Raw genomic sequence first — 130949 nt, forward strand, 5'->3', positions numbered from 1 at the left:
ACTAATATCACGGGACGACAGCAGTGAAGAAGAACCGCGCGCGCGATAACGGTTTGTGGATAAGCCGGTCACCACCATATAAAAACACTATATATAATACCCACTGTAATATTATTATATATTATCACATCTATATTACATATATTATACATGCATATGTATACACATATATACTGTGGGCGAGTCGCCGTGGTGCGGGTCCTTACTCCTCGTATCGGACGTGATTTATAGGCGGTTCGTTTCGATTTTAAGTATTCCAAAACCAAATGATAAAAGCCACACGATTTGTAATGAACCAGATGACACACACGTGGATGATATTACTATACAATAATATATTATAGGTGGCATCTATATAGTAAGTGATGGTGGCGATACAACGATGCTCGTCTGACTTCTACGATCCGACTAGGTAAACAGATATAATAATATGTGCATCGATATTGTTTATAAATTATACATATATATATATTACAGTAAAACAGTAAAACATAAACCGTATATAGTGTGTGTGAAAGCTAAATGGTATATAAAATGTTTATTGGTCATTATTATTTCACTACGCGGTGTTATAAACCGAGTCGACTATATTGAATATATCATATTATTATACTATTATCATGTCGCGATGTCGTGAGAAATTTAATACGATAAATAAAATAATTGATATGAGTAGGTTAGGTTAGTTATATAACTATTGTTTATACTTCTAGGTTCTTATGGGTATATAGTATAGTATATATATATAGTATATATGTATGTACGAGTATACATCATATATGTATATATAAGTATATGTTAAAATATTAATATGTAGTATAGTTTTTTTTCTGCTTCGAGAAAAAAAAGTTTTTTCCTAAGACAGCTACTGCTCATATTACTTAAACGGCTATTATATATGTATAGCTATTTGGCAGTTAATAATTATTAATAATGTTACACATGTTTGCTGAAGATTGACTACAGTATTGTAGTATCTTGTAATATCTTTCTTATTTACTTCGATATAATAGTGAGTATCATTTTTGTAAAAGAATTATTTATTTATTAGAATAAGCTATAGTATACACCAATTACAAAATAGTTATAAGCTATTGATATGGATTAAGCTAACGTGTGTACACAGTTAACGCAATTTATTACCCGTTTTATATTACACAAATACGATTTTTACTATTTAGTATTTAGGATATAACTAAGGAAAGAGCGTGGTTTACGAAAAATAATATTTATTAACGATGATTCGAGTATACTATTACTGTATAGTAATATATAGAAGTGAAAAATGTGTTGATTTTGAATTAATATACTTTATAGCTTATAATATTTAGCACAGTCATCAAAATGTCAATTGCAACTGTAAATCGATTAACAGAAAAAAACTTATAAAAAAAAAAAATACCCATATAAAGCGTAATTAACAAAATAATATATATATATACATCCTAGATAGTAAAATCAAACAATCACAGCCCGATTAAAATTATAGGGATGAAAATTGAAAAATGATTTTGATGCAGTAAAACGGTGTATAACGCGCGCGTTCGAGAATCAAGGATTATCCTCCTGTACAGATATATGTTGCACATTTGCGATAAGGAATAATTATTTTTGACGAATCCTGCCAGGATGGTCGCATATTATACATAATAATATTATATTATTAAATTTGGCGTTTAAATATCCCTATACCGTGAATTTATACTCATTATTATATATTTATTGTACCTAATCAGCTAAATAATACCCACCCCATCTGTATACCTATACGCGTGTATTGCGTGAATATATATATATATATATAAAAAATTAAAAACTGCACTCTCAAAACGGTCGTATAATTGTATTATTATTATAGTTTTGTAGGTCAGGGACGCAGATTTTAATCCTCGAGCCTGCGCAACTATATCGTAGGTATATTATACCCATAACAATATAGGTATACTTCGCATCCTGTAATAAATAGGTAAACGTTGCAGCGTGTAATAGTTTTCTCTAGGAAAAAATATTACACAAAAGCAATGAGAGAGCGCATTATGGTATAAATTATTTTTTGAAACGGTTGCGCCAGGCGAATATGGTTGGTATACAGTGGCTATGACTTAAAATAATAATAATAATAATATTATAATAAGATGATTATTCAAACGGAGACGCTGCAGTGAAGTAGTATAATACTAATTGAATAAACATAACACGAGCATTCCTTGAGACGTTTTATTTATATATTATTTTAGTCGATTCGACATGAACATCCCCTACCCCCCATGTCAACCATAATCTTGTATCGTCCCACCCACGCGTATCCGCCGCCGCTGACGTCGTCAGTGCTACGGTTTCCATCCCCGTGTGCCATTCGTGCGACAATCCAGCCAGTGAATTATTATCGCATGTAAATTAATATTTTATTATTAAATTGCAATCGCGTGTACCAACCGTTAAACGCGCGAATAGTTAATAATATATAATATTATAATATATTATTTTTTTTTCAAACGTGGAAATTTCAACGCTTATCGTCCGTCGCGTATCTTTGCGCGTTCGCGGCGCGATTAGATAATAATATTAATAAAATAATCAAGACTCGGAGTAAAAATAAAGAAAAACCGGTGTTCGGCGGTCGTTCGTTGGGTTTGAGGGGTGGAGGGTGGGTGGAGAGCGGAGGTGGCAAAAGAACAATAATGATCGTTTGAAAATAATATATACATATATAATTTAAAACATAAACGAACACTTAAAAAACAATAAACGTCTGAAACGGAACGTACATTACAAGACGTCCATGCCGCGCGATACGTCTCGTAAGTCGTAGGTATAATATGCGAGTAAAACAACACACACGTTGTTATAATGTGTAGGTATCTACAATATTAATATCGTGTAGTTATGGTATAATATCCCATGCTTAACGCGTTTACCTGTAAACCGTACAATATCGCACGGTCGGCGCTCGTTATCTTATCTCGGCGTGTGTGTGTACCCGCGCCCAACCCACCCATGTATAATAATAGTAATAATAATAATGATTATTATTATTATTATCATTACAATATAAATTATATGTACCGTCGTCGTCGTCGTGTAGCTGATACGCGCGTGTTTACAATAAATAAAAAAAGAAAAAGAAACACACCGGCCATAATAGGTGTAATATCTGAAGTCGGTGTCGTGTGTTTCCGTAATAGGTAACCGAATATTGACATGGTAACAAATAATTCCAAATACGCGCCTCATGATAAAAAATAATATAATATTTTAACGCACGGGCACCACTCGTGCTCGGTCGAGAGTTCCTTAAAAATACGCGCCGCCGTAGTATTTCGTGTTGGTAAAGATAGATTCGATCTAGGTCGTGCGGTTTTCTACTTAAACAGACTTAATATAATGATATATATACTATATTATGCCGATATTGTAGTTTACTGACTTGTGACAATCATATACATTATGGGGTAAGCATCGCAATACAAATCCCTAGAATACGCGTGGATCAAAGTCTAAAAACATATTTGTGTTCGTCCTGTAAAATTATGTAACCTAATCGAAAACGACTTTTTCACTTATTTGAAATGTTCAATTTTGATTAACATTTTCCATACATAATACTCTAATCGAAATTCCGACGTACGGAGATTAATTTTATATCGCTGCAGTAAAGTAATTTTGAAAACAGATTATTTTTTGTCTTTAACAGTTAACTTTGGATCCAGCGATACACGTTTTCCATTTTTTATTTTTAGATCTCGTATTTTTAGAAATACCAAAGGAAAACAAATATTTTTCAATTTTTTTATATAATAATTCTTCTTCCCAAGATTCAAAAGATAGAATCCGTTATAAATTCAAAAATTGTTTGTAAATTATTATCGAAGAAAATAACTCAAATGAGTACGTTGAAACGCCACGATAGGCATAGTATTTTGCTCCAAACAGTAGTGTGAAATATCTTTAAATATATCAATTTATTGAACTGCTTAAAAAACGATCGGTATCGAATCCCGCCTCGATTGCATCTTACCGATGACCTTTACTTTATTATTTTACGTAACGCGTTCAAATTTTCAAAGTGTACCAGCTGCACAAGTACATCGATAATAATAATATTATAAAATAATTATGAGAACAAATATTCAAATACATGCCAAGTTCCTATATTAATAATAAATATATTTGTATTGTTAAAATAGAGCTAAATGCATTTGCATTTTGATAAGTACAGTTAAAAATAAAAATACTGAACCATATTATATTATATATACCATCTGCGTATAATCATATTTTGATATTCACATTATTAATATTCACACGGGGAGGGGCTATAGCCCTGTATCACGCTCACCCCAATGGGCCATATAAATAGGGCATATTAATTAATGATATATGCACTTTGGAAATGACGTGACGTATATGTATATATAGTATGTTGTTCAGGTTTAAAAACTTGAACATGTTGTACGTGCCTGTTTAAAATATACCTACCTAAAGTTATATTATATTATATTAAAATTACAAAAATGTATCGTTAATGATATTTCGAACGTTTCATGGCACTCGATAATTATTTACAAAGGAATATAATTCCACTACGACGCATTAGCTAATGAAAATCGCCATTTACGATTAATATTATATTATTGACGTTAGGCATTTATAGATTCCGAGCGATTATATCGTATATTATACGACCGTGTGCCACGTTTATATAAATTCGTTTTTAATTAGTTGTTATTCATGGAGTTTTAACGGCGTCTAGCATGGTTTCTATCATCTAGATTACCGTCGCGTATCTAAAGTAATATCTTAAATACTAATATATATTATATATATATGTCGTAGGTACCTCATCGCCGCACACTCATTTTTAATCGGCTATTGTTTGAGAACCTATCACGATCCGTTCAAGTTTCTCGAAAAAATATCGTTTTGTAAAAAACAAAAAAAATATATGAACGATCGGTGGATATAATATAGCATATTATAGGTAAACGGTCACGTGATTTGGCGCGTCATTAAAAAAAAAATTATATAGGTAATAGCGTCGTTTTATTATAACGGTGGGGGGAAGGGGAACGAAAATCCTGGTAAAATTTTGTCTTATCGTTGGCATATCGAACATTTGTATAAATATCATACATAGTAGATAAATATCATCTCGTCGAACCGAATACCAAACCGGTTGGATAGCTTTCGAGACAATAGCCATCGCGGTTTAAAGGTATGTATTCCGTGTGCCTATTTTATAGTACATATTATGTATCGACGGCTTACTAATTGTCGACCAAACAGATTGCAGCGTGTAGGCACAATAATATAATAATAATAAAATTATATTATTTAACTTTCGTCCTTCGTCGTGGTCTATAATAATTACAACGATAATAATATGTGTGCTTAAGTCGTGCGCGCGATATTTAATCGGTTCGGAAACTCATCATATACCTACATCGAAAAAATCGAATAAAATAACATTCAAAGGGTCGCGGGGTTATAACCCTCAAAATGATGGTCGTATCGGCTGCGAAGTCGGTGGACATTTCTTTCGCCTTGGGTGATGACTTTTTTTTTACGTTATACCTATCTTATCTGCAGAGGCATAAAGATGGTCTCAAATCGCAAAAAAAAAAAAAACATCACTCGGTACGAGAAATAAGTTGTTTTTGTTTTTTACGTGTTTGTACGTTATTTACAACTTCTTTTCAATACAAATTGAACAATAATAATGTGTACCTCTCAGTATTGTTTTGCGCAAGCTACGGAAAAGAAACAAAAGGAAAGTAAGAATTATAAGCAACCCAAAAGTTGATCTAATATTTCCTGCTAAAGCATTCAGCTCACTTCTTTATGATAGTAATATTTATTTTATTCGTTTCCCAAGTCCCACGAATTTTGCTCGTGTTTTTGGAATCAATTCGAGTTGACTGAAAACTTTTATGGACATGTACAATGTACATCAAAGTAAAAATAGATATTTCATATTATTCCGCATCGAAATATAGTTTTAATACATACCTAAAAGTTCTATCTACCGAACATATATTATATTACGTAGGTCATGACTTTTAAGTTTCTGCACGTGTTAAACTTTGAAATTCCACAAAACGAATTATAATAATTTGTAGTTGAAAAATGTAATCAAAATAATTTTGGCTTTTGTAAGGTGAGTTTACTGAAGTGGGTATCATTACAAGGTAGGTTTTCGCGTTCACTTTTATTAAAGTTAACTTTATTTAACTAATTAGTGGACTGAACAAATATGATTTGCGCATTTGTATATATAATATGTTCGTGTAAAAGATAATTTAATTTTTATAAATTATAATTCTTGTGTGCACAAAGGAAGACAGATGTTTGAACGTATACAGTAAACAATTATGTTTTGATGTTTGCGGTGCTGGTAGATAACCAGGCACGCTGCAGTTTGCGAGGTAAAACCAAATACCGAATAAAATTATCCAGATGATGGAATTTTTTCAGTGTTGTATAAAAATATTTTGTTAAAAACCACTTATGATATTGGCGCGCTCCCCCCTCCCCTTTAAATAAGTGACCCGATATACATCTATTACGTATATGTCAGTTTTTTGTTCTTGTCCTAACCGTTATTTGTCTTTTCGATTTTTACAGCTGGCGAGGACAGCGAATGGGTGACAAACGAAGAAGTGGTTGACGGTAGCGACGCAACGATAAAGTGTGAGGTAAAAACAGAACAAAATCAGCTACCGTCGCCGCCTTCGCGACCGGAACCAGAAGAGCTGCCGACACCCGCCATCGACCCGCATCCAACGCTAAGACTCAATCCGAATCTGGCTACTGACCCAGCCAAATGGTCGCCGACAGACAAACCGTCACCGCCGGAACCTCCGCCGCCTCCACCGCCTCCACCGTCTGCGATAATAACGGCCACCGCAGCCGCATCATCATCTGCATCGTCCACATCGTCATCGTCGTCTTCGTCCTCATCACTGTCGTCGTCGGCGATTGGCGAACCTACTCACAACGTGGTAACCATTACCACGCCTAGAGGTATGCGTAAACTATGGTCAATATATTATATTTTTCAAATACAATATTGTTTCGGAAAACCCCTATATATTATATTTATTGAGAAAGGACCAGCTTTTTAAGGGGCTTGATATAGGCAATGTTAATACAGTTTTGAGAAAAATATATTATTTATATCTCAAATTTTGAATATATAGGTACGTAAAAATGAATTTAAAGTAACTTAAAAGGCGCGTAGTCCATGACTTATTACCATTGATGGATGTCACGTGATTATAACACGGAAAAATATAATATTGTTATATTTTACTCACTTAATAACCTTTTTAGATTCTGAGCGGAGCGATGAATGTATTGATTTTACCATGATGTGTGATTTTTTTTTTGTGTCTGTCATCACGTTTTGGGGCAGTAAAAATGCTTCGATTTTTGACTTCAGTACCTCGTTCGATCAGAAAGTGAATCTAGTTGGTACTTTGGGGGGTCAAAAGTAAAAAATTCTTAATACTTTTCTAAATAATTGAGAAAAACAAACTAAAAATTAAGGGAAAAACGTGAAATTTTACGCACACTCATTTTTCGACAAAATCGATTTTGGTTTTTGATGTAACTTTCAAACAAATGACCATAGATACATTAAATTTTCACCTAATGTTTATATAAGTATATTCTATCCACTATGCAATTTTCAAAAAATTTCGACTTAAGTTGAACTATTCATAGGCATTTCAAATTTTCGATCATTATTAGTTTTTTAAAAATTAATATCGATAAAAATGTATTTGTTTGGCAGAAAAGCTTGAAAATTTAATACAAGGCTCTTAACATATTGTTACAATAGCAGTTGAAAAATAAAAGAAATTCATAGTCACAATTTTTTTTTATAAGCGTTCAAAGTTTGAATTTTGACAAAATACGTAAAAATCACGAAATTTCGTAAATTATTTTATGCTAGAAATTCATAAAAAATTTTCCTTTTATATCTCAGATTTGAAAATTTAATACAAGGCTCATTATATATTTTTACAATAGCAATTCAAAAATAAAATAAATATATAGTCACAATTTTTTTTTATAAGCATTTAAACTTCAAATTTTGACTAAATACGTAAAAATTACGGCAATGTTCAAATTATCTTAGATAGAAATTCATAAAAGTTTTCCTTTTTAATTCTAAGATTTGAAAAATTAATACAAGGTTCCTAACATATTTTTACAATAGCAGTTGCAAAATAAAAGGAATACATAGTCACAATTTTTTTTTTAAGCATTCAAAGTTTGAGTTTTGACAACATATGTAAAAATCACGAAAATTCGCAAATTATTTCAAACTAGAAATTCATAAAAATTTTTCTTTTTAAATCTAAGATTTGAAAATTTTTAATTATCTATAATATATCCTAGACAGATAAACCGTCTTCGCTCAGAATCGTTTTTTGTATACAATGATATAATATCATTGGATTCAAATTTAATTCCATCCATTACAGTAACCCACTTGTAACCTACTGTACAGCAGAGCGACATACACGACTTACCCGCTTTTTTTTTTTGTTAATATGGAATCAAAATAACAATTTTCGTACATTCGTATTTAAGTTCGGACCTTTAATTAACTATGCACTCTTATCATAATTTACGATTCTATTTCATTACTCTTATATCATTATTTAATATTATATAAATTACCAAGACTCTTCTCAATGTATAATTTCTCTATTCTTATCTATACCATTGTAAATGTATACTTTTGTAACACCACACTGTCATTGTATCTATATCATGTACTTATATAATTGACGAGCTATAATAGATTTTACTGGAAGCTAATAAAAAAAAAAAAAAGTTTGGCCCTGAGTAGTTCTGATGAGCGAATCGGATTTCATATAAAAAGTATAAAAGTGCCTCGATATCATTGAAATATAATTAATTTGAGACAGTTTTTAATTTTTTCGGTACTGCTAAGCAGACAACATTTAGAAACTGATGATATTTTTAAAAGAAATATTATCAGTTCCAAATGCTGTCAGCCTATTTATGAATGCTAATATTTACATATTTTAAAATCTTAAATATGTACCTATCTAGTATCTATATCTATATGCATTTATAGAGTAATACGATACTTAGGTCAAGTACACAGAATATTATATTTAAAAAATCTGTACTGATAAATATACATATTATTATAAACATGTCTATCTAACCCGGTACACTAATGTTCTAGGTCGAATTTTTTATTATTTTTTTTTATCGAAGTGATATATCGTATTCTTAACTAATTGTTTTTACAATTAGTCAGCGAATTGGTGATATATACCTACTCCACACTAAGTACTCGATTAGAATTTACAATAAAAATAACAGTTAAAATTTAGATTTTTTTGTGAACATATTGATATCATATAGTATATAGAAGTTATTTTCAAATTCCCGAACATCGGCCGACAGTATGAATTATAAGAATAATAAAAAAAAATTTAGAATTACTGCAAGACAAGTGTTGCATTCCGAATGTATATAGGCATGCGCATGCGTATAATATAATATTATGCTCTACGGCGGTATGGATAGCCATGTTTGTGATGCTTAATCGTTTTTGAGGTGAAATGGCTAATTTACCTACAGATAATATAATTAAAAAAGTAACTATCCTTCTCAACATGTTAAAATATAAACTTCCTCTGTTAGGTTGTAACAGATACCTGTGTATGATGATTATTCTTTATCATTATTACGATTATTGTTATGATTATTATTATTATCATTAGGTACTATCATAAACCATTATTTCATGCCATCTTATTATATCTGTGGCGTATTTGTTGACAGCAATTCAAATATTCATTTGCAACCCGTGTGGCATACGATTCAGTTCGCTGAGCACGTTGGACGCCCATCAGACGTACTATTGTTCGCGAAGACTCAAAAAAGGTAATAATATATATTATATTGCATTACATAAAAAATAAAAATAAAAAACGTTAGAGTTCGTAGAAACGTGTAGAATGCACCTTTTGTAGAACTGTACCGTTTCAGTGCAATCTCAAAGTCCTTATTGTACTCGATCTGCTGTATATTAATTGCTACTTACTATATAGGGTTAGGGTGTACGAGTACATGTAGTCGTTAAGTTTATAGGTCATAGCGTATCGGATGCACTTCTTTATTGCATTTTGCTATATAAAACGATTCTGAGCGAACTTTGATGTAATATATGCAATATAACGATTAATGTTGAGTTACGATCCGTCATGTATTTCATAGTCATAAATTTTTTCAAAAATTTGGAGGGGCTAGAAATCTCTTTTGCCTATTGTATTTGATAACCTATATAGGTTATATATACAATTAGCCGGAAAATTGTTTTATGAAACATATTTAAATTCTTTTATGAAGTTTGTCTGAAACTGACTTTCTTTTATTTTTTAATTCCACATTATTCGTAATTAAATATTATTATTTATTAATGATATGAAAAATTCTAAATCATTGCTCCACCTAAAATCAAAGAAATGAAAATTATTTATACATTTTAAGGTAAATTTAATGATGAATTAAAATATGTGTTAGAAATTCTGTCTAATTACTAGGATAGTCGGTACAATTGAAATAATATTATGATGGGTACATTTTGACACAGTAAATATACAGCTGGAATTTAATTCCTGTGTATTATTTCAAATTATTGTTTAAGAGAGAGCGCAAAAATAAAATAATAAATTGCATAAATTGCAAAAACAAAAAATATAAATAAATTCGAATATTTTATCATCGTAAATATAATAGGTACCTTCAGAATTACCTATTGAAGAATATCTTTTTTTTTTGGAATTTCTAAGAAGTATCAAAACTCGTTGCCTATTTTTCCGTAATTAATTTTTTTTTTTCAAAAAAATGTCTCTTGATTATAAATATGAATTAGATAAAATTTGCTACTGGAAAATGGTTAGGTACTCAATTATAATGTATATACTAAACAAATTAGGTCTTCCGGTCGAAAAGTTATTCTTAAATTAAATAATAATAATACATGTCTAAACCATTAACCCATATAGCTCCTTAAAACCCAACTCAAATCCGGAAATCAATTCAATAACTTACATAAATATTATTATTGTTCCATATGAAAAAATAATTTACCACACATTAGGGAAATTTTCTGTGACTATATCGTAAATAATAATATAATATGATAGATAATCAAAAAATACTGCATTCCATAATTATTATCATATTGTAATCACTTTTTTTTTTACCCAGTAACAATAAGTTCCTGGTCACATGATCTTACAAATTTTCTTAGATAAAATATCTAATCGATGAATTGGGTTGAATTCATATAGATTTTATAAATTTTTCAGTGGTGTATACTGTATAGTCTGTAGTCAGGATTTTAATTGAGAAGAAATGGCTGATAATTTGTTACGTATCGGGAAGCCTCAACTTAACGTTTTAGACTTTTGTAGCAAACAAAACTTACAACTTCAATTCATGGTCACGACTAATACGGAACTCTGAAAGTATAGTTTTTTTAAATTTTGGGGAGGATGTATAGTTTCCTTCTGCCACGACCATTTCCTTGTAGATACGACACAGAGTTATATTAGCCGATGTTATTATGGAAAATAAAAACGTGGCTGGATTGCCGACACCCTATTGTGTATATAATATAGCCAATATAGGTATTATTTTAACCTGCAGGGGCGTCATTTCAGGTTTTTTTCGGGTGTGCGAAGTTTCAAACAGGCCATTTTGATATTTCACCAGGCCATATAAAAATAGATTAGATATACATACGTATATGTATATTGTATATTATCCTGCATTCAATTATTTCCATACATTATAGACCGCGGTTATTACAATTTGATTTTAATCATAAAAATGATTGTGCATTCGTGGCTCGTGCATTATTTTAGGCTTCAGCAAGGCGCAAGCCAATTGTAACATTCCTTCAAAAGTAAGGGGTGCAACTGCACACCCTGCCACCCCCCAAATAACGCCCCTGATTTTAACATTTACTAATATCATAAAATATTTATCAACAGATTCGGAGTCGGACGAAGTCAAGATACCGATGGTCGTCGAATCGGACGAAATAGCTTTGGGCAACGACACGGACAGCCGTCCGTCTTCCGTCGAGCCGTCTTTGAAGGCGATGAGAACTGGAAAACAGTACAAGTGCCCTCACTGTTCGTACAGCGCCGACAAGAAAGTACGTGTCTACTTATTTTTTGGACTTGACGTCTCGTGACTTTGACGAACGAGATTATGATGGATTAATTATTATTCGATGATAATAAAATATATGCAATGCAATACAATATAACATGCACATAGTTATAAAACAGTTACTTATTATGATTATATTGCAATCACCACAACGTTAAAATTTCACTTCTTCGAATCGGTAAAATGTGGGTACACCGATCTTACATGACTTTCAAACGATTTCTTACCACAACAAACGTATATGGTTTTAAGGTTTTAACAAAGCTTAAGAGGACGCTACACCCGCATATGTTGTCTCCGTCTTACAAGTGCGTAACATATCAAATTTTATGCTCAGCAGATCATGTTTAGCTCCGTTAGTTTAAAATTTAGAGTAAATTGACTTCTTACAAAAATTAAAGGTAACATTATTATCGAGGGCATGACGTAGGCTTTTTATTATATTTTAATTTTAAAGTGAGTTATGTGTATTTTAAAATTGTAAATTGTTTGTATATCTTAAAATACACATAACTCACTTTAAAATTAAAATATAATAAAAAGCCTACGTCATGCCCTCGATAATAATGTTACCTTTAATTTTTGTAAGAGGTCAATTTACTCTTAATTTTAAACTAACGGAGCTAAACGTGATCTGCTGAGCATGAAATTTGTCATGTTACGCACTTGTAATAACGTATGCGGGTGTAGCGTCCTCTTAACAATTTTGAATATACTAAGACTGTCTATAGAGTGCCTTATAGTTGCAAGTGTATGCCAATTTGAAAGCAACCTTAATTATTTTCGTAAAAATAAAATTCGAGTTAAATTGTATCAATAATTTATGTTTCTTCAATAACTATTCTGACCAAAGCAATTACTGTATTTCATTCTCAAATAACGGGTATTTTGACGTGCTTTTTCGCAAAATTATAAATGTTAACACTGAAAAAAGAATATTGATATAATAGTCACTCAAAAACTAAAGTTTAATGTATACCTATACCGAAACAGATTTATATTCTAAATGTTTAATGTTTAAAACCATTTGCATTCACTCGTCATGAAATGCTGTAAAATCGTCCATGTGATTATGTATAACATAATAATCTTTAAAAACTCGGATGAACTATAAATATTGGTTTAAATATTTTGCGTTACAAAATGCAAATTTCAAATAAACTAAAATTTTTGAATCGTTTTCTAACGATAATGTATGTTTGGAAATTTAAAATTAAATCAATATTATGTCTATTAAATGTTATGTTGGTAATGTATATAGTTATTGTTCAAACAATTTTTCCGTTTAAACATTGAGTTTAAGCATACCTAACATATTGTATTGTATATATGTTATTCTCTACATAGTAATATATTATTAAGATAGATAAATAAAGTAAATGTATATTTGAATATAAACTAGCTGTTAACATTATAATATGTATACCATTATGGTCAGATATTAATTATCTTTTAATACTATATAGAGAAAATATAAACTGATGGTAGATTACAATTTAATTAAAAACACCCTTATTTGTGTACCTAACGAACAAAATAAAGTTTTATATTTTTTATTTTTTTTTTGAATCTCGGTAAAATGCATAGATATTTTAATACTTATTTACAAATCATAATCTGAATGTTTTAGACAACAATAAGTAATAACATGCTGTTCTATGCATTTTTTATAATTTAAAAAACTCAGTCTGCTTGCCAGTATTGTGGACCATTATATTATTGTTGCTACGATTTCTTTAGCCCCGAAAATAATTACGAAACACAACAAATGAAATGAAAACAAAGAAAATATAATATATTAGAGATAAATAAAATACGTGACGACATGCCAAGATCTGTTATCTTTGTTTCTCACGCACGTTTAATAACGCAGTTAAATCCCATTCGGTAAATCCAAAACTGAAGGCTTATAAGTTAACGATAATATTATAGCAAGCAATTTACATACTGTAAAATATACAGAGAAGTGAACATTTTGTTTTTTATTTTTATAATTATATGATATATTATCTAAATAACGAGTTCTAAGATTTTATTCATAATTATTAAATACTCAATGTTTAAATCAATCAATCGATATATTATTTCGTTCTAAATCAAAATAATGAATACACTTCAATGGTTATAATAATAGTTATTGATAATAATTTTGTAATACAATAATATAACTTATTTCAGGTACTTATATGAAAATACAAATATAATAATTACATAAGATCACAATTGTATTACTATTAAAATACGTTCTAGGTATAACGTATGCTTTACGTGTATCTATAAAATAATATATGCTCGATGGTCATTGGTTATTAATATTACTCTCGGAAAATAAATATTTTGGTTTTATGAAACTGAGTATAACAATCGGGAAAGAAAAAACACAATATCCTGGGTGGTATCATATTCGATTTTAATATTAACAGAAAAATGATGATTTGGCAAGAGGTTATTGGTATATTAGCAAACGTTTCAATACATATCTAATCGATTAATATAAAAAAATTATCAACGTTATATAAAATATCCAAGTCCCAGGTTTTTAAATTGCTGAATAAATTTTTTAAATTATGTTTCAATTTTGATTCACAAATCAAATTTACATTTTAAAACACGGCGTGAAAATAACTGTGACGGTGGACGATTAATATTAGGTAATCACACAGCCGCTGTAAAAATAGGGCAACTAATAACTATATTATATCTTTATGAAAAGAGCCTATAATACACGCTCGCACGCACACATAGTATACAATATACATGTCATAAATTTATACAGGGTGATTGTTGAATATTGTTGTACATCGTGAACCTTGCAATATCTTAGACATTTCAACGACATTTTAAATATTTATATTTTTCTTACGTTTAGAAACATACTATTTTATATTTGTCTATTGATATATCAGTATTTGTTCCTAAAACAAATATACATCTTTGAATGTATACTCTAAATTATTATTACTGCTGTAATTGTTTGATTCACAACTAAAAAATCACCCTGTATGCACATTGTACTAACATTACTTGTCTGTATATCTTCAATAATATAATTTCAAAGTAGGTATATAGTATATCTGAAACGAAATCTAAGATAAAAATATTCCTTCTCAAAACATATATCAAGATAAAGTATTCCTATAATTAAAACGTGTACGTATGTACCTACGTACATATTATTATCAATAAAAACATTACATTTTTAGGATTTTAAAAGTTTTAATTGCTATTTTTACTTACTATTTTCTTATATCTTATATCTATTATGATTGCTGCCCAAATTAAAAATTATATATTGAAATGATTTTATTTTAAGTATCTTATTTATTATTATATTATAGGTATATTTTTTTAAATATATTGTTTACATAAGTAATATTATATTATAATTCGTCTTTTAAACATTAAAACAAAAATTTTTTTTTTCATCAGATATATATATATATATATATATATATATATATATAATATTTACTAAGTACGGATGCTCTATTATAAGCGCTACACGAGCGTGTCGTATATATGCTCTAAAATATGTCTTATTAACGCAACCATCATATTTTATTAAATTGAAAATTACGTATAGTTCCTATGTAAATAGTAGTGTTCGTATTCTTTGAACGTACAACGAAGATGTCATACATTTTACAATATGATTTTATGCCTTTAAGGGCATGTTTTGATATTTTTTGCTCGTATTGTAATGTGTATATCGCATTAGGTACCTACCTAAATATACTGAGTAGATACAGCCATATATATTAAATGCATGCTCCAACCGAAAAAAAAATAAAATCGTAGGCGTTGGATGCCAATTTGATCTTGACGGTATATATACAGTACGTTAAGTGTTTTTCAGGGTTCGCGAACTTAACCTTTCCACGTGTAATCGAAATTAATATGTCGATTGATTTCCGCAGGTGAGCTTGAACAGGCACATGCGCATGCATTCCATATCTCCGGTGTCCGTGCAATCGCCACCGTGCCCGTCGGACAACGCTGACCCGTCGGTGGTGGACCGGTACTGCCAGAACTGCGACATCCGGTTCTCCAACCTGCGCACGTACCAGGCGCACAAGACGCACTACTGCAACACGCGGCACGTGGTCAAGCCGACTCCGTCCAGCTCGCCGATGGCCAATAACCCATCGCCCACCGGAGTGGTGCCCACTTACCTGGCGCTGCCCACCAATCCTGTCATCGTAGTTCCTTACACACTCGTACAAAACGCAAGCGTCCTGTCCGCGCTGTCCGGGGACATAGGCCCGTCCCCGCCCACCGACACTGCCTGCATCGTCCTGTCCGACGGTACGCTGCAGCCCATCGCCCAGGCGCTGGTGCCCATCAAGTTTGGCATGATCGCCAACAGCGAAAACATACAGAGAGACAACTCTCAGTCTCCGCCGGAAGAATTCTTTTCGCCGGTAAGTGGCGATAATAGTAATATAGTGCCAGTGGCGCCAAAATATATATTTACCTATGACAGCTGTCATAGGTGATTTTAGTAGGTAGGAGGGTTACGTTTGTCATTCCAAATATATTACGATATGAATAATTGGCATGTATTAGACATTACTGTCAATTGTAAACTAAAAGTTGATAATATTTCATAAAAATTATAAGGTAAGGTAATTATAAGAAATAGGTGGGTGTCAAAATTTTATGTGGAGATATATAATAGGTAAAATTTTGGACTTTGGCGCCACTGTATAGTGATTATAATATAATACAAGGTTCTACCTTGGTATACATTATATGTTATACATTTTAATATTATCAGGTCGAGTGCATATGCAATATACTAAAACCGTAATTTTGATTATATGGCGTCATTGGGCGCGGTTTATTAATGAACTTCCATGATGTGATACTTGTCAATAGTGGCATAGCGCCATCCGCGGATGGTTAATTCATATACACTCGCGTGGCACTTACTTGTTGTTTTCCGCCGCGTAGCATGGACCATAACATAAATATTATGTATTAGAGTTATCACCTTGTCTCATGGAAATCGAAAATAGTGATGTGCTCTGTAGGGGAAGAAGTTAATTTATAGCAGAACCTATATCGCCATGATAATTTGAGATGAAACATTTATTGACAAGTGTCAAGTGATGATATATTCGATACATATATATAGGGTCAATGTACGTTATACGCGCGTGGCGCATGGTATTAGGTATAATATTATGTTGTTTGTTGTAAATTCGTATATGATTCGTGATGAAAAACGTGTCCGATTAGAACTCGATAAATACCGTTTTCGACGAGGATTATTATATTATCACATAATATATTGTAATCACTCTTATTTACTTAACATTAGAGTTAGACTACATTCAAAATTAAGCGTAAAACATAATAACAACACACTCGTATTTCTATTATACTTACCTATATGCGCTATTACGCAGGAAAAGTCGAGAGCGGTGCTGATGATCCGTCTAAATATAAATAAATAACATAAACTTGTCGATGATTTTTTTTTCATATTTTGGACTTTGAAAATAAGAAGTTGGAACGTATTGCACTCTCAAAGGTTGAGCGTATTTTTTCTATGCTTTTAAATATTTGTTTTTTTTTTTTTTTATATTTTGCCGTAATTTTTTAATGTTTTTAAATTTGAATTTTAAAACAATATCACTTTGTCTTTTTTTGTTATGCACTTTTTTGCATCATATTTTGGAATTCTCATGGTGTACAATATTCAGCGCCCAGTTCGAAAGTTTCAAAATGAACGCAGTGAAATATGATAAACATCTATTTAGAAATAATTTCCATTTAGCGAAATATTTTTCACCAAATTTATTTAATTCTATAGGAATAACGAAATTTTCTATTTTATGAGTTTTTTTCTTGCCCCCGAAACTTATAGTAATGTGTAAGTTGCGGTGTTTAATACTACGTTGCAGTTTTAATTTAATACATTCAATTCACATTCATTTCAATAGAAGTTTCTAAAATTTATTTCGAATTAAATTAATATCACGCGGAAACTTTTTTTTGTTGCCCTTGAGAATTGACATAAAGATACTTGCTATTGTATACCTAAACTGTACGAGCTCAGGAAAAATAACAAATTCTCAGCCCCTCATTTTGAATATTATTAAAACGTGTGTGATTTATAAGTGTTTAACTGACTTACACGGTCGTCGTTTTTCTAGCCCAAAAAGGCGGAGTCCATCAGCCCGGAGACGAAGATGAGACCGGCGGCACAGCCATCGTCGCCGCTTGACCTGCGGCTGAAGCGCGTGACAAAATCGTCGCAGGACGCCGCAGGCTGCATAAACGGCGAAGAGGAAAAGGAGAACAGGCGGAGTGACGGAAACGTGACAGACGCCGAGGACATAGTGTGCGCGCCATCCATCCCGTGCATGATACTGTCGCCGTCGTCCTCTCCGACGTCTGGTGGCGGCGGTGACGGCAGTGGCGGAAACAGGACCCCGCAACACCGACCCGGTGCACACCATCACCACCATATCCAGCAACTGCAACAGCAGCGCCAACAGCAACAGCAACTGCAGCACCACCAGCAACTCCAACAGCAGCACCTCCACCGTAGCCACAATCAGCTGCCGCTGCAGTCTCCGACCAACGGCATGGTGCAGCACAGCGGTAAGCCTGTTCCGTCAGCGACCGTTCACGAAGGCATCGATCGGAACGGCGGAAAGTTCAGCGTATCCAGTCTGTTGCACGCGGCCGGCGGCCGGCTGCCAGACGGCGTCAAGCAGGAACCTGCAAACAACGGTGAGTCGCCGCACCACGTAATGCACCAATTGCCGGGCGCGCATCACAGGTTCAGCGCGATGCACAAGTCGCTGCTGTCCTCGGCCGGCGTGGCCCCGATTCCACCCGGCGTCCAGCCGCGCGGTCTCGGCGAACTTCTCAACCCGGCCTCCGTGTTGCCGTACTTTGCACCGGACATGACGCTCCGACTGACTCCGAACTCGGCGCAGGACGGCATGCCACCCGCTCACCATCAGTTCTACTTGAAACAGGGCCCGTCAAAGTGCGAGAGCTGCAACATCGTGTTCTGCAAGTACGAGAACTTTCTGGCGCACAAGAAGCACTACTGCGCATCTCGCCCGCCACCGGACGGCGGGGACGGTGACGCGGACAAGACGAGCCCCGAGGGGTCGCCCGGCCCAAAGCCGCTGACCGTGTCGTCGCCGCAGTCGTCCAAGGACAGCGTCAGCCCCACGCCGGTGCTTAAGCCACCCATGATCCAGTTTATATGCTCCACGTGCGGCGTCAAGTTTTCGTCATTCGACAATCTCACCACGCACCAGACTTTCTACTGCCCGAACAGGACCGCGGCCGTGGCGTTGCAGGAACCGGCGGCAGACAATAAGGCGGCCCCGGCACCGCCAAAGTGTCCCAAGTGCAAAGTAAGTGTGTCTAGCTGAAGGTTATTACATTTACTATCGGGCATGGGTTGGGGGGGGGGGGGTTGGCGTGAGGGGGACAAAGCGGAAATTGAATTGCCATCGCCGTCCAATTTCCACAAGTCCCATGCGCCGTTTGCTCTTTCACTGCGCTTCAGGAATAGATCAAGCCGTAGTTTGATTGCACGTTTCCAGGTGAAAAACAAAACATTTTGTCTTGTCCAACCTATTTTTCTATCATTTTGAAAATATTTGATAACACGGACGGGAAGAAATACCTCCCGATGATTACTGCAGTCACTATGCTCAGTGCTTTTGTATCTCGTCGCCACAAAAAAACTTTCACGGTGTTGCTAGCTGGGGAGTTGAGCCAACGTTATATCATAAAGTACAAAGTACAGCACTTGGGATAAGCAACCTTATTGGTCGTAAATTATTGGGTGTGTCATCGTCACATTTCGCCTCCGTACTAAATATACCAAAGGGTTACCAATGACGATGGCAACCCTCTGGCTAGGTGAATTCTATTTGTAAGCTCTCAAATAAGTGTTTTTTTTTCCCGACGTATTCATTAACGATAGTGATTTTCAATGATGTTCATTTTATTTTTATTTTACTTCTCTTTGGATAAATACACGTCTACATCTATAATTTTGATGGCCATGAAATTTTCCTGTATTAGTGTAAGACGTGAAACGATGCATATTGAAGCAGATAATAAAAAAAAAGAACCCGTCCGCGAGTACATTACCAATCTATAGACGTAATATTATGACATTTTATGTGCTTTAACCGAAAACGTTTTTTCGCAGATGACCGTCGACGGGACACATCACCACCAGTGTCAGCCGGCCAACTGTTGGAAGTGTCCGGTTTGCAGTGCCGTTTGCTCGAGTGCGTCGGCTGCTCAGAAACATTTGGACAACCACAACGGCATTAGGGCGTTCGTGTGCACCATCTGCCAGTACAAGGGCAACACGCTCAGAGGTCTCAGAACGCACATCCGCATGCACTTCAACAAGCGGATGATTCCGGATCTCATGGTGAGTCTCAAAGATCTGTTTCCCGACCCCTTCGTTCTTATAATGATATATATTATTAATATATATATATATACCTACATCATCCTATTTATTTAAGTCACTGGCCAAGTTCCTGTTTAATGACTATTTTTTTATGTGCGATACGATAAAAATAAAGTTTGGAGCTCCTTATGTGAATGCGTTATATACAAAACGTTAGTATATAATCTGTTTTTAGAATCATTTTAAATATTATATACTTCTAACGTATGCACGTATTTAAAGTAAAAATCTGCGGGGATAGAATTACATTATCGCTATCACACTTATTGGTGAATTTTTTTTATTTTTTACCGCCCCTAGTTAACATATTTTATATTTATGAATGATATTTTCTATGACGTTATAAATACTTATGTTGTACATATCATACATGTTTTTAAAAAATGTAGATAAACGTTAATATTTATATTAAACTTTAAAAATTTAATTTGATATAAATAATCATAACACCTGTCTAACCGAATTAACGACCATATTCAATAGCTAGAGGTTTGACAAACCCTGCAAGTCCCTAAACGTTTATCTTTAAACTCACTACTATGAATTTATTTGACTATAAATCAATACGATGGGACGTATTTTGTTTCCAATTGTGATTTTGATTTGTATCATAAATTATAATTTTATAAACAAGGATATGAAAAACACCATTATGTGAAGAACCCCCGCTCCCTCCCCTAAATTTGGGCCTGGTTTTCTCCTCTAGTCCAATATGTATACGGCACTGTTAAAACGTTATTTAAGTGTTTGACAATTTTGACTTTTTTGTTCGTGTAATAGGAAGAAGATTACGTGACGTGTCTGATCGACGAGAACTCTGCGTCATCGACGGTCGACGTACGTGCCAAAACGCCAACTACTTCGGATTCCGCAGACAAGTCGTTTGCGCCGACCAGCGTTCTCGTCAAGACTGCCACCGCCGCGGCCTCGTCGTCTTCGTTGTCGCCGTCGCCGTCGTCGTCCTCGTCGTCCACAGCCGCGGCCGCCGTCGTCATAGTGGACGACGAGCCAAAAGAATTGGTGGTCGTCAAGCAGGAACCGGTCAACGGTGTGGCCGCGACGGACGAATCGGCAACCGGCGGCTACCGTCAGCAACAGCACGAAGTTCCGGCCGCGGCGTCTGACGACCTGCTACACCAACAGCTCCCGCCGCCGACGCCGCAGCTGCAGATGCAGACCGCCGGCGGCAACAAGCGGACGGGCATGACCGCCAAATACTGCAAGGCGTGCGACATATCGTTCAACTATCTGTCCACGTTTATCGCGCACAAAAAGTACTACTGCCGGAACAGCACCGAGTACAAGTGCAATACAGAAAACGCCAAGACGGCGACCGTCACTTAAGTGACATGTAACGCGCTCCTGACCTATAAATCGTATGATTTATTGTACTACAATTTTATTATTATTATTATTATTATTATTATCATTATTATTATTATTATTATTATTATTATTATTATTATTATTATTATTATATTATTATTATTATTATTATTTTATCATTTTATTTGAACGTATATGCTTACGACTCGCCGACACGATTGGGATCCTATAAAATATTTTATAATATTGTTATATTACACAATATGATAATAATGTAACAACGAAGTTGATGAACAACCAGTTGCAAACTGTACCTATATAAACAGTTATCATGCTGCAAGAGGATGACTATTATTCTTCGTATACACCCTCACACATTGCAATTATATTAACTAATATTATTATTATGATTATTATTATTATTATTATTATTATCCATGTTTACTAAAAAATTTAAATGTTATAATATACCGTTTACATTTGTCATAATATGTTTATGTAATACGATATATTATGTTAGAATCGATCATGATTTAATATATAATTTTTTTTTTTTAATATAAATAATAAAACAATTTAAAGATGTATCATTTCCAAACGTTGTTTTCATATTATATTGTATCTGTTTTGTTTCTTTAATTACTATTATTTGCATTATTATTATTATTTTATTTCATCATTATTTTTATTATTTTTAGTTAATATTGTTCAGAGTAATCAACACCTATATTTCTAACATATATTATCATTATTACTATAAAATATTATATTATTATTATTATAATTCTAACGAGTTAAAGTAGTATTTGTGTTATAAGTGGAAAACTATATAAATATAAAAATATCCATCCTCGTATATATTAAATTGTACAACGCGATATTATTATTATTATTATTATTATTACTATTATTATGTTCTTATTTTATGGTGTAATTATTAATATTATTATGAAAACGAAAAAAAAACGTTTAATGTTTTTACTATATAGACTGTTTAAAGTATATAAATATAATAACATTATAATAAATAGTCCAGCTGCATTATACGTTTACGTGCCCTGCGTATGTTCATATGTTGTTACTTGTTGTTGTTGTTGTTGTTGTTGTGGTGGTGGTGGTGGTAGTTGTATCGGCGATGTTGTGTCGTATAATATACCGTGTGCTCCAACCGCTGTAATTCTATCCCCTCGATCGGAACATATAGAGGAATCCGTAGAAAAACGAATCGCCCTACACGATTAATATACCTTCGTTGCACGGGCCCATTCGGTTTTGGCCGTCGTCCGGCACACGTCACGCTAAATAATATTAATTACTGTCGTCGTCACCTCCTCTTTCGACGCCGGTGTTGTCTGTGCGGCGTGAAAACAATGGTTTTCAGTTACCCTGTGGTCGTGTGCACGTTGGTGGCGATTGTAGTCGGTGGATGCCACGCGGGAGTAAGTATATAGCAATAGGAATCAATAATTATTGAATTCAGTATTTTATTTGAGGAGAGAACGAACGTTACAAAAGTGTACTTGTGCGTATCAGAACTATCTATATTGGTGCGAACGATATCTTGCTTCGCCGGAAATAGACAGACAGGTATGTTACACTTTCGTCGGGATGTAACCCTTCCTAGGTTAGGTCCAAGTCAAGGCATTTAAAAATTTCAAGTTACTCGCATCATTTTTCCTAGGAAAAAATTATAGAAGGAACCCTCTTCTAATTGATTTGATGATGATTTACGATGACTTGTTACCTCGTTGGTCACAATCACAAATATCTGCGAGACGCCGAGTATATATACAGCTCACTCACTAGAAACGACGTTTCCACTTTAAGGTTATCGGAGTATTCGACGCATTTTTAGTGCGAAAACTCTAACCTCGCGAGAAATAGTCCTAGAAAACCTACCTGGGAAACTGCAGGTAGGTTGCGTTGGCCATTTTGGGAAAATCTATTCAAAGTGTGGTCTGTTTGGACGAGTGTTTATTTTCCCAAAAATATCGTTGGGGTGAATATAAGAGTATTATAGATTTATAGGTCTATTAATTTACAATATATATTTTAATATAAATTGTCAATTACAGAAAAAATAAAATGAAATAATAACACATACAATATACATAATTGATAATCAATAATGAACTCTATAACTTAAAAAATATATTGCCATATGAATGACATTGTATAATAGTTATGTACTAATGAACATCCTGAAGTCAAAAATTAATAAAATAGAATCACGTACAATATATATATAATTTATCATCTAACTTAAAATATACATATATTGGTATAGTAGTATTGTAATATAGTATAATGTATAGTGAAAAACTGCAGTAAAATAAAACAACTTAAGCTTTAAAATTATATTTGAGCAGGTGAATATAATTTCAATCTCCCAAACAGTAAAAATGAATAGCCAATCGAACTATTCATATTTGGTCAAAATTATTATTTTCAACAATAATCAATCACTGTAGCTCCTCTTGTCACTCATCATCACTATTCTATAATATGTGGTTTATATTATTATGCAAGTCGCATTGAACTCCAATATAAAAATTTGTTAGTAGTATTACAAGGATGATTGAGATCCGCTTAAGAGGTGTATACCTATATATTATATAAGTATAATATAATATAATACATTATGTACATTCATTATATGAAAAAGTCTTAAATTTTTTGAAAATCTTATTTTAACATAATTTTAATATTGAAAACAAACAATTGCAAAATAACATTTGAAAAAGATTTAATTTTTAATCGTTACAATGTTTTGAATGTCAGCACAATATTTTTAAGAGTTCTTCATTATTACATAATACATATTATATAAATCGAATTTCAGATGAGTTCATTATAGTTATAATTATTTAATGCTAAGATAAATGTGTAAGAACACGACTTAAATGCCTTTGAAAAATCTAAAAATATAGGACAAAAGCTAAAGCGCCTATGTTAAAAGATTAAAAAATCAGTATTTAAATGAATGCGTCACCGATGCAGTCAGTGTTAAAAATATAGGTGACCGTGCTGGTGAATCGCTGTTAGTATATGGATAGTGCTCTATTAAAAGTTTATTTGACACATTTTTCCATTAATAGATATATGATTTTGAACAGTAAAAATATGTTTCACAGATTTTTTCATACCTAAAACTATTTAAAAAAAAAATTAAGTCTATAAAAAATTTATAGTCAGTGTAGCAATAAGACGTATATATTATCATTTCCTGTATTTTGGAATTAGGTATTCACTTTTTACCAACTCGATGACTATAATAATTAGGTAAGGAATATAACCGTGTTTAATGTTCAGGTGGACACCGTTTCTCGGCACGTTTAGTCGCATAAGCTTGCACAAATATTATAACCATCGCAAGACATCATATACAACCATAACATTATTAAACTTGCAACAATTATTTATTTTGAGTTGCACACGATTTATCGCGGTAAAAGTTATTGTATAGTCTATAATATGTGTCTTGTGTTAGATGATAGCATCATATTATACCTAACTAGACTATCTGCAAGTCTGAGAAGTAAGGATCTACAAAAACCAGGTGATGAATTCAAAACTTATATTTTCTAACAAATTTTATTTAATTTTGTCATGATAAATTATTTGTTAATATTGTGATATAATATATGAATGTTAAGTTTACTTGACTAGTAAATTTTGTAAATAATTAACCTATGAAAAATGATATGTTGAATAATTGCAGGAAAATCACTTTCAGTGGCGTAGCCAGGGGGGCCGCTCTGGTCATGCCCCCCCCCCCCCCCGTTTGCCGTGGTTTTTTACTATTGTTTTTTTTTTCGGTACGTTCATAGAGTATATTAAAAAAGTAGAAATGCTCTATCACGATTTAAGATAGTCGTGTTTATTATCTATAGCTGTCCGCTGTGGTATCCAGTTCGGTTACAAACGTGAGTGTATCACCACTTACCTACCAACACGTCTCATTGTTACCATTTGTTTTGTCTAGGCCATCAGTGAATTTTATAGAATATTTTATAAGTTAATTATTCACTTTGACAGTGATTTCATATTTTATGTAATTTATTTATTTCAATAGATATATAAATATAAAAAATAATTTAGTATGGAAAATTACTTTTTATTTATACAATTATTTAATCAAATTTTTAGTTTATTTTAATTACTTGTAATTTATGCATGCATTATTATAAGTTGTTAAAAACTACGAATGATTGTTTCAATATTTTTGCTAATAATAAATAACAAAAGCCTTTTTTTCTTATCAAAAAGCGATTTTTGGTGAACCAATATTGTTGTTGTTTACTCAACTTAGTACATATATGTATTTAAACCTACAATTGTTAAAGTAATGCTTGCCTATAGTTTAGTAGAGATGAGTAAAAAAATATGTATGGAAATTGAACATGGACCAAAAAAACTGTATAAATGATTAAAATTTGAAAAGATTATACCTGTCTATATAACTTCATAATACCTAAATAACATTTGAATAAAGTTTATGAATTTAATTGATAATATTTATTTAATCTAACCAGTCATTTTTATAAAATTACGGAATTTCATACATTAAAGCTAACATATACATGTTAACATATTACATATGTATAGGAACTTCAAACGTTCACGGTCACCGATGTGGCGTACTTGGATGTGGAGGTGGCCGGTGCCGAGTTGGGTACGATCGAGATTGGTCTTTTCGGTGAAATTGCGCCAAAAACAGTGGCCAATTTCGTCACCATTCTAACGGAAGGCATAGACGGCCGCACTTACGCCGGGACCAAATTCCATCGGGTGTTCAACAAATTCGTCATCCAAGGTTCGTTAAATTAAATGATTTGAATGTTTGTTAAGTTATTATTATTTAGAAAAATTTAAAGTGATCTTATACTGTTATTAATACAGGGAAACATAGCATAGAAAATCGTATGTAATCCTGTGTTAGTTATTGGGTTGTTTTTTGACAATTTTTTTGTCGTTAGCTATATTATTTATTTATTTATTTTTTTTTTTTGACAACCTATTAAAAGTTTTTTTGTAAATATCATAGAAATTAGGTCTTTGAATTAAACTGTTAGTTTGTCAGTTCGGAATTTATTGTACCCAGTTACCTACGCTTGAATTTTAAAAATATTTTTAGTCTTTATACGTAAATTTCAAATTCTAAATTCGCGTTATTTACTAAAGATAGTATATAAATCACAACATCTGAAAAATTAGCAAATGCATAAGGGACAAAAATTTACTTTTATTTATAGGTTATACTTGCAGCAAAGTTTACTATTTCTTTACGCTAAAAATTGCATGATGTTGTGTAAACATTGGCTAAAGCGTGTACCTACTATATTGTAGTGTTTATATGGTAAATAAACTGAACCTTAACCTTAACTTTTAAATTATAAATCCGTTTCCTATGTTGGTTAAACAATTTTCTTTTGTCGATGGCACAAATCACAATAATTTAAATCGAGTATAAAGTGCCACTACCCCCCCCCCCCATCCCCCGTCCAAAAAAATTAGAATTTTAGAAGATAAAAAATGGCACAATATACTTACTATGTTAATTTATTGTATATCTCATGCATTTATATAAGTGGTGTAAAACACCATCGCCCGTGTGACATATACAAATATATACTAAATAGGTATATATATATATATTAATTTCTCGCCAGATGTATAGCATGAAGAATATCTACAACGTTATAAATTATAATATCATAATATTATATAGCCTCTGAATTGAACAGTGCAAAAAATGTTTACGATTCCATTTACCTATTAATATTATGAATTATGATATTTTACATATAGGTACACAATAGTGTGCGTCACTCGTCGCTCCGGAGTCCGGACACTTTCGGTAGGTTAGGGCGTTTGCGTTTTTTGGATAACGCGTACATAATAATACATATTTTTGTTTTACTGTTATTGTAATACCATTATACTGTCGTATAGCCATGTCATCGTCCCGAAGTCAGAATCGACCCTATTATAGCACTAGCGCCAGTGGCTATAAACTGTTATATTATACGTGCTTAAACGGAAGCGTCGCGAGCTATAAGTATACTCTGTGCAGTTGTGGTGTTATTTATATGCACACATAATGCGTATTCGTATAATTTTTTTTTTTTATTAGTCTGATATGATTTCGTATTTTTTCCATTCAGTTCGACTGAATCGCTGACCCCAGAACGGTGAGAAAAAGCTGTAGTGTTGTTATAATATTCTATACTTCTTATAAGGTATTACATCCGGTCGTTGGACGTCTCGGAAATTCCCGAGGAAAGAGAAGGGTGGTCCTAACAAAAATGTCCTTCTCAATGATTTAAATAGTTAAAAATGTTTGTAAGAATATGTATTTAAATTGGTATAATATAACTTTTGAGGAATTTTGAACAACATTTTTTTGTTTTTGACTAACATAAAAAAAAAACAAATAAATTTTGTTGAAAACTAGAGTAGTGAATACACTTTTTGATAAGTCATTTCTTTAGAAAAATAGAAAAATAAAATCGCTCTGCTGTATAATATAAAATGGGAATAATGTAGATACTTACCAATGTCATTGAGTAGGTCATTGCATGGATGTTTTAAATTTGAATTCAATAAAAAATAGTTGTATTAGATGAAAGATGAATCTTAACGCTATACCATCTGTGTCAGCCTATAATGGTTTTAAGAATATTGTATTGCTTATTTATGTAATTATTTGTAATTTATATTCATATTAATATTATTAATAATACAGTATAGATTGAACTAATTTGTGCAAAAACAAATCGCATATGTATGCTAATAGTATTATATAATAGTATATATATATTATATATACATCGACAAGTATCAACTTGTGACGTCCAACGCAAATACCCTATACGGAATAATATTATTATTTAGGTGTTACAGGTACATTGAGCGCGGTGTGCGATGAGACAACTTTTCCCGCGTACCTCAGGTCTCCGCTGATCGATGACCACACCGTGACAGTTGTAGCACACACACGCTCCTCTCCTTGTACCCATGATTTAGGTAGAAATACAAATAAGGTCAACTCACACCGACAATCACCATACCATGTCAGCCCCAGTATCAGCCACTCATATTATTATTAAACCTATGCATGGCCCCCTCTGTCGCGTTCGCCTGTTCGTGCCAACAACCATATAGCTTGGTATCGGGCGACAGAGCAACGGAACGTCACTTCATTTTTTCCCGTCGTAACAAAATGAGTGACGAGTAGACCCCGCTTTCGCTGGTGCGCCGAAGGGCGGCACCTGAGCAGACCGAAACATTGGTAATGTAGCGTTTTACTTTTCTGATTATTATTATATTATGATTTCACCGTGGCTGGTACTTGGGTATTTATTTATATATATATATACATATATTATAATGTGTGTTACATTGGTTTAAATATTATATCAACCGCCGGTAACCGCGCTATGTCGGAACCGTCTGGCATTTATTGTGTGCAGATTATTATGATTCTTATTATTGTTCTTATTATTATTGATCATTATTTATTATGGGTCAATTACTATTATTATTTTTTATTAATTTCTTTTCTGATCGAGTTTTATGCCATGGGCTTTCTCGGCGCCCAACTTAAAAAAAAAAAAAAAGGAAAAAACAAATATATAATAAAATCTATAATTTTTCCCTAAATTGAGGTTTGTTCTTTTATTGCCGGTCACTCATGTTCCTGGTCCAAGCACACTATCTTATTTTTTTAAATTACTAAAAAAAATCCAAGACACTCCGGCTGTCGAGCCTCGGTCCGTGGTTGGCGACCGTGAGAAGTGTTTAAGGCGGCCACATGACTCTCGGTGCATGAGAAATATGCCCGAGCAGTCACAAACTAGATCCAATTTGATGCCACAATATAGTAATCACTCTAAAAGTTGAAGATTGAAGTATTTTTACTGCCCCAAAAAGTGGTGAAAGATAACGTACATGAAGTTGGCCCTTCCGACTTTGTGCAAACATTTTCAAAATTGTTGCAAACGATTGTAAATAATTGTAAATTCAATACCCGAATTTGTAAACACCTACCAATGCCACTGAGTCAAAAATAAGTTTCGGGGGGCTAAGTTCACACAGCCCCCCTCCCGAGATCTGTCTGATCGCTTCTGGACATATTGTAAATTAATTGTAAATAATTGTAAATTAAATCCCCAAATTTGTAAATTATCTGAAAACTTAGAAATCAAAAAATAAAGTCGGAGGGCCAATTTCATGCACCGCTCGAGTCCTGTAATCTTTTAATTAAATTTTTTTAATAAAGTTAGGTATATTTTTAAATTCAATTTAGATTTTTTAGTTAAATTATATTTTTATTCCATCATTTATCTTAGGCTAATATTTTTTATATCAACTTAGATTTTTTTATTTAATAAATAATATTTTTAATTTCAATTTAGATTTATTTATTCAATTAATAGTTTTTAATCAAATATTTTTTTTTATATTAATACTTAAATAACTACCTTATATTAGAAAAAAATCACAATTATTCTTATGTGTGATGTGTCTAATAACGTATATACTACAGTTGATTGGATTACTGGACTCGAACGGCCGAAGTCGAGGGTTGCATGAACTCTTTCACCACTTGTAGGGGTCCAAACTTTTGTTTTTTGATTTATAAATTTTCTGCTGATTTAAAAATTTGCAGATTTCATTTACAATTATTTACAATTGATTACGATTTGCCCGAAGTCGATCGGTTAAAGACGGGGGACTGCGTGAACTTGGTCCCACAAAACTTATTTTCGACTCAACAACTATGGGGGATGTTCCGATGTTTACAAATTTGGGTATTGAATTAATAATTATTTAAAATGAATTTACAATTGTTCGCAAAATTTTGAAAATGTTTGCACAAAGTTGTGGGGCAAATTTCATGTAGGCACGTTGAAAGATATACAAAAAGTATAAAAATTACACATCATTATAATATCTACATTATTTCTATATTAATTTTAAGTTACCCACTTAATTTAAAATATTTAGAGTCAAATATGTTAATTTGCTAGATATATGTACCAACGAACTTACTACTTGACTTTTTTAACATTGCCTTTTCTAAATGAACTGAAAAAAATAGTTTCATTTACCTTTGACAATATGCTAAATAACACTTTTATATGGAACTATATTATCTATACTCTATAGTATATAGGTACATATTATGTACAATGAGAGTCAATTTATTTATATAATGGAATTGATTTAAGTAAATACAAAATTAAATTTTATGCATTCTCAATTAAATCATCTGGACTCTAGACACACGCAACCGAGCTCAAGGGAAGTTTGTCAACTTTAACGTGAACGAGTGCATCGGAAAACCACAAAGAGAGCGACTTATTTAAATAATACTTTAAGCACGCATATAATAGGTACTTATTACCATACTGCACAGCCCGAGAGCCGGGAAAGAGGGATGCGATGCTGTGTGCAGGAATTGTAGCTGCAGCACTGCAGGGCCTCGTACTTCTTTAGTAGGCCTTGAGGGGAGTGTTCTCATCATTTTTATTAATTACACTCAGGTCTCCAAGGTGAATCATAGCGCCGGCACTGATTATTAGGTACACATCTCGTTGTTATATTATTTTATAAATATTCGTCTGCCGCAGGTTCTTTTTTTACTATAAAGTCGTTCTTGTATTTCGTTTTACGATCAAATCGTCTGTTGTCCTCCCCCCCCCCCCATTCACCCACTATATATATATATATATATACCGCCGCCTCCTCGAAACTCGGATGTGATCTTTATCTCCGCTTGATTAAAATCTGCGTTTCATTCTGCCATATAACCATTATACATATATATATATATATATTATATAACTAATATACGCGCAGTCGGTTTTTGACGATTATCGCAGATTGAAATCTAGTCAATTTATATTCAGCCGACTGCCATTTTATACTCTGATGACTATCGCTGATCGAAATCGCCGCCGAATGTGTATTCCTGCCGGACGGTTTTTATTGTTGAATTTCAGATCCCCGTCAGTGATACCGTCCAATCGCCGGGTCGGCATTATATTATTCATGCACACGCAGACAACTTCAACACACACGAGCGTTCGGGTTTACAAGTTTTTTCACCTTGTATTACTATATTTGGGTAAATGGCCCGGCAACGAAGATAGCGTACAATAATATTATAACTACTACAACAACGACAACAACGATAACAACAACAACAACGCGATGACGACGACAAACGTCACCACACGCGCGTCCGTAATGCGTAAATATTATTATATAAATAAAATAACGAGGGCGACCGCACCGTATAATAATATAGGTACAACAATAAAAGGTACCTATAAACAATTATGATATATCTTACGAAATAATAACTGGACGGGGTTATTCAAAATTAATCATCCCGCGATGATTTGTACCTGGTTGACTATATAGGTCACTCGACCTTACCGTAATAATAATGATCAATATTGGCCCTGGTCTTGCAGATGACTTGCGAGGCTCTTGCTATAAGACCCGAGACTAAGATGGTACTGCGGCCTGCAGGTATTAGCGGGACCAAGATCAAGACAATACACATGCTACGAGACAAAGACCAAAATAAGACCAACACGTCCGACATTGCAAGGGCAAAAAATTTTTCCCCGAAAACGCATTGGTGCATCTAATTAACTAAAAATTTATAACGAAAGTAATAAAAAAATATTTGTATAGTTATTGAATTTAATCAGTATTCGAAGAAATGACAAATTATTGAAAACTAGACTAGATGAGTAAGGTAATTGGAATTAATATTATGTTACAAAATTTTATAGTTGTTTCATACCAATATTTTATCTTCCCGAAATCGATATAGGCGTCGAAAGTTGATGTATATTAAAATGAACATTGGACAACGTAAACAATTTTAAATAAAAATGGTCAATTATTGTTATATTAATAATTATTACCTACTGGTATTTATTATAAACATAATAGGAACTTACAAAATTATTCATTGAGGTAAATTGATTCATAAAATATGATTACAAGTAAAATAAAGTAAATATAAACAAAAGTTCAAAGTTTTAAAACAAGTAAAATTAAAATTAAATTATTTTACTTTTGAATTATTAATATATTAGACTAAATATTTATTAAAAGCAAAAAACCTTCACACAGCTAATACAGGTATATTATATTTAATATTTTTTTTTTATACATTTTGTGAAAACAACAAGCCTTGCATAAAACCAAGACTTATAAATAGCGATTGGATTTAAATGCTATAAAAAACAAGAAAAATACGATTTAATGCACTAATAACAGGATTTTTTTAAATGCACTAAAAAATTTCTTTAATTATATGTATTTATGTAAATTCTTATTTTTAGGTATTAATAATTCGTATCATTTTCATCCGCATCTTCTAGTTTTCCTATCTTATCATTAACCTAAAAATTATTTCCAAAAAAATGAATATATAATTTAGATACTTCACCTTGTGTTTCATATAATTATTGATTTTAATTATTTTAGAATGAATGTTAACTAAATTTTTATCAAATTTTATATATTCCTATAAAAACATGATTTAAACACATAAAAATGTCAAAAAGTCTTAAAAATTAAAATAAAAATTACATTTTTAAACTCCTTGATGTATGAAATGAATTTTGTGCTTAAAAATCAATGTTTTCTGACATTCAGCGAAAAATTCAATTTGCATTCAAATCCGTTTCCTACTTATGAATCGGAAGACATGAGTTTACAAGACCAAAACCATTGCAAGATTTCGAAAGTCTTGGTTTATTTTTTTGACTTGTTTTGATCATTACTTATCTACCTAAAATCGCCATATACCTAATATGTGACTATTTCTTTTATGAACATTTAAAAACTTAAGAGGGGATAACACCGGGGTAACAAACGCGTAACATAGCAAATGTACGCTTAGCAGTTCACATTTTTCTCCGTTGACTTAAAAATTAGAGTGAATAGACCTATTATGAAACTTGATGGTAAGAACATTATATGTGTTTTGTTGGAAGTATTTTTAGTATAATTCAGTTTTTAAGTGAGTTATGCACGTATAAGAAGTTATAAAATAAAAATGATCATAACTCACTCAAAAACTATCGTAAAAATACTTCCAACAAAACACAGATAATGTTCTTACCACAAAGTGTCATAATAATAGGTCTATTCACTCTAATTTTCAAGTTCACGGAGTAAAACGTAAACTGCTGAAAGTAAATTATTGGTATGTTACGCGTTTGTATGACTGAAACAACAAAATACGGATGTTGCACCCTCTTTAAAGACACTGCGTTCCACCATTATCTCCAACCACTGAAGAGCTAAAAACTTAGCATATTATAAAACAATTATAACGGTTATGTTTGATATGGATTTAACTATTTAAGTTCCTATATAAGGCTATAATTTAGATGCGAACACGATATAATGTAAGTACCCATGAAAAAAATTTGAAATATTATTATTTAAAATCATATAGGTACCAAATCTTAAAACTAAAATTATATTAAAATTTGAAATCGCGGATGAATCATTTGAATAACCCTGCAGTATAGAATATTATTATTATATTTCGTGCAACGCGTTGTTATATTATATTGAATAGATGTTGTATACGACACACTGGTGCGAGTATATCCTCTATATTGTACGCGTACATTAAATATGTTCATTTTTTATAATACATAATATTATTATACTGAAATAATATTACTATTATGCGCGCGTATCACATTATATACGTACAGCCGGACCGTCTAGCGATTATCACATACGACAATCGCTCTGTGAGTGTATTATATGCGCGGCCGTAAACGCAGCGAGAGTGCGAGACATAATAAAACTATCTAAATCGAATCCGTCCGATTGCAATATAGGAATACATTATTTATTTTTTTTAATAATATCTGAGGAAAGATAGTAATAGTAATAATAATAATGCGGATACGTCTTTGAATCTTTCGAAACGAATATCGGTTTCCTTTTTATTTTCCGTCTCGGTTTATCCCTTTTCGATCGATAACAGATATAATAGGTATATGCTGTGGGCATAATAATAATACAGTAAAACCTCTGTATAGCGGACACTCACGAGACCGACAAAATTGTCCGCTTTTGAGAGGTGACTGGTATTGGGAAAAATTAATAAATTTAAATTGTATTTACTTTTAAAAAATTATCTTACTTTAAGCTTATCATTAATTCATTAGACGTAAAAAAATATCTTATACCAAATTACGATTTAGATAAATGTCTTTATCGGTAATATATAATAACATTGTCATAGTACATATTGTATTGTATACATAATAAGTTCGTATTTATTGGATAGCTGTCCGTTATTTAGATATATATTTAAACACTTTGGATTACCTAAAAAACCTGTCCGCGTCCGTTATTCAGAGGTGTCCGCTATTTAGAGGAGCATTATCCATTATTTTCAACGGGACTATACCGAGACCGGAAATTTTGTCCATTATTGAGAAGTGTCCGTTAAGAGAGGTTTTACTGTTTCATGAAGTAGAATCCGCCTAATTGGGACACAATGACTGGTGACCTATTTGTCTCCATTGTTCGACTGTATCGATTAACCGAATAACTATAATATAAACCGAAACTATTAAAGTGCATAAATAATAAACATACATCATAGGTAACTCTATTTAAAAAATACATACATACTTAATTCATACTTTATTTAAAAACTATTAGATTCTGAACGAAGTGATGAATGTATTGATTTTACAATGATGTGTTTTTTTTTTTTTTATGTTTGTTTTTGTGTCTGTGTACAGCATAACTAGTCGAAATAATGCTTCAATTTCAAACTTTGGGGGTGGTTTCCGATGTAAAAGTGAATATCCTTGGTGCATTATAGTGGTCAAAAGTTAACATTTTCCAACAGTTTTCAAAAAAATCGAGAAAAACAAAAAAAAAAATGACAGAAAAACGGGAATTTTTACGCAAAACCAGTTTTCGACCAAATCGATATTTTTATATGGTTGTAATTCAAAAACTAATCACTGTAAATACTTGAAAATTTCACCAAATGTTAATGTTAGTGATATCTATATACAGTTTAATTTTCAAACATTTTCGACTTTTTTTGAGTTATTTATAGACCACTGAAATTTTCGATTTTTTTGAGAATTTTTTTTGAAGTGTCGGTAAAAAAATGTTGGACAACCAAAAAAACATGAAAATTTAATACAAGGTTCCTTATGAGTTGTTCTAATTTTAGTTAAAAAAAATTAAAAATCGTTGGTCACCATTTTTTTTTATAAGCGTTTATAGTTCAAATTTTTACGAAATCTGTCAAAAACGCGAATATTTGCAAGTAATTTTGAAGTTGAAAAATCATAAAATTTTTTGCGTTTATAACTAAGGATTAAAAATACAACACTAAGTTAACCATAAGTTTTCCTTCAAGTAGCTATAGAGAAAACTCGAAGCATCATTATAGGAAAAATTATAAGTGCGTTTGAATTTTAAATTTTTATGAAATAGCGTAACGATGACGATTTATCCTAAAATGAATTTAAATATTTGTTATTATTCAAAAAGTATAAGTCGTAGATACATGAAAATTTTACCAGTTATTAAGATTGGCATTTTCTTTACATGATTTAATTTTCAAAATATTTTGACTTTTTTGATATATTTATAGATGACTGAAATTTTCAATTTGTCTGAAAACATTTTTTTGAAATGTCAATTAAATTTTTTTGACTCTCCCTTCCCTCAAGCTGTCCAGACTGGTAAAAATTTTATCTAAATTACGTATTGTATTGTGTTATACAGATTGTATATTTTTTCTATTTTAATGAAAAAAAAAAAAAATCAAAATCAAAATACTTGAAAATTTAATACAAAGTTCCTCATAAGTTATTCTTATAGTGAATAAAAAATTATAAGAATACATAGGCACAATTTTTTTTTATTAGCATTTGAAATTCAATTATTGACAAAAATTCGTCAAAACCATGAATATTTGCGAATTATTTTGTAGTTCAAAATTCATTATATTGTTTGCATTTTTATCTAAGTTTATAAAATTCAACACTAAGTTTTCCATAAGTTTTGCTTCAAATAGCTATAGAGAAAATTTGAAGCGTCATTATAGGAAAAATGTTTTGAGCGTTTGAGTTTAAAATTTTTATGAAATCGCGTAATGATAACGATTTATTCTCAAACCCGGTATATGTATATCTATGATAATATAAGGTATTATGAATTATGATAACTACACTAATTGGTTAACTATGCCTTATGCAAAATGCGTCTTAATTGAAAAATAAAATTTTGTTTCAAAATAGAATATATGACAATATTTAAATATAATATATCCTAGACTGACAAATCATCTCCGTTCAGAATCGTTTTTCGTATACAATGATACCTATCATTATTCATTGCATTCAAATTTAATCCCATCCATTACAGTAACCTACGACTATACAGCAGAGCGATATCCACGCGACTTACCCGCTTTTTTTTTTGTTATTTATTATTATTATTATCAGTAGCAGGTACATTATATTTAGTAATTAGTATTATTATATCGTAAATTAATTAGAGTTGATTGTTTTATTACACATATTAATTATAAATTAATTGATTAACATACTTAATTCCTACTTTGTAAGACTGCAGAAAATCGTTCCTTCTTTTTTGTTATAATTTATTATGACTTTGCTTAATGATACAATCTGCACAAACGTCTAGCGCAGTTGTTAGGACATTTTCGTTTCCATTTTGCATGAAATATACAGTCTTAGCTAATTTATGTACTTTTCTGCTTGTATTATTGTTGTAATTTTAAAGGGTTGAACGTCGTCGTTGTCATAACTTTCTTCATTTTGCAGACTTCTTTCAGCAGTTGCGTTAAGAATACTATAGTAATTCTCATTTTCATTAAAGCACTGTACAGCATCATCAATTATTGTTAAAAATAACTCTTCATTTTCTATGCATTTCGCTATGTCATTTTCAATAGAAACAAAAGGAGAAATAGGTAAATCAATCAATGGTCTGAAATCGTAATGTGCAAAACAATGCTAAATCGTAACAGACGACACTATAGTTGTCTCCAGCTGTCAGAGACAAATTGTATTGCTAGTAGAATGTTTAATTTAGAACTGATACCTATAGCACTCGTAGATTGATTCACTAAATTTTCTTCAATACCCTTCAAAATGTATATCTGTACACTGCAATGAGTTTTTAAATGCTTAATGATCTACATATCGAGTGGTCGAATGAAAGAAGTAGTATTTGAAGGCAGAAACTTAAGTGTGATATTTTTAAATCCATTAAGTAGATATGTGGTGCAGCATTACCAACAATTAATACGATTTGCCTTGATTGTTTTTCAAGATTTTTTTCCCAGTTTTTCAATCATGATGTAGATATTCCTGATGTCATCCATACATTTTTATTTACTAAATAAGAAACAGGTACCTAAGTATGTTATTTTTAAATGTTTGAAACATCTTAGCTTTGCGGCATTCACGATTATTAAGAGCTTTTTTCTATCTGTGCCTGCCATACTACAACAACATAAAACTGTTATACGATCCATAGCTTTTTGGATCCTTTCAAGTGTTTCACGTTTATAGCACAACGAATCATCCGGAGTCGCTTGGTCAGTTTCGTTGGTATCATAAAAATACTTTTAAAAATTTTTTTTAAGAATTTCCGGTAATTAAGCTAGAGACAGACCATTCATCAGCTCCGTCTCCGTTTTTATCAGCATTTGATTTTCTCGCATGAAATCGCTTGAATTTAATATTATTCCAGTCCTTTTAACGACTTTAAAACTTAAAAAAAAAATTATAGTTGGACTTTTGAAACTTAAGTAGACATATACGGTTTAAAATTAAAAATTGTTAACTAATATATGAACTACTGAACTAGTGATTACATCATGATTTAAGATTACGGTAGTTCAAAAAATATAATGTTATAGTTCATAAAATATTTTATTGATTCTGTTCAGTTTGGCCAGTCTTGGTAATATAACGAAAAGTTCTATAAGAAAGTAAAATATAGTAATGGAAAGCCAGATATGGCCAATATGGGTGTAGTCGCAAGGTCTTTACGATTTTGTTTAATACTAAAATACTTGAGCAGTCATTCCTATCGTATATTTTACTGTAAGTATACCTAATATACTTATTAGTTACCTAATATTGTATTTGTTTTTGTATAGATACACGCATATTTAAATAGTTATGATATAATTATAACTATAAAAAACCAACGGTATAGTATGTAGGTGTCGAGTGTACAATATCAATAAAAATTATTGAGTAACTTACTGTAATTATAGTTTGATGTTTGAAATAATTTCAAATTTCAAAAAGCCAAAATATTTTAAAAATAATATCTGGTCTATAAAATTCTAATATATAAGTATTTGGTACACATTTCAGGTCTTTAAAATTATTTATTTTTGAAAACTAGTGTTGCTAAAATATTTCGTTTTTTCTGATTATATTTTGAAAAGTACTGGGAATTTTTTATTTAGGCATCACTGTATAGCTGTGTACTGTTTAGGTATCTCGTGGCTTATACTTGAGCAACTATCATTGGTTTTTCAAAAACTCTAAACTTTATACTTTCAAAAAAATATATTTCTTGTAAAATAAACTAATTAGTCGAATTAAAATATTATACATATATGTCATTTAAAATCAATAACACTATTTAACCCTATTATCTGTATGATGTACCTACTCACTGCAGGTTTGTAAAAAAAATCAATATAATATACTTAAAGGTTTTCATTAAATCTTTTTTATTATACACATTTAACGTTGTTAGTTGTTGGTTATAATAATACGGATATCAATGACATGTCTAAATGCCGTGACTATGACTTCAATACATGCGTTTGTTATTTCAAATAATAGCCTATTTTCTACACACTACACTATATTTTTGTAAGCATAACAAATTTTCGAACATATTATGTAATTAACAAAATAGTCATGGTATTTATAAAAATTACATAAATCGTTTTTATTATAATATTATTGATTCGTGTGTTGGACATTTCTTACATATAATGTATAGGTACTGTAATATTTTTATGTTTCCTTAATTATTTGAAATTTAAAAAACTTCCAAAGGAATAAATATGCACGATATGTATTCACTATACATCTAATATTAAAATATGAAGCATTGTTCACAGGTGGAGACATATTGAACAACGATGGAAGCGGGTCCATAAGCATATATGGTGACACGTTTCCCGACGAAAACCTAAAAGTGAATGGCACAAAGCCGGGATTTGTGGGAATGGCAAATTCTGGTCAGTGTTTCAAAAATATTATATAATAATTAATGATACAAAATATGCATAGAAACTTTAATTATTTGGTGAGAGGGATTAGGGACGTACTCACGAAATAATCTAAAGTAATGTCCACTACATTTTCATGTTACTTTCGTAATTTTCGTCACGTTACCACTTAAATCTACCGATAGGGACATGAAATATTATTCAGGATCGGCGTTACAATCAGATTTTAGCGCACTCGGTATTAGTTGACCAGTCCTTGTTCCTTACATCTCGTTCCATTAACTGATGGATAAATTAAATAATCATCCCCACGTCTGTTATCAAATCACGGTCAGCACAAATTGAAGTAGATTAACCGTTTATTCTTTTGTACAGGTCCAGACACAAACGGATGTCAGTTTTTCATAACGACCAGATCCACACCGAGCCTAAACGGCGAGCACGTAATGTTTGGTATCGTAGTTGAAGGACAGGAAGTCATACATGCCATCGAAAAACAGCTGACTGACCATCTTGGTAGGCCCACCAAAGAGATACGAATATCGAGATGCGGCTTGCTGAACAGACGGCCGCCATTCGTCGTCACCGACCATCCTCGCAAGTGAGACAGATTGGTCTGAATCCTAAAACAATAGCATAATATAGAGCTTATAGCCACAGAAGTTCCTCGTGTTTATGAGTACTTTGTTTTCTTGTACGTTATAATTAACAGTAATACAGCAATACAGGTAAACTTGATGGTTCAGTTGACTCAGCCTATAAAATATTTATATATGTTTCATCAGTGATAGGTATTAACAAAATTCAATTGGTATATTGTATATAATTAAACACAATTTTTCCACTGTAAAAGAGATGGTAAGGAAAATGTAATTCTTACAATTAGATTTTACTGAATTATGAATCAAATGACTCATCTTCTCATAAGACATCACATTGGTATTATAATTTGCAGTGTTGGCTAAGTTACATTTAAAAAGTAATTATGTTACTTAACTCGTTACTTGGAGATAAATTTAATTAAGTTAATTAATTCGTTACTCAAATGTAGTGAGATTAATTTACTTTTCTATTTGAAAAGTAACTTCGTTATTTTCTTGTTACAACAATTTTTTTATTTTTTATTTTGTTGCAATTATAACTCGGCCAGGTAATAATATAATTAGAAGTACCTACATTACCTATAGTAAAAAGTTATAGTTTGAAAATGTACGTTAATACATAAGTGATAAGTCCATAATAATAGTACCTACTACCTAGATGATTATTATATAGGGTAAGACGTAAATAAAATGTATAATTTGTCACTCACTCACAAAATAAACCAACCTATTAAATAAATAACTTAATTAAAACATTTTTTTTTTTACTATTTAGAATGAAATATTATTATTAATTTGTTTTTTTAACGAACTTAACACAATAAAGTATCTTCAAAATTTTTATCGCTCATACGCAATCATTTTTTAGAACAAATTTTTATCCTTTTTTCCGATTCATTTAAAATTGAAAAATACTTATTGATTTAAGCGCACTATTTGTTTTTTTCCCTGATCTACGTGACATTGACATACAAACTTTGGTTTCATCGGAATCAACTTTAGTGATAAGTTTAGTACCTATTAAAGAAACTTGACCTATTATCAAAATTAAAGTTAAGAATATTAGCTTTATTTTACATATTTATAACTAACATGAAAATTTAAATATTGTAAAAAAATCCAACTATTAATAACAGATCGTGAGGTATGTTTTAAGAAAAAAGGTAGGTATATAGGTAATGACCCGTTCCTGGTTTTTTGAACGGAAAAAAAAGGTATATAGGAAGTGAAAATAAAGTTTACATTTTAACGAGTACCTAATAGATAACACACAAATAACTAAAGTGCATAAGTTTTTATTATGTATAAATCAGTGTATATCTCTGACTATCGCATCGGTGATTACTTTATTAAGACATATTTTTCTTGGTCCTTTGAATGTCATGACTCATTAGTCATTATAAACGATTTATACAATTTTCTACTATAATTTTAATCATTGAAATTAGTAGTTTAGCTATTTAAAAATTCGATAAATTTATCAATATGATATTGTTAATTTAGTATTTATAAACATGAATCTGCATCGATCTATAAATCGATACTATTAAGTTTCCTGCGTAACTATGTAGCATACTAGCATTGACTATTAATACCTATTGCAGGTTGTTTAAATGATTTTTTTATTTACATTACAGTTCGACTGTTTGGAAATGGATAATCGCGTCTGCTCTACCGGTTTCGATGTCCACGGCTATTTTGTTACTATTCCAGTGGATGATTGCTCAAATCAACAAAGCGATCATCTAATGGGGCTTCTGTGCACAATACACGGCATACAAATACATAACGTATTCACGTGCATACGTATATCATTTAATATCAACAATCAACATAATATACAATCACAGTCTACTAAATATTGTTCATAGTTTCACACAAAAGTGGGGCGAAAAGTGAACGTTTTCCATTTTTCGTTTAAATTTTACTTATAATACAATTATGAATATTATTGTAATATGAACGATAATTTTCGACTGTATATACCCATACAAAAAACGTTCATGTGTAGAAGACAGCAATAACAAGCAAATTACATTTTTACATATACCATATATACGTATATATTATATATTTGTATGCGTATAGTTTGTGTTCCGTTCGTTTAAAATTCAAATATATTACCACGTAAGAAGTAATATTGTTTTCTGTAATTTATTTTCTTAATACATTTCCACATTATAAATATATTTTGTTTTTTCTTCTACAATTTACAACAAAGCTATAATAATGCGCATATATATACTATTTATTTATAAACAAAAGTTGCTAGTGCTTAAAATCTAGCTACACAAATATGGTGAAAAAATGCTGAATCCATCAATGTGTATTTAATTTACATTACAATATGGATCACATATAATTATGCAACACTCAGCAAAGTACATGTTTATTGAACTCCTATAATCTACCTATAAATCTGATGTCTATACGCATCACCATTTGCGTTTATCTTAAATTTATTGTTAAACAGTATGGAGATTAAATCAACTTTAATGTACCTATCCATATCTCATTGATTAATCAACACATTGACTTGATCGTTTTATACGTGTTTAGATAATATCTATATACCTAGATCATAGACCATAGTTATATGTAGGTAGTAGGTAAGCATTATGCTGGAAATTGTAATGATTTAATTAGTATAACATAATAATATACCAGTAAATAATAATTATAATATACCAGTTTAAAACCGAACATTTGTGTGTAGGTAATGGAATATGTTTTCACTAGGAGCTAGATAGGCAACCAAATGTCTAGGGTGGTGGACTTGGTCGGCCCGAGAAGAAAAATACCGGAGATATATACTATGTATATAAATAGCTGTATGGGGATACAGCGGGCCAACCCCGCTTATCCCTATCCAAAGTTGCTAGATCTGTAACGTCATAACAGGATAGGGATATTCGCATACACACCAGAGAGCTGGGGAAGGGGTATCTCCAAAATGTTATTACTACTCTTATGTGTATATATTTATCTTTCTGTAAATAAACGATGCTGCATGGGGGCTAAGCAATGTGAAAACAGTACAGCCTCCATGTAGTGATTTAACATTAAAAAAAAAGATAGGCAACCAAATCAACATTTATTTCAAGTATCTACGAATAACCATACTAGATTTCCTCATATTTTATTTAAAATTTAATAGGCATGCATTTAACAATTTATTTAATTTACTAATAACATAAGAATAATGTTTCTACTTATATATGTTTAAAATATAAATATATATTTTTTTTAGACTTTTTAAAGTTATTTATCAAATTCTATTTCATTGGATCAACACTTTTTCTAAACATACAAAATGTCATTATTTTTCCTGACTTATTAGCATTAAGTATTTGCATTTTAAATTTTGTTACCAATCTGATGATGTATAATATAATAAATAATCATAATATCAGGAAGAAATTATTTTTTAGCCGATATTGACAGAAAAGAGAAAAACCTGCAGAAGTATAATTGTAACGCTATCTGTCGGTCAAAAAGCGGCTGTAAAGAAGAACAATTAATATAGCTATTCAACATGAAGTCAATTCATTTCCAAGTTCAAAACGAATTTCCACTTGGATATGACTATATGAGCATTTAACTGTTTGAAACTGTACCATATGAGCAGTCTTGTAAAAAATACTTTTGAAAAAGTATTAAGATACTAATAATAGTATTAGATTTATTTTAAAAATACTATTATATTACACGTTCATACAAAACAATACTTTAATTTATAGTAAAATATTCGTGAAAAATAATTAAGCAAATAAATTTGTTGGTATTTAAATTTTGTTAAAAAACAGTTTTTAATAATAACCCAGAATCAAAATGTGGATTAAACAAAATGCGACAAAGAAATGCTAGCTTTAGATAGAGTTGTGCAGTGCGCTATAGAACTAGTTAACCGCAGAATTTAAGTGAGATTTTGGAAAAAGTCAACATAAATTTAATTGAGGACAGAGAATCAATTGTATATATAACTTAATATTTAATAATAATTATCTTTATTGAATTTAAAAATGTACGTACACTTTCAAAATGAGGAGTAGAATGATGTAAATTGTAGTTAATGTTTAAGGTGAAGCAACCATAATCAGTTATATGTTAAGTATGTGTATATATTAGCATTTTATTAAACATTAATAAACGATGGCAGCAGAGGAGTTAATTGTAATTATAAAAATAGTTAACTGTGTTCACACAGATCCTCCTCTGCTGTCGGTTTAAACGGAAAAAAACAAAAATTGTAGTTAATGCATACGGCTATGATATATTGTTTTGGATTCACACTTATGTTATATTATAAAAGTTAAACCATATTTCTATTTGATATTTATAACACAGTAACAATGATCTATCGCACATTCGCACATAAACTAAAATGTAGGAATGGGTAATTGTTGTCTGGGTACCTACTTATAACCTGTAAACTACAGACATAAAATATTGTGAAATGAGTTGAATAATTTAGTAATAGTATTTACTATTTGGTTTATTTCAGGTCAGTATTGAAATTGCAATAAAATCACCCAATCACAGTTATTTATAGCGATAACCATGAAAAGTCTAAGATTGAAATATAGAAGCTGAAATCTAGACATCGACAATAATGAACTTATTAGATTACTAAATGTGTATTATGTTCTGCAAATTAATTCACTAGTATATAATAATTACTTACTACTTACTTCATATTAATTAATGTAATAATAGTATAAATATTTAGAATGTTCCCATGTTCTTTTTTTTTTGGAATCAGAATTAATCATTATTGTAACTATTGACGTTACTTACCCAACACCAATTATTTAAAGTTAAATCTGTAATATTTTTATTGCGATTATTTCAAAGGAAGCTGTACGCATAAAGCGTGAACTAGTTTATTTACAAATTTACAATGAATGTGTGGCGTTCTTTTAAGCAATCTTAGGTTGTAGGTATGTCAACTGCCAAGTACTTAATACACCAGGATTTTTATATAATATTTAAGAAATATTTCATATTTGTCTGAACATATATTTACTTGAAATGCAAAATGGTAAAAAAAAGCACTTATAGGGATCCATCTTAAAATGAAATCAAGCTTAATTAAATTTTATGATTTACAAATTATATAATATATACACTGAAAACTTAATTTAAAATAAACATGATTAATTTAAAAGTTATCACAGGTGTTATTTAATTTAAATGGGTTCTGGTGGATTAATATTATTTTTGTAATTTTCTAAGAGTTTTGTATAGTTTGTTTCAACTTCGCTTAATCGTTTTAGTTCTCTTTCTAATGAAATAATATCACCTAAAGGTTGTAATAAATCAATGCATTCCATTTCCAGTTGATTTATTCTATCTGAAATTGAAAAAAAATACCATATATTTCTTAGCTAGATATAATGTCCCTTATAGGAGACCAGTAAAGGTATAATAGTTATAACACACAGTTAAAATTTAAGTTGATCAATTCGAAATTAATTGACTCAAAAATATCCAAACCATTTTCAATAAAAGTCATACCAATAGATTACTTACAACTTGGAAGACATTTATAGTTAATCTATATTACCCTTATAAAAGGTAGTTCAATTGTTAAAGGGTATTTCACATATGACATTTTTTAAGCTGTTAACGAAGAAAGAACTTTTTTTTGTATATTTAAATGTTAAATAATTCTATATATAAATTTGCTCATTTTTATTATATATTTAATTAAATAATATTACTTATCAGTAAAATAATTAAATTCACCAAAATAACTCTCAACCTCCAACTCGAGCTTTGTTTATAGGAGGATAAACTATATAAATTGTATAATGTTTGATTATAGATTGTATTGAATAATAATTTTAAAAAAAGGCCGATCAAAAAGTTTTCGATTAAAATCGGAAATTAATAATCGAGAAACTCTAGAGTTCCTTTTCTATTATCTTGACTTAGGTAAAATAAGTACCTAAATGCGTGTTAACAAACACATTGCGACGTGACGTGTATAACTTATAGGTAACTTATAAGTATAATGTATGTATATAAATTATAATATATATATATTTTAAAATACATTTTAAATATTAGTAAAAAGCATTTACGTAACCAGGTTAACTATTGTTCTAACTTATAATAGTGGTTTTTATGTGCCCACCGTTTACCACCTGTCATTTTCCACAACTATTTGCAGTAAATTCTCACCATTAACGGTACAACAGTTTTCGGCAAGTTGGTCCAGATTAGCGCTAATTGAATTGAGCATCATGTGCAACTCGTGGATTCCATCTCTGCTATCGCTTTCCTATATAACAAAATCGAATTCGAAATGTTAAGCGATTTATTAATAATTATGAGTTTATGACTATTATTTTGTTTGGAAATGAGAAAAATAAAACTGTTTCTGTAATTACGCGATAAAACACATCGTTGCCTTAATATGTTTCCATAAATAGAAACTTTTATAACGTTCACGCAGATCAATAATATACAATTCTTTTTCGTATCCAATTCCCGAACAAACGTCACGCCTAAACACATCAGAAATTCGAGCAAGTGATCGGAAAATTGTCTCTTTATCCTTTATAGGTCTTATGGGAGCTGGGAAGCGCTTACAAACAGATTATATTTTAAGTTTTACCTGGGCAACTACTACGGGGCAGCTTTCATCTTTTTGCATGCTATCCGCCGTCGCCATTCCGACGATTTATTAACGTTTTGAGTTCACTGATTTTTCCATTGACAAAATAATTTTTCTTCGAGCGTGGTGGACATACGTAACGAAAAATGAATTAAAATGGCGATGTTAGTGGTGAATACGACGCAGTGTCGAGATACCTCATACCGCGACGAGGCTGCGATTCGTTACCACGGTATTTATGAGTTACCGCGGTCGGATAAAAGACAAATTGCTCATCAGTGATGTCGTGGTCGTGAAAAATACGTTTTTATTCATGACGATCAAAGACGTCACTTTCCTAAAAACAACAGTGACCTGAAAACATAAAACAAAATTGAAAGATTTATTACGTGTAACTGAGTAGGAATATAAACGAATTATTTGCAACCATTGTATTACTGATAAAATTCATCAAAAAAATTTAGTCTGGTGAGGGTACTACGTAACTGACGGTGAAAACGCACTTTGGGCAATAACATTTTTTCGCATAACGGCAAAAGAGAGTTCTAGCGAATATTCTTTACAGTGACGATCTATTATATAAGCGCTTTCACAGCCAAAAAAACTGTATTTACCTTCACCGTCTATCCCGAAGTCCGAATCCGAAAAAGAACGATTTTGTTTTGAACCTCTTGGTTTTTTGGCTGTTTGTAAACTTCAGTAAAATTAATCTTTTCCAAAAAAATCGATTTGAAAAATGCGGCAAAAATAAATTTAACACTATATACCTACTACAATCTGCGACACCCGATAAGATACATTACATGAACAAACTGTGGCAATTTATTGTATATACCTTCTGGCTTCAATATAGGTACTATATAATATACGATATTGAAATATCGAAACGATAACGATACGATACGATATAACCTATTCGTTTAATGTTTATCGTTTAATTAGGTTTAATACGTGTTATAACAGCTTATAGGTACGTATTTTATCGGTGGCGTCATAGGCGCTCGCAAACATTTTTCTAGAGGGGGGGGGGGGGCAATGTTAGGATTTGAGGATAAATATTATAATTTTACTAGGTGTTTTAAAATAATAACCTTTTTTATTATACTCGTATACATATAGTAATTTATCTTAAAACATTAAATTAAAAATAATATTCTGAAAAAGCCAAGGGGGCAAATGCCCCAGTTTGCCCCCCCCCCACTGAGGGCGCATATGGGTGGCGTAACTTCATGATGGATAGTGTCTGTAGTTTGGGCGTATTATTAAATGTTTATGGCGTTCATATTATAATATATTCAATATAAGTATTTAGAGACTCTTACAGTATTGTACCTAAAAATAAAGAAAAAACCAATTTTAAAATTGAAAATATTATTATTATTAAAAACTAATTTAAGAGATCGAAGAGATCGAATAATCAAAAATGAAAATAAAAATAAAAATAAAAATTTAAAAAATTATTATTTACTCTAATTGATTTGATATTTTGTCGTTTATTCTTAAAACATAATTTTTCAAAAATTCAGATACCATGAAATTCGTCAATCTTCTTTCATTTGTAGCTGTACATTAAAACGTCGCACTGTCATTTTTCGGAATCAAAAACTTGTTCGTTTAAATTTAAAACTACTTGGTTTTGAGTGGTTTTAGAGCTAAGACACCTATTGGCTAGGTATTATCAAAAAAGAATACAACAATATTTTGTAGGGCATCTCATCGGGGGTTTATAAAATATTTAGTTTAAAACACATTGACGGACAGTCACGAAAAAGTACTACTATAGCAGTATTTTTGATTGGTGATGACAGTGGACACTTTTAAATAATACTGCTATAGCAGTACTGTAATAACGCAAAAATAAAAGAAAAGAATTTAAAATAATATGAATAAAATTCCAAAATAAATAATAATATAACTAAAATATTTAAGTTGATGGTTAAGCCAATGGTTATATATTACTAGTAGAAGATATGAGGATATTAGAAATAATAATGGTGTTTGGTTGATTTATTGAGTTACACTAAAGTATCTGTATTGTTCTCTACTCTTATAAGAGCTGGATAATAAGCTACCAGATATAAATATTAAAATTGCGCTATTACCTTCCTCCTGATCGTCGGAGGGTTCTCGAGGTCGTGATTCGAGAACGATCAAGTACACCGTAGTAATAAAATATTAATTATTAAATTATAAAAATCTAATAAATACAATATAATATATGAAGTTATATAAATATATGAATATTGATGCGCATGCACCTTACCTTATTCGCAGCTGTCTTTGATATGCAGTTTACGTAATAAAATAAATAAAGGTTTTTTTTTATTAAACACTCAGGCTAAAGAAAAACAACACTGTTAAATTTCGATTTTAAAAAAGAAACGGTCCAGCTGTCGCTCGCAATGTCTGGTGTTGAAAAGTTTTTAGGTGCTCCTGCACTCTTGAAGTTGTTTTAGTTTTGGATGGTACTCATGCACTTGAGAGTGGTGCTCATGCACTGATGGAAGGAGACGACGTGGTCCAGCCAGCCAGGGTTGTAGGTGGCTCCACCAAAGGCCTCTGCGTTTCCAAACACTTAGTATTGTCTTTGGCAACGGAGATCCTCATTGGACCATCCCCTGCTCTGGTGGCATACGAAATAGCTCACACGTGTTGTGCCAGATAGTCACAACTACGTATAAGTCCCCATGTGATTAAATAATACAAATCGTTCCTTTCATCAGTGGACAATGGTGTTTTTTTTTTGTTGGATTTTAACTGTTATCTGCGTGCGACAACTTGACTGTTATTTATTTTATTGAATATTTAAACAACATACAATCATGATGTGTAAGCATATCATTACAGTACTGTAAAAACATATAAAACGATACACTCGATACAGCCATTTAAAAAATCAAAAATAAACGTATTTTATAAAATATGTAATATCGAACAGTATAATCAACATAATGAAAATCCCCGATGAGATGCCCTTGTAAACATTATAAGCTTTCAGTTCGATAATAGGTGTTTTGACTCGAAAATTATTGTAGAGTGATTGATTTACAATCTAACTCTAAGTGTGCCATAATATTATATTGGGACATATCATTTTGTTAGGTATGTATTAATACGATTACCGAATTGGTCCACTATTATATATAGTATTGTCTGTAGTTGTGTTTATCAAATGTGCGTTCGATACCCGTATTTGGCATTCCTAGATTTCAATTTATTAATAGACGTCTTATCGTCTATCTTGTATTATTGATGAATATTTATAAAATTTCGGAATTTAATTTTTGTTATACGATCGTTAACTTTACTATATTATGGAGTACCATATAATATACGATTAGGATTTAACCGGCTTGGGACAATTATATAACACACCATAATATTTAAAAATAAAAATCAAGGGGGCCAGTCCGGGGTCACTGACATTTCTTAGGGGGCCAGCCCCCCTAAGGCCCCCCCTTTGGCGACGTGCCTGGATAATTATTAATTTTAATATTTTACTACGAAACCATTGAAGAGCATTTATTCATAATATAATAATATCATTGGTTATTGATAGTATATTGTATAATATAAAATTTGTATTTTGCGTTGTCGCATTATTTCTTTTTTATATATTTTTTTAACCTTTCTTCTGCACTGTTAATATGTATATCATATAAATATATATATTATATATGTATCAACTTGAATATTTTATAGAGCATCTATACAATTATATAGTGATGGATGGTGTTTATAAAAATAAAAAAAATATGTGTTAAATTTTGAGTGGAAAGACAATTTACACTTGTAAAGTTGTAAGTAGGTACTCGTACTATTGGTACTAACTATTAACTTACTAGTATTATCAAAAGTTTAGATTACTTACATTTGGATATACCTTACCAATTTGTATGCAAGACGCAACATAACATACCTAATTAATTAAAAGAATACGTAGGTACATACTCCATAGCTACACATAATAGTTGGTATATATGATTTAGAAACTAGGTAGGTTTATAATTGTATTGTATGTTTAGAAGGTATATCAAATTATAGAATAAATTTCCGTACACTGAACGAAAAAATACTATACGAAATACGAATCAACAAATATATTTTATTTATTATTAACCAATTTTTTATAATTTCAATCAAATTATTATTTATTCAATGATATTTTGATTAAATTAATTAAAATGTATGGAACCAAGAATTTCAAATTTATTAAATCAATAATGTTTACTATAAGTGTGTATACCTACAAACAGTACAAACATTAAATTGCACTGGCTGACACTCTGACTTTTAGATTCTGAGTGGAGCGATGAATGTATTGATTTTACCATGATGTGTGATTTTTTTGATTTTTTTTTTTTTTTTTGTGTCGGTCATCACGTTTTGGGGCAGTAAAAATGCTTCGATTTTTGACTTCAGTACCTCGTTCGATCAGAAAGTGAATCTAGTTGGTACTTTGGGGTGTCAAAAGTAAAAAAATCTTAATACTTTTCTAAATAATTGAGAAAAACAAACTAAAAATTAAGGGAAAAACGTGAAATTTTACGCACACTCATTTTTCGACAAAATCGATTTTGGTTTTTGATGTAACTTTCAAACAAATGAACATAGATACATGAAATTTTCACCTAATGTTTATATAAGTATATTCTATCCACCATGCAATTTTCAAAAAATTTCGACTTAAGTTGAACTATTCATAGGCATTTCAAATTTTCGATCATTATTAGTTTTTTTTAAATTAATATCGATAAAAATTTATTTGTTAGGCAGAAAAGCTTGAAAATTTAATACAAGGCTCTTAACATATTGTTACAATAGCTGTTGAAAAATAAAATAAATTCAGTCACAATTTTTTTTTTATAAGCATTCAAATTTTGAATTTTGACAAAATACGTAAAAATCACGAAAATTCACAAATTATTTTAAGCTAGAAATTCATAAAAAATTTTCTTTTTAAATCTAAGATTTAAAAATTTAATACAAGATTCCTTACAAGTTTTTCAATCTTTATCACAAATAAAAATTCCACCTGAAATTCAAATTAAATTTTTATGAGCATTTAAAATTTAAATTTTTACAACATTGGATTTTCACTTTTAGCGATTTCCTTATTTTGGTGTAACTCTAAAACAAATTACCACAGATACTTGAAATTTTGACTGAATGTTTATATAGGCGTGTTATATATTTGATAAAATTTTCAAAATATTTAGATTTGTTTTGAGCTGTTTACTGACATTTTAATTTTTCAACTTTATTAGTTTTTTTTTCTATAAATATCGATAAAAATTTATTTGTTCGGTAGAAAAGCTTGAAAATTTAATACAAGGCTTCTAACACATTGTAACAATAGAAATTAAAAAATATTAAAAATTCGTAGGCACAATTTTTTTTTATAAGCATTTAAAGTTCAAATTTTGACTAAATACGTAAAAATTACGGCAATGTTCAAATTATCTTAGATAGAAATTCATAAAAGTTTTCCTTTTTAATTCTAAGATTTGAAAATTTAATACAAGGCTCCTAACATATTTTTTTTTACAATAGAAGTTGAAAAATAAAAGAAATATATAGTCACAATTTTTTTTTTATAAGCATTCAAAGTTTGAATTTTTACAACATATTATGTAAAAATCACGAAAATTCGTAAATTATTTTATGCTAGAAATTCATAAAAAATTTTCCTTTTATATCTAAGATTTGAAAATTTAATACAAGGCTCATTATAAATTCTTACAATAGCAATTGAAAAATAAAAGAAATATATAGTCACAATTTTTTTTTATAAGCATTCAAAGTTTGAATTTTGACAACATATGTAAAAATCACGAAAATTCGCAAATTATTTCAAACTAGAAATTCATAAAAATTTTCTTTTTAAAACTAAGATTTGAAAATTTTTAATAATCTATAATACTCGTATATCCTAGACAGATAAACCAACTTCGCTCAGAATCGTTTTTTGTATACAATGATATAATATCATTGGATTCAAATTTAATTCCATCCATTACAGTAACCCACTTGTAACCTACTGTACAGCAGAGCGACATATACGACTTACCCGCTTATTTTTTTAATTTTAAATTTAAGAGGACGTTATACCCGCATGTGTTGTCTCCGTCTTACAAGTGCATAACATAGCAATTTCATATAGCCCAGGGCCTCACAGGGCATGTATGTTTTCAAAGCTATATATGGAAAAGGGGCAGAGCGCAATCCTAGATGACCCAGAGCACACTGTTATTGCATGTCCTTTCTGGAGTGAAACCTACTTAATGTTATTAAGATTCATCGAACAAAATCTTTGACGCTTGTCCTGAGATTGGGAAGTCAAAAAAACTCAATTCAAAGATTAAAGAGATGAAAGCTGTGATGAGGTGCCCTGCACTAGAAGAACACTGACGATGTATTGTGCTCCAGATGCCTTATAGGTACCTAACCAATCCAACTAATAAATTATCGAAATTTTTAGATTCATATAAATCCTTGTCAACTAGTTTCATTTGATTGACTAACATTTATTATTACTTTTTTTCAGATTACACTATTTTTTTTTATAGCATGTAGCATATTATCATTATGTTCATTTTAATAAATCGTGTACTTTCTCTATTATTTCTTTTGTTATTGAACTTGGACATTTCAAAGATATTGATATTATGTTTTACGTTGGTTAATAGGAGAGATTATAAGAATGGTTTGGACTTTATAATAATAACTATTTTTGTCAGCGTTCACATCCAATGCATTTAAAGAATTCCTAACCCAAACAAAGGTTAGATTTAATGCAAGTGGCAACAGAAACATCTAGGGCAAATAGACAAGTCGAAAGGTTGAATCGTCGTATAACTGCAATACTAGCAAAAAAGACTGTGACATTAAATATATCGGACTAAGTACTTGGTGAGGTTGAGTATGCCTTGAATAATATGTCAAGTGCTTCGGCGGGCGAAGCCCCGTCTAAATTATTATTTGGAGTGCATTAAGGGTGCACAGTGGAGAATAGTTTTAAAAGGTTATTGTTGGAAATAGGCGAAGAAAAGAGTTTGGAACAAATGAGGAGAGGCTGAAGATAAAATCTTAAAGAGTCAATCATATAATAAAAAATACTATGATAGAAAATATAAAAACCTACATTGTATAAAAAAGGAGATTTTGTTACGATAAAGAACACAGATGTAAATGTGGGAGTTAATAAAACATTAACAGCCAGATTTAAGGGTCCATATTATGTGATGTATAAAATCGTATCAAATAATAGATTTATAGTGAAAGACATTGAGGGGTTTCAACACACTCAAATACCATATGAAGGGGCAATGAGTTCAGATAATTTAAGAAATTGGAGTAGGACTGTAAAGGAATAATTATTGCTATGAAATATTAAAATGTACTGACATTTTGTGTTACTAGATGTTGTATATAATGTATAATTTATATAATATACATAAATTAATAAATAATATTGTTTATATTCTGTGTTGATATATTATTGGTGATTATGTATTGATTTGTATTATGTAGTCAATTATTATTTGTGTATTAATCTCTGAGTCTAGGATAGGTCATGGCTAAATAGAATGGCAGTCAGCAAGATAATCAAAATGCTCTATGAATACGCAGTTTACTCCAGATCACGTCACGTTCCCGCCGTTTTCAAGTAAGCCATTATTACGATTATGTTATGTTATATTTTATGCCATGAATTCATTTTTTTTACCATGATTTACTCCGCATTACATCACTGTATATGCGACGTTTATCTTGCTGACATGCCTGTCCATTAAGCCATGGGATAGGTCAGAACGGGCGGCGAGCTGCTGTGATAGTATTATTATCATTATTATTATTATTATTGCTATTATCACTATTATTATTATTATTATTATGATTTATCATTAGTTTTGTTATTATATAATATATTATTTTGGAGGTTATGTTCAACTTTTGTTTTATGTCTGAAGTAGCGAGAATGTGCGCGCACCAGACACACACGTTTCTGTCTTATTAATATTATGTTTTGTATGAGTATGTTATTAAACGAAAGTTAGTCCCGAAAGTCTTTGGTATTTCTTACAAAATTAATGTTATTTGATTTTGTATTAAGTTTCAAAATAAACAAAAACATTTTTTAATTATTTTAAGACAATAATTAGATAAATCGATATGTCATTCCCTCAAACATATTATTCTCTTTATTTTTTGTAATGGGTAATTTTACTCACTGAAGATTACTTAAAAACATAAAAAAATGATTCTACGTTTTGTCTATGTTGAGCGTGGGCCAGAGAGAAAAAAATGGTGAGCAGACATTCTCATATATAAAATCGTTGTCATTTCTAATTTCAACCCTTAAATGTTTAATCTAACAAAATAAAAGATTTAACTTTATACATTTTAATACCTATAAAATAAATAATATTTTCATGAAATTACGCTAAAATTATCTATTCCTAACTAATCCTGTATAATATTTATATTTATTGTTATCAGAAATTTAAATAATGGCAAACTTTCATATTGTCTTGCTGGTATTCTGTCTGGTCAGTTTTGACACATTATAGCTAAATATTAACACGGTTCTTACTGGGACAACGAGAACTACTTTTGTGGATCAAGGATGACAAATAAACTACAAGCGATTTCCAATGGAAAATACAATGAGATACCTTGTGAGTTTCTAGCAATTCATTTTTAAATACTTAAAATTCTTCAATCATAGTCATATTGTTTACGCTTGTTATGAGGATGGGAAGTCTGACATTGTTGCACATACATTAGATAATAATATTATTATAAGTGCACTCTGGGCCATATTATCTTGACTAATGAATATAGCCCCAATACTTTAGTGCAGTAAAAGTTTGTAGTAGCTTCTGATATCACTAACATCGAAATATTGACATACACAATTTTTTTTCACAGCTGGCGAGGACCATCTTTTGTCGAGATAATCTATTGAGCACCGGAGACAATTGGGAATACCGCTGATCGTGGAGGAATGCTGTACAACACCCAGCACTAGATGAACATTGAAAATGTATTGTGTATCAGATGTCCGATAGGTATCTAACCAATGCAATCAAATAAATTATCGATTATTGTTTAAATCAATACCAATCCGCGTCAACTAGTTTCATTGGACTCATTAAAATGTAAGAGGTTTTTGATTTCGTATCAGATCATTTTTAACATTATTTTTTTACCATTTGATTATATGCATTGTACTCGTATATTAATTGGTTGTAACTAAAAAGGTTTTAATGTTTAGACTGGTGGAATTAAACCACACAGTCCAAATCTTCCAAAATTTCTTGTATCTGCTATTGATTCAAAATTGTACAGATTAAGGTTATATATCCCACAAGATTTCCAACGATGTCCAAATGAAAATAGCCGAAATCATCTATTGCAGGATGTTAGTCGTTGGAAAGCAACGGAACTGAGACAATGCATTTTATACACCGGTATGGCAGTTTTTCATAATGTTTTAGAGAAAAAAGTTTACGGCCATTTTATAGTCTTGTGTGTTGCTATAATAATTATGACGACAGATAATATATCTGAAGAATATATTTTATTTGCAAACAAATTACTAATTTATGGAAATTCGATAAAAAAAAAAAAAAAAAAAAATATGAATTTACCTCTGAACAATACAAATTCTATCGTTCTACTCGGTAAATATTATTCCTTATTTATCCTTAATGCAATTCCAAATTGGAACAATTGTAACAATATTAAGTCAATAAATTATGCATATTGATGTGTATTATTACGTATTTTAAATACTTATATATAATAGAAATAAGTTAACCAACATCATAACTAAATTCATAGCATTATATTGGTTTTAGGTCTTGGTTTGTTGTATTATTCTTGGACATACAGGAGATTCAACAAGTGCCATTAGAATGGTTGTCTTTGCTTGGGAACAATGGTAATGGAAAGTGTTGGTTTCCTTTTACCAAGCATGACCAAACCAAAATATTTTTTAGTCCTACACAAATAACAAAAATGATTATTGAATGTTCTATGGAGATGGTATACTCTACAACATACAAAAAGTTAAAGGGCCTTTTAGTGAGTTATTCCATTGTTGCTATTTCTAATTATTATTTATTTATTTTTATTCATTGATATTAAGTTACTCACATAATTAAATTTTTTTTTTAGCCAATGAAATACAAGCTAGGAGAGTAGCGAAAGCTTGGTCACGTTCAGAAGATAATGATGACATAGGAAGTGAACAGTTGCAGGCTGGTTGTTCCAGAAGGAAAATAACTGCCATAAGCAGTTGGGCATCCAGTACAATGTAGATTGTCTACTACTACGCCATTTAAAATAAACAATAGGTATAGTACCTACCAGGTAAATAATAATTTTTCTCGTGTTAGTCAAACAAAAATATTGTTTTACATATTATGTAATATTTTACACATAACATACAAAAACCGTTAGGACTGCAATCAGAAAATAAATTATATTTAATTGAATGATGTTTTTTAAACTAAAATAATAAGTGTATGCTCAGTTACATGAAAAATTGATTAATTTATTGGTACAATAAAGTTTAATGAACCATTTAAAGGCCATTAAATCATGTTTAAAGAACCAAATTACTCTTATAACTCTCACTATTATTTCAATAAATGTTAAGTTACTGTTATTTTTTCATGCGGACAGGCATAAGTATTTGTAGAGTTAAATTTAATTAATTTCCCTGCATCAAAACTTTATTATTTCTACTAATCTATTAAACGAGTTTGTTAAATTAAACTAGTTCTCTGACAATAATGACTGTGGTTTGGAACAAAACACAAATAAGAATTTATTTGATTTTATAACATCAGCAACTTCCGATAATTTTTTGGAATATAGTTTTATTACTGGTGATACTGAAAACATTTCTGTACTAGGTACCTCTTGTAAAATATGTGGTCAATCAATTTACTTCAAAAGATAAAAGATTTCGATATAATATATTTAGATCACTTTTCAAAGTATTTGTTTTATATTTTTGTATTTTTAAACATATTTTATTTTTTAACTGGATTTGAAAATGTCCCAATTCAGTTTTTTAATTTTAATACATTATTAGCACTTAAAAAATATTTGTAGTTATGAACTATTTTTACTTCAAATTATTACTCAATTAGCTAAAAGCTAATTTTACTATATATCATTATGATACATTTTGGTACTTGGTAAACTAAAATTAAAATAGTTATTTTTAATTATATCATCTGTTAATAGAAATAGCATCTTAGTGTTGGTGAAAAATTAAAAAAGCAAAGAGAAAATTAAAAACAACTGAAATTGAAATTGCCAAAAATATATTATTATGAACTTTGCATAAAACATAATGTTAAATTATGCTATAAAATCAGACAATGAATGCAAAAACATTTACAGCATAAAGATTTGATTTACTAAAAATCAAAATCACAATAATAATAAATAGGACACGGATTCTGTAACATTTACTATTATTTATTGTTTTTTTTTGTTTTAAATTTGTTGTCAGTTAATAATTTTTACACTGTAATAATTGTATAAATATTTGTTGTTGTGCAAGAATTGTAATTCATGTTACATACTATTTATATGAAATTTTTTTCTTTTTCAAATTTATCCGATATACATAATACTATGTTTCGACTTAAAACGTATGTGTAGTCTTGAAGGGAAATAGGGAATATTGATTTGATTACCCATTGATTATTTTGTTTGATGAGGCATATCAATCTCAACATTGTGCCTATACAATATAAGTATGAATATACATGGTATTATCAGATAGCTATAATAACACTGTAATAAACTATAATATGAATAAAAAGTATACTTTGCTAAATTTAGTCTAAAAAGTGTACTAGTATATATTTACTGCAACTACATCCAAGCCCCAAGAAATAAAAATGTAACATTATAAAAATAATTTGATACATCTATATTCAAATGTTTTATCTGACATTTTATTAATTGATAACAATGATTAACGTCTTAACGACGACGAAGTGGGTAATTTTACGGTTACGATTCATATTTTGTTAATATAGCGGTTAGCTTAGAGAAAACAAAAACAACTGTAGCTCAGTGTGACCGTATGTAAAATAAATCAGTAAATTGTATTTAGCTCCAATCGCGGTTTTCAAGCGTCCATTATGGTTTCACATATTCTAAGATAGCATTTGTGAACCTGTTGTTAAAAACACGTTTTCGAGTCACCTTCATTCTTTCGCTCAAGTCTTAGTAATTTTTTACAAATTATACAAATACAATAATTGGAATTGATAATTTATTCCACAATATTCCGTAAGTACCGTTTGCCCTATCTATACTCCGCGTTAGACGGCGTATTTTACTATTGAGGAACATATAGTTCATATACATTAATAATACAATCATGCATCTACTATTTGAAAGAGAATTGCTCGTAAATTGTTGACGTGTAGACAATTCTTTAAAATTACTTGCTATGGAAATAAATAATCATAATATCAAACATCGTGGTTTAATATCGCATCTATGAGTAGAATAAATTAATGCACAATTTAAGGTAGAAGTTATATAGTAAGAAATATAAACTTTTTCTTTTTATATAATTTTATAATGGTCAACAATCTCATAAACGTTATAGTACTAGATTACAACTTGTGTCGCGAAGAAGTGACCGGCTGGCAGTTTATGCAGTATATGAGGGTATATCTTCAGATATGAAAAAAATCTCTTTTAAGAGTGTGACTAACATACTTCTTTCTTTCAATACTGGTTTGATTTTGTATGTTAGTTGAAGCACAATAGTTTTAAAAAAATCTTACGATAAAAAAGTTATTTAATATACAATTAAAAAAATATGTGGTAGTTTCAGTTTTGAATAAAACAAAGTTTAACTGTAGATAACAAAAAAAAAAAATAAAATAAAACGTTAGATCCATCCTATAAGAGAGATTTTAATAACTTGAGATATACTATTCTGTGACACAAGCAAGTCATTTCTTGGAGAAACGCAAAGGTTTCTATATTAAGCAAATGTAAAAGCCATGTTGTGTTTATTAAAAAAAAAAAAAAACTTTTATTATTTATAAGATTAGAATATTATATTTAATTTCAATATAGTACTGTTTTTAATCATTTTTTATGGTTAAACTCTAATTTAAAATGCTACCAATATCTATAATAGTAATTTATTAACAGCAAATTAAATCAAAAATTTTATTAACATTATCTGATATTCTAAACTATTCATGTACACCTGCAGTATTTGTTAATCATAAGACATAGCAAACATTTTAGTTTACAAAAACAGCATAAATGGATACATAAAGGTAAAAACTGTTATTCACTGGTAATTTATTAACATTAGTATAAAATACTTATACTTCCAACAATGTTAGTAACAATATCCACCAAATCAAATATATTTAAAATTATTGCATGCTCTTCAGATAATATTTTGATTATTAACCAAGCTGATTAAATGGTATAAAAACAATCATTTCTAATTTAAAACCCTCAAATGTATAATCCAATAAAATAACTATAAATCAGAGTTAGTAGTGAGAATGATATATTAAAATCACCAATCCTTAACTAATTATGTACAACACTTCACATTTATATTGTTTTGTTATCAGATTTTCAATAATGGAAAACTTTCATATTTTCTTACTGGTACTCTGTCTGGTCGGATTATCATGTCCTCAAAAATACGATCCTTACTGGGACAACAAGTACTATTTTTGTGGGTCGAGTTTGACTGATGAAATGCAGATCATTTGCAAAGGAAGATATAATGAGCTACCTGGTGAGTATTTAGGAAGCTATTTTTAAATACCTACTTAAAGTTCTTAAGATTCATCGACCAAAATTCTTTAACGCTTGTCCTGAGATTGGGAAGTCAAAAACAGATGACTCGATGTAATATGTCGTAAAATTATTATAATTGCACTTTGGACAATATTTTCTTGGATAATGAATATTGCGCCAATATACATTTGTTATAGCATTATACATCTCAGACAGTAATATTGACATGCACATTTATTGTTTGTAGTTGACGAGGAGCAGTTATCTATTGAGAATCGGAGACAATTAGGATTGCCACTAATCGTCGATGAATGCTGTGAGGTGCCCTGCACTAGAAGAACACTGACGATGTATTGTGCTCCAGATGCCTTATAGGTACCTAACCAATCCAACTAATAAATTATCGAAATTTTTAGATTCATATAAATCCTTGTCAACTAGTTTCATTTGATTGACTAACATTTATTATTACTTTTTTTCAGATTACACTATTTTTTTTTTATAGCATGTAGCATATTATCATTATGTTCATTTTAATAAATCGTGTACTTTCTCTATTATTTCTTTTGTTATTGAACTTGGACATTTCAAAGATATTGATATTATGTTTTACGTTGGTTAATAGGAGAGATTATAAGAATGGTTTGGACTTTATAATAATAACTATTTTTGTCAGCGTTCACATCCAATGCATTTAAAGAATTCCTAACCCAAACAAAGGTTAGATTTAATGCAAGTGGCAACAGAAACATCTAGGGCAAATAGACAAGTCGAAAGGTTGAATCGTCGTATAACTGCAATACTAGCAAAAAAGACTGTGACATTAAATATATCGGACTAAGTACTTGGTGAGGTTGAGTATGCCTTGAATAATATGTCAAGTGCTTCGGCGGGCGAAGCCCCGTCTAAATTATTATTTGGAGTGCATTAAGGGTGCACAGTGGAGAATAGTTTTAAAAGGTTATTGTTGGAAATAGGCGAAGAAAAGAGTTTGGAACAAATGAGGAGAGGCTGAAGATAAAATCTTAAAGAGTCAATCATATAATAAAAAATACTATGATAGAAAATATAAAAACCTACATTGTATAAAAAAGGAGATTTTGTTACGATAAAGAACACAGATGTAAATGTGGGAGTTAATAAAACATTAACAGCCAGATTTAAGGGTCCATATTATGTGATGTATAAAATCGTATCAAATAATAGATTTATAGTGAAAGACATTGAGGGGTTTCAACACACTCAAATACCATATGAAGGGGCAATGAGTTCAGATAATATAAGAAATTGGAGTAGGACTGTAAAGGAATAATTATTGCTATGAAATATTAAAATGTACTGACATTTTGTGTTACTAGATGTTGTATATAATGTATAATTTATATAATATACATAAATTAATAAATAATATTGTTTATATTCTGTGTTGATATATTATTGGTGATTATGTATTAATTTGTATTATGTAGTCAATTATTATTTGTGTATTAATCTCTGAGTCTAGGATAGGTCATGGCTAAATAGAATGGCAGTCAGCAAGATAATCAAAATGCTCTATGAATACGCAGTTTACTCCAGATCACGTCACGTTCCCGCCGTTTTCAAGTAAGCCATTATTACGATTATGTTATGTTATATTTTATGCCATGAATTCTTTTTTTTTTCCCATAATTTACTCCGCATTACATCACTGTATATGCGACGTTTATCTTGCTGACATGCCTGTCCATTAAGCCATGGGATAGGTCAGAACGGGCGGCGAGCTGCTGTGATAGTATTATTATCATTATTATTATTATTATTGCTATTATCACTATTATTATTATTATTATTATGATTTATCATTAGTTTTGTTATTATATAATATATTATTTTGGAGGTTATGTTCAACTTTTGTTTTATGTCTGAAGTAGCGAGAATGTGCGCGCACCAGACACACACGTTTCTGTCTTATTAATATTATGTTTTGTATGAGTATGTTATTAAACGAAAGTTAGTCCCGAAAGTCTTTGGTATTTCTTACAAAATTAATGTTATTTGATTTTGTATTAAGTTTCAAAATAAACAAAAACATTTTTTAATTATTTTAAGACAATAATTAGATAAATCGATATGTCATTCCCTCAAACATATTATTCTCTTTATTTTTTGTAATGGGTAATTTTACTCACTGAAGATTACTTAAAAACATAAAAAAATGATTCTACGTTTTGTCTATGTTGAGCGTGGGCCAGAGAGAAAAAAATGGTGAGCAGACATTCTCATATATAAAATCGTTGTCATTTCTAATTTCAACCCTTAAATGTTTAATCTAACAAAATAAAAGATTTAACTTTATACATTTTAATACCTATAAAATAAATAATATCTTCATGAAATTACGCTAAAATTATCTATTCCTAACTAATCCTGTATAATATTTATATTTATTGTTATCAGAAATTTAAATAATGGCAAACTTTCATATTGTCTTGCTGGTATTCTGTCTGGTCAGTTTTGACACATTATAGCTAAATATTAACACGGTTCTTACTGGGACAACGAGAACTACTTTTGTGGATCAAGGATGACAAATAAACTACAAGCGATTTCCAATGGAAAATACAATGAGATACCTTGTGAGTTTCTAGCAATTCATTTTTAAATACTTAAAATTCTTCAATCATAGTCATATTGTTTACGCTTGTTATGAGGATGGGAAGTCTGACATTGTTGCACATACATTAGATAATAATATTATTATAAGTGCACTCTGGGCCATATTATCTTGACTAATGAATATAGCCCCAATACTTTAGTGCAGTAAAAGTTTGTAGTAGCTTCTGATATCACTAACATCGAAATATTGACATACACAATTTTTTTTCACAGCTGGCGAGGACCATCTTTTGTCGAGATAATCTATTGAGCACCGGAGACAATTGGGAATACCGCTGATCGTGGAGGAATGCTGTACAACACCCAGCACTAGATGAACATTGAAAATGTATTGTGTATCAGATGTCCGATAGGTATCTAACCAATGCAATCAAATAAATTATCGATTTTTGTTTAAATCAATACCAATCCGCGTCAACTAGTTTCATTGGACTCATTAAAATGTAAGAGGTTTTTGATTTCGTATCAGATCATTTTTAACATTTTTTTTTTACCATTTGATTATATGCATTGTACTCGTATATTAATTGGTTGTAACTAAAAAGGTTTTAATGTTTAGACTGGTGGAATTAAACCACACAGTCCAAATCTTCCAAAATTTCTTGTATCTGCTATTGATTCAAAATTGAACAGATTAAGGTTATATATCCCACAAGATTTCCAACGATGTCCAAATGAAAATAGCCGAAATCATCTATTGCAGGATGTTAGTCGTTGGAAAGCAACGGAACTGAGACAATGCATTTTATACACCGGTATGGCAGTTTTTCATAATGTTTTAGAGAAAAAAGTTTACGGCCATTTTATAGTCTTGTGTGTTGCTATAATAATTATGACGACAGATAATATATCTGAAGAATATATTTTATTTGCAAACAAATTACTAATTTATGGAAATTCGATAAAAAAAAAAAAAAAAAAAAATATGAATTTACCTCTGAACAATACAAATTCTATCGTTCTACTCGGTAAATATTATTCCTTATTTATCCTTAATGCAATTCCAAATTGGAACAATTGTAACAATATTAAGTCAATAAATTATGCATATTGATGTGTATTATTACGTATTTTAAATACTTATATATAATAGAAATAAGTTAACCAACATCATAACTAAATTCATAGCATTATATTGGTTTTAGGTCTTGGTTTGTTGTATTATTCTTGGACATACAGGAGATTCAACAAGTGCCATTAGAATGGTTGTCTTTGCTTGGGAACAATGGTAATGGAAAGTGTTGGTTTCCTTTTACCAAGCATGACCAAACCAAAATATTTTTTAGTCCTACACAAATAACAAAAATGATTATTGAATGTTCTATGGAGATGGTATACTCTACAACATACAAAAAGTTAAAGGGCCTTTTAGTGAGTTATTCCATTGTTGCTATTTCTAATTATTATTTATTTATTTTTATTCATTGATATTAAGTTACTCACATAATTAAATTTTTTTTTTAGCCAATGAAATACAAGCTAGGAGAGTAGCGAAAGCTTGGTCACGTTCAGAAGATAATGATGACATAGGAAGTGAACAGTTGCAGGCTGGTTGTTCCAGAAGGAAAATAACTGCCATAAGCAGTTGGGCATCCAGTACAATGTAGATTGTCTACTACTACGCCATTTAAAATAAACAATAGGTATAGTACCTACCAGGTAAATAATAATTTTTCTCGTGTTAGTCAAACAAAAATATTGTTTTACATATTATGTAATATTTTACACATAACATACAAAAACCGTTAGGACTGCAATCAGAAAATAAATTATATTTAATTGAATGATGTTTTTTAAACTAAAATAATAAGTGTATGCTCAGTTACATGAAAAATTGATTAATTTATTGGTACAATAAAGTTTAATGAACCATTTAAAGGCCATTAAATCATGTTTAAAGAACCAAATTACTCTTATAACTCTCACTATTATTTCAATAAATGTTAAGTTACTGTTATTTTTTCATGCGGACAGGCATAAGTATTTGTAGAGTTAAATTTAATTAATTTCCCTGCATCAAAACTTTATTATTTCTACTAATCTATTAAACGAGTTTGTTAAATTAAACTAGTTCTCTGAAAATAATGACTGTGGTTTGGAACAAAACACAAATAAGAATTTATTTGATTTTATAACATCAGCAACTTCCGATAATTTTTTGGAATATAGTTTTATTACTGGTGATACTGAAAACATTTCTGTACTAGGTACCTCTTGTAAAATATGTGGTCAATCAATTTACTTCAAAAGATAAAAGATTTCGATATAATATATTTAGATCACTTTTCAAAGTATTTGTTTTATATTTTTGTATTTTTAAACATATTTTATTTTTTAACTGGATTTGAAAATGTCCCAATTCAGTTTTTTAATTTTAATACATTATTAGCACTTAAAAAATATTTGTAGTTATGAACTATTTTTACTTCAAATTATTACTCAATTAGCTAAAAGCTAATTTTACTATATATCATTATGATACATTTTGGTACTTGGTAAACTAAAATTAAAATAGTTATTTTTAATTATATCATCTGTTAATAGAAATAGCATCTTAGTGTTGGTGAAAAATTAAAAAAGCAAAGAGAAAATTAAAAACAACTGAAATTGAAATTGCCAAAAATATATTATTATGAACTTTGCATAAAACATAATGTTAAATTATGCTATAAAATCAGACAATGAATGCAAAAACATTTACAGCATAAAGATTTGATTTACTAAAAATCAAAATCACAATAATAATAAATAGGACACGGATTCTGTAACATTTACTATTATTTATTGTTTTTTTTTGTTTTAAATTTGTTGTCAGTTAATAATTTTTACACTGTAATAATTGTATAAATATTTGTTGTTGTGCAAGAATTGTAATTCATGTTACATACTATTTATATGAAATTTTTTTCTTTTTCAAATTTATCCGATATACATAATACTATGTTTCGACTTAAAACGTATGTGTAGTCTTGAAGGGAAATAGGGAATATTGATTTGATTACCCATTGATTATTTTGTTTGATGAGGCATATCAATCTCAACATTGTGCCTATACAATATAAGTATGAATATACATGGTATTATCAGATAGCTATAATAACACTGTAATAAACTATAATATGAATAAAAAGTATACTTTGCTAAATTTAGTCTAAAAAGTGTACTAGTATATATTTACTGCAACTACATCCAAGCCCCAAGAAATAAAAATGTAACATTATAAAAATAATTTGATACATCTATATTCAAATGTTTTATCTGACATTTTATTAATTGATAACAATGATTAACGTCTTAACGACGACGAAGTGGGTAATTTTACGGTTACGATTCATATTTTGTTAATATAGCGGTTAGCTTAGAGAAAACAAAAACAACTGTAGCTCAGTGTGACCGTATGTAAAATAAATCAGTAAATTGTATTTAGCTCCAATCGCGGTTTTCAAGCGTCCATTATGGTTTCACATATTCTAAGATAGCATTTGTGAACCTGTTGTTAAAAACACGTTTTCGAGTCACCTTCATTCTTTCGCTCAAGTCTTAGTAATTTTTTACAAATTATACAAATACAATAATTGGAATTGATAATTTATTCCACAATATTCCGTAAGTACCGTTTGCCCTATCTATACTCCGCGTTAGACGGCGTATTTTACTATTGAGGAACATATAGTTCATATACATTAATAATACAATCATGCATCTACTATTTGAAAGAGAATTGCTCGTAAATTGTTGACGTGTAGACAATTCTTTAAAATTACTTGCTATGGAAATAAATAATCATAATATCAAACATCGTGGTTTAATATCGCATCTATGAGTAGAATAAATTAATGCACAATTTAAGGTAGAAGTTATATAGTAAGAAATATAAACTTTTTCTTTTTATATAATTTTATAATGGTCAACAATCTCATAAACGTTATAGTACTAGATTACAACTTGTGTCGCGAAGAAGTGACCGGCTGGCAGTTTATGCAGTATATGAGGGTATATCTTCAGATATGAAAAAAATCTCTTTTAAGAGTGTGACTAACATACTTCTTTCTTTCAATACTGGTTTGATTTTGTATGTTAGTTGAAGCACAATAGTTTTAAAAAAATCTTACGATAAAAAAGTTATTTAATATACAATTAAAAAAATATGTGGTAGTTTCAGTTTTGAATAAAACAAAGTTTAACTGTAGATAACAAAAAAAAAAAAAAAAATAAAACGTTAGATCCATCCTATAAGAGAGATTTTAATAACTTGAGATATACTATTCTGTGACACAAGCAAGTCATTTCTTGGAGAAACGCAAAGGTTTCTATATTAAGCAAATGTAAAAGCCATGTTGTGTTTATTAAAAAAAAAAAAAAAACTTTTATTATTTATAAGATTAGAATATTATATTTAATTTCAATATAGTACTGTTTTTAATCATTTTTTATGGTTAAACTCTAATTTAAAATGCTACCAATATCTATAATAGTAATTTATTAACAGCAAATTAAATCAAAAATTTTATTAACATTATCTGATATTCTAAACTATTCATGTACACCTGCAGTATTTGTTAATCATAAGACATAGCAAACATTTTAGTTTACAAAAACAGCATAAATGGATACATAAAGGTAAAAACTGTTATTCACTGGTAATTTATTAACATTAGTATAAAATACTTATACTTCCAACAATGTTAGTAACAATATCCACCAAATCAAATATATTTAAAATTATTGCATGCTCTTCAGATAATATTTTGATTATTAACCAAGCTGATTAAATGGTATAAAAACAATCATTTCTAATTTAAAACCCTCAAATGTATAATCCAATAAAATAACTATAAATCAGAGTTAGTAGTGAGAATGATATATTAAAATCACCAATCCTTAACTAATTATGTACAACACTTCACATTTATATTGTTTTGTTATCAGATTTTCAATAATGGAAAACTTTCATATTTTCTTACTGGTACTCTGTCTGGTCGGATTATCATGTCCTCAAAAATACGATCCTTACTGGGACAACAAGTACTATTTTTGTGGGTCGAGTTTGACTGATGAAATGCAGATCATTTGCAAAGGAAGATATAATGAGCTACCTGGTGAGTATTTAGGAAGCTATTTTTAAATACCTACTTAAAGTTCTTAAGATTCATCGACCAAAATTCTTTAACGCTTGTCCTGAGATTGGGAAGTCAAAAACAGATGACTCGATGTAATATGTCGTAAAATTATTATAATTGCACTTTGGACAATATTTTCTTGGATAATGAATATTGCGCCAATATACATTTGTTATAGCATTATACATCTCAGACAGTAATATTGACATGCACATTTATTGTTTGTAGTTGACGAGGAGCAGTTATCTATTGAGAATCGGAGACAATTAGGATTGCCACTAATCGTCGATGAATGCTGTGAGGTGCCCTGCACTAGAAGAACACTGACGATGTATTGTGCTCCAGATGCCTTATAGGTACCTAACCAATCCAACTAATAAATTATCGAAATTTTTAGATTCATATAAATCCTTGTCAACTAGTTTCATTTGATTGACTAACATTTATTATTACTTTTTTTCAGATTACACTATTTTTTTTTATAGCATGTAGCATATTATCATTATGTTCATTTTAATAAATCGTGTACTTTCTCTATTATTTCTTTTGTTATTGAACTTGGACATTTCAAAGATATTGATATTATGTTTTACGTTGGTTAATAGGAGAGATTATAAGAATGGTTTGGACTTTATAATAATAACTATTTTTGTCAGCGTTCACATCCAATGCATTTAAAGAATTCCTAACCCAAACAAAGGTTAGATTTAATGCAAGTGGCAACAGAAACATCTAGGGCAAATAGACAAGTCGAAAGGTTGAATCGTCGTATAACTGCAATACTAGCAAAAAAGACTGTGACATTAAATATATCGGACTAAGTACTTGGTGAGGTTGAGTATGCCTTGAATAATATGTCAAGTGCTTCGGCGGGCGAAGCCCCGTCTAAATTATTATTTGGAGTGCATTAAGGGTGCACAGTGGAGAATAGTTTTAAAAGGTTATTGTTGGAAATAGGCGAAGAAAAGAGTTTGGAACAAATGAGGAGAGGCTGAAGATAAAATCTTAAAGAGTCACTCATATAATAAAAAATACTATGATAGAAAATATAAAAACCTACATTGTATAAAAAAGGAGATTTTGTTACGATAAAGAACACAGATGTAAATGTGGGAGTTAATAAAACATTAACAGCCAGATTTAAGGGTCCATATTATGTGATGTATAAAATCGTATCAAATAATAGATTTATAGTGAAAGACATTGAGGGGTTTCAACACACTCAAATACCATATGAAGGGGCAATGAGTTCAGATAATTTAAAAAATTGGAGTAGGACTGTAAAGGAATAATTATTGCTATGAAATATTAAAATGTACTGACATTTTGTGTTACTAGATGTTGTATATAATGTATAATTTATATAATATACATAAATTAATAAATAATATTGTTTATATTCTGTGTTGATATATTATTGGTGATTATGTATTGATTTGTATTATGTAGTCAATTATTATTTGTGTATTAATCTCTGAGTCTAGGATAGGCCATGGCTAAATAGAATGGCAGTCAGCAAGATAATCAAAATGCTCTATGAATACGCAGTTTACTCCAGATCACGTCACGTTCCCGCCGTTTTCAAGTAAGCCATTATTACGATTATGTTATGTTATATTTTATGCCATGAATTCATTTTTTTTACCATGATTTACTCCGCATTACATCACTGTATATGCGACGTTTATCTTTCTGACATGCCTGTCCATTAAGCCATGGGATAGGTCAGAACGGGCGGCGAGCTGCTGTGATAGTATTATTATCATTATTATTATTATTATTGCTATTATCACTATTATTATTATTATTATTATGATTTATCATTAGTTTTGTTATTATATAATATATTATTTTGGAGGTTATGTTCAACTTTTGTTTTATGTCTGAAGTAGCGAGAATGTGCGCGCACCAGACACACACGTTTCTGTCTTATTAATATTATGTTTTGTATGAGTATGTTATTAAACGAAAGTTAGTCCCGAAAGTCTTTGGTATTTCTTACAAAATTAATGTTATTTGATTTTGTATTAAGTTTCAAAATAAACAAAAACATTTTTTAATTATTTTAAGACAATAATTAGATAAATCGATATGTCATTCCCTCAAACATATTATTCTCTTTATTTTTTGTAATGGGTAATTTTACTCACTGAAGATTACTTAAAAACATAAAAAAATGATTCTACGTTTTGTCTATGTTGAGCGTGGGCCAGAGAGAAAAAAATGGTGAGCAGACATTCTCATATATAAAATCGTTGTCATTTCTAATTTCAACCCTTAAATGTTTAATCTAACAAAATAAAAGATTTAACTTTATACATTTTAATACCTATAAAATAAATAATATCTTCATGAAATTACGCTAAAATTATCTATTCCTAACTAATCCTGTATAATATTTATATTTATTGTTATCAGAAATTTAAATAATGGCAAACTTTCATATTGTCTTGCTGGTATTCTGTCTGGTCAGTTTTGACACATTATAGCTAAATATTAACACGGTTCTTACTGGGACAACGAGAACTACTTTTGTGGATCAAGGATGACAAATAAACTACAAGCGATTTCCAATGGAAAATACAATGAGATACCTTGTGAGTTTCTAGCAATTCATTTTTAAATACTTAAAATTCTTCAATCATAGTCATATTGTTTACGCTTGTTATGAGGATGGGAAGTCTGACATTGTTGCACATACATTAGATAATAATATTATTATAAGTGCACTCTGGGCCATATTATCTTGACTAATGAATATAGCCCCAATACTTTAGTGCAGTAAAAGTTTGTAGTAGCTTCTGATATCACTAACATCGAAATATTGACATACACAATTTTTTTTCACAGCTGGCGAGGACCATCTTTTGTCGAGATAATCTATTGAGCACCGGAGACAATTGGGAATACCGCTGATCGTGGAGGAATGCTGTACAACACCCAGCACTAGATGAACATTGAAAATGTATTGTGTATCAGATGTCCGATAGGTATCTAACCAATGCAATCAAATAAATTATCGATTTTTGTTTAAATCAATACCAATCCGCGTCAACTAGTTTCATTGGACTCATTAAAATGTAAGAGGTTTTTGATTTCGTATCAGATCATTTTTAACATTTTTTTTTTACCATTTGATTATATGCATTGTACTCGTATATTAATTGGTTGTAACTAAAAAGGTTTTAATGTTTAGACTGGTGGAATTAAACCACACAGTCCAAATCTTCCAAAATTTCTTGTATCTGCTATTGATTCAAAATTGAACAGATTAAGGTTATATATCCCACAAGATTTCCAACGATGTCCAAATGAAAATAGCCGAAATCATCTATTGCAGGATGTTAGTCGTTGGAAAGCAACGGAACTGAGACAATGCATTTTATACACCGGTATGGCAGTTTTTCATAATGTTTTAGAGAAAAAAGTTTACGGCCATTTTATAGTCTTGTGTGTTGCTATAATAATTATGACGACAGATAATATATCTGAAGAATATATTTTATTTGCAAACAAATTACTAATTTATGGAAATTCGATAAAAAAAAAAAAAAAAAAAAATATGAATTTACCTCTGAACAATACAAATTCTATCGTTCTACTCGGTAAATATTATTCCTTATTTATCCTTAATGCAATTCCAAATTGGAACAATTGGAACAATATTAAGTCAATAAATTATGCATATTGATGTGTATTATTACGTATTTTAAATACTTATATATAATAGAAATAAGTTAACCAACATCATAACTAAATTCATAGCATTATATTGGTTTTAGGTCTTGGTTTGTTGTATTATTCTTGGACATACAGGAGATTCAACAAGTGCCATTAGAATGGTTGTCTTTGCTTGGGAACAATGGTAATGGAAAGTGTTGGTTTCCTTTTACCAAGCATGACCAAACCAAAATATTTTTTAGTCCTACACAAATAACAAAAATGATTATTGAATGTTCTATGGAGATGGTATACTCTACAACATACAAAAAGTTAAAGGGCCTTTTAGTGAGTTATTCCATTGTTGCTATTTCTAATTATTATTTATTTATTTTTATTCATTGATATTAAGTTACTCACATAATTAAATTTTTTTTTTAGCCAATGAAATACAAGCTAGGAGAGTAGCGAAAGCTTGGTCACGTTCAGAAGATAATGATGACATAGGAAGTGAACAGTTGCAGGCTGGTTGTTCCAGAAGGAAAATAACTGCCATAAGCAGTTGGGCATCCAGTACAATGTAGATTGTCTACTACTACGCCATTTAAAATAAACAATAGGTATAGTACCTACCAGGTAAATAATAATTTTTCTCGTGTTAGTCAAACAAAAATATTGTTTTACATATTATGTAATATTTTACACATAACATACAAAAACCGTTAGGACTGCAATCAGAAAATAAATTATATTTAATTGAATGATGTTTTTTAAACTAAAATAATAAGTGTATGCTCAGTTACATGAAAAATTGATTAATTTATTGGTACAATAAAGTTTAATGAACCATTTAAAGGCCATTAAATCATGTTTAAAGAACCAAATTACTCTTATAACTCTCACTATTATTTCAATAAATGTTAAGTTACTGTTATTTTTTCATGCGGACAGGCATAAGTATTTGTAGAGTTAAATTTAATTAATTTCCCTGCATCAAAACTTTATTATTTCTACTAATCTATTAAACGAGTTTGTTAAATTAAACTAGTTCTCTGACAATAATGACTGTGGTTTGGAACAAAACACAAATAAGAATTTATTTGATTTTATAACATCAGCAACTTCCGATAATTTTTTGGAATATAGTTTTATTACTGGTGATACTGAAAACATTTCTGTACTAGGTACCTCTTGTAAAATATGTGGTCAATCAATTTACTTCAAAAGATAAAAGATTTCGATATAATATATTTAGATCACTTTTCAAAGTATTTGTTTTATATTTTTGTATTTTTAAACATATTTTATTTTTTAACTGGATTTGAAAATGTCCCAATTCAGTTTTTTAATTTTAATACATTATTAGCACTTAAAAAATATTTGTAGTTATGAACTATTTTTACTTCAAATTATTACTCAATTAGCTAAAAGCTAATTTTACTATATATCATTATGATACATTTTGGTACTTGGTAAACTAAAATTAAAATAGTTATTTTTAATTATATCATCTGTTAATAGAAATAGCATCTTAGTGTTGGTGAAAAATTAAAAAAGCAAAGAGAAAATTAAAAACAACTGAAATTGAAATTGCCAAAAATATATTATTATGAACTTTGCATAAAACATAATGTTAAATTATGCTATAAAATCAGACAATGAATGCAAAAACATTTACAGCATAAAGATTTGATTTACTAAAAATCAAAATCACAATAATAATAAATAGGACACGGATTCTGTAACATTTACTATTATTTATTGTTTTTTTTTGTTTTAAATTTGTTGTCAGTTAATAATTTTTACACTGTAATAATTGTATAAATATTTGTTGTTGTGCAAGAATTGTAATTCATGTTACATACTATTTATATGAAATTTTTTTCTTTTTCAAATTTATCCGATATACATAATACTATGTTTCGACTTAAAACGTATGTGTAGTCTTGAAGGGAAATAGGGAATATTGATTTGATTACCCATTGATTATTTTGTTTGATGAGGCATATCAATCTCAACATTGTGCCTATACAATATAAGTATGAATATACATGGTATTATCAGATAGCTATAATAACACTGTAATAAACTATAATATGAATAAAAAGTATACTTTGCTAAATTTAGTCTAAAAAGTGTACTAGTATATATTTACTGCAACTACATCCAAGCCCCAAGAAATAAAAATGTAACATTATAAAAATAATTTGATACATCTATATTCAATTTTAAACATTTTATGCTCTTTATTTTAATTTCGTCCCTAATATAAACATTACTGAATTTTAATTTTGACTACCGTCAAATATTACTTTTTACGTTTATACCACTGACTATAAATACATATAAATATTCAGAGACCTTTACAGTCACAAGATTTAATTACATATGTATATAAGCTGCAATATTTTAGTAAAAATTAATTGATACATATAATTTTACTGAGTTGATAACCATTGTTAACACATGGAAATATTTTGATTTATAATAATATATGTAGTGTTATTGAGTTTTGACAGTTCTAAAATTAAAAATGTATGCTTGCCAATATTATAGAAGTTATATAAATATTAATTATACAATAAGGTTTCTCATAGTTTTGAAGTTTCTAAAAGAAATTAGTTAGGTAGTTAAAATTGAAATTTATGAATAATATTACATTTTGAATGTTGTTTCAAAGTTAAGTGAAATTTACTAGGCTGACAATAGAATGAGTGCCTTAGTAACACCAACGCCAAAAATTCTGTCACCTTTCTTCGACTTATTACCTACCATAAGTATTGTTGAGGAATTATTAACACTAACTGCAAAAAATCGTGCTTTACAGAATAATGAAGAATTGGTACATGATAACTTAAGTATATTATTTATTAGAAATGTATTAAGAGGCCGTCGTGGTAAAAGTGAAAAACATACAACGCTCAAGAGATGGCGTTGTATTCCGTATCGCCGCCGTCGCATTATTATATCACGGACTGTCGTTATAGACGTTTCTCGTCAATGTAGTTGACCGTTGCGTAAATTGTCATCCAAGTATTTCTTACTATGTACTAGCGCATGGTACGTGGCTCCTAGTTCACGAGTCACGAGTCGCGACCTATTAATTAAAGCCCCTGCTTACTTAAGAATATTAATCAATAAATAAAGCATACAAATAATAATACACCAAAACTTGATTTGTATTTCTAACCCAATTACTTTTTAAAATACATGTAATAACATGTAGTAACAATAATTTCATTACGATTAAATAGGTTTTTTTAGTAACTGTGTCACGTTTTTTCGGTCACTAATAAGTTATTATAAGTACTTATCGTACGATATTTTCATCTCTAATATACTAGTATAACGTTTTAAATATTTTTGTTAGTATAAAATACATACCTGTATACTTATTTTATTTTTAAACTTAATATAGGAAGTTGAGTGTTATACATAACATATTATATGAAATAAATAGAATAATACTTTAATTTTTTATATTATTTAATACAATAGCAATTTGCAGTAAAAAAACAATCTGTATACAAACATTACAAACTTATCATGTTCATATGATCTATATAAATATAAATAATGTTTAAATAAAAAAATACACATTTAATTTATGTATAATATTTAATTGAAACATAACATTAATATATATTTAATAATTTATTAAACGGACGAACCAATTGCAATAATTATATTATGAAAACATAAAATAACGATTTACAGTATATAATATAGCTGTAGTGAGAGGTGTACAATATTATTTAAGTGATTAAATTATTAATGTATAAATTAAAAGAAACAATAGAGATACATATACAAATTTGGATTAGAGACAAATTTTTACTATTGAGAATTTAGATTCATATACAATGGATAACTAACGTATAAATAAACTTATAAATATGTGATATGTACATATTGTACATATTCTACAGTGTACATTATTATCTATACACAAAGTGCATAATTACCTAAACGTACATAATAATAAAATAAAATATATAATATAACATAATGTACTTAAATATTTTACGCATATATTTTCCGCAATAATAAAAAACCATCGGTGACTAATTAATTTATTTGTGACCATAAATCGTTACAGATGATTTTTAATTAGCGCGGCAAATAAGCATGTAAAATATAATTACAAAAAGTTATATTTTATTATTATGCACGTAGGGTAATTATGCCCTTTTTACATACAAAATATTATAATAATATGTACATAAAAAAAATAACATAAAAAATAATTTTTATTTTTAGATTCTGAACGAAGTGATGAATGTATTGATTTTAAAATGATGTGTGTGTACAGCATAACTAGTCGAAATAATGCTTCGATTTCAAACTTTGGAGGTGGTTTCCGATGTAAAATTGAAGATCCTTGGTGCATTATAGAGGTCAAAAGTAAACATTTTCCAACAGTTTTCAAAAAAATCGAGAAAAACAAAAAAAAAATGACAGAAAAACGGGAATTTTTACGCAAAACCCGTTTTCGAGCAAATCGATTTTTTTATATGGTTGTCATTCAAAAACTAATCACTGTAAATAGGTACTTGAAATTTTCACCTAATGTTTATGTTAGTGTTATCTATATACAGTTTAATTTTCAACAATTTTCTTTGAATTATTTATAGACCACTGAAATTTTCGATTTTTTTGAGAATTTTTTTATGAAGTGTCGGTAAAAAAATGTTGGACGACCAAAAAAACTTGAAAATTTAATACACGGTTCCTTATGAGTTGTTCTTATTGTAGCTAAAAAAAATTAAATAACGTTAGTCACAATTTTTTTTAATAAGCCTTTATAGTTCAAATTTTTACGAAATATGTCGAAAACGCGAAAATTTGCAAGTAATTTTGAAGTTGAAAAATCATAAAATGTTTTCTGTTTATAACTAAGGATTAAAAATATAACACTAAGTTTTCCATAAGTTTTCCTTCAAATAGCTATAGAGAAAACTCGAAGCGTCGTTATAGGAAAAATTTTAAGTGCGTTTGAATTTTAAATTTTTTCGAAATAGCGTAACGATAACGATATATCCTCAAACGATTTTAAACATTTGTTATTATTCAAAAAGTATAAGTCGTAGATACATGCAAATTTTACCAGTTATTTAGATTGGCATTTTCTTTACATGATTTAATTTTCAAAATATTTTGACTTTTTTTGAGGTATTTATAGATAACTGAAATTTTCAATTTTTCTGAAAAAATTTTTTTGAAGTGTTGATAAAATTTTTTTGGCCCTATCAAAATACTTGAAAATTTAATACAAAGTTCCTCATAAGTTATTCATACAGTGATTAAAAAATTACAAAAATACATAGGCACGATTTTTTTATTAGCATTTGAATTTCAAATTTTGAATAAATACATAAAAATTAAGGCAATGTTCAAATTATCTTAGATCGAAATTCATAAAAGTTTTTCTTTTTATACCTAAGATTTGAAAATTTTATACAAGGCTCCTAAAATATTTACACAATATTATTTGAAAAATAAAAGAAATATAATATAGTCACACATTTTTTTAATAAGCATTTACAGTTCAAATTTTGACTAAATACATAAAAATCACGAAAATTCGTAAATTATTTTATCCTAGAAATTCATAAAAAAATTTCCTTTTAAATCTAAGATTTGAAAATTTAATACAAGATTTCTTACAAATTTGTCAATCTTTATCTCAAAAAAAATGTCAACTGGAAGTTCAAATTAAATTTTTATTAGCATTTGAATTTCAAATATTGACAGAAATTCGTCAAAACCATGAATATTTGCAAATTATTTTGTAGTTCAAAATTCATAATATTGTTTGTATTTATATCTAAGGTTATAAAATTTAACACCAAGTTTTCCATAAGTTTTGCTTCAAATAGCTATAGAGAAAATTTGAAGCGTCATTATAGGAAAAATGTTTTGAGCGTTTGAGTTTTAAATTTTTATGAAATCGCGTAATGATAACGATTTATCGTCGTTAATTCATACGCACTTAAAATTTGTCCTATAATGATGCTTCGAGTTTTCTCTATAGCTACTCGAAGGAAAACTTATGGAAAAAATAGTGTTGTATTTTTAATCCTTAGTTATAAATGCAAACAATTTTATGATTTCTCAACTTCAAAATTACTTGCAAATTTTCGCGTTTTCGACAGATTTCGTAAAATTTTGAACTGTAAACGCTTATTAAAAAAAATTGTGACTTACGATTTTTAATTTTTTTTAGCTACAATAATAACAACTCATAAGGAACCGTGTATTAAATTTTCAAGTTTTTTTGGTCGTCCTAATTTTTTTACTGACACTTCAAAAAAAATTCCCAAAAAAATCGAAAATTTCAGCGGTCAATAAACAACTCAAAAAAAGTCGAAAATTTTTAAAAATTTAACTGTATATAGATATCACTAACATTAACATTTGGTGAAAATTTCAAGTATTTACAGTGATTAGTTTTTGAATAACAACCATATAAAAATTCCCGTTTTTCTGTCATTTTTTTTTTTGTTTTTCTCGATTTTTTTTAATACTGTTGGAAAATGTTTACTTTTGACCTCTATAATACACCAAGGATCTTCAATTTTACATCGGAAACCACCCCCAAAGTTTGAAATCGAAGCATTATTTCGACTAGTTATGCTGTACACAGACACAAAAAAAAAAACACACATCATTGTAAAATCAATACATTCATCACTTCGTTCAGAATTTAAAAAAATGTATATGATGTATGTTTTATATATAAAAATAAAAATTTATAGTAGATTTCATACAATAAAATGGCTATAAATTATTAAACTTTACCTAATTGTTTCCTTCGATGAGCATGGTGTTTGATTAACAGCTCCCAAGAAAAAAGGTGCCATAACAGATTCTATGGCCTCTGGATTGTGACTTAAAAATAATTACAATAAAATTGTATTATATAATTAAAAATCATACTAGTACATAGATTAAGTTTAATTATAATTTATTTTTAATTAATATTATAATTATGGTATTATACATTTGAATAACAACCTAAAAATTATTACACTTAAAACTTTACCTAATTATTTCCTTTGATGAACATGGTGGTTGATTGTCAGCACCTAAGTAACATGATTCTACAATAGGTTCTGCGATTTCTGGATTGGGACTTTGTTAACATACCTAATTTTAGTGAATTGTATTAAATTAATAATAATAATATATAGGTACCTACCTCTTAGTCTTATCACGAATTCCTAGAATATTCATCACTCGAGAACTCAGCGATTTTTTAACTGATAATTTTTTTGATGCGCAGCGACGAGTTTTTTTGTTGAGTTGATCCATTTTCACGTGAATATATAATTTAAAAATATATAAACCGTAATAAAAATCTAGCGAAAATGTATTAGTTACTAGTTTACTACTACCAATAATTACTGGCGTGAACAGTTAGACATGCAGGATGTCAATATTTGAATCCATTTATTTCAATATTTAATGTTTTATCATTAATAATTAAATAATTAAATAATTGTTATTTATTTAGAGACTTTCTTTTATGTTATCGACGACGTGAATAAGATAACACATAAAGACATATACGAATCAAACATATTACATATAAATTATAATTGACCTAAGTGGCTTAGTCCTATCGGCTATACAAATTATCATTCGCTGCATTTTTTTTTTTTTAAATATATACATAACTTCCAAGAGTCTCCGTAAAATTCAAATTTTACATAGATAGGTAGATACTTCTTATACACAAGTATAATTATATAATTATCATATCATAACCTAACCTACGTATTTTATACTGAAGATTATAGCATAAAATATTATTCATAAATAATATATAAATGAATCACTAATTGAAACAAAAATTATTAGGGTACGTTATTAAATAAAAATGCGTGGGCGGGTGGGTAAATTTTTTTAACTGCTCGTGCTCTCAAATTACCTTTGTGTGCCAATAGAGAAATATAATTACTACAATACTTGCACCTTACAAATACAATATAAAAAAATAAATTAATAAACAATGTTATATGTAATCTTGAAAAATATATTCGTAAATTAATAATATTATATAAATCGTATAATGTTTCAGCAAATTTTGTTTGACATACAATAATAAAATTGGCGTATATTATGTTGATTGAATGTTAATTAATATACAAAAACAATAATTTGTGTACTTAGTATTATGAAATATTACATATTTTTTTATCCATCGTTGATAATTTTTTTCACAGCGTATGATTTTAAGTTTTTTACATAATATACAGTTATACTGATTTAAATGTAAAAACATTCATCTGAAATATCAAATATCCAATTTTATCGAATAGTTTACTACAGTTTGAAAAAAAAAATTGTTTGAATCGGACGTTTTCTCGCTGATTAGTTACAGTTTTAAGATTTGGTTCCATTTTGCGTAAAATACGATAGTAATAGGAATACGAAAATTAGAAATGTAAAATAATATTATTCAATGACAAAATTATTATTTTCATTTCGACAATTTGGCTATTTATAACCAGCGCGCGGCCGAGATAGATAACCAGTTTTGACCTACGGAGCGGTACCGCTGCTTATGAACGCGGGGTGGTGGCAGAAGTACTGTTCAAAATGCTGCCACTGTAGTCACTAGAGCAGCACATGACGACGGCGAATTCATGATTTTTTTGCCAAAAACATACTTTTTTATTTCCAATAGTACTAAGGCCTCGTTGATCGTAGAAACATGATTTTAGTATCAAAATAATCACGAGAAGTTGTACTTAAAAATCTTGGAACAGATTTTCGATACCTCAATTTGCTGATTTTATATAATTTTTTAAAAAAATTAAAATTTGTTACAAACTTCAAATGCAAATAAAATTGGTTAGAAAATATAAATCAAAAATCTGTTCCAAGATTTTTAAGTACAACTTCTCGTGATTATTTTGATACTAAAATCATGTTTCTACGATCAACGAGACCTGAGTACTATTGGAAATAAAAAAGTATGTTTTTACGGTCGATTTTTTCCTACCATGACGGCCTCTTAATTAGTAATTATAACCTTTATGAGTATTGTTATTAACTACATGTGTGTTATAGTATGCTCAGTAGGACAATGACTTATATAAAAATGTTCTTTCATTATTTTAACAGCTATCAACATGTATTTAAAAAATTTATATTTAATACTTGATTTCTGAAAATGTTTTTATACAGGGTGTAATAGAAGGACCTGACCAAAAAAAAAAAATTTTTCCAATTCATCGTATCACAATTTTTTTTAAATGTTATATGATGAATAAATAATTTAAGAAATACCTATACTCATGTCAGTAAATTCTAAAAAATCATATTTTTTAAAAAGTTATTACGTTCCAAATTAATTTACCCAAAAAAATAGGTTAGGTTAGGTTTTAAAAAAATTCAAAAAAATAAACTACTTGATTTAGATAAATATTTTTACCATCAAAACTGTTCTTATAATCAAATTCATAAATAGGTTATTTTGAATTTATCCAACACTTTTTTTATTAAATTAATTTTTTTTTCAGTACTAAAAAATAAAACATTAGAAACGTATTATGCATGTAGTGCTATGTTCAATTAATGAACAAAAAAAAATAAAAATAAAAAATATTAATGTGAAAAAAAGTTATTCCAAACGTCAGTTCTATCAGTTACACCTTGTATATTAAATACGGCAACCTATACCTTAGTGCAGCAATACGAGGTGCAATAGATGCATGTTTCTATAACAATATGTTATGCCATTATAGCTATTGCGGAAAAACAAAAAAAATTGTAGTCCTGGAGTAATACAATTAAACATGTGGTAAATTAAAAATATACTTCTTAATATTTATATTGAATAGTTATAAAAACAAAAATTCAAGCAAATTGTTTATATATAAAATATAGTATTGATGTTTAAATGAAAACCATGCATAAATACCAAACAGGGCATTGTTTTACAATTAATTTTAAGAGGATGTTTTTTTGAGGGTATGACATATTGATTTTATATTTTATTGTTATTTGACTTTGAAAATAAACAAAATAATGTTGTAAATTTAAACAATCTTTAAATTGTTTCGAGACCACATTTTGACAAATCGATATGTCATTCTCTCAAAAATATTATTCTCTATCTTTTTTGTAATGTGTGTTTTTTACTCTGAGATTACTTAAAATAATAGAAAAATGATTCTGCGTAAATACATTTTGTCTATGTTTCATGTGGGCCAGAGAGAGAAAACAGATAGTGCGCTGACATCTTCTTAAAAATATTGCATTTAGATTTTTGATATTGATTTACCTATTAGGTAATAAAATGTTTTAAATGTTGGTATTTAGATATAATATAACAATAAGGCTATTTTTTTGAAAAGAAAAAATTGTAAATTGTTTTAGCAATTATATTAATAATTATTATTTTCAATTATTCTTCTAAAGGCTTTGTCTGGCTTAATAAAAACGGCGTCAAATGAAACAATATTCCACAAAGTAGTTGAAAACTACTTAAGAGTTAAGACATGCAAAGTGATGTTAGATTGATGATACAATTTTTTGGTACTCGTTCAATATGCTATCTACCGCACGTTTGATGGTTTAGTATGCTATCTACCGTTAATATTTTACTGTTACACTTCCCATTTTTATCCATATACATAAAATAGTTGTTATTCTTGCGTATGGAATAAAATGTTTGGCATCCTTTTTTCGTACATCGATTATAAATTGTTTTCAAAATATTACCTTCCGAATCACGTTTTCGACTATTTTTCAGAACTTTTATTAACTCACCACCACAAATTGCTTGGTTTTTAATTTTTGTACAAGTTTGGTCGATTGGTAATAAACCGCGTATACTTAAAAAAAATTTCGCACATCTCTTCATTTTGAATTATGTGTCGATATAAATAACTCATAGTTGACAAACTCATAATAATAATTATTAAATAATATTTGATAATAAATAAATCACAGTAAAACCATGTATATAATTGATGCGACTCACAAAAACACACTAAACAGGTATAATATAAAGGTATACCTACTAACCTACCTAACTTACTAAGGTATAAAATATAAATATAATGATTTGTGGTTTTAATAAAAGATTAATCTTAAATCGTAATTGCAAAATGATAAAATATGTATAATATACAGCATACGGGCATACGGTAGATATCATACTAAACTATAGTAAAATTACAGTAGATAAAATATTTACGGTAGATAGCATATTGAACAAGTACCAATTTTTTTTATGTACCTATATAATATTATGTGTTACCTATATTTATATAAAATTATATAATATAATATTATATAATATTATACATTTATACAATATAAAATATACTGCCGTTTAAGTAAAAGATTTATGTTAATAAGGTAATTAGTCAAACATAATATGAATTTTGATGATACATTTTTTTCCAAGTATATAATTCTTTTAGTTATTTTAATTTTATATGTGACGATTTACCGTTCATTCAATTTTTGATAATTATAATAACTAATACATTCAACTGTAAATGTATCACCTAAATTATATGTTTTAGTTAAACAAAATACCCAATATATTACTGTAGCTGCAATAAAAATTGTATGCTATAATAGTAAATTAATTAGTAATTAATTAATCTTAAAGTTTAAGATATAGCAGAAATAATCAGTATTTATTTATTATTGGTTGTCATTGATTAACCAAGTAGCAAGATTGCTTATCAGGGAGGCTAAATTGCACCTAAAATAAGTTAAACGATCACATTTTTTTTTAAAGTTAATAGTTGTACGGGCAATAAAGTGCGTGAGGTCAGCTAGTAAATATATAGGTATGATTATTATATTACGGTTATGTTCTAAGCCGTTGAGGAATTATAACACCATAATATTTTAAACCCCGGTAAAGTTAATAAACTTACTTCTTCACTAATTAACCACGGTTTGATAATATCACTGTGGTTCAGTTATTTAACCCTTTGTTGACCAGACTTAGAAATAAAATTATTTTTCCATTTTTTTTTGCAAAAACACATGATAATACACCTATTGATAAATAAGTGCACCTTTTTAAAAATTTTTTTTAGCCCGAATTTGAGTTAAGCACTTGGTACTTAGAAGTACCGTTGGTCAGTTTAACATTTTGATCCTGGTACTAAAACGTTCCGTTGGGCATTTAGCACATTATTTTTTTTACATACAATCCTTATAAATCAATGAACTAGTTTTGCAAGATAATTTTTTTAAATTGTAATATTATGTCTGGACTCTAAATAATGCAAATTTATCAAACTATGCATATGCATTTAATATAATAACAAATATTTAAAACTGTATACATATGATTACTATTTTATTTTGAATTACAAAAATGTGTATCTAAGAATTATTTTATATCATGAAATATATTAAGTATAGTATATAAGTATAGTATAGGTAAATATAAAACATTAATCTCGACACTGCAGGAAGCGCGAAAACGGATAAACAATTAATATCAATATGTTGGCGATTAATTTAATCGACAACGACTAACGTAGTAACGTGAAATTGTGAAATATAACAAAATCGGTTCCAGGTAAATTATTTTTGAATCGCTTTTCACTACGTCCTATCTTATCAAGGTAACTTTTAATTAATAATCTTAAGTCTTTTCTTGTCATAGGAAACCCCCATTTAGCACACAATAATAAACCTTCACATAAATTAGTTTCCTCTAGTTCATTTAAGACTTTTTGTCCTCCATAATTACGAGTATGAGTACCGCTTACTTTTCTTTTTAAAGTTGTTCTTGGAATACCATACTGCTCTGAAGCTTTTCTTAGGGTTAATTGTTTTCTTTTAACAGCATTTACAGCCAAAGATAAATTTTCGTTGGTGTACTTCAAATTGTAACGTCCTGTGAAGTTCTTTTTATGGTTTCTAGGCATTTTTACTTTTTGGTTGGTGGACCACTTCAGCCTATGGTTTTAAAATGTTGTACGAGTTGTTTCACCAAAAGCTAAATAACAATACAATAACAATTATGATTGAAATAATTAATTCATATGAACTTATTGAAATGATTATTAAGTATGAACATTTTCAATTTAGTTACTTACTTTTGAGATTTAATTGACTTTTTGACGACCATCATACAAAAACAAAAAAAATGAGGTTTGTTATCAAAATTATTTTGATAACATATTTTGCACGTATTGTTATCACTAGTATCAAACATTGTTTGTTATCATAATGCTTTGGAGGTAGAATTTATTAAACTAATTTTGATGAAACAATGTTAAAGTTATGCTGATAAACATTTAAAAAAATTAGAATGGGCCACTTCATACCAGCAGGTTCACTTCACCCCGTTCTACGGTAGCTAATGGCCCGACGGCACTTTTGAGTCCACTGCATATAATCAGATTTTTTCCCCTCTTTTAATACATCGATATTTATACGATAACAATATTTATAATCTAGACACAATTGCAAACAATTCTAGCGGATAAGAATGCTAAAAATAACTTTTGTACGTGTTTAAAACTCAGCCTGATGTGGGCATGTTTGGTTTAATTCTTAGATTTCTTTTTTATATAGTATTTTATTATTTTATTTGTTGTTTATTTGTTTATTTTAGTGTTATTTATTTTTGACTGTTTTTTGAATAAATATTTTATTTATTTATTTTTTATACTTATATTAACTTAACTTAGGTTATTTTTTTTTTTTTATTATGCAATAGTACACAGAGGATTATTATAAATTAAATTATATAAACTTAACTAAGGTTATGACTATATTTCTTTTTTTACAGTTGGTTTTTTTTTTTTTTTTTGATGATGTAACAGCAATCATAACTTAGTTTATTGTTTTGTATACATTGTAAATGTTCTTATTTAGAGTGTGTTAGTGTTTCACATTATTTTTTTTTTTTACTTGCTTTAACATTCATATTCTTACATATAGGTTTTGATTGGGTTAATTACTCTAGACATTTTATTACTTATTCTGTGCACTTATTTGCTTTAACATTTGTTGTCTTACGTATATAATTTAATTATTTTTAACTTAAATTATTTTTACAGTATTTTTTTTTGCATTGTTGTACAAACAATTATGACTTATCGATTTAACTTAACTTATGATTTTTTTTTTTGCATTGATGTACAGACATATTAACATATTAACTTAACTTTAATTATTTTTTACAGTATATTATTTTTTTTGTGTACATATATATTAACATATTGACTTAACTTATATTATTTTTTACAGTATTTTTTTTTTTTTTACAGACATATTAACATATTAACTTAACTTTAATTATTTTTTTTTTTTTTTTACAGTATATATTTTTTTTTTGTGTACATATATATTAACATATTAACTTAACTTAAATTATTTTTTTACAGTATTTTTTTTTTTTGTACAGACATATTAGCACATTAACTTAACTTTCTAACTTAACATTGGTTATTTATTTAGTTTTTATTTTTATTTTTTTGTTAAGAGAAGTATAATTATCTTTGTCCTTTTTTTTTTTTTATACTGAGAGTCTTCTATTGTAAATAATTATTGGTGCTTTTTTGTTTTGTTTTTCCGATTCAATTATTTTATGTTCTGAATTTTTAGATATGTATTGTTTATTATGTTTGTTATGCATCAGGTGGTGTGTGACGTTCGAGAATAACCCAGATTTTCTTTTTATGTTGGTGGGTACTTCTTCATTTTTTAATGCTTTTATTATATTGTTGCAAAATTGGTCATTTTTTTGTTGTATTTTTATGTCGTGTAAATTGGTCAATAAATCGATATTGTCGTTAAATATATTTATGCTTTTAATATTGTTAATTGCATTTCGTGAAAGTGAATCAGCGACTTTATTTTCTTTACCCTTTATATATATTATTTCAAAATCAAAATCTAATAATTTTAATGTTAATCTGGCTATCCTAGCGGAGGGTATTTTTAAACTGTTATAATATTGTAAACTTATATTGTCACAAAATACAGTAAATTTACGTCCCCATAAATATTCTCGAAAATACTGAATACCAAAACAAAGTCCAAGTAATTCAAGAGTGGTGGAAGAATAAGTTTTTTCTGAGTCTAAGAGTTTTCTAGAAGCATAACCTACAGGGTGTAATGTATTCGTGTCGTCGGGTTGCTCAATACATGCGCCTAAACCCATTATAGACGCATCTATTGTCAAATATACGTGTTTATTATCATCAAAGTGTATTAGTAATGGTTCTGATATTAAACATTTTTTTAATTTATTAAATGATTCCTCATGTTGGTCATATTTTGGTTTTATTATCATTATCATTATTGTTACAGTATGTATGGATGTTATTAATTATGTCAGTGAATTCTTTTGATTTGTGTGTTACGTTTTTTTTATCTTTATAATATATATGTATTTCAATATTGGTATTTTGAAATTCTGAATATATTAGTTGTTTTACTAATGACCAGTTAAATTTGTGTGGTTCTGAATCAAAAGTGGGCATAGCAATTTTTAAAATATTTAATTTCATAGCTTGAAGTTTTAGGTTGTGGATAGAGGCTTTTAGATCTTCGTATTTAGGTCTATTATAATGTAATTCTTTTGTTATTAGATGAAATATAGTTTTATTATTATTATTTGTGGGTATGGTGTTTCCTACATTTATTTTTTGTAATGAAAGTTGTGGTCTAGTATTACCATACACTTTGTATATTAGGTTTGTTATGCCTTTGTTCATTTTTAGGTCTGAAGATGTATAGTGAGCTATTGCAAAGTTGTCTGGACAGTTAAATATGCTACCTTTTATTTCCTTAATATTGTTTGTATTATTTATACAATTTAACGCGTTTGTATTATTTATTTTTAGTTGGACATTTATATTATTGTTTAAGATAACGATGTTGTCTTTAAAATCAATTAGAGCATTGTTTTTTATTAGAAAATCATTCCCGAGTATAATTGTGCTAGATAAATTTTTTACTACATGGGTGTTTATATCGAAGTAATTATTTTCAATTTGGATTTTTATTTTACTTATACCCGTTACGCATAACGGTTTATTGTCCGGTCCTGATAGTTGTACTGTGGTAGGTGTTATAGTATAATTATTAGGTAATAGTTCTTGTCTAATACAGCATATGTTTGCGCCCGTGTCAATTGTTATTGGTAAGATAGTATTATTGAATTTAGCTTCAATAAAGAGTGCGTCGGGTGTAGAGTTAATTTTATTAATTTTTTGTATAGGTGATGCTGTAATGGAAGGTGAACAATTATCAGCTGTGTTTAACCTTATATTTAGTTTTTTGGCTTGTTAACGTACAAATTACAATTATTGGCCGTGTGTCCGAATTTATTACAAATTTGACAAGTGGTTAAGCTTGATTTATTTTTGAAAAAGCATTTTTCTTCTGAATGATTAGTTTTAGAGCAAATAGAGCATTTTTTTCTTTGAGTATTAGGGACTTTATTTTTATATGCGGATTGATTTGTTTGTTGCATATTATTATTTATCGGATTTTGTGGAAAATATGGTTGGTTATAATGTGTTGGACCTGCGTTCCAATTGTTATATGGTGAGTTATAAGTTTGCGGCATTTGCGTCTGCCACTGTTGGTTGTTAAAGTCATTTTGATTTAATTGTTTATTAAGTTTATAGGGATCTTTTTGTTCTATATTATTCTGACGTATATCATTTTTATTATCTTTTAAGAGTTGGCTAAACATAGCTTTCATGTCTTTTATTTCATCACGTAATTTGTCAATTTCATTTACTTTACTATTTTTATTAGTGTTTATTTGTTGAATTTTTGATTTTATTATTTCTGTTTCGAAATCAAATGAAGATTTAGGTGTTTCACCTGCGATCATGAATTCGATCATTTCATATTTACGTACATTGTTTTTTAATTCTGATAAATTTTGGTTGCCCATTATTCCTATATATCGTGCTATGGAGGGGTTTAAGCCTTTCATGATATTACGAACCATCTCTTCTTGAGACATATTATTATCAATACGCCTACATAAAGATTCAGCTTCGTTAATATATGATACTGTAGGTTCATCCGGTAATTGTTTGCGTTTTTCCAACATTAGACGGAGCATGTCCGTTTGAGCTATTGGTTCAAATTCTAATCTAAGTTTCTTTTCTAAGTCAGGCCATTTAATATCTTCTCCGCTATCTACAATATTGTCATAAAATGTAAGAGCGGAGCCTTCTAAGAATACAGGGATATATTGAACCTTTTCAGATTCAGACCAACCATTTATGATGGCTGCTCTGTTATATATTTTTAAAAACGAATCAATATTTTCTGAAATGGAGCCTGAGAAATTTGTTGGTTTGAAATAGGGTTTTTTGTTTTCAGTCATATTGCTTTTTATTGTGTTATCGACGGAATTAGTAATTGGTTCTGAAATAAATTTTATGTTATCTATTTGTTTTTCGAAATCGTCAGGGGTAGATTCTCCTTTTAGATATTTATGGAGCCTACTTTTTAAGTCTGGAACTAGACCAGATGTTAATAATTGTCTTCTTGACAATTCTGTTATTAATTTTTCTTTGTTAAGTTTGTTAATCCACCCTGTTGAGATGTTATTAAAATCTATGTCTGGGAATTTATAATTATTATCTAACTGATTTTTTTCTAAATTTTGCATATGTCAGTTTGTTTGTTTGTTTTTTTTTTTTTTTCTTATTTTATTATATTAATTTGTTTTCTAAGAAAAAATATTTTAATAAATTTTTTTTTTTAATTAAAAAAAAAATTTTGTGGATATATTGTGTTCTGCAATAATATTTAATCGTGACAAACAATTATTTTTTATATTTATTATGTTTGTTTTTTAATATTATTATTATTGAATATATAAATATATATATATATTTTTTATATGGTAAAAGCAAAAACCGTAGTAAAGACAAATATGTATTACCTTAGAACTAAAGTATTTGCTGTTACTTTTATAATATATATAAATTATATGTGTATTATCAACGTAATATTCTAAATAATAATAGTATATATATTTCTCTGATATTCAGTAATTATTTCAATTATTAAATAATTAAAAATGTGTTAGAATATTCAGTATTAATATTATGTATTCTGGTTATAAAGTATACATATATATATATATATATATATATATATATATATATATATATACGCAGGCACATATAAATATCCTTGTTTTGATTTTTAATATTAATTGTGAATCTTCAAAGATTTACAAAAAAAATTTTCTTGTTTTATTTACGGGTTAAAATAAAGGATAAAATAAAATTTCCTTATAATTTAATTTAATTATATCCCGTTTTTAATTAGCAATATATTATTTATATATGCCTTTTTTTTTTTTTTACTAGTGTAAAGTAATATGATGTATAAAATAATATTGTTTATTTTATATGAAGTGTACTTGATCAATTCTCAGTTTATTTATCTAAATAAACTGAACTTATGTTGGGCGCCACTTTGTAATAACGCAAAAATAAAAGAAAAGAATTTACAATAATAAAAATAAAATAACTAAAATAAGTAATAATTTGACTAAAATAATTAAGTTAATATAACTATTATATAACTAAGGCTCCTGCCAATAGTTATATATTACTAGATATAAATATTAAAATTGTGCTATCACCTTCCTCCTAATCGTCGGAGGGTTCTCGAGGTCGTGATTCGAGAACGATCAAGTACACTGTGTGAGCATATCATTACAAAAAGTATATATTATATAATAAATATAGATGTATTAACATTTATTTTTAATTTTAATTTTTTCGGAGTGCTTTTTTCTGTGGGTTTTTTCCATGGGCTTTTTTCCTTGGGTTTTTTTTCCGTGGGCATTTTTTCCGCGATTCATTGTAACTTAGTAAGTATTTAAAGTATTAAAGGAAATTACCTGGAATTAGTAGGATTTATAAGTAATATAAAATCAAAAATATGTAGGTACTCATCTTTGTATGGGACGAAATTCCAATAACCTTTAAATGTAATTAAAAATTGAAAATATGTAGTAAAAAATTAAAATTGAAATTTTTTTTTATCATTGTTAGTAAAACAATAACCAACAACATAAAACTTACTTAATTATTATATTATACTATAATCAATAAATATAATTATAATGTATAAGAATATTGTTGGACGTGAAATTTTATTAAAAATTTGTTTTCAACACTCAAAAAAATTTATTTCGCATATTTACGCTGAACTTTTATTAAAATTTACACTAATAACAAATTATGAGAAACCTAGAAGTAATTTTTCAAGTTTTTTGACCAAGCAAAAAATAATTTATCAACAATAATTTAAAAAAAAATTCATACAATAATTAAGTGTAACATAATTTACCTATATCTAAAGTTAAATGTAGATTAAGAAATAGTTGGAATTAGGATGACACTCATTAACTAATAAGGTTAATGAATTTAATGTATTTGCCTAATTTTTTTTTGTTTTTGCTACGTGCACAAAAATATTGGATTGGCCAAAATTTATTTTGACTTATTCATAGATCAAATACAAAATCTTATTTTGCATATTTTTATATATTTTACGGCCTACAGGTTAGGGTTTATAATAGTTGCATATTTTCATGATTTATTCATATTGATGTCTATTTTCTTTAAATGTTTTTATTTTTTAGTTCTAATATGTCTCTTGTCTTAATTGATCTAATGAACCCGTTTCTCATAAAACCACTGTAAAATCACAATTGTTTCGACATATTTGATTCATAATATTATCATAATAATTCTTACAAACTATAAAAAAAAATAGGTATCAACTATATTATAACAATTTGCTTACATAGTCGCGCGTTTGTGATCATTTAAAATTATTATTTGTTAATTTCAACAATTCTCAATAAATACGTTTTAAAATAGCAATTAAATATTTTAAAGTTTAAGAACATATTTTTTAATTTTTCAGTGCAAGTTTTCCCTGCTTTTAATGCATTAAATGCACTTCTCTGGTTATTAGATTTAAGTCGTTTAAGATATCACATTAGTACATTACTAGTTAGATAATATTTTATTTTATTCACATTTAAGAATTTCTTTTTCAAATTAATCATTTTTAAAACAACACAAAACAATAATGACTAGATTTCAGTATATATTTTTAGTATTCTACAAGTACATAACGCAGGTGACTAGGACTTAAATATGCATAATAGTTTTGTTTAATATCAACTTTGAATTAAATATTACTATATTAGTACAAAATAATGAAGTTGTAACAAACACATGATTAATAAAAACAATAATTCATAATAAAAACATTTTTTGAAAATGATGTACATATATCCTCAACCGATGAGCCACATTCTAGGATATTGACCTAAACACTGAAACACATGTTTTGTACATTTTGCGATAACCTCATGGCAATACTAACCAGTAAGTTAAAAAAACTGTATAATTCATTAGATTATGTATTACCTACTTCTGATGTTTTTTGTGGTATTTTTGGTTCAACAAAGTCATCATCCAAAAAATCAGCATGAATCAGCATGCCTCATGATCATGTTCAATATATAATAATAACCAATGTCTTTGATTTATTTCATAGCCATGATAGAAATTTGAACATTTCACCAGAAATGTCCATACATTAATAGACCTACTTCATGATATTCATCAACCCTTTTTATTAATCTCAAATTTAGAAGCCAGAAGGTACCTACTTTGCTTTAAGATTTATAGTTGGTTGCAGACTATTGGAAATTTGAGTAATTATGGTTTTAACTATGTGAGTTGAACCAAAACTTCTTCGACTTGATGATTAAACCAAATTAGTTATCATATTTTATAATATATGTGTTTATTATGAACATAAAATAATGTAGTTTCATGTTATCCGATTATACAGTTAGGCAAACAGTAAAAGATTGTCTTCACATTGATGGTACACTTTTCATAAAATTGAAAATGATACTGAATTCAATATTTTAAATAGATAAAGTATTAGATAGATAGGTAACTAACCTACTTAAAATATAAATAATAATGTTTTTATTATTTATGGTTATTGGTTTAAACTTAAACTTAAAAAATATAATATGCATGATTTTAAAATTTCCTAATTGCCTCCAAGAAGCTTTTTGATTATTTGCCAAACTCATAGTACTATTAAGAATATTGAGTTAAATGCTGAGGAGTATATAACCATGGCCTAGAATATTTATACAGTTATATATAACAAATATTATATAATGTATAAAGTAACTAATAATATATGTTAACACCATTTATAACATATATGTAGGTAGGTATACCTAATCAGAAATAATAATATACTTAGCTAAAAGCTGAAATTGATTTAATATGGCTTTTTGGAATGAGACAATATTTTTAAATTCTATTATAAAAATAGAAAGTAGGACATCTGGGAAATGGTTCACCAAAAATATGAAATACAATTAAATAGGTACTTAATAGTTTATTAAGTGTTCAATACACTAATACCTATGCAAAATATACTATAGTAGTATAATTATAGTTTATAGCAGGGATGGGCTACTCAAAGTAACTAGCGGGCCACTTTTAAGTACTTTAAAATCTAGCGGGCCGCAGTGCATAGGAGAAAGCAAAAAAAAAAGGTCCTTCAAATTTACTAACATTTATTTTAGTAGCCGAGTACTATTAACAAATTGAAACATTCAGTTATTAGTTATAAACTACCAAGTATTAGCAAAATACATACTTTTTGTATTTTGTCATGGTATTTGTTACAATATTTTTTAATTAAATGGTAAGACAATTCAATATTTGTGTATTTGTGTAGATATATAAACTATCAGAATTTTACATGCATAAAATAACTTTCAAGGCACACCAGTGGCAACCTTTTGAAACACTTTCAACTACATACAAGGTACAGTGCTAATAATTGGTGTAATTTAACATTAGTCACATGGTTTGTAAAATAATGCCAATAGGCATGTACCCCGTTATTTAATAGACAATAATTTAATCAGTGATATGATTAAAAAAAAGCCCTCTCATCTCCCATAAGAATTATTTATATTTTATACATCAATATTTTAATTTTCAATTTTTAAGAATTTTTTTGTTGTAATAGCCAATTTTTTCAGCATATACTGTTGTCTGTTATATATAAACGTGTGATAATGATTATTTTTTTCAAAACCATACATTTATTGTTATTATTATATGTTTTTTAATCGACCAATATCACATTTTTAAATGTCAACGTAAATTGAATGAAAAATATCAAATGTCAAGATATTTTGAAAGTATAATGTACTTTACCTTGTACTTATTTGGTTGAAATTTCAAGTCTACAATATTATTCCTTTCTAAATTAAAAAATAAAATAATTTTGTAAAAAGCTATACCTACTTTACCTGTGTTTTTTGTAACTTTATCCTGATTAATCAGAAAAGTAGGTACTGAGAAAATCTAATTTTTGTCCAACTGTATATAAACTAGTATTAAAATTGATTTTTGATTTTTTGCTGAAGACAGGGTATTTAAGTTATAGGTACACATTTGTGTGATTGAATAGGAATATGATATCAGAACTATATTTCTTGAAATATATAAAAAAAAAAATTTAATTGAATACAAAATTGTTTGTTATGTGACTTTTTAACTTTTTAATCATTAAGATGCTAGGTGTTTATGAAATCAAAGTCGTAAAAAAATGAAAGTGACTGATATCGAAATAATCAAAGATGGCAATTATCTGCCTAAGGAAGTGGGAAGCTCTAAAAATCCAGAAGCTAAAAACCCGCAATTAACGTACCTATAATGTTCTTAAAGCACAAATACTGTCAATTATTCACTCATGTATTGTATAATAAATACATTTTATTCTAATTAAATTATTTTTTATTAGAATTTAAAAATTTTATTTTTAAATCTAAAATTAATTAGGTTTCGTCCTAATTAAAAATAAATCTTCCAAAAATCAATCTGTAATTAATATACAGCACCACCCTTATAGAAGAAAAATAATACATATTGGATAGTCTCCAATACATGTCATGCATAATTAAAACATATATAGCTCAAAAGAGAATTGTATTTAGTTAAATTTTGTACAGTGTCAAAACTCCAAATATTTTTGTTTAGTCTAGATAGTAGATAATATTATATGTTATTGAATAGTTTTAAGGACATAATAGTGTATTATACACTGGGTATATATAAATACAAAATTATTAGTTGTAAGTAGGTATTATTCAATTTTAAACTGGTTTTACAATTTTTACATTGATTAAAATGAATAACAATATATTTTAATATTATTAATTATTACTATATAAAAATATGTTAACTAAATAGTTAAGATACTTTAGTTTAATATGTTTATAAACAAATCTAACTTATGAATATAATAAACAATAATTATACAACTAATAACTGTAATATAGTTCAGTCGTATTATTTTTTGGTTATATAGTATTAATGCTGGAATGGCACTCTTTAATCTTTATTAAACTAAAATGTATATAAATATAATATTATGGACATTTTCTCAAAGTTAAACAATTTTGTTTCCGAGTACAAATTTTCTATAGTTATATTTCAATAATCATGTTCACAAATAAAGAAACAAGATTAACATAATATTAATATTACATTTTTATAATAGGATTTTTAATGTGATGCCTAAAATAAACATTTTGTTTTAAGTTTTAAATAGCTAAATCATGTCTTATTGCTGATGTGACATTGTGTTAATATTTCCCTGGATAAATTATAAGTTTTAAAAAAATGTGTTAAATGATCTAATTATTAAAAGAGTTAAAAAAATAATGGTGATGTGAAAATGTATTTAAATATAATAATTTTTTTTTTTTTTTGGTAAGATATAACGTAAGATATTAATATGTTAGATTAACATAATAAGTATAAATAAAAAATACTTTGTATCAAGAAATTATTTTATACATGATAACTTTATTATTCTATATTATGTAAAAAAAAAAAATTACAAATCGCATATAAAATCTTCAACTGGTTTATATTTTGTATTTTATCAATTGTTGTCCATGTTTATTCAACCCATTTTTCCGAGTAATTTCAGTGTAAATCTAGGTCCTAATTCTCTGAAATATGATTTATTATTCAAAATCCTATATTTGTAATGCCTGAAAATTATTTTATTTCTTTTTTTAAATACTGCCACAACATGTTTGCCTTTAAATTTTAAATCTTGATGAAACACTGCTCTTAACATACGTGCTAAAACTTTATCTGATCTTGTTGTAAAATTTATTATGGTTAGTCCTCTTCTAAGTTTAGTAAATTCTTTGTGATGCATTTTGTTTGGAAATTCAAAATCACTTAAAATGAAATTTGCTTCTGTTTTATCAGCTAAATCGATAAGAGTTAGACCATTTGGTTCACTTATAAAACCTTTATCTTCTTTTAATATTATCAAATATGCATATCCTTTAATTGTAGCAGCTTGAATTATTTGTTTTATAGAAAAATAACTATGAAAAATTCTATCAGAATTAGGAACAAGTATAGTTAACATTTTTGCTAATTTTCTAACCCTCATCTGGGGATTTGGGTTATCGAATGTAATAAACACTTTATGATTTGAATCATCAGTTGCCAAGTCCTGTATTTTTTTTTCATTATCTTCATCATCAGAGTGGAATACTGATAAATCTGATTTTCTAGCATTTTTGATTGCTCTAAACAATTTCTTCAGATCACTGCTATTTTTATCTCTGTTTTGAAAATTATTTTTATATTTTAAGTTTTTAGGTTTCTTTTGAGCTAATACTGGTACTTCTGGTTCTGCCTGACCTTCCTAAATATATATATTATATTAATATTAATTATTAATAAAATCATATGAATAGCATACCATAAATATAAATTATATATATGTTATTGTTATAACTTGTAAAATAGATTATAAATAATAATTATAGTATTTAATGTATAATTTATGCTTGTAGCTAATGCTTTGAATTATTTGGTTTTGCATAGCCGCATAAGTGCCTACTTGTGATAAATCATGGTATATGATTTAAAGTGAAGAACAACCATTTAATAATGCATTTTTAAGTAGTTATATAATAAAACAATCGAATTTTTAATCAGGAACCTTGTGAAACATCATAGTCAACAAATATAAATTCAAAAAAGCTTTCCAATATTATGTTCAGGGTTTTTTTAATCAAATATAGGTATTATCACTATTATCAAAAAATTTTCAACGAATTGACTAATTAACGCAATGGAATATTTTAATCAAAATTAATATTTGAACATATTTTGATAATATGTATATATATTATAGGTAATACCATTTGATAAAAATTAAAATATTTATTTTGGAACTATAGGTGAATGTGGAATCAAGGACTCGGAAAAATATCACTACGATGCACATGCCATACATAACTAGACAGAACTGGGAAAATATTTTTGTTAAGAGGACGTAATACTGGCATTTGTTGTCTCTGTCTTGTTAGCACGAAACATAAATTACACTCGGCATTTCACGTGTAGATTTGTTAGTTTTAAAATTAGAGTGGTTTAACCTCTATCGAAGATTGATGAAAAGAATATTATCCGTGTTTGTAATGGGGTTTTCTGTAACAATAAATCAGTTTTTATGTGATTTATAATCACAAAAAAAATTAATTATAATAGTAAAAAACCCATATACCTACAAATACAAAAAGGTACCTAAACCTAATGTTCTTACAATCAGGATCTATAATAAGTTGATATATTCAAATGTTTAAACTAACGAAGCTACATAGGTATTGTGATCTGATGAACATAAATTTGAAAATGTTAGGTAGGGGTACGCTCTAGTAAGACGGAGACAACTAATGTCGATGTGGCGTCCTCTAAACACAGAACAGTTGGAATAAACCAACCATTTTTTATTCTTTTTGTTTGACCTATCAAATCCAAATTAAATTTTTATTTACATTCAAATTTATCACATTAATATCCACTACAGTGACCAACTCGTCGGGTGTATACTCAAAATCTTATATAAATTACATTACGATACCTATTTTGTAGAATTCATAATGATAATGAACTCAATTGGCACTAGAAAATGTGTTTAAAATATTAGTAAATATTAGTGTACCACATGGATATATTTTATATTGATACAGATTTTCTATTATGACTTTTTAAAGTTTTTAATAACTAAGTACATAAATACGAATAAAAATATTAAGAAGATTTTTATTTAATCTCTTGGTAAATCCTTAATAAATAATTAACAGTTAAAACCGTAAAAAATGATCAATTAAACAAAACAAAAATATTACTTACAGTAACTTCATTGTTTGATTCTATTTCTTCTAAATCCATATTTTTCTTGATAAATTTAAAGTGTGAATACGATGTCAATTTGTGAACTATGAACTAAGTAATAAGTATCTATTGCTTAACAACACAGAATGCGAATGCACGAGAAAATGTCATGTACAATGTATAAATGCCACGTCATATAAATGACTAACTAATAAACAAGTGTGTTAACTAGATAACCATGACATTGCATATATTGTAATATTACCCAGACTTGGAATAAACGCTAAAACGCATGGAAGAATAATAAATTATTATATTATATTTTTGTGCGATGGGGGTCGTTCTCCGACAAACATAAATTTGATAACATGATATAACCTCAAATATTCTCCATTACCGACCTAATTTTTATTAAATTGGCGTTAGGGAAATTTTATACTACAAAGTAAACAAATTTGTAATCTGAATCGTCGAAACTTAAAAGTTCATTTTTAAGAATAAAACCGCTTAAAAGGAAAATCTTTGAAATTAAGGCCATCTAAATCCAACAATATTATAATGCTCTATTGTTTTTACTTCTGTCATTATTGTAGACTCTACAAACTTAAATTTTGTAGTAGATATATCTTTATTATAAATAAAAGGTAAACACCATGGCTAAATACATTTATAATATGAATAACATTTAAATACCATGGCTAAATGCATTTATAATATAAATAAAATTTAAATACATAATATATTATTATTTATTATTTTTGTTTGTGTATTAATGAACATCAGATGAGAAACCACAGGGCTGGAAGTTGTTTAACATATAATTATATTTTACTATAAAATATAATAAAATAATAAAAAAATACTGTTGAAAAAATGTAGTTGTTTATCCAATTCCTCATTGAAACGCCACCAATATTGTTTAAGTCTATCTGTTCTTTATTAATGTTTGTAATATTCTTTTAAATTGATTTTACTATTATTTATAGAACTATAATAATTGTTGAACCAACTAAATTTAATTGCATTTGTTTACAGTTATGCATTTATACTTCAGTAGTTTAAAATATAAAGTGTATTAATTGTATTTGTTTAATTAATATAATACGTTTATATAATTACCTTCATCAAAAATATTTTTTAGAGCCAACTTATACTTAATGATGAGATTTTTTAAATTTGCAAATCAACATTTTTTTTATAAATAAGTGATACAAAATTTAATTTTAATATTAACAATTATTTTGAAAAATAGGAATATAAATAAGCTTATCTTCTTTATTCTTTATTTTAATTTATTAAATTAGTTTAATATGTATGGATTAGTTAGCATCAATTGTATTCAGCTATATATAATATAATATTCAAGATCTTGAAACTCTTGATATCTAAAAACTCTACTAAAGTATTGATAATATAAATAGATTATATAACCATATTATAAGTTGATCATATTGTAAGGTGAACATTTAAAAAAAAAATCACCCTATACAATGTTACAAACATAGGTGTAAGTCCAAATGTAGGCAAGATAAGTTAAACTTACTTTTCTTATTTATTTAACTCGTTAAAAGTTAGTAAGTATTACTTATATACTCTAATTAGTTTAATCAATTATAAAATCTAATCAGGAAAAATGAATTACCTCGTTAACGCCAAGATGTAAAGGATGTAACATATAAAATCAATTTATGTCAAGATAATATCGAGTTATTTTTGTTTAATTTATGACATTTTACTTATCTACAAAATACCATGTTAGTTTTCTTTTATTTATTATACTTTACTGCGGTCTGCGGGAAATTTATAGAACAGTTTTATAAAACACTTTCAGTCTTGTTATATACATCAACTCTAGTATAGTGGTTTATTTTTTGTTTGGTTAAACTTTCAGTTATACATATATATATAGTTTTTTTTTTCTATATTATTATTCAATATGAATCATTTACATGACCATAATTATGTTTTACTTTTTCCCAATCTCAAATGTGTGTAAAAAAAATGCGTCGGCGCCGTCATTCCGACAATCCATTTACAATCGAAGAACTGATAGATACCTTAAGCCAGCATCAAAATTCAGCATATGGAACAAAAATGCAGAATCCGTCCTTAAAGTAAAATTTCACATGTATTATCTAATAAAATAAAATATTTAAATATATTTTTATTTAGTTTTTTTTCAACAACAATTACTGTTTATGGTAGAAGGCGAACGGGTTGGCGTCATATTCTCAAATTTCGATGCGATTCAAAAATATAGATGAGAACTGCTAACTGTAAGCTTTGCAGGAATTGACGGCACATTTAAAAAGGTACCAAAAAGTCCACCACACCTAACCAAAGGATGTCTATTAACATTTCAAGTGGTTTTAAAAAATGTAGTAAGTATAATTAGTAAATTAATAAATACCTCTATATACCAATAGCTTCTCAAGTATATATACCTATTGACTGTATTTTCTATTTAAGTCTTTTCCGATGGTCTATGCGCTGACTTCCCGAATAACTCAAGCTACATACGAGTCATTCTTGAGGATTGTTCGTGAGGTTTTGCCATTGAATTATGTCCAGTTAACAATCATATCTGATTATGAAAGGGGGTTAATAAATGCAGTAGAATCAACCTTTCCTGAAAGCAGATTCCAGGGTTGTTGGTTCCATTACTGTCAAGTAAGTAATGTAAATCATTAACTATTAAGGTACTTAAGTATTTTATATCAATCAAGTTATTTTTTATTAGGAATAGTTAATATAATGTACAAAATTTAATTAATATCTTTTAGGGTATTGTAAGGTATTGTAGAAGAAGTCTAAATAGTATTTAGTATTTACCATTTATTCCAATCGTATCTCGAGGCAGCTTAGCAGCTACAATATTGTACATGGTAATTTAGTCAGAAATTAATAAGAATAAAATATTAATACCTTATACTGTTTTACAAAAATGTCTGTTATAGATCTTAGCTTTACCACATTTACCTGCTCAAGTAGGTACACCCCAATTGTACATCCGACGCCGCGGTCGCGGCGCAGAGCTAAATAAAAAAAGAAACTAGCGCGCGACGACGGTGTATATTACACAAGAAAACCAACTTGTATTTAACCAATATTATTTTACGAAAATTATGTCGACTACCCTGTAGCCTAAACTAATTAACCGATTGACTTGAAACTTTCACGAATAGCTCAGTTTGTCGTGTAGATAATTCTGTGAAAATTTAAAGTTTATCAGAGTATTACAGCCTTAGTTATATGCTAAAGTATTAGCATAATAATTAAGCAAAACGCTATTTTTTTCATCAATTCCACAATGTATATGTTTGTGCTGGCCGCCCATTTTTTTCCTTCCACTCGTCGGTTGCAATCACTCGTTGCGTAATCCGTCGTCACGGGGCTGCGTTGAACTATCTGGCCGCCTGAATTTCCCTCTCCATACAACGGGTTTACGTCTTTTGTGTATAAATGTGAAACAAAACATTTGATAACCGACAGTACTATACAGTAGTGGTGCCCGTTGCAGGTGCGAATCCAAGGGGGGGGGGGTAGGCAAGGGGCCATGGCTCCCCCGTAGACTGGTGGATTTTCTATTATATCTATTTTCGGCAGCCGATAAAATGTATTGTTTTATCCGAAGAGCGCTTAAATCATAGATAATAAAGATATGGATAGGACATAACGGTCTTATAAGTGGGAATTAAGGGGTACAATTGAGGCCAAATAAGTATACCTATATCGAGTATCGACTATCAATATAAAAGCATTGATAAAAGAGCCTCAATTGCCTCTCCTCCGGGAACGCGGCCTTAAATATATTTATTGTAGGCGTAGCCTATCCATATCTTTATTATCTATGGCTTAAATGGACTTGCATTACTTAATTGTTATAGAAATATTAGCATTGTGATCATTTTTTAATATTTATTGTTATATTTTATTATTAATTATTACTTATTATATATTACGTATCATAATTAATTAAACCATTTATATTACTTATCAAATTATTCTATATAATATTTTATTGTACTGATAAACTGGGTTTAAATAATAATATTTGCCTATTTGCTTTTTTCATGGTTGTTTTTATAGCTTGATGTACAGCCCACAACACAACACTTCACCATAGTATAATTTACCAAGTAACAATTAACAATAAAAAATTACAAATTTACGTTTGTAAACGTAAAGAGAACCACCGCGGTTTTTTACTTTTGTATTAGGTAGTACCTTCTGATAAAAACGGTAAAGTGAAAATATGATAAGTAATTACTATGTAAAAACCCATAGGCTATAATTTAAGTGATCAGCACTTTGTTCGTAAAATCAATTGTTTTTGAACAATTAACAAAAAAAATACAAAACGACTTACGTTCTACATACGAATGTAGGGCCAGACACAACTAGCGCTTTAGTTCACGCGGCCACAACCCTTGGTCGTTCTGTTGTTCAGTACAGTATAGCACGAGTTACAACCTGTGTAGATAACCGTGACAAAGACAGAAGAGTAGCTCTTCTTAAATGTCGTATTCCATCTACGGCAAATCGTAAATCAGAGTGTAATTTGGTTGTAAATAAACAGCATAATATTGAAAAAATAATACAGATATATTGTCTAAAAAACAATTGAGTTCTAAAAGAGCAAAATTAATTATTTCTAATGAATTGACAGATCAACATGTTAAAAAAAAGCAGAGTAAACTGTCTAAAAAACAATTGAGGTCTAATAGCATAAAAATATACCTCTCCTCTCCAAACAAATACATTTCATCACCACTTGAAATTAATTACATATATCTAAAATCGTAATTAAAAAATGAGTGATATCTAATCAAAAACACTCCATGTAAAATCATCGCTAAGTAAAAAAAATCGCTTAAATTACAAAAGTAGTGATATCAAAAATTGGCAAGGTAATTTCATAAATTCATTGATATAAAAGTATTTATAACTGTTTGTATTTATTGTACCTTGTGAATTTATTTAGTGCAAATAATTTTACTTAGCTTGGCGGCTATTAGAAGAATGTATTTAAATAGTTGTATTGTTCTATAGCTTAACTATAGTAAAAATATGCAAATTTATGCGAATATTTATGTATAAATCGAGACATTTGGTTCTTATAGTTGAAGACACATAAATAATCGTAACTGCGCCAAGCTAAGTAAAATTATTTGCACTAAATAAATTCACAAGGTACAATAAATACAAACAGTTATAAATACTTTTATATTAATGACTTTATGAAATTACTTGGCTAATTTTTCATATCACAACTTTTGTAATTTAAGCGATTTTTTTTACTAAGCGATGTTTTTACACGGAGTGTTTTTGATGAGATTTACAATACATGATGGATTTTGGATGCTACATGATGCTACTCGGAGGGAGTATATTGATACTCTCAATGACGATGGGAATTTCTTAATGTTTCTCCAAAGAGCAGGTCATATGATGGACGGGTATCTGCATTCTGCATGGACAAGTTGGCCCACAGCCATGATAACCTGATAAAATATTTTATTCCAAATTTTATTAATATTTTCATACAATTTTTATACTTTTAACAACTTTTTTATGACAGATTATATTGATTTTATTGACAAATTATGTATTTAATTTTTTACATTTATTGATAAATTCAATTAGTCGTGAATAGTGATGAATGTATTGATTTTACAATGACTAGGTATGTGTGTTTTATTATATTTATTATATAATTATTTACAATAAATATAATATACGATGAATGTATTGGTTTTACAATGATTATGTGTGTTTTATAGTTCTATTATTGTTATATATTTATACTGTAGGATGGGGTTGATTAATAGGAAAAGAAAAAGAATTAAACTGAATGGTCTAACGTATTTTTATAAAATTTTTAATTTTACGAAAAAACACTATTCATGTTATAACATTGAGTAATGCTGTCACTTATTGGTACAGTACGTGGCGCACACTATATAGCTCACGCGTACTGTATGAACACTACTATTAACGTACGTTGCGCCAGTCCGGCCCATTTCGAAATATTGGAAAATTTTTGCACCAATATTTAGCATGTAATTAGCATGAATATTTGCATGACTAAAATTAGAATTTGCATGATATTGGGTTAACGGTTAAATCCAAAATTTGATGAGCCGGGCTGGCGCAACATTCTAATTTTAGTCATGCAAATTCATGCTAATTACATGCTAAATATTGGTGCAAAAATTTTCCAATATTTCGAAATGGGCCGGGCTGGCGCGACGTACGTCTACTACCTACTGGCTACTACACTAGTTGACAAAAGACAGAAGGCTGAAGCCGACTATAAGTATAAGGTACGAGGAAAACCCAACGATATACCGATAGCATAGCCTACAGTCGTACACCTTATATGTATATTACTAGTTTACTACAATACATAACAAATACAATACGCGATGAACGTATTGGTTTTACTATGATTATGTGTGTTTTATAGTAGTTGTAGTTCTATTATATAATTAAAATTTTCCGTTTCGTATGGTATAAATTTAATTTCTATCAGTAGATAGCTTTCTCGGTTCTTTCCCACGCAAAACAGTTTTTGCTATGTTTTACGCATTTGTTGGAAAAAGACAACACATTCGGTATAGCATTCTATTAATATATAAATTATAAGTATTATAAGAAAAACTTCCAACTTCTATGTATTTTGATGAGTAAATTACATCATTTTATAACTTAAAATAAATATAAATCACAACTTTTTTTTATATAGAGTTATAATAGAATGCTCACACAATAAGGGACGTTTAATATTCCACTTAAAAACATAGGATAAATGGGATCAAAAGAAGATGAAGCATTAATGGAAATGATTGAAAAGAAAATAATACCTTAAATTTAAGCAAGCAATGAAGCAAATAAAAGCCCATTTAATAAACAGTAAATGTTTCAATAAATCAAATAACAAAACCATTTTCAGTTACTTTTACCAACAAATCATAAAGTATAAATTATAACGTTAACTTTTGTTGAGTAATCAATTCTACACCGCTTATCTGCCTCTTTATCGTTATTACTATTATTACTATTAACATTATTAATTTCGTCAAGCCGGTACTGGTGTTTTTCCACTTATATAATAAAGCCAGTCTGTTACACACCGTCAATGAAATATAGTTACGTTTACTTATATACGGTCCTCAACGTTGGTCTCAACCATATCGATTTTTCCTTATTATAAGTTTCTATAACTTTATCTGTACCTATTTAGAATGCAGTAACTTTGAGACCTTAATTAATTCAGTTACTAATTTAATCAGTTCTATTCTGAAATGTTCATATTAGTTTCATCCAAACACTAATAAAACAATGATGTAATCATAATTTATATTAATGATAAAAATTCGAATTTTGAAGAAATTCATTAAAATAACGAATATTTTTTAATTATTTTCAAGTGTAAACTATGTTAGGTAGCCTAAAAATGTAATGTAAGATCCTTTACTTATAGTTTTTCCAGAAAATTAAAAATTTATAAAACTGGGGATAAACATAAATATGTATTGAAATGCTTCATCAGTTTTTGTCACTAAAAGACCCCCCCCCCCCCCGAAATTTCTAGTTCACCTATAGTTTGGGGGTATGGGGGGCGAAAACCCCACGGGTCTCTGATCAACCTATACTGAAAACCCTACCCGAACTAAAATCCTGCGTACTCTACTGTTCACTGGTGTAACTGAAGATACAAATGTACAAAGAATCTTACTTTTAAGTGTCAATTCCATTTAAATCAATTGATGCTGCTGGTGGATGTGTAAAAAAAAATTCCAATACCAGAAGATAATGAAAGTAGCCACTAGATTCTTTATCCCGATAATGAATGTATACTTAACATGTTTGTTAAGATAGAGCATAAAAGCTCTAAAAAAGGCTATTACTGTTCAGTCTTATAACCTTAAGCCATAATATCAGCACATGTTTAGTTTTTCACTCAATATAAATATCACTTCATGAGTGCTTAGAAATTTATTTTAAATTTAATTAAATAAAAATGAGAATGAAAATAAAATACCTTCATATTACATTAGGAATAATAGGAATGATATTAATCATTTTTTTTTTATTTGGTATCTAAATAAATGTTAATTTTCAAGAACAAAACAAGTGTTTGTAAAATCAACGACACTTATAATAGACTGTAAAAGAAACTAAAATGATGGTTCACTTTTAGTACCAATGAAAAATGAAAAATACATTCCTTGTGCTATGAGTAAAAGATATTTACAAAATCTAATTTTAAATAAATCATCATATTTACAGATTTTCAATGAATTAATTGATGTGAATATAACAACTAAAAATAACAAAAATCAAGGAAATGAAGATAATGGGCCAATGAACAACTATGCGAAGACAGTAGGTTCTCATTGTATTGAGAATTGGGCATCATAATTAGCAGATGATTGTCTAACTGAAGTTGAAAAACTTTAAGGCGAGTTTAACATTATACAGCTGAATTAGCTCCTTTGGTGATTATAAATATATGAAGTTGTATCCTTGTGCATTTGGAGTTATGACAAAATGGTTTGGGTATGAAGAATAAGCTACTGTTTCAACTAATTAAGTTGAAAGCAATTTTAACCAGGTTAAAAATAAAGCATTTAAATTGGAAAATTTATCTGTTAGAGTAGACTTAGTACAAAAATTAATATATAATTACAAAGGAGATAATTCACTGTACAAATTCCGTAAATGATAATAAAATCAAAAATAATGAAGATATTTATAGAATGTTGAATATATTTATTTAGAATTCGATTTGGATGATAATGATGATTTACATTAAAAAATAGATAAAGTGAATAATTTTGAAATTCATACAGAAACAAGTATATAAGGAAATAAAGAAATACATACAAACAGACATGGATATAAATGAAGACATATAGAAAGAGAGTTTTAAACGGGTAGAGAAGATATTCATATAGAAATAGAATTAGAAAATAATAATAAGCTTTGTTTAGCATGTAAAAATGGGAATTTTCTGGCAGGAATACATAGGTGTATTATATATCAAGAATCTGTACATTTATTTGGCTGTTCAGTCAAAATAAACACAGCAAAGAAGGTAATGGAAATTCGCTTGTATGTTTATTGTGTGCTGAAAAAGATTATGAAAATGTGGCTAGAAAACATTGACAAAAACGAAGGAAATTTTCTTCATTATCTTACTGAAAATCTCTAAAATCTTATCTGGTTTTGCTACATGAATTAAATTTGAATCAAAAAGATCAAGGAAAAAACATTTAAAAGAAATAAAAATGTACTTCAATATAAACTTTATAGTTTACCCAAAGTTAGAAAAGTCTTACTAAGTCATAGCTGTTCACTTGATTATTTATTATCAATTTTAGAATGTGCTGTTGTTGACAGTCAATTTTTTTAAAAATATTTAACATCTTTAATAAAAAAAATTTATAATATGTTAACTATGAAATATATATATATATACAATTACCGAATATTATTATTAGCCATGTATGTCATTAAATTGTATTAAATAAAATTATGTAAGACTTATTGGGGGTAATATTGATCAATGCAATGGATATAATAATTTTAACAACAAAGAAACTTTTACATCAGATACCATCAAATGAATCTTTGCACCAATTTTCCATTCCCAGAATTTGTGATTTAAAACAGCTGTTAAATAATAACCTTAAGTGCTATAAATGGATGAATCAACAATCAAATGTAAATTAATATTTTACAAAAAAAGAAACAATAAAATGTCCCAAGGGTGACTTAAATAGAATAATCACAATAATAATGAAATCACATTTATTTTAATTTAGTAGGTTTTTACACCCCAAGGTAAATCTATCTTTTTTTTATCACTTTAAAAGCATAAAAATAAAAAAAGGTATTTTTTATGATTTGGTTTATCTACCACTGTCTCCAATATCAATAATATAGATCTAGTATAATAAAATTATACTGGTGAAGTTATATTGGCCAATATACCTAAGATATCTTATCTAACATGTGATATGAAATATAAATGGCCTAATTATTACTCCTTAATTCCTTATATAACATGGTTCGTTCCAGGCTCCTTAATTAACTTCATATTAATATAATAGGTACTATTTATATACAACATTTTATCAACTATTATTTAATGAATATGGTAAATTAACCAAAAACAGCATATTCTATAACATAAAAACAGTTATTAATATAAATATGATTAAAAATTTATAATTTTAAAAATTTTTCTCATGTTACTGCATCTCTTGGTATAGAATTATCTTCATCAAGGTTCAGTTATGGCACTACAGAATAACCTTAAAATTATTTAAAAAAAAATTAAATCAACTATTTGTTTCTATAACTATTTATTTCTTACTTAAAAAATCAGGTTCATTATTATCATCATCAATTTCACAGTCGATATCTGGTCCAAAACCTTATAAAATAAAAAATAAATATTTGAAAGTAAAATAAAAAATTACTATAAATGTCATCTTACCATATGGCAAAAAAATTTTGTTCACCAGGAGATAATCTTGATTTATTGGTCTTTTTACTACATGTCCTATAAAATAAATCAAAATCATTTAGTGTAAATAGTTATAATGACTATATAATAACTTAATTATACGTGGTACATTCTACATACAGTAGTCACTCGATAATTCTAAATTCAAGGGACTGAGTTAAAAATTGTATTTACCGAATGTTTGAATAATCGAGGGAAAAAAAGGTGAAAAATTGTATGTATGTACATATTACATTTATTTGTTTATTTATTCTAAATACATATTATTATATTTTACATATTAAAGAGATGTTTTTTTTTTTTTTTGAGTGAATATTATAGACCATTATCTGGTTTACAGCATCCTCTAACTTACTGATAGCAAGATTTTGATTGGATTTATAGAATGTGTTCCACCGACAGATATTTTTAATTATCGAGGGATCAGAATACATGTATTTTCTTCTAATTATAGAGGTTTTCTCAGGGGACTTTGTGTTTAGTTTGATTTATGAAGTTTTTCGAATTATTGAGTGACTACCGTATCTTAATTTGTCTCAAATTACAAAAGCAAGTTATATTAAATAATTATACATGAGATATTTGAACTTATTACAATTTTTTTCTTACTTGAATTATTGACTTCATCACTGTCATTATTAATTTTATTGTCAATAACTGCTCGTACACCTTGCAAAAAAAAATATATATCAATCAATTTAGTTATATTATGTCATAAATTAATAACAAAAATATTATTATATATTATATTATTGATACTATACATTATTATGCTTAATTATATTATCTTAAATTACAAACAAATAAATTATTATTTAATTTCTAATTGTTCATACAAAAATAACAAGAGTAATGGTACATTTGAATTATAAGCTTTTAAAAGCTATAATCAATTTCAGATCTTTGTGAATTTCTTATATAATAGCGAATAATTTAAAAGTTGAAATTTAATTACTATTCCTATGATCTTGCATCATTTCTGCTAAAATTATATATTTTACTCATTTTTATTAAGCTTATCAGTTATATTGAGCAATATACAATACTTAACCTCAACATAAATATTGATTATGGTTTTATAAAGAGTACAGACAATTTAAGCAGCATTATGAATGAGAATAATTTTGAGTTATTGCAATACAATTATTATTATTATTAAATTTCAAAAAATTTGGAGTAGTAAATATTAAAAAACATAGTTTAACTACTAATGGACCTGATACAACTTATAAATTAGGAAGTTTTTGCTATTGGATGATTAGTTTTACTAAAGATACCCCTATTACGTGCAGGAGTTGTCACCCTCTTGCATAAGTTTTTAATCCTATTCAATTTCAAAGTAAGTTATGAGTATTTTAAAATTGTAATATTTTTCATTGGTAACACAAAACAAACACATCCCCTTAATGTAAATAAAAATAACAAAATAGTTATTTAGCTCGTTGAATAGTAAATTTATCATGATTAAAATAATAAATGTTACATAATTGGAAAATGCTGATGTTAATAATAAAATTTGGTAAAACACTTGGTAAAATGAAGCATACATGTGCAAATATTTAAAAAAAATGTTTAGTTAGTATATTTTACTTTAGCAAAGACTCTGTGCAAGGTTAAAGATAAAACAAAACTATTTTTGAACTCATATACTTAATGATGCGAATAGTTAACATTGTGTTAAGTAATCAAAAATCAAAAGTAGATGAACTTGCAAAAGTGGTTCACAACAATAATTTTTTTTTTATGCATATCCAATGAGTTTTTAGAATATAAGCCAAATAAAATATGAATAAAAATGTTACCTTTTTTAATTTGACAGAAACATAGATGAACCATCGGCCCCAAATAAAATATTTAAATTAAATTTTTAATCCTGGATATAATTAATTAGGTACCTAACTCGATTACTAATTTACTTAAATTGTAATTTTTTTGCAAACAATTACCTGGAAATCCAACTTTTTGTTCATCAATTTCTGGAGCAGAATCCCAACTGGATTTACAACTTTCTTCTTCCATAATTATCTTTATACAAATAATAGCCCAATTAAAAGAAATTAATTAAAACAAAACATTATAAAATAACTACATAACACTTATTTTTATGTAAAATACCCATATAAACAATAAAACAACAAAGATTATATAAGAATGTTTTATATGTATTTTATACTCTCAACATACTATTCTAAAGGAAAATATGAAAGCTTAAAGTACATATAATGCCCTTTGACAAATGCACTATTTAAACAAAATAAACATACATTGATCTTATATAACAGCATAAAAACCTCCTTCAAATACATAACTTAAAATAAGTGTTATTCATACAAGTTAAATTAATTATTTATTTTTTTTTTAACTATATCTTACAGTACATTTATTAAATTATCTTTTATCTAGTGGTGAATGCTAACACTGGTGCACAGGTATAATACTTATTTATTATATTATTTTATAATATTATTCATTGTATTACACATTTAGATATACCAACATAAAGGATTAAAAACAGTTTACAATTTACTTACACATTCAGTTTCTATGAAACCCATAAATATTATATGAAATAATATATTAATATTTAGAACTAAATAGTAATAAAATAAAATAATGAAAAACAAATTTAAAAAAAAGTTTTACTTTTATTACTTTTATGCATTGTACAGTTGAATATTAAAAATGTTAATCAATGAACAATTGTTCAAGCGCAACAGAGAGTGCACACAAAAAGTGCTTAGTAGTTTAGTACCGCGGTCACTAGTTAAAAAGGGCTCTCATTACAACTGGTATTTCTTTGTGACAGTTAACTTATAGATAAATTACACTACAGCTACCATCAGCATATACTCAATATGATGAAAAAACTACTAAGAATTTATGCAAAATATTAACAGGTTAAGCGTCACAAAAAAAAAAATGAGATTTTGCATATATATCGTCACGTAGGATTTATTGACCCTGCTGTGTGAGTTGTCAAAAGCGCTACAAAAGCTTTGTCTTTAACGCCACATAGTTTCAAAACCTTAATTTTACGAGTTATTCTGTAGAATTCAAATAGAGCGTTTCTTGTAAGGCAAGTTAAATTTTAGAAAACCTGCTGAATCTGATAAGAAACATTTTGACATGTAGTATGTTGGGTTAAACCAACGTAGGGACCCTACGTAGCTAAACCTGTTAACCTAAGCACCTGAAAAAGTTAATTTGAATATTGCCATCATACTTGTAAGTTTATATTGGAAAAAAATTAAGCAAATTAAAAATATTATAATAATTGATGATAAAAATACGAAACTTTTTATGACTAGTTTAGTTTCTACTATGCTAAAACATACTTCAATTTATACAAGTACAGTATACCTAATTTAAAACTATTAGAACTACGCTAATGCTGTGTTTGATATACGATGTTATTTACTTACCAGCTAAATGGTTAAGAGGACACTACACCCGCATGTGTTGTCTCCGTCTTACAAGTACGTAACATTGCAAAAATTGTTTCGCGCGGGAAAGAACCGAGAAAGTTACAGTTATAACTAAGAAACGAAATTTTCACCACATAAAAAGGAGTATTTTGTCTGTGCAATATCGTTTTTATTTTTTCGATATCAGAACTACAAAAAAAGTTATTCAAGCTTAAAAAACACAAAATTAATATATTATAATACAATAAGAATTTTTTTTGTATAAGTGATATCAAAAAAATAAAAACGATATTGCACAGATAAAATTCTCCTTTTTATGTGGTGAAAATTTCATTTCTTAGTTATAACTGTATCTTTCTCGGTTCTTTCCCGCGCGAAACAGTTTCAGCAATGTTACGCACTTGTAAGACGGAGACAACACGTGCGGGTGTAGCGTCCTCTTAAACAACTATAAAATATGACTTATAATTTGTTGTGGCTTATTGGGAGTGGTACTCACGCACCCTCGCACATTGTTCATAAAATTTAGATCAAATACCATATACTTACAAATCAATCGCCGGTGATGTACGAAACTATGAACCACGACAAATCGTTAAGCCCTCTTATTGACAAGCGAAACAAAACAACCCTGAATTAAATTGAAAAATTAATAATTATTAATTTACCTTCAAAAAATTAATCAGAAATCGACAATACTAACCGAAAGTTTATTTACAAGCGTAATAATATTTGGGCATAATCACACTAATACACTATCACTGATTTATCAGCACAATTTAAGATAGTAGTACTATCTAGAATCATGGATTCTTAACTTAACCTAACCTATAGGACTGGACACGACAGCTGGTAGAATGGTGTGGGAAGGTTAATCACAAAATGTTATTGGTTGGGCGGAGTACCTACAGGCTACAAGGGAATTTGAACTTCTTTTGATACGTCTTCTTAGTGGATACTTATGGAACTAGATCAAATTATCACAAATTTCCAATGCGCCACTAAAAAGTAATTTTTTATTGATTTGAATTTCAAATTACAAATAAAACTATACAAGTTATAACAAATTAGTATAACCACTATTTACTATATTGATGTAAGTAAATCTGATAAGCTTCTTTAATATCATATTATCATATTGTACCTATTCATGTTAACTGTTAAGTGTGAAGTATTAAGGGCCAGCTGTACCGTCTACGGTTAAACTTCGATTACGCTTAATCAGCTGATAACAGATATTTAACCGTGCAAATTCGGCCGATTATGCTCCGGTTAACTTTAATCAGAGACGGTACAACTGGCCCTAAGACTTGGACTAAATATAAATTATAAAACTATTAAGTTAAAAGTAAAAAGTAAAAACCAACATGACTTCTGTAGTATGGAAATTTTTTACGAAGTGCTCTGATGATGTATCTAAAGCACAATGTTCTATTTGCAACAAGAAAATATCTAGGGGTGGACGTAATTCTCGGACTTTTACACCTCAAAACTTACTAAAGTTGCATCTTATGCTTGAGCATAAAAATGAATTTATGAAAGGTAACGCTAATAAGAAGAAAAGAAAATTGCTACCTAAAAGTGATTTAGAAACTATTGTACTTGACCTATTTAAATTAATCATTAATTCGGTGGACACTTATTAATTATTATTTAATATATTTTGATTAGTTTATTAGTAATAATGATTAATTACTGTATAGTAGTTATAGGAACATAACATAATGGTTCTGAATGAAACTTGGTTCTTTGTTAATTTGATATGTAATAAATAATAAGAAGTTAATTAATAATTACTTTTGTTGGAAGAAGTAGATTTAACTGTTGTACAAACAGCTAAAACATGTCAAGAAGTATCCAAGCCAAGTTCATTGCTAAATAAAACTCAACATTCAAAAGTACATCAGCCCACAATAAGTTTCATGTTGGAAAGCAAAACTCCATTAGCATAATTATAGCTCAAGATCCTTACATATTACTGATTTGATTGCCAAAATGATAGCTAAAAACCAGTTGCCTTTTCATCAGGTTGAAAAACAAGGTGATATCTTGGTTTGGTTTACCCTTAGTTTTACTTTACTATGATTAAAGTTGTAAACTTTAAACTTTAAACCACGGTTTGCAATTAAATTTTTTCCATTAATTTAAATTGTATGTTTCAAAAACTTAGTTAAGTTCTTAGAACCTCGATACACCATACCTGATCGGACAACAATTTCAAGAAATATTATTCCTAAATTGTATTTAAAGGTATCTCAGAAAATTTGTGACGTCATTGAAAATATGGAATTTACATCATTTACAACAGATCTATGGTCTTCAAACAATAATACAGATTATCTGTCATTAACTTGCCACTTTATAGACAACTTAAACAACAATTTTATCAGAGAGAATATATTATTAAAAACCATTTCTTTTAAGCCTATATATCACCTGGGTGAAGATATTTATACATTTACTACCTATTGATACATTGGAAAAGTGGGGAATTAAGAAAAACAAATCCATGTTTTTTACGAGACAATGCTCCAAATATTGTGAAGGCTTTTTTTCTATTTTTTCTATAATATATATTAGATATTTACTATTTAGATTATAGAAAATTGGGAAAGGACTACCGAAAAATAATTTTATAAAAAATAATAATAATATAATTAATATATTTATATATTTATATATAATTTATTATTTTTTTCAAAAATGTCAATTCAATAAAATGATATATAATTTATTAATTATTTGTGATATTATTATTTTAATTTACAGGTAATAACTGATGTTTTATGGAAGCAAAAAGATCATGAAGAATTATTAAAAAAGTTAGACAAATAGTTGGCCATTTTAAACATAGCATTTCAGCTAACAAATTAATCAATAGTTATCAAAAATAAGAAAAACGGCTTGAACGAAAATTTTTTCTAGATGTTACAACCCGCTGGAACAGTACTTATCTTATAATCACTAGGTTTCGAGAGCAAAAAAAGTCTGTCATTGATTTAGCTCCTTACATACATCTGTAAGTAATATTGACTAGTGAAGAATGGGTTTTATTAGATGAAATATATAAAGTTCTTGAAATATTCTATTTGGTAACTTTGACGTTATCTAAAGAAACCTCATCACTGTCTAAAGTCATACCAGTTTTAAGAAGCGTCGGTACATATTTGAAAAAAGATGTCAGCAAATCTAACAAAAGTGGAATTGCTGAAAAACTACAGTCTAGAATAAATAAAAGATTTAGTGAATATGAACAAAATAAATTGCTTTTACAAGGCACAATTTTAGATCCTAGATCTAAAGATAAAGTATTTTCCGGAGAATATGAAAAATGTCAAGAGTAGTATGTTTTAGTATGTTCTGTATCGACTGTATCCCCCGCAAATCCGGAGAATCCGGCTACCCCGCCAAGCCTATAGATCTATGCTTTCGTGGCCATGCTCGGCCGTGTCCCTTCCATCCATGCCCTTCACTTACGTGCCCCTTCCCTTCCCATCAATTCCTATAACTTATCAGCATAGCTCTACCCCTTACATCTATTCCCATCATATACATACCCCCGCCCCCACCCCTTATCATCTGAACTATTATTACCATTGAAAATTAAAAGTAGTATACTAATATACTATAATATATTTTCTAAGATTTAATTAAAATAATATCCTGATGTTTAAATCGATTATAGAATATTCGTTTTGAGATAATACAAAAGTTGATTATAGTTCATAGAAAGCTAGCAACTGGTGAATATTTATAATTTATATTAGATCATAATAAATATGTAATTATTAACGATACCTAATTATTTTCGATCAATATGAAATATGAAAGTTTATATGTACGTATAACTTATATCTAATAACTATTAACACTTTATGATTTATGAGTTTAAAATAACCGTGCTTACACCGTGTCCAAAAACATACTGTGAACTAACCAACGGTGTTAAGACTCGTTCTCTGAACCATTAAATTTACATCGGTGCATTTACACTTTCACAGCACCATTTAGTGACAGTAAAGCACACCATGAACCATAATTTAATTTTGAATTTAAAAGCTGCACCAAAACATAGTTCACACACACCGTGTTTCAACCGTTAAAAAATGCTCTGTTTAATGAAACCGACACTGAACGATAAAAATGCTACTCATCGGGATATAGTCAACAAAACGATTTATAATCACTTCTATATTTAGATGTAAATATCTCGATTAACGTTTATCATATAGCATTAGCAGTTACACTATTATAATAACTTAACACTTTTCTAACATCTATGTGTTATTGTGTATGAAATTATACATTATCATTTAGTTAAAAGTCATTAGGAAAAGATAATTTAGAGATTTCACATATAACACATCGCTTTCCAATGTCTTGATTATATATTTTAATATACTACGAAATATTATGAAAAATATAAATTTATTACCTAATACCTACTATAACTGTGTGAAGATGGTAGCTATATTATGTATAAGAGACACAATTTCACTCAAAGGAGTTATACTGTTCTTCAAGCTCTTGAAAACAGTATATATGTTATTATTGTTCTTAACCCAGTGTTTATTACCTATCAGTCAAAATGTTCAATTATGATGTTTGTGAGAAAATTTTCACTGTGAAATCTAATATGTTAAGACATGCGAAATCTCACAAACTTATTAAATTTATATGTGTCAAATGCAAACAAATTTTCAGTAGTCGGGATGACCTTGTAAATCATGTACAGAAAAAACATGGTATGTATTATATTCAATATTATGTAATTTAAAAATATTTTAAAACAGATATAATCATTAATATACATTTGTTGAAGTACACCAGATACACAGAAGCTAAAGGTAAATAATAATCAGATCGGATATATGTAATAATACAATAATATGTATAATTGATACGAATAACTATAGTGCTCCGAGGCATAATATAAAACAACGACTAATCGTCCTACAGGCTACTAGGTACATAGAACGAATATGCTAGTAATACAAAATGCCTATTCAGCGTCTGCTGTACTACAGTGTGAATAATTTTACTTATAATCTACATACTATAGGGTGTGTTGTTTACATTCAACAACATTTCTATAAAATAGTATAATAATATATGAATGTAAAATTGTATAACGAAAAAAAAAAATTAATATTTATATACATATTATGTATGGTATAGAAATATAGAATATAATTTTTATAATAATATTATAATTAGTTTATATTACCGATTAAGAATTATTCTATAAAAAAAGTATAATATTATAATATAATGAATACAGTTAAATATTAAGGGATAAATAATTGAATATTACTATACATAAGTTATAATTGACAAGAACAACCTTCGATTCTGTAATTATTATTATCCTTTATTAGGTCTCATTAAATATAGAAGTGAATACAATTTCGCGCGCTATGGGTTTCCCAGTCAGACAGCAGTCATTAAGTGAGTAGTACTATTATTATTAAAATTTATTAACATCAATAATAATAATAATTATTTTTTATAAGGTACAGGTGTCGTGGATAGTAGTGTAGCATCCTCCTCAAATGTGAATGTTATCATTCCACCGCAACCCCCCTCCGCTCTCACCCCTTCAGTAAACGAAATAAAACCTACTCGGTGCATAATATAGTAAAATTTAAAAAAGCTCGCATACGAATGGTTAATACGCAGTGTTTTATCGAGCTCGACTCTTCGCTAGATAGGGCTGTAGTATGGTATTATAGGGGTAATACCGTGTTATGGTATTTTACGCACAACACAAAATAAAGCGTACGCACCAATTTAATTTTAAAATAATTAATGTATTTTTATTAAATTGTTAATAAAAAGATTTAGGTATAGCTACAAATGGTAAATCAGACACTGGTTATTTTACGACTAATTGTACAATAAATATAGAATTATCTGGTTAAACATACGTTATGTATAATGCTTGGTTCTAACTACGACTGACTGACTCCTTGTGTGTTGTCGAGACGGTGCCCCGTGTCACATCAAAAATCCTTATTCATCGGTTCCCACGGTAGCAGCGTCGTATGACACACACTCTGCATTTGATTATAAAGAAATACCTCTAGGTATATATGTATTAACATAGATAGATGTATCATAATCAAATATGTAATAGTCATGGGTTCTTAACACACCCCAGACTAAATGAGGCACGGGGGTCCAATGACCACAGTGTTTCACTCAAATTAAAAGTTTCTGTAAAGTTTCGAATTTTGTTTTTCCAATTGTGCAACTGAGGATATCCAAAAATTTAAGTCCGCACATAACCATGTAGTAGTCCGTCATCGTTTCGCGTTGATTGTGATGTACATCATAAGGTTACATCATCATATTTCAGCAGGAAATGGAAATATCGTAAAAACTTATAAATAAATTAACCTATATTTTGCAATTTATTGTAGTTATGAGTAAACATCATACCGTTCATAACCCTAAAATGGTTTAATCCTAAAATTTCCACTTATCTCTTTGTATGTATTAGATAAATATTGTCTAGTGTTGAGTTGGGAGTAATTTATTTTATACATACGAAGAGATAAGTGGTAATTTTAGGTTAAAACCATTTTAGAATTTTCCGAATTTAAAATTTTTTTTATGTATAATATGTTGTAATACTACACCAAATTGCAAAATATAGGTTAATTTATTTATAAGTTTTTTCGACAATTTTCATTTCCCGATGAAAACGATGATGTAACCGTATGTTGTACATCCAGGGGCGTCATTTGGGGGGTGGCAGGGTGTGCGGTTGCACCCCTTACTTTTAGAATGTTACAATTAGCCTGCGCCTTGCTGAAGCCTAAAATAATGCACCAGCCTCGAATGCACAATTATTTATATGATTAAAATCAAATTGTAATAACCGGTCTATAATGTATGGAAATAATTGAATGCATGATAATATACATATACGTATTACGCATGTATATCTATTTTTATATAGCCTGGTGAAATTTCAAAATGGCCTGCTTGAAACTTCGCACACCCGAAAAAAACCTGAAATTACGTACCTGTGTACATCACAAACAACGGGGAACGATGACGGATTACTACATGGTTACGTGTAGGCTTACGGTTTTGTCTGTCTTTCCTCGGGAAATTGTCAAATTTTTATGTAAAATTGACGTATTAGGTGTAACAAGGTGAATCCATAGACATATAAAATAACTAGTTGGCCGACTAAGGTAATATTGAAATCAGCCGCCATAATATGTCTACAGGGTAATTTTTACAAAATCACATGGTTGTTATGAATATTTAATAATGATAACAAAATTAATATCAAAAAGTCAAAATGAATTGTGTAATTACTAATTATTTTATATTTTAACTATTTAAAACATTTTTTTATACAAATTGTGAAAATAAATACATACAAGATATTAATAAATACATTATACATTGCAATATAAATTATAATAAATATTATAATAATATTACATAAAACAGTAAATAATGTAACAACATTTTAAAACAATACTGTTATACTAATTAGAGACTACCTACTGATTTGAAAATTAAATTAGTTTAGAAAGTTTATGTCTTTGGTGTAGTGGATTCATAATACCTGAAGAATAAATTTTTAAGGATGATTTTAAACTTAGTTTTAAAAATTTTTTTGTTGATAATGTAATTAATAGAATCTTATAGAGCCTATTAGAATAGATATATTTTCACAATTTAGATATTTAAATATATTTTTATCTGTCTGTTTTTTTCAGTATTTTTTAAAGGGAATCTAAAATTTATATTATAACAATGAACAATTAGATTATTAAAAATGCTTTATATAGAGTATATTTAGTATACTCAGCAGTGTCTCCTTGGCGCCGATAGTTCTAAACAAAGTACCTACATAGAATAGATTAAAATTATAACTATTTTGTGGTACCCATACATGTATATTCTAGTTTTAAAAAATGGGTATTACTTTGCCTTCGATTATAATCCAGCCCACAAGAAATTATTACCGATATTTGACCAAAACTCGTCTGATTCTGTGCATCTTCCACGACTACACACCACGATTTTATCACTACCGGTTGTTCTGCATGCATGTGACGGCACTGATCTCTCGTGGACCGGAGTATAGTACAGGTGTGGCGGAACAAAAAACTGGCATCTTACTCACATGGTACTGTAGTATATTTTATACTTATTACTACTTAATGTAATTTAATTTGTATTTGATTATAAAATATGAAAATAAATTCGTTTTTTCATCATTTAAATTATTATTTATTATCAGTATAGGTATCTTATCTATTGATTAATTATGTAAGCATTGTCCTATTGGCATATGTTGGTCCGACTACAATGTTCCTATGGGAATGTAATATTATACAGTCGGCTATCTATTTTATATATATCTGGGTGAATCTGATAATGTTTTTGAGTAATATAACACTGTTCATTAACGCAAGTTGGGCATGGGCCATGGGGTAACGGATTGGTAACCGGTGGCATCGCTCCTTTGTCACCATATTATGACGAAGCGTGGCCAACTCAAAGCCTCGCCTATTCGCTTGAAGGACACGTTCACCAATGCTCCTACTGTCACATTTTAATTAATTAAATGACCAAAAAAAAAAAAAACAAACTAATAATTCCTTTTTGATGTTTACGAAACGTGACATCTTTATTTCTACCACTAACTTTTCTATTTCGGGTGGCATATATTATGGATGAAGCCTCTTTTAATGCTTACGACACTATCGTAATTGTGAATTATTTTATTTATCTATTTGAATAATTAATTTTCCATTAATATCGGTAACTATTACGAGCCATAAAAATGGGGGCTGTTTATTTTACATTTGGTTTACGGCCTATATAACTGTTGTAACTTGTTAGAAATAAATGAAATTCCATTAAATATGGATTGCTATGACTCTAAACGAACCAGCGTTAACAGATAAAATCACAGTATAAATATAAAAACTGTAATATGAAATAAAATTAATGTTCATTATTAAATATGAAAATTTTATTAACATTTTTAAAACTAAATACGAACGATTTAAAAATAATAATAATAATTTTAGGGTTTAATTTTAATAGGCCTAATCTAATGTTTCTTCATTTTAAAACCGGTTCCTTGGGCATATGTGGTACAATATTGTGATAGCCCCCACTTATTTTCAACCACTCGCCACAAGGTGCGCTGTTAGCTCCCAAACACGTTCTGGAATCGTGACATATTGACAGTGTATAGTTGTTAGCGAAACGTCGTCTGCATTGTCTCTTATTCGAGATACACTCATATTGTGTCATGGCGAGAAATAATGATTTTTCAACTGACTTTACAAAGTTTATGATGGGTACCTATGAGACGACTCCAACACCACCAGAGACACCGTTGCCGACAGCGGATGTTGCCTCACACCAAGACTCCATGATGAAAAAATATATGGATGAATTCGAAAACCAGGACCTGTTCTGGAGCAAGAATGTTGACATGAAATACACATTTTTGATCAAAGTTGGCCAAGGAACTTACGGGTAAATATAATATAATTTTTTTTTGCTTTTTATTGCCATCATTATTATTTTTAAATGTGTATGATTTAAATTTCTGACTTACGATTAATTTAAAAAAAATTGTTTATTGATTATTAATATTGTTATTAAACGTTATAATCTACAACACCGTCAAAATTCAAATTTATCGCATAACAAAAATTGACGCTCTATATTTGGTATTCTTCTAAATCTTAAATAAATATAACTATGTATGCATTAATCAAATAAACATTTTTAAAAGTTAATTATTCAAATACCAATAAGTATAACATAAAACAGACAAAATATAGGTAGGTATGTGAGTTTGAAGTTTGGAACCACCTATTTTCACCAGGTCATAAATTATCGTGTCCCAATTTATCTACCGCATCTATACATATTTGTTTGAGCGTCTTCAAAATTTCCATTTGTTTTACTAACTGGTGTAAGTGAAATAGATCCATTTAGGGGTTTCGATAATTAATAGACGACTACAATAAAAAAATTACCGGGTAATTGATCATTATATTCGTATCTTTCCAAATAGTTCGGTCATTAAGTTCTACATTATGTACTTACTACTAATCATTTGATAATTTTACCCTTTTTATCCAATTTATTGCCTACACCAAACGATATTATCCTATTACTACCATTGTTTATCTGCGATAATTGTGATTCAATAACTACTTCACTTGTATTTGGTAGTTATATGTCAACTTGTAAATTAGTCGAATGGCTTAAAATTAGCTGAAGTGGCGTTTCTAGTGTTGTTTAATGAAGTGTACTCGTATTATGATACATCAAAAGAAATTTATTTACCTAATTGATATTGTGCTGTTGAACATTTCAAGTTTAACTGCTGATTCAGCATAACCATGCGATTTTGGGTTAGATAGTGCCCCTGTCTTATACTATGAGTATTAAAATACAATTGAAATTCAAAACCAGTTTATCATTTTACGACATCTGATTTCATCTACTTCGGAAATGACAAATCGTATTATCATTTTGATAAACTGAAATAACGAATTCATATGTTTATTAAAATTAATTCTAATCATTTTGTAGTTGCAATAATTACGATTAAAAAAGTGCTTATTCTGAAGAGGTAAAAACCTGAATGCACTCTAGTCCGTGTTTTTTTTTAAGTGAGATGTATTCCATTATGGAATTTCTATAATAGATTTTAATAAATATTGCCTTACATTCTGACAATTCTAGTATTCTATGTAATATTTTAAATTTCTATATCTATAATTCTTGGCCACCAAAATTAAAATCTAACTAATTTATAGTAAAAGAACCCGTATAACATGAATGAAGTTTATTTATACTGTTTCAAAATTTCTGAGTTCGATAACACGGTAAGTCGGTAACCCTATATTAAGCATCATTGTTCCATCGAAGCTGATTTTCTTGTAAATTGTACAATTATAATTTTAAATTATTAGAAAAATCAATGTTCCATTTACACGTTTTGACCGAATTTAATACTTTAAAAATAATCATGTTTCTAGTTGATACAATTTATTGTTTTAGAATAATTCAATTTGAAAAACGATTGTTCCTGAGTAAAATTAAGATAAATGTATTCTTAATTTTGATTTTCGATTCCAAATTTTCAATCATGAAATTGTTTTAAGATTTTATACATTTTATTTTAAAATCAAATGAAGATAAAACATAGGCTCATCGTTGTAATTGATCAGCTCAGAATGGAATACCTTTTATTATCATCAAAAGTATATTAACAGTTTAAGATCAGTTTCTAATGTAAAATACCTACTATAGTCATAACTCATAACATTTCATATGACAGTAGATACTAGTATTGTAAATAATTAAGAAGGCTTCCATTTAAATTTGTAAAAAATTTCACTCAGACTCAGACAACACTATTGAATATTGATACCTAGGCTAAGCAGGGCCGGATTTAAGGGGGTCCCGCGGGGCCCCAACAAAATGATAACCTTTTGTTTTTAATTTTTCTAGTGATTTGCAAAAAGAATATTCTATTTTAGATAAGAAATTAATAGCATGATAAGGGAATAATCCATCAGTGATATAATTTTAAAGTTTAAGTTTTAAAGCATGTAGATTAACTAAAAATTCTTATATTTCAATCTTATGTTGGCCCTGGGGCCACCAAAACCTTAAATCAGGTCCTAATGCTATGTGTTTTTCTGTACGATCTAGGTATACATGTTAAAGTACAGCATTTAGTGCATGATGAGTTTATTACGAATTAAATTGAAATTTTATGATCATAATAAACGGATACCAAAATTAAAATTTGTTTAATTTCGTTAAATATTTGGTCACTCTTTGATGTCCATTTTCATTTACATCCATTGCATGAAAGTATGTGTAATGCTTTTGAAATATTTTCAGTGATTGGAATACATTTTAAGTAATACGTAACCAAACCTAAAAATGATTTTAGAACCGTTTTATTTTCTGAAACAATAATGAGTAATGACTTTTATCATACTATCAGTGTGATTCGTATAGTTTATTCGATAATGAGTTCAAACAATTGTTATCTAGCCTGTGATCCAAATACTCAATTGATTTTTGTAAAAATGTACTCTTTTACTCTAACGATGAGACAGATGCTTATCTCGAATGATGTATGTCAGGTTAAGGTGATTTAATCTAAAAAATTATTAAAATTTAAATAATCCAATATTTATAAATATCATAATACATTTTAAAATTATTTATATTTGAAACCTGTGAATTTGTTACTCTGAACAACCAGTTTTTAAACAATATTTTCGAAATACCTATAACCTTCAAAGATTATCCGAAAGAATATTTTCAAAACGATAAATTCATCTTTCCTCAACTTTTGAAATTAGGTACTTATGTGTATTCTTGCAGTAATTTATCGATTAATAATTTAACGGTGCTGGGACAATTTGCAATTTTTATACTTCTAGAAAGACAAAAATATGGCAAATTCTAAAAATCACATATACCTTCTCATTAAAAATCAACTGAGTAGAATATAATATTATAATCCGAGTTTGATCATTTACGGCTTGTTCCATAATCTATGTTTTCCTATAATTGTACAGAAATACAATTTACCACATACAATGTACAATTAAAAACTATACAATATAAATTATACATAATATATTAATATATGATATACAATACACATAAATATTAATTTGTGACTTGTGTGTATTATATTTGAAATATTAAAAACTGCACTTATTGACCTCTATGGCTCTATAGGTTCCTACTTACCTATAACTTATAAGAACTTCACACATTGATTTATTGGATTCAATTGTGTCAGAAGAACCATATCTGAGGTAGTTTAGTATTTATATAGCTTATGTTTTTATATTGTTATTTCAGGATAATATTTATACATTTTATAAGTAGCTGTTAATTTAATTATGAAATTATATTATAAAATAATGCAAAATATTACCTGCTTGCTAATTAACATTAAGTTCATAATTCAATAATAAAATATTATTAAATGTAAACATTTTGGATATACTTTAATCAATAAAATAAATTTGATATTTTGTGTATGTCATTTTTGATTGGTATATCTAATATATTTCATACATATTTCAAACTACACATACAATTTTACTAAAATAATAGGCAATAGTTCTATACACTGTAGGTACCTTCTTTGTCCTAGTCTACTACCTACCTACATTATATACCTACACATTAAATTGACCAATATCAATGTGCTATTATCATATTATATTATTTACATAACTAAATAAATAACATTTACTGTTGAGGTTACTAATTAGGTGAAGTTTTACTTAGTTTATTATGTTTACTTACAATTAATAATTATTTATACTATTTATTAATTTAAGTAAATATTGAAATGTATAATATTTTATATTATTTTCAGTGAAGTGCACAAAGGACAACATAAAATAAATAAAAATTTTGTGGCTCTCAAAAAAATTATTACTGAGCGTGAAACACAAGGAGTAAGTTAATGTCTGTTTGTATTTCATAATATATAATCTAAATTCTTAAGTATACCTAATAAAAGAAAATAATTTTAGGAGTCAATAATCTTTTTGTTATGTATAAGTCACAAAAATAACAGTTACTTTGACTTAAATAAACTTACCTACATTTTAGAGAGTTATTAAATAAATTCAATTACATCCAATTAATATTTAAATATTAACAAAGAAAAAATTGAAATCGATAGGTTAAAATTTAAGTAGAAAAATAATACTAAATTAACTCAGCTAAAAAGAAGTTAATTTTTTTTTAGCTACAATATTTAAAATCAGTATCATAAAATGCCCTATTTTTGAATTTACATTAACATTTTCCAAGACATTTAATACTACAAATATCATACTATTATGATATATTTTGAGAAAATAAATTACCATTATCTAAAATAAGTCAAATAATCAATATATGTTGTCTGTTGTTTCTGCTTGATACAAAAATAAAAATATTTTAGTTGAGAAATAATAGTTATTTATAAATATTTAAATATATTTATTTTATTCTAGTCTTATGAGAATCCATTATGTTAGGAAGCAATCTGTCTTAATTTGTTCTAATTTGATTAAATTCAGTTCATTATGGTCAACAAACAAATTACATAGAAATATTATAAAATATATAATCTACTAATTACGTAATAAAAACAAACCAATATAATAAATAAAAAATATAATTAATTTCACATAAATTTGTCAATAAGTATGTTCCTAAAATAATTGACTGTTAAACTTATTTTAGTCAAAAACATGTTTATTTTCAATGAATATTAATTCTCTGAAATTTTATATTTTATATTTTATATTATCATAAAGTAAATAAAAGCAAGTATACAAATTTAGAATCTAAATAAAACAAAACATAATAGATATATTTTTAGTAATACCTATTGAATATTTTGTAATATTAATTATGAGTGTTATATATTTTTAACTTCAGTTTCCAATCACTGCTTTGAGAGAATCTCGAATCCTACAACGTTTAAAAAATGAAAATGTTGTCGAATTGATTGAAATTTGTCATAGAAAAGGTAAATGTTATTAGAGATTGATAAAATGTTATACTTATTTGAAATTAATGTAATACAATTATTGTTTAATAGCATGTAAAGAAAATGAATATCGATCATCATTTTTTTTTGTATTTGAATTTTGTGAACATGATCTAGCTGGGTTACTAAGAAATACTACTGTACGATTCAACTTATCTGAAATTAAGGAAATTACCCGTCAAATATTCAATGGCCTGTTCTATATACACACAAATAAGGTGAATTTATTGTCCAGATAATGAAAATTATATAAATTTATATAAAATTAAACTAATAATGTATACCTACCTAAATAGATTTTACACCGTGACTTGAAAACATCAAATATATTGGTTACAAAACAAGGAATTCTGAAATTGGCAGACTTTGGTCTAGCCCGTGAATTTAATGAACCTACAACAGATAAGCCCAATAAGTGAGTAAAAAATCATTCATTTAATATTAGATAATATAGGTACTCATTCATCCATATCAGGATAATATTCATTATACAACAAACAACCAAGCGGTGGTATACATTACCGTTATACTATATTTTCATATATATACCTATACCTTTTTAGTTTTTTACCCAAAGATAGAATATATTTCCAATGTTTAATAAATAATGGCACAATTATTATTTTCCAATTTGATCAAAAACTCGTTATTTGTACAATTTATCATTATTATTTCTATGCTGGTTTACCAATTATGTCAATCTATATTCCATGTAGTTATACTAATCGCGTAGTAACACTCTGGTATCGCCCTCCCGAGTTACTGCTTGGCGAACGTAATTACGGACCAGCTATTGATATGTGGGGAGCTGGATGCATTATAGCTGAACTTTGGACTCGTTGTCCAATAATGCAGGGTTCGTCGGAGGTGGATCAATTAAAATGGATATCATTTTTACGTGGAAAAATCACTCCAGAAGTTTGGCCAAGTGTTGTGAAGTACGATTTGTATAGAAATATAGTACTACCAGAAAATCCTCAACCGGGAATAGTAAATATTTTAAATCATTCAAACTTTGTTTCTTAGACTTAGACCACTTAACGTTTATTTACAGATGTGGAATCGTCTTATGCGTCGTATTTCTAACCCTCAAGGATGCAACCTCCTTGAACAATTACTTTTTTTAGACCCAGAAAAGAGATGCACTGCCAACTTAGCTTTAGACCATGATTTTCTTTGGACAGATCCCATGCCAGATAAATTAACAAATGTCATGTCCAGAATTCATACATCTAATTTTGAGTACACATCTCAACGTGCTAACAATAATCGGCCAATTGTCAACCAGACAGGAGGTATCAACGACGGTGCGTCAACTTCAGGTTTTCCCGATCGTATTTTCTAATTTTTAAATTAAAATCAAAATATTCAGTTTTATAAAAAAATTTAAATAGGTTTAATGTTATTAGTAGAGTTAGATAACTTTCTTGGGGGATAAATATTTTTTAACTCCAACGTTATATTTATATTTTTTTTAGCCAGTAGTTAGTAATTAGGTTAAATATATTATATAAAATGTTTTATTCGCATGATTTTACCAATGACAATTATTAATTTCTTTACAGTTAATTATATTATGCTTTGTATGTGATACATTTATGATTTATAATTGTTTTACAAATGTTTTTTTTTTTTTTTTTGTCTAATGTGACTATTAGAAATAAGATAATTCTATTGAAGAAATATGTTAAAAATGTTAGATTTAAGCATATTTACCATAATTTAGTATACATTTTTGACAATACATGGTAATATTGTTAAGCTTTTAATGTACCTATTTATTTTATTAGTTAGGATCTTAAACACTTCCATAGAGTTTTGAAAAATAAAAACAAAAAAATGTGTACTATACTATTAATTGCCTCTCAGCGTACATAGGTCACATACATACATATTCGCATTGCAATCGTGAAATTTGGGGTGCCAGCCAGATGGTAACATATAAATATAACAAATATAAATATTCAACAATACATTTTACCTATGTCAAAGTAAATGTATTGTTGCTTAACGTACCTACCCACACACACAGTCGTATAGATTACGGTAAAAGGAAGTCGGACACAATTTTACCGCCATAGAGGCGACACCGCTAATACAAAAGAATTCTTTTGCCTGCTGCAGCAGTGTGTGGCCACGGTAACCTAACCTTTAGGCATACATATCAGGGTTCCTATACACCAATGACCAGAGTATATAAATGTCTTTATATACAGGGTGAAACAGAAATATATAACGTGAAACATATAAAAACATATAAAAGATATGACATTCGGTTAGGTATATCTTTCTGATTCACAATGTATATTGTATACTTTATATGATACACCATATACGTATACGATAAACATGTGATATTATAGGTATTGTAGGTTAGTCAGTACGGATGATATAATTATAGTAAAAAAATAACAGTAAAACACATAGAAGAAAAATATAGCATAATCAATTTAGTAGGAATTTACAGTAATAACAATCTAATCGCAATTATATTTTTTTATGGGCAATCAGCTTAGGTACCTATGTTAATTAATGAATTCAATAAATATATTGAGATCTGAGTAAAAACAATATTAATGAAATTTAAAAATCAACAGGATGAGTATCAGATGACTTAAAGTTTAAAATTATTAGTATTAGCCAATAAGTAGGTACACTCGATTGCCCCATTCCACTGAGGCATAAAAAACAATGTATCAAAAGTACATAATATTATAAATATGGGACTGATATTATATTTGCCCGACACTCGAATAACAAGACACTTTATATGTGGTATAGATTGTAAGTACAAATTTAGTACAAATTCTACTTTCTTTAAATTTTTAAAAATACTATAATTTTGATTTCATTCCGTTTGTTTCTATTTTAATAATTTTTCTAATATAAATCGGTAGATGACACAAATCCGTGAAACTATATCATCAAAATATAGTGGTTAAATATTAGATTGTAAATTTTATAAAGAACCTATTTATTTAATTAAATATGTAAATATAAAAATAATCTAGTAGGTACAGTAAAGATATCAGATATCTATGAATTTATTAAAGACCTAGCCAATAGCTGTAGAAGGGGCGTATCCCCCTTGCGAATGACTATGATTGTATTTTATAATCATAGGTGCTAATAGGGGGGCTTAGGGGGTTTAGCATTCCCAATCACCCTTAAATAATGTCCGTGTTTATGTATCAAAAACATATTTAAAAAAAAAATCTAAGATGAGAAAATACATAATAGCTTAAGCACATTATTATACTATTCTAAATATTGTAATTTAATAACA

General features: G+C 28.6%; 8 protein-coding genes, 1 long non-coding RNA gene and 1 pseudogene across 12 annotated transcripts in view; 6 read left to right on the forward strand and 4 right to left on the reverse strand.

Moving 5' to 3' along the window:
* ush (Zinc finger protein ush) overlaps positions 1-23111 on the forward strand; it is a 118483-nt gene extending 95372 nt beyond the window's left edge. For both annotated transcript variants that reach the window (XM_089216558.1, XM_089216559.1), the window contains exons 2-8: positions 6625-7023; positions 9835-9936; positions 12054-12220; positions 16155-16658; positions 18399-19622; positions 20432-20662; positions 21485-23111. In XM_089216558.1, the coding sequence (XP_089072684.1) occupies positions 6625-7023; positions 9835-9936; positions 12054-12220; positions 16155-16658; positions 18399-19622; positions 20432-20662; positions 21485-22048 (3191 nt within the window). In that variant the 3' untranslated portion in view covers positions 22049-23111. The remainder of the gene's footprint in view (positions 1-6624; positions 7024-9834; positions 9937-12053; positions 12221-16154; positions 16659-18398; positions 19623-20431; positions 20663-21484) is intronic.
* A 200-nt stretch (positions 23112-23311) lies between these two features.
* LOC107161418 (peptidyl-prolyl cis-trans isomerase B-like) lies at positions 23312-43095 on the forward strand. Of its 2 annotated transcripts, none has more exons than XM_089217952.1 (5): positions 23312-23469; positions 26639-26846; positions 40233-40364; positions 40731-40956; positions 42595-43095. In XM_089217952.1, exons 1-5 carry the CDS (start codon positions 23401-23403, stop codon positions 42704-42706), a joined length of 747 nt encoding a protein of 248 aa, XP_089074078.1. In that variant the 5' UTR covers positions 23312-23400; the 3' UTR covers positions 42707-43095. The 2 variants fall into 2 exon arrangements, with proteins under 2 accessions (XP_089074078.1, XP_089074079.1); XM_089217953.1 differs by having other exon boundaries at positions 40245-40364.
* A 2888-nt stretch (positions 43096-45983) lies between these two features.
* Positions 45984-85989, reverse strand: LOC149060787 (uncharacterized). Of its 2 annotated transcripts, XM_089217956.1 has the most exons (5): positions 85927-85989; positions 85597-85826; positions 47580-47933; positions 47144-47243; positions 45984-46310 (listed from the first exon to the last, which is right to left on the reverse strand). In XM_089217956.1, the coding sequence occupies exons 3-5, from the start codon at positions 47634-47636 to the stop codon at positions 46147-46149; spliced, it is 321 nt and encodes a 106-aa protein (XP_089074082.1). In that variant the 5' UTR covers positions 47637-47933; positions 85597-85826; positions 85927-85989; the 3' UTR covers positions 45984-46146. The 2 variants fall into 2 exon arrangements, with proteins under 2 accessions (XP_089074082.1, XP_089074081.1); XM_089217955.1 differs by lacking the exons at positions 45984-46310; positions 47144-47243; positions 47580-47933 and having other exon boundaries at positions 85109-85826.
* On the forward strand, positions 57776-61803 carry LOC149060788 (insulin-like growth factor). The gene is made up of 3 exons (XM_089217802.1): positions 57776-57943; positions 61229-61398; positions 61648-61803. Exons 2-3 carry the CDS (start codon positions 61239-61241, stop codon positions 61773-61775), a joined length of 288 nt encoding a protein of 95 aa, XP_089073928.1. The 5' UTR covers positions 57776-57943; positions 61229-61238; the 3' UTR covers positions 61776-61803.
* On the forward strand, positions 65534-69665 carry LOC149060789 (insulin-like growth factor). The gene is made up of 3 exons (XM_089217475.1): positions 65534-65701; positions 68988-69157; positions 69407-69665. The coding sequence occupies exons 2-3, from the start codon at positions 68998-69000 to the stop codon at positions 69532-69534; spliced, it is 288 nt and encodes a 95-aa protein (XP_089073601.1). The 5' UTR covers positions 65534-65701; positions 68988-68997; the 3' UTR covers positions 69535-69665.
* Positions 76390-80257, reverse strand: LOC149060790 (uncharacterized; the record flags this gene model as incomplete). The annotated part of the gene is made up of 3 exons (XM_089223435.1): positions 76390-79729; positions 79884-79973; positions 80040-80257. Coding segments are annotated over 3 exons (402 nt in total), but the record flags the coding sequence as incomplete, so codon positions are not given.
* A 10873-nt stretch (positions 85990-96862) lies between the features above and the next one.
* LOC107171007 (putative ribosome production factor 1) lies at positions 96863-99162 on the reverse strand. Its single transcript, XM_015521240.1, has 2 exons — positions 99124-99162; positions 96863-97627 (listed from the first exon to the last, which is right to left on the reverse strand). The coding sequence occupies exons 1-2, from the start codon at positions 99160-99162 to the stop codon at positions 96863-96865; spliced, it is 804 nt and encodes a 267-aa protein (XP_015376726.1).
* Positions 99163-101076: 1914 nt separating this feature from the next.
* LOC149060791 (uncharacterized) lies at positions 101077-102144 on the forward strand (annotated as a pseudogene).
* A 7152-nt stretch (positions 102145-109296) lies between these two features.
* Positions 109297-113967, reverse strand: LOC149060792 (uncharacterized). The gene is made up of 7 exons (XR_016189546.1): positions 113774-113967; positions 113620-113701; positions 111592-111670; positions 110255-110314; positions 109616-109681; positions 109493-109552; positions 109297-109430 (listed from the first exon to the last, which is right to left on the reverse strand). It is a non-coding gene; the product is annotated as an uncharacterized LOC149060792 (long non-coding RNA).
* Positions 113968-122362: 8395 nt separating this feature from the next.
* On the forward strand, positions 122363-129202 carry LOC149060793 (cyclin-dependent kinase 9-like). Its single transcript, XM_089230741.1, has 7 exons — positions 122363-122592; positions 126494-126575; positions 127552-127642; positions 127715-127881; positions 127960-128078; positions 128380-128653; positions 128718-129202. Exons 1-7 carry the CDS (start codon positions 122363-122365, stop codon positions 129006-129008), a joined length of 1254 nt encoding a protein of 417 aa, XP_089086867.1. The 3' UTR covers positions 129009-129202.
* Positions 129203-130949: the final 1747 nt, after the last annotated feature.

The sequence above is a fragment of the Diuraphis noxia genome, unplaced genomic scaffold (genome assembly GCF_037042655.1).
Source record: "Diuraphis noxia isolate RWA-SAM2 unplaced genomic scaffold, SU_Dnox_SAM2 contig0001, whole genome shotgun sequence".
NCBI lineage: Eukaryota > Metazoa > Arthropoda > Insecta > Hemiptera > Aphididae > Diuraphis > Diuraphis noxia.

What these genes read in the sequence shown, in the direction of transcription:
- LOC149060789 (XM_089217475.1), top strand. Translation starts at nt 68,998, where the DNA reads ATGGAAAACTTTCATATTTTCTTACTGGTACTCTGTCTGGTCGGATTA. An exon ending in AAGATATAATGAGCTACCTG is followed by an intron (nt 69,158 to 69,406) that starts GTGAGTATTTAG and finishes TATTGTTTGTAG; the next exon opens with TTGACGAGGAGCAGTTATCT.
- LOC149060788 (XM_089217802.1), top strand. Translation starts at nt 61,239, where the DNA reads ATGGAAAACTTTCATATTTTCTTACTGGTACTCTGTCTGGTCGGATTA. An exon ending in AAGATATAATGAGCTACCTG is followed by an intron (nt 61,399 to 61,647) that starts GTGAGTATTTAG and finishes TATTGTTTGTAG; the next exon opens with TTGACGAGGAGCAGTTATCT.
- LOC107171007 (XM_015521240.1), bottom strand. Translation starts at nt 99,162, where the DNA reads ATGGATTTAGAAGAAATAGAATCAAACAATGAAGTTACT. An exon ending in AATCAAACAATGAAGTTACT is followed by an intron (nt 97,628 to 99,123) that starts GTAAGTAATATT and finishes ATATATATTTAG; the next exon opens with GAAGGTCAGGCAGAACCAGA.
- LOC149060793 (XM_089230741.1), top strand. Translation starts at nt 122,363, where the DNA reads ATGGCGAGAAATAATGATTTTTCAACTGACTTTACAAAGTTTATGATG. An exon ending in ACAACAGATAAGCCCAATAA is followed by an intron (nt 128,079 to 128,379) that starts GTGAGTAAAAAA and finishes TATTCCATGTAG; the next exon opens with TTATACTAATCGCGTAGTAA. An exon ending in AAAATCCTCAACCGGGAATA is followed by an intron (nt 128,654 to 128,717) that starts GTAAATATTTTA and finishes GTTTATTTACAG; the next exon opens with ATGTGGAATCGTCTTATGCG.
- LOC149060787 (XM_089217955.1), bottom strand. Translation starts at nt 85,755, where the DNA reads ATGCCTAGAAACCATAAAAAGAACTTCACAGGACGTTACAATTTGAAG.
- LOC107161418 (XM_089217952.1), top strand. Translation starts at nt 23,401, where the DNA reads ATGGTTTTCAGTTACCCTGTGGTCGTGTGCACGTTGGTGGCGATTGTA. An exon ending in TCGGTGGATGCCACGCGGGA is followed by an intron (nt 23,470 to 26,638) that starts GTAAGTATATAG and finishes ACATATGTATAG; the next exon opens with GAACTTCAAACGTTCACGGT. An exon ending in CAACAAATTCGTCATCCAAG is followed by an intron (nt 26,847 to 40,232) that starts GTTCGTTAAATT and finishes TAAAATATGAAG; the next exon opens with CATTGTTCACAGGTGGAGAC.